Raw genomic sequence first — 144,179 nt, 5'->3', positions numbered from 1 at the left:
TATTTACCCGTATTTTAATAATGATGACTCCCTGGCTAGAATCCGACCTCGGCAATGTCGGACAAGTCCATTTTAGGAACAGGTTGGTTTGGTATTGGTATTTCCCGCATATTCTCACAGTCCTTCCGTCGATTATCTGTACCATTTCTCCCAGTACCGATTGTCATATCTCTCTCAGCTTTGGATGCGATCGTTCGGCCATCATGAGTGAGTGAGTGAGTTGGGTTCAACGCCGCTTTTAACAGTATTCGAGTTATAACACGGCGTGTCAGCTTAATGTGGGAGGAAAGCCCGAAGCGATGCAGGTCTTAGACGTTTACCACTTCGGTGAAACCCACGAGCACGGGTATGGTGCTCACAAACCTAGAAACATAATCGGGGCGAACCGGGATTCGAACCCACAATCATAGGTTTCTGGCGTGGGGAAAAACTCACGTGACACTCCCCTCCCAAAAATAACGTCGTTGCGAGCGCATGTTCGAATCTCTAGAAATGACAATGTATAGGATAGAAAAATGTTTTGTCGTGAAATAAACCACGCTTTGTTCTTCATTGTTCTTTGCGATTTATCGCGTAGATATCTTATAAAACAATACAATAAAACACTGCAGGTAGAAAAAGTCACTAGGGGCTGCGCACCCATGGTTCACACAACACCCACTCGTCGTTTATTTCTTAATAAAAAACGCATGTATATTGGTAAGTGTTGATTACCAATTTGAAACGCGAATGCTAATCCAGAAATTGGTTCGTAAGGAACTAAATTGTGAAATCAGTAACTAACCACACAAGATCAATCAATAATTTAGAAATTATATTGAAACACACATGATTATTTTACACATAAAAGGCAATACAATAACTAAATGGCCCTAATACATAAGTCTGTGCTGTCACGGATAGCCAGATTTTGTCACAGTCGAACGTCTTGAATGGGGTACGTGCTCCGTTCTTGAATCCAGGAAACAGTATTGGAAGCGGGAGGAAAAATCGGTAATTGCAGGTAGATATCCAGTCCACACTGGACAGGTAGATATAAAATGCGTCCATGATAACGTTGAATTACCGCCACTTTACATTTTACGAGCGCTTCAATCTGCCGCCACTAACAAGTCGTCAATATTTGTTTGTTTGTTGTTTGACGCCGCACTCAGCAATACTTCAGCTATATGACGGCGGTATTTAAATAATCGAGTCTGGACCAGACAATCCAGTGACTGACATCATGAACATCGCGATACCATGCGATACCATGACATGCATCAACCAAGTCAGCGAACCTGACCACCCGATCCCGTTAGTTGCCTCTTACATATTAAACGTACACTATATATACTGCCACATAACAATGTTACGTCATACACTCGGAAATGGCTCCCTAATTATCAAAACCATACACCAGTAAATGAAATATGGTTGCTATGGTTGCAATGTTTAAACGCTGACTGGAAGTCTGTTTGCACATCTTAATGACGTCATTGCTCGGACCAGGGGTTTCAGGGATGCAAAAGTTGCAGTAAATTTAGATTTATCCAGGATCACGTCGGGTTATGTCATCGTCATCATTTTGAGTTTAATCCTTGTCATAATTATAAATGTGGCATATATTCGTTCTTCGTTCAGTGATAAAAGTAACATATACCACGCGTCTTTCAACTTGACCCAGTTCAGCACCCAACATTTACTAAGGGACTAGATTCAGGGAGAATTGCCAGTTAATGCAAATATAAATTCAAACAACGTTTTACCGGCAGAAATAAATACATTGATGCAAGAATTTGGTTTACATAAAAAATGTTTTAACTAATAGTTTCAATTAAAAAAAATGTGGTTTCGCAGCTGCAAAATATATCTAGCCTCCATACACAATCCACACACACAACACGAATAGCAAATGGACGTACCAAATCACACCCGGGTCTAGGCACTCTTTAGTGTTGATTAGAGGACTGTGTCAAGTATGAAGCTTGGGCCAGTTAACAGTTTATGATGTACATGTAGATGACGGCTACCTTAATTACACATGGACAATGTCATATACTGTAAACTGCGGTTATAACGAACACGCTTATAACAAACTAACGGATATAACGAACTGAATTTTTAGTCCCGACTATATCCTGTAGTTATGCTGTATATATGCTTATAACGAATTACGGTTATAACGAACTAAAATTAGTGGTCCCTTTGAGTTCGTTATAACCGTAGTTTACTGTACACAAAAAGCAGCACCAGACCAGGACATAGCCCCTCTTCGATATTCAAACAAATGACAGAAATTAATGGCTGCAAAATCACATTGCTATGTCTACTGCTCCGCTTGTACATTAATGTATTCCACTAAGGCTTAGTCTCTGAAAATATGTAATTTTGATAGAAACAAGCAGCTACTTTTTAATTGAACAGGAGCCCTAGTGAGATGGTAGATCCATTACCGGTATAAAAATCTAGACTTGCTTCATTTAGAGCTGAAGCATTAGAGTGAGGGCTGTGTGGAAGGGAAACTAACATGGTTCAGGGACTGTTAGACTAACATCTAGTCTCTGAAATGAACATATCGTACAGAAAAAACGGTTGCTCAGTTATCTTAATAAAAATATATTAAAAAGGGAGCCCAGTGATTCTCTTCATTTCCTGATACTGCAGTAATCTAGACTTGCCAAACATTAGACTTGCATGGGCTGTATTTGATTTATATTTGTATCAGGGTCTGTAGGACAGACTAAGGGACTGTGAGACAGTCTAATTAGTGTGTTAGCGACCAGTGGGTGTCGGGCAGCAAAGGCGGAGAAGTACGTACAGCACACTAACAAATAGTCCCAGAAATAAAGTTGTTATCCTGTTGAAAACTATACTACAAAATATGAAATCAGATCCAAATGGAGCCCAGGACACTGCTTAAGTTAATGCAATCTAGACTTGCCAAATCATTCCAGATTTTAGTTGCATTACTTTATAAATTTATTCTCTAGGGTCTGGGAGAAAGACTAACATATAGTTACGACTTGACTTTCATAATCCCATGTACCCTCTCTGGCTACCACTTCCAGGGACTAGATGTACACTCATCAGCACCATCTGTGAGAAAGATAAAACCTGATCATATAAAGTTATTTACTCCATGAGTATTTCCCAATAACATATTTAATATGTAATATTCGGGCTCTGTCTTTAAATTTAAACTATGATTCCTTACATTCAACACATTCAACTCATTCACAGAAATCCACATACTAAAAACATAATAAACAATTCTCTTGATAACTGTGAACTATGATGCGACTCGGGTCAAATTCCTGGTCATATCTCGCGCTCTCATCCTCTCCATCCAGGACCGGAGAGCCTCAGCCTCTTGCCTCTTGCGGCGCGCGCTGTCCATCACAACCACTGTGCCTGGCAGAATGCCTTCAGGCGCGGGGCTCCTTCCCTGAACCAGCATTTTGTGTTGGCTGCGCTGCGCCTTGATGGCCGAACATCCGGAATAGTGCATTGCGGGAGGGCGAGTGTGTTTTGAAGAGAAGTAGACATCGCGGCCTTCAACGACATCAAAGTTTTTGATCTGCAATTATGATATTTAACATTATTGAACTGATTTGAGGTATCCTGCATCACGCCTTTCCCGAAAAAGGGGAGTCCCAACAGGGATATTGCCTAAGAATAGATTCGTCAAATAGATCGTAAAAAGAACACGAATAAATTTGGAAAGGTCTATCTGTCCATTTTACTCACTGTAAGGAATGCCTTGTAGCTGTGTGGAACTTAATTTGTACACAAAAAGAAATACTACGTCAAGGAAAGCGGTATATCTGAGTAAGTAATTACAACAGAAGGGGAAATAATCACTACACCTATACAAACTTATCCTGTTAACTTGGCTTCATGTCCCATTGGCTTCCACCTATGTGTTCTCTGTCCATCATGTCGTGACAGTATTTTCCTTCTGTTGTCATTACTTACTCATGTTATCCCACTCATGTATGCAATTGTTGTTTCTGTTAATACTCTACTGTTAATCCTCCACCACTATATATATTCTGTACAATGTTCCTCATTCAGTCTTGCTTTACAACAGTATAAGGATCTACATTGTATACCGAAACGTCGCCTTTACAGTATTAAATTCAGAGCTCCAGATAAGCTGCGTATCTGCGTAAAATACGCATCAGAAATGGAGAAATACGCAGTAAACTAAACTCCAAGCGTATCAAATACGCAACGAACATTACAGATACGCTACAAAAATAAAACTTGTGCGTATCATCAAAATATTGTGAAGTAACCCTGCGTATTCGATTAGCAAATCAGCAACTTATTTTGAAATTATAAACGGGAATTCCGTCAACCTTGCCAAACTCCACGATGACAGTTACATCATGATCATTTGCCATCACACTTTCTTGCGGAAGTATCTTGGTATTTTTGAGTCCTATAAAGCTCTCGAACCCACACGACACCAGTTTGCAGGGACTAGATAAATAGTGTTTTTAAATATTTAACTTAAATACCCACATGTGTAAAAACTAGTGGGTAACAGAAATTTGAATACCCAGATAGAATTACTGATACCCAAAGATTTTAAAATGCATGGGTAAAATACCCACAACACCAAAAGCTTATCTTGAGCTCTGAATTAAAGAAGTTGTTATCCATAAATTGTCCACTTTGTAAAATATTGTTGTTTGTAATCAAAATGACCGAGAACCACAGGGGATGTAACATCTCAAAACGACTAAAACACGTTGAATTAGCTTCCTCGTTCAAAAAAAATAATATGAATGAACAAGAACATTTAAATATAAGCCACATAAAGAGACATACCCTGTTTTTCTTCTTCTTTGTTTTTGAAGAGGACTTTTTACCCAAATCCCTCTGATGGATAGTTTCATCCACAGCCTTACCCAGCGTCTTGCACTCAGATTCCCGCAGGGTTAACTTTCTCTTCAGTTCCTGGAGAATTAAATAGGACAAGGGGTCTAATTTGAATCCTAATCAGAAGAAAACTTTAATGACTTCATTAAAAAAATTCGAAATTGTTCGTATGACTGACTAAGCGGCCAGGCAAAAGAAAGTATACTACCCATGGTAGCTATAAATGAAACAAACAAGAAACGGCTATTCGCTGGGGATATATTTGATACGGGTATCATAGCCGATATTGTATGCATCGTATCAATCAGTACCTCAGGCTCGTGGCGTCTAAAGGAACATGGGGTCGCATTTTCACAGTACACAGTATTGAGCAGAGTGAAGTGTGAAGTTTCAAAGGTATACTTACTTTTGCCCGGCAGTTTACTTTCTGTTTCCCACAGTAACTAAATAATTGTAGGTGTCAGGTTAATAACAGCATGTAATGGCAATTCACTTACGAACGCCGAGCAAGTCTTTGACCTAAGCTGATTTCAAACCATGTTGTTACTTACGTTTTTTACGAAAACCAGAATACTTGCGCGTATTGAAATATTAGGAAACATATCTGAAAACGCCCATCGAAAAACATTCGTCTGGACGCTTCTTAAAATGAGCTTTCTGCTGATTTATAAATATAATGGCGGCGTATTCGCATCCTGGTGCCTCGGTCATTCGTTTAGTTTGTTTGTTGTTTAACGCCACACTTAGCAATGTTTCAGCTACATGGCGGCGTCTGTAAATAATCGAGTCCGGTCAAGACAATCCAGTAATTGACATCTTGAGCATCGATCCACGCAATTGGGATACGATGATATGCATCAACCAAGTCAGCGAGCCTGACCACCCGGTCGCCTTAGTCGACTCTTACGAAAAGCATAGTCGCCTTTTACAGCAAGCATGGGTTTTTGAAGACCTATTCTACCCCGGATCTTCGCGGGTCCATTCGTTTAGTAAGTATACCATTAGTAGCGTCGGTGGACTTGGAATAGATAGTGGACTTGGCTGGGTGAGTCAGATGGACAATGACTATATAGTGGACTTGGATGGATCACTCGAGTGGACAATGACTCGATAGAGTTGAGTCGGATGGTTGAGTTGGGTAGATCTTGATTAGCTAATGGACTTGGCTGGGTAAGACGGGTGGACGATGACTCGCAAGCATGTACTTGGCTGGGTGAGTTGGGTGGACTTTGACTCAAAATAGTGAACTTGCATAAGTAAGTCGGGTGGACAATGACTCGATAAAGTGGACTTGGATAAGTGAGTTGGGTGGACTTTGGCTAGATGGTGGACTTGGATAGGTGAGGGACCGGAACGACCACCTCCGTATTATCCAGTAAAGAAATTATAGGAAACGGGATACTTCATAAAGAGGGAATGTTTATCTGGATGGGGATGGCCATGCGCAATGGTCAAGGGGAAGTTATGTCGGGTTTTCCGATAAGAAGGAAGTCCAAACAGATTAGGGGGCTCTCTGGTCTTGTGATCGACACCCCGCATCCCGGGGATTGGGAGAACGTACACTAGGATACTAGTATGTGGGTTTATAGTTATTCTGTGGGCCCTGCTGACAAGTAGGAACAGGAGGTGCATATTGATTTCAGAGTAAATGAAGCGGCAGTGAAATCACCAGGCTAAAAACGATAGTGTTTTGGCATCAACTGCTGCGCAAAAGAAATATACACTTGGAAATTGGATTTACAAAATACATACGTTATCAAAACGTTACTAGGCTGAAAACAGTCGCCGAAACATTGCAAACTAATGGCCCTAAACACAACTATGTACCCATATCAAATACATCACCATCGAATGACCATTTTAGCCACCATCAAACATGGGTGTACACAGCCAACTACGTAAATCCGACACTCGTTAATCCGACGATCGGCTTTATCCGACACTAATGATGGGAACCGAATATATCAGTGCTTTTTATAGACCCGTTAATCCGACAATCTCGCACTTAGATTCCGGTACTTTCTTTTGCTCTACAGTTCATATTCTCACTGATCGACTCCCATATTGAACAAATTACCACTAAAACTTTGTCCCACGGGGTGTCGTCCACACTGCCGGGAAGGCAGATCTCCGTCACGGCGTCCCTGTTGCGGATGGTTCTGATCCCCTTGGCCGCCTTCGGGCGCTGGATATGACTTCGCGTTTCTCGGTGACATCTCCTGCTGTCTCTAGGAACATCAGATGCATGGTTCTCTGCCGTCCTGGGGGAGGGCGGGGTGGACGTGCGGACCTCACCAACAATCAGGCTGTCACATAGATTTGATCCTCGATTATTTGCCATCGTTGAAATTATCTCATCGCCTTGAGTAATGACATCGGTTTTAAGTCCATGAACCGCAGAAGTATTGGGCGTGGGCTTCTTCACTCTCGACGATTTCACGCCCATGACGGCAGCGCCGAGGGAGACACGCCTTCTCCCGGTTACTACGGCGGACTTGTGCCGAGAGTGAGATGACGTCGCCCTTCTATGACGTCATACATTCCGCGAAGCGCTTACTCTCCCGTGACGTCATGCTAAACTAATTGAAGAGCTTAGAGCCATAAGGGCCAATGTCATGTGGAGCCTGTTGTGAGAAAAGTGATGAAAACACATAATATTGTGTATGTTAATGAACTTTTTTTACCGATAAATTCCTAGACATTAACGCATTCTGACAGCAGAGATATAAATGTTATTATAAAAAAACATTCAAAAACTTACGTTTTTAATTTGTGTAAAGGTGGAAAGGGCCAATGTCTGTATTTGGGCCCTTTTTGACCCTCAGGCATTTGCACAGGATTATACATATGAGATTGATAAACTACCACTCAAAGTACAAACAAATACTATTGAAATACTTTTAAATGATTTAAACTAATGCCAACTTTGTTGAATTAGTTGAAATATGATATTAAGGTTCCAAACTTTCAAAATCTCTCAGACAACCAGTCTCAACCACACACGGAAATGCGAGCTAAAAGGGCCAAAATCTAACAAAGTGACTTTGGCCCATTTGAAACTTGAGTTTGGCCCTTTTATAGAATTTTAAGTAGCTATATTTCAAAAACGCATCAATGAAAACATACAATATCTTTTCTACAGGTAGACAAGAACTCATAGATGTTATTTATGCAATAATATGCAAAAAGGGCCAAAGTGCGACGACGACGACGAATTCGACGTCCATGACCACGACGACGACGATGAAGACATAAACAAACATGGCGATGTCACACAAGTGACCAGTGACCACGATGTTCGAGTACCGGATACACCGGATCTTAGATCTACAATGTACGTGACACCATGACAACTGGGTCAGGAAGCCGCATCCCCAGGAGGAAGGATGGGGGTGGCGATAGAGAGCTGGGTCGGCCTGAATAATCTCACAGGAGTCCTTTAAATGTTGGTCAAAAGGAATATTATGCTTAATGTTTCGTGTATTTCTAAATTAAAATAACACATATAATTCTATATGGATAGGTCTACGTCCGAAATGTTTTTGAAGAAATCAAAGAGCTTGAATTCAGAGTGAAAATTGCTTGGATTTCACTTGGAACACTCATATGTAAATCGCCGTGCTGTAATCCGGTCCTATTAGTATTAATATGATTAGTATTAAAATAATATTACAATAGTGAAATCTCGCAAGTTCACATTTACCAACAGACAGAAAGATTCGGTTGGCCTTCGATATTAGCAAATCACATTAACTAGGGAAGGGAGACAACTGTACTGGTTGAGAATAGTCGTTGAATGTACTTCTGAAATTTATTGACACTGATTTTAAAACTTCACAAATAGGTGTACTTTGGAAACGATGGCAGCATTTCATTCGCTGTTCGTTGTGTGCCTCGGAGTTGGTAAGTATTATAATAATTATTAGTTAATTGTGTGGTATCCCCGCGCTAACCATGCTGGGTGCGTACATTAGAAGCCTATCAACGAATGAGATTTAATTCAAATTCTCAGCTTCTTTCGGAGTATGCATATTTGCTAAGCGTCACAATTTTTTTTCATTCACATGGCCGTCTTATCCTACCGGGTATCCATTCGCTGCTTTGTGAACAGAGACCTAATTCGAACAAAGTCACTTGTCTCCTACATGTTCTGTATCCTGTACTTCAATAAAGAATAATAAGTCCAGATGGAAGTGTGCTATTTACTACTGAATTACATGTATGGTTAATATATGCGCATATTTGTATCCCGAAACAGTGTAGTAGTAGTAACATATTTTTGTTGATGTTGTTGTTTTATGCCGCACACAGCAATATTGCAGCTATATCATGGCGGTCTGTAAACAATCGAGTCTGGACCAGACAATTCAGTGATTTACATAATGAGCATCGATCCACTCATTAGGATACGATGGCATGCAATCAACCAAGTCAGGGAGCCTGACCGCCCGATCCCTTTAGTCGCCACTTACGACAAGCATGGGTTGCTGAAGACCTATTCTACCCCGGATCTTCACGGGTCGTATCTTTGTGCTGCTCCCTATAAACGATTTTGATATTGGCGTGTCGCTACGCAGAGCTGCGGGCTGTACCACGGTGTTTTCCTAACTGATTCCCGATTCGGAACATTCGGAGAACCCTCCTGTAATGTTCATGAATCGTCATCCCTAAAACACCTGCCTTCAAATATATGTACTTATATTTTAGTCCTTGGGTTGGAATCGATAGGGTGCGGATGCCATCGCTGAGTGCAAATGCGGATACAAATCTTTTCCGGTCCAGTTACCAATTCGATAAGTAAATATAATATTGCACGATCTAAAATATAACAGTTGAGGTTATTGCACTTATATAGCGACGTGTGTGTCTGCTTGTACTAGTCCGGACTGATGCCGATTTATAGTGCTAGCTCACTGAGATACCATGCCGCAGTTTAACATGAATACCCCACTCAGACACAGTATACTGACTCCGAGCCAACCAGTCCTTGTTTTAGCCCCTTAATGCCGAGCGCCAGACAGGGTAACAACAAGTACCATCTGTTAACGTCTTTTTCGTATGGGGGCGGTCGGGTAGCCTAGTGGTTAAAGCGTTCGCTCGTCACGCCGAAGACCCGGGTTCGATTCCCGACATGGGTACAATGTGTGAAGCCCATTTCTGGTGTCCCCCGCCGTGATATTGCTGGAATATTGCTAAAAGCGGCGTAAAACCATACTCACTCACTCACTTTTTCGTATGACGCGGCCGGGGATCGAACCCTAACCTTGACCGTTTAAAATGAGATGCAGAAATGGATCGAGAATCTATTTGGACAACACGGTGGAACAGTCCTTAGCGACAAGGCAATATCAAAATCGTTTATATGTTTTAGAGTGAGTGAGTTGGGTTTAACGCCGCTTTTAACAGTATTCCAGGTGTCAGCTTATTGTGGGAGGAAAGCCCGAAGTGATGCAGGTCTCAGACGTTTACCACTTCGGTGAAACCCACGAGCATGGGTATGGTGCTGACAAACCTAGAAACATCATCGGGGCGAACCGGGATTCGAACCCACAATCATAGGTTTCTGGCGTGCTAGACGCAGCTAGAACAGGTATTGTTTGACCAATGTATGTGTTACTAGTTATACGGCGCCCGAAATATACTTACCGAAAGAAATATAGGAACGTACCTTAAGGCATTTGACGTGACGTAACTGAATACTATTCAAAGCGGCGGTAAACATTTCCTCATTCATTATTTTCAATGCAGAGAACATAGGCGATACTCCGGAATAGCCCCAAGCTGTGACTAATTTTGTTGATATGCAACGTTTTAATATTCTCGTATGACGATGTGTTGACTTGTTTCTTATCAGTTGAATTAAGTAGTTGAAGCGATCATAAAAGGTACGTTTTATCATTCGAGATTCGAGATCAGTGGATGAATGTTTGTTTAATATTCCAACTATATGACGGCGGTCTGTAAATAATCGAGTCAGGACGGGATAATCCAGTGATTGACATCATGAACATCGATCCTCCCAACTTGGATACGATGACATGCATCGACTAAGGCGACTAACGGGATCGGGTGGTCAGGCTCGTTGGTTGATGCATGTCATCGTTTCCGATGCTCATGAAGTCAATCACTGGATTGTCTGGTCAGGACTCAATTATTTACAGACCGCCGTCATATAGCTAGAATATAGCTGAGTGCGGCGTTAAACAAAAAATATTAAATAAAGATATTACTACTTGTTTCGTGCATAAACTATGATTGCTTGACTGTCCAAAAAATCTTCTGATGAGAAACACTATTCTGGGTCAAAAATATTCAAATGGGATAGATGGGATCCAAAAATCCAATAATATAATAATGTTTTACTTCAGTAATGTCAAGACAGATTGTTGAGGTTTCCTGAGAAACAAGGTCATGTTTAAAGATCTATTTGTACTGTCGCTATACTGTTTCTCTTCCTCCAGCAGTCCTAGGGCGCGTGGCGGAGGGCGTGGTGGGCGGCACCCCCCTGGAGCCTGGGCAGTGGCCGTTCCTAGTGTCCCTCCACTTCAAGCCGGACCACCCGTTCACCAACAAGACTCGTCAGAGACACCTGTGTACAGGCACCCTCATCAGACCGCAGTGGGTACTCACCGCGGGACATTGCTTCGAGTAAGTGAAACAGTACAAACACAATGAGTGAGTGAGTGAGTGAGTGAGTGAGTTTGGTTTCACGCCGCTTTTAGCAATATCACGGGCGGGGACAACAGAAATGGGCTTCACACATTGTACCCATATCGGGAATCGAACCCGGGTCTTCGGCGTGACGAGCGAACGCTTTAACCACTAGGCTACCCCACCGGCCCCAATTCCGTATTTGACAGACAGGTAACAGTCACGTGTTTGTATAGCATCGATGGATAAGAACGTTATCATCGCGCTGTTTCGTGCACTTTTTCAGTGTGCTAATGTATAGAACTCGCAAATACTGACGAAACTAAACAGCCGGTGAATGAAAGTGTACACCTGTGTTCGAAAGTGGCTGAAAATGAAACAAATGTTGCGTTGTGGGACCAGTCTTCTATAATTACTCTTGAAACTATTTTTTGAAACCACAGAAACGAAACGCTGACGTCGTTTTCTTACCGCCATTTTTATTCTTAAGGGCAGATAATCCCAAACGTCTTTTCATTTCAAACCACCAGAAAATAAATATAACATGCTTTTCCCTGTGTGAAATTTACATTTACATCTACTAAATAATGTACTTCGTTTTGCTACGCTACACAAACAAGAAATAGTTATTCGATGATATACTTGATACGGGTATCACAGTTGTGGTTTGAACCTTAAGTTTACAGTGTTTCGGCGACTGATTTTATCCCCGTATCATTTTGATAATGTTTGTATTTTTTGGTGAAATACGATTGTCAAGTGTATACTCTCTTTTGCGCGGCGGTTTATAATAAGCAGCCTCTTCTTTGGGATCCCATGAATAGATTTATTGTTTTTCTGATATCTTAAATTAGTTGAACGACGTTAAGATGGACTATTTGGGCTGTTGTCACGCCCCAAATGAATAGAAGCATCTGGGTTTTTTCCCTTGTGACCGCCTCCATGGTCTAGTGGTAGAGCGGAAGGTCCGGCGTTCGATCCCCGGCCGCGTCATACCAAAAGACGTTAAAAGATAGTACTTGTTAAAACTTGTTACCCTGCCTGGCGCTCGGGCTAAAACAAGGAGTGGTCGGCTTGGAGTCAGTATACTGTGTCTGAGTGGGGTATTCATGTTAATCCGCGGCATGGTACCCCATTCGGCTAGCACTATAAAATCAGCATTCGTCCGGGCTAGTTCAAGCAGCTACACACACACACGCGCGTGTGCATGCACGTCGCTATATAAGTGCAATAATCTTGAACGCGACGTTAAACCCTATTTCACCACCTCACCTCATGTTCCTTGTATGTGCTGGGCATTTCTTGACATTTGCATCTCCTACATTGACAGTGGAGAAGAATGGGACGGGCTGCAAAAGAAGAGCAACTGGATCGTCATGATCGGCGAACACAACCAGTACAAGAACGAGGGGACGGAACAACGGATGAGGATACGGAAAGTCTTCCGGCACCAGAACTACACAGGTCTGTTGTTTTATTGTTGTGTGTTGTTTTACGCCGCACTCAGCAATATTCAAGCTATATGACGGCGGTCTGCAAAAACTACACAGGCCTGTATGCCTGTCATACACTGTCGGGCAAAATGCAGTATACGGTGAGGTGAGGTGAGGTGAGGTGAGGTGAGGTTTAACGTCGCGTCCAAGATTATTGCACTTAAATAGCGACGTGCATGTACGTGTGTGTGTGTTGGTGTGGCTGTTTGTACTAGTCCGGACTGATGCCGATTTATAGTGCTAGCTCACTGAGATACCATGCCGCAGTTTAACATGAATATCCCACTCATACACAGTATACTGACTCCGAGCCGACCAGTCCTTGTTTTAACCCCTTAATGCCGAGCGCCAGACAGGGTAACAACAAGTTACTTTTAACGTCTTTTGGTATGACGCGGCCGGGGATCGAACCCCGGACCTTCCGCTCTCCGGGCGGACGCTCTACCACAAGACCACGGAGACGGTCACAGTATACACTTTCAACTTAGATTTGACCTAAAATTACAAATCTGTGTGGTATATTATATAGTATTTGTGCAACTTGACAATGACTGCAGCAGTAACTGTTATGTTGATTTCATTGACCAGGTTAATTATATCACACAGCATGTACAAATGTTTTAAGATCTTAATGTCGTGAACCCGTCGTCTTTGCACCCGTCTATACGAGGCAAGTAAGCTCGTGAGGTACAAACACCAATCAAACCATCTTCACACTCTTCATCTATTCTTTGTAAATGAGTTTTAGACTTGCGTTCCATGATGTCACGATTGTAAGGAAACAAAATGGCGACTACAGGTAACAGGTTCTTTTATCTTTTCAGCCCGCCCTCTCCTGCGAGATCTGACCCTCCTGAAGCTGAAACGTCCGGCCGTCCTCTCCACCCACGTCCAACCCATCGCTCTGGACACGGAGGGGAGGTGCTCAGAGGTTGGGGCCAATGTGTCGGTGGCTGGCTGGGGCCAGATAGCATACAGTTAGTAACGCCGTATACCAATGTTTGAAATGTAGCCCATGGCATTGTGTGTTCATAGCTTTCGGCCATGGGCGCCGTGCCAATTCACACTTGTCAGAGGGGTACACAAAGTACCATCACCCCGAGGCAAGAGAGTTAACTGACTATAATTGTCCAGTTTCCACCCTTGCCGAACTAGGCTGGTATTATGGAGTTACATTTTTGCTGGACTAACGAGTCTATGCATAGTCCAATCAAAATCGCGCACCGAAATCGAAATCCGGTTCGTAAACTGTCACCCAGATTTCGGTCGATTGCAGGATTTGTAAAGCATGTGCACCACCAATTCATTGTCAACAGATATTTTCCAAATCTTTTCATGTTTTTAATCAAGGTGCTCACATTATTTAATGCGCTTCGCGATGTAGATATTGATTACACAATATATATATTGATTATAGATCAGATCATCTTGACTTGGCATTTTGTTTGACGCAAATGCAAGTGATACGAGAGGGGAATCTGATTGTTCCAAAGAAAAGGCTTAGAAGGGACATAACTCGTAATAGCAACTGGTGGCGCTACGATCGAGCCCAGGAATTCCAGCCTAGTTCGCAAGGGGTGGAAACTGGACTTTAAAAGTCAGTTAACTCTCTTGTCACGGGAAGATGACAAACAACGTGATCTAGACTACCAGTTGTCGGACTTTCCTTTTTTCATGGAAGCCTCGGTGGCTGAGTGGGTTAGATCGCTGACTTTGTGTCCTGCCGACTATCACTCTGGCAGTGTGGGTTCGAATCCCGGATGGGACACTACCGCAAAACCTAATAGAATCTGTACTTTACTAACAAAGTGTTATCCCAAACATAACATTTGTTATATTTCATTCCTGACCATTTCCGCGAAAGTTTTAGCGGTACTGTAAGAAGAGGTATTCTCTCTTTTAGGCCTTAGATCCTGTTTAATAAATATTTCTTAATGCCACCATCACCCATCCCCTATTCCATACCCGCCCCCTTCTCACCTCATCCCTTACTTAAGCTCTGAACTAAAGTCACTTTGGAGAATGATTTTATTGACCCTTAAAAATGACTTTATTCTGGGGACTAATGTTGTGAACTGGAGAGAATCCCTGCTTTTGTGCAACAGATGTTACGGGTGCTTTCAATGATATCCGAAACGCACAATGGGAGGAGGCGTAAACAAACCTAAAACGGAAGTCACAGTTTGGCGGCAAAATTTAGGCAAGGAAAGAAATCTGTTCGGTTTAAAACCCGGACAATCTTTACAATTCTAGAGCTTATATTAAGTGGTGAGGTGAAATGGGGTTTCCGGACTTGTTTTATAGTGCTAGCCCACTGAGATACCATGCCGCAGTTTAACATGGATAACCCACTAAGACACAGTATACTGACTCCGAGCCGACCAGTCCTTGTTTTAGCCCCTTAATGCCGAGCGCCAGACAGGGTAACAACAAGTATAATCTGTTAACGTATTTGGTATGACGCGGCCGGGGATCAAATCACCGACCTTTCGCTGTCTCACTATACACTCTATCCACTGGTACACGGAGAGGGAATCACGCTAAGATTGGGAGGTGTACCACTGTGTATGTGTGTGCATGTGTGACCCAAATCACAAAGTGAACACTACACCCACGATACAGGGTCTGCCACGTTAATGTTCCCGACATCCGTTGAGTTCGAGTATGAGTCGACTGGAATGAAAGCAACTTGTTTTCTTAAATTCTACCGGTAGTATACGGCTGGTTGAGTGAAGTCTGTTGATTGTTATAATGTTTTCAGTGTATACTTTACAATTAATACGTACAAAACATCCACCTTTACAGGGCCCCTCGGATGGAGCATGTACATTCCTCTGAGGGTGAACATCACAGTCATTGAGCAGGACCGGTGTAGTAGGGGATATGCTGCCGTACCAGATGATGACCCGGACAAAGCTTTCTACGCCCCAGAGGAAGACTCTGTCATCTGTGCTGGCAGCCCCTCGGGAGGCCGGGATGCTTGTTTGGTGAGAAATTAACAGCAAAATATCAATATCGTAAAGTGAATATAAATTACTGTGGGTGAGGTGAGTGAGTGAATGAGTTGGGTTTAACGCTGCCTTGAACAGATTAGTTATATCACAAACGTAACGTAAATAAAATATAATACCTTTTATAAACATAACATGTTATTATTAGAGATAACGAATCTATGTTCATATTTCATTCATATTTCATTCTCAACTCCATGGGAAATATAATTGCCACCGCTACCCATTTCATCGGGTACCCATTATCAACCAGGTGAACGTGTATCTATTGTTATAAGGTAGAAATACATCCCCAAAACCTCAGAAAAGTATAACAAACTCAACCTTTAAATTGGTGGTAATAGCTTTAATACGAGGGAGACGGAAAACCACCGAGTTGGCGCAAACATGTAGGAATTCAATAGAGTGATGACATTTACAGAATATTTTCGGGATTGCTTCGGTGCTGTTGTCACCATTGGGTCAATAGAGATCTTTAATCGGTTAATAGGTTATGATAGTTTTCGGGGCACGGGTGGCCCAGTCGTCTAAGGCGGCGCGATTCGCTGTGCAAAGTTGCGTCCCTTGGGCACGCCAGAAACCTATGAGTGTGGGTTCGAATCCAGGTTCGCCCCGATTATGTTTCTAGGTTTTGTCAGCACCAAACCCGTGCTCGTGGGTTTCACCGAAGTGGTAAACGTCTGAGACCTGCATCACTTCGGGCTTCCTCCCACATCAAGCTGACACGCCGTAATATAACTGGAATACTGTTAAAAGCGGCGTTAAACCCAACTCATTCACTCCGGTAGTTTTCCGATCACGACACAAACAAGAATTCATGGTAGATATTGTTCATGAAAATCTATGGTTGTGAGTAACGTTAGACCTTGAGAAACTCCGATGACCGGGCGGGTTGCACAGTCATGGATTAACTGACCATGACGTCACGGAACGGCAATACGTTTAGGTAACGTTTGTAGCACCCCCCCCCCCCCCCCCCGCCTTGACGCCCTAACGCAGTTACAACACTGTCATGTCATCGATCCCAATTGCGTGGATCGATGCTCCTGATATCAATCACTGGATTATCTGGTCCAGACTCGATTATTTACAGACCGCCGTCATATAGCTGGAATATTGCTGAGTGCGGCGTAAAACAACCAACCAACCAACCAACCAACCAACCAACCAACCAACGACACTGTCAACATCTCATTGGTTGGCATGGTTGACCTGTCAGTAAAGTACCTTTTTCTTTTTTTTCTCAGGGTGATTCTGGTGGACCACTGGCGTGTTACTATGACAACGAGTGGCACGAGGGAGCTGTCGTCTCTACTGGCTACAACTGTGGCAAAGCGGAATACCCAGGGCTGTACACGAAGCTCAGTTCGTACCTCGACTGGATCGAAAACACCATAGCCAGACATTAGGACCATGTTCTACTGAGCCAAATGTGCCGTTTAAAGGGGAGCTGGGCCCTTGAAAACTGGCAGTCCAAGCAGGTGGGATTCAAGTCCCACCAACTAAGTATCAAATATTTGATATAGATTAATCTAGCAGTTGATTATCCAACTTACGCAGTGACACATGCTAATCAACACTATTTCAATATCGTTATTTCTCCATAAGGGGGCACGGTTGGCCCAGTCGTCTAAGGCGCCACTATTCGCTGTTCAGAGTTGCGTCCCTTGGGCACGCCAGAAACCTTTCATTGTGGGTTCGAATCCCGGTTCGCCCAGATTATGTTTCTAGGTTACGTGCTCGTGGCTTTCACCGAAGTGGTAAACGTCTGAGACCTGCATCACTTCGGGCTGACACGCCGTGATATAACTGGACTACTGTTAAAAGCGGCGTTAACCCCAACTTACTCACTATTTCTTCATAAACCACCAATGATGGTACAAGAACTGATATTGCTTAAAAATATTTTTTCGCAAGAAACATTTAGTTCAATTATCTTATAATGACAAGAGGTAAATGCAGGTAACTTATTCAATGTGTTGAATAAAATTATAATAAACGTTTAAAGTGTCAGGGCAACATACTAGGGATATCATTGATTTTCAGTAAATTAAACTAACTTCATCAAAACTTGCTGGGGAACCACAAGTCCTTTCTTCTTCAGTAATGTTTCTCAAACTGCCTGATATAATTTGTCTTGAACGTATTCGATTTGAGATTGCTTGGATTTGGCCCAGTCGTCTAAGGCGCCGCGATTCGCTGTACAGAGTTGCGTCCCTTGGGCACCTATGATTGTGGGTTCGATTCCCGGTTCGCCCCGATTATGTTTCTAGGTTTGTCAGCACCATACCCGTGGGTTTCACCGAAGTGGTCAACGTCTGAGACCTGCATCACTTCGCGCTTTTCTCCCACATTAAGCTGACGCGCCGCGATATAACTGGAATACTCTTAAAAACGGCGTTAAACCCATCTCACTCACTCACTCACTGTTTGAATTGTTGATAAGCCTTTGTTGCTTGAATGTTTAGATTTAGTCGGGAAGTGGACACACCTTAGTCTCAGTTTGACCTTGAATTTCAAGAAAAGAATGTAATTGAAATAAACAGATTAAAATATATTGAAACAAAATATTTTGTTTTCTTCAAACATCGAGGTGCTCCAACGATGCTGTAATTATCCTACGAGCACAAGATCACTAAGCATGTTCGTGTACGTTGGTAAAAGAACTGCATTTCAATTGTAAAAGGATAATGGATTTAATTGTATTACTCGCCCGTTGAAGATAACACTGTTTAGACTTTCCAACAACACCCTGCACTCAAACGCGACTCGGATGTGAAAGATGTCGCAGCGCATTGAAACTTTGCATGCGGGTAGACCTTGACCCTGAGGCCACGTTTTCACCTTCCTTGACCCGAAATGACCTCTGTGGGCGGAGCTATGGGCCATGCTAACCCTAACACATGCTCCAAATCGAAAAATCTTTGGTTACGGTCGGTCAGGTGACCTAAAGAAGCGTCCTGCAAAGTCTGAGACCCGTACGACGATTTTTCAATTTTGGTCGAAAAAACCAAAAGTCCAACACCCTGCACTCAAACGCGACGAACAATTTGATTTTCTATCCTAGGCATATACAATAATACAGGTGATGAGACAATGCTAGTTTTTTTAAATTTTCATCTTTACACATAACGCATGAACAGTGTCCGACTCATCTCTAAAACATGACGTGATTGTCGTATCTGCAATACCAGTTTTATAGCCAAGAATACTATCTTTAAGAGGTCGAGTAGCTGAATGTTTCAAATCTGACAGTGTGGAATGCAATAAAGACAATACCCCTGCTAATGTGGCCTTCATTACTGATAAGGTATGGACTAAAGTATCCGCTTTAATGTCAATACGTACGAACGGGCCATTTGGCTCCAAATGAGAACCATAAATTACAAAATAAATCAAAATCGGGAATAGTTTATTAAATCTCAACGGTACACGACATTTAATACCCTGTACCCAACAATATCTGCTGTTTGTTATTTTTATTCCCATCATTGGAAAAAGTTGTTCAAGAAACTATCATGTTGTTACGTGTACAAGTGCACATCTTGAACGGAGGGGGGAACAACGGTAAAAGGAACAGCGCAAAAACGTACTGCACGTGCTACTGCATGTACTGCATGTGAGGCAGAAAGAGGAAAACCATTTTATGTCGTTAATAAATACTTGAAACTATCTTCTAAAGAACTTGGTGTGTCTCCTAACAAGCTGAAAAAATGTCCGCCGACGGGACTAGCAATAAGGCAAATCAGGCGGGGAACATCTCAAAACCATGTAGGGTTGATAACTTAGACAGTTTCCAGAAAAGTCAAGTCTGACGTGCAATTGTTAAACTGCATTTAGAAAATAAGTACATGTCACTAAGACTCTGGAAGAAATACCCTGAAACTGAACATGATTTAATTGTTACAAAATACAAGTTGTCAACTTTTGCATACATTTGGATACAGATACAAAAAGATAAGTGGTTAAAATGGGGCTGTGTTATGTGAACGATCTGACATCCTTCGTCTCCGAAATCACTATCTGCGAACCATGAAAATGAAACGTGAAGAAAGATATGAGCCTGTTTTCCCAGATGAGACATGGGTTAATGCCTCTCACACAGCCAGCAGTCAGTGGGTACCCGGTGGGGATGTAAGGAATCTGGGAGAAAATTACCACTAGGAAAAAGTGAAAGACTTTCGTTGTCCACGTTGGCTGTGCTGGTCAAGGTGTTCTCCCAGGCTGTGACCTCGTCATTCGAGTGAAAGCCATGGACAACGGGGACTACCACACAGAAACGAACGGCAAAGTATTTCTGGAGTGGGTGAAAAATAAATTGGTCGCTGCTTTGCCTACCAAGTCCCTCATTAACACTGACAATGCATCAGTCAATCATAGACAGTCACAGTATGCAGGACCTAGACATCAAGGCCCCGACGTCTAATCGCCTTAAAGGAGATGTGGTAGCTTGGCTTTCAACGGAGGAATATGACCTTTCCTTCCAGGGCTACAAAACCACAACTCTATGAAATCATCAAATCTAACAAACCTGAGTCTGGGTATATGGTTGCCTATAAAGTTGTCTCAAAGGTCACGAAATACAAGGTCGGTAAACTAAGTATCACGATACAGCCCTTGTGAGTGAAGTACCATGTCGGCAACTGAGTATCACGATACCGCCCTTGTGAGTGAAGTACCATGTCGGCAACTAAGTATCACGATACAGCCCTTGTGAGTGAAGTACCATGTCGGCAACTGAGTATCACGATACAGCCCTTGTGAGTGAAGTACCATGTCGGCAACTAAGTATCACGATACAGCCCTTGTGAGTGAAGTACCATGTCGGCAACTGAGTATCACGATACAGCCCTTGTGAGTGAAGTACCATGTCGGCAACTAAGTATCACGATACAGCCCTTGTGAGTGAAGTACCATGTCGGCAACTAAGTATCACGATACAGCCCTTGTGAGTGAAGTACCATGTCGGCAACTGAGTATCACGATACAGCCCTTGTGAGTGAAGTACCATCTCGGCACCTAAGTATCACTATAAAACCCTTGTGAGTGAAGTACCATGTCGGCAACTGAGTATCACGATACAGCCCTTGTGGGTGAAGTACAATGTCGGCAACTAAGTATCACGATACAGCCCTTGTGTGTGAAGTACCATGTCAGCAACTGAGTATCACGATACAGCCCTTGTGTGTGAAGTACCATGTCGGCAACTAAGTATCACTATAAAACCCTTGTGAGTGAAGTACCATGTCGGCAACTAAGTATCACGATACAGCCCTTGTGAGTGAAGTACCATGTCGGCAACTAAGTATCACTATAAAACCCTTGTGAGTGAAGTACCATGTCGGCAACTAAGTATCACTATAAAACCCTTGTGAGTGAAGTACCATGTCGGCAACTAAGTATCACTATAAAACCCTTGTGAGTGAAGTACCATGTCGGCAACTAAGTATCACGATACAGCCCTTGTGAGTGAAGTACCATGTCAGCAACTGAGTATCACGATACAGCCCTTGTGAGTGTAGTACCATGTCGGCACCTAAGTATCACTATAAAACCCTTGTGAGTGAAGTACCATGTCGGCAACTAAGTATCACGATACAGCCCTTGTGAGTGTAGTACCATCTCGGCACCTAAGCATCACTATAAAACCCTTGTGAGTGAAGTACAATGTCGGCAACTAAGTATCACGATACAGCCCTTGTGTGTGAAGTACCATGTCGGCAACTAAGTATCACTTTAAAACCCTTGTGAGTGAAGTACCATGTCGGCAACTAAGTATCACGATACAGCCCTTGTGAGTGTAGTACCATCTCGGCACCTAAGTATCACTATAAAACCCTTGTGAGTGAAGTACAATGTCGGCAACTAAGTATCACGATACAGCCCTTGTGTGTGAAGTACCATGTCGGCAACTAAGTATCACTTTAAAACCCTTGTGAGTGAAGTACCATGTCGGCAACTAAGTATCACGATACAGACCTTGTGAGTGAAGTACCATGTCGGCAACTAAGTATCACTATAAAACCCTTGTGTGTGAAAACCATGTCGGCAACTAAGTATCACGATACAGCCCTTGTGAGTGAAGTACCATGTCGGCAACTAAGTATCACTATCAAACCATTGTGCGTGAAGTACCATGTCGGCAACTAAGTATCACTATAAAACCCTTGTGACTGAAGTACCATCTTGGCACCTAAGTATCACTATAAAACCATTGTGAGTGAAGTACCATGTCGGCAACTAAGTATCACTATAAAACCCTTGTGAGTGAAGTACCATGTCGGCAACTAAGTATCACGATACAGCCCTTGTGAGTGAAGTACCATGTCGGCAACTAAGTATCACTATAAAACCCTTGTGAGTGAAGTACCATGTCGGCAACTAAGTATCACTATAAAACCATTGTGAGTGAAGTACCATGTCGGCAACTAAGTATCACTATAAAACCCTTGTGAGTGAAGTACCATGTCGGCAACTGAGTATCACGATACAGCCCTTGTGTGTGAAGTACCATGTCGGCACCTAAGTATCACTATAAAACCCTTGTGAGTGAAGAACCATGTCGGCAACTAAGTATCACTATAAAACCCTTGTGAGTGAAGTACCATGTCGGCAACTAAGTATCACTATAAAACCATTGTGAGTGAAGTACCATGTCGGTAACTAAGTATCACTATAAAACCATTGTGAGTGAAGTACCATGTCGGCAATTAAGTATCACTATAAAACCATTGTGATTGAAGTACCATGTCGGTAACTAAGTATCACTATAAAACCATTGTGAGTGAAGTACTATGTCGGCAACTAAGTATCACTATAAAACCATTGTGAGTGAAGTACCATGTCGGCAACTAAGTATCACTATAAAACCCTTGTGAGTGAAGTACCATGTCGGCATTTAAGTATCACGATACAACGCTTGTGAGTGAAGTACCATGTCGGCAACTAAGTATCACTATAAAACCATTGTGAGTGAAGTACCATGTCGGTAACTAAGTATCACTATAAAACCCTTGTGAGTGAAGTACCATGTCGGCAACTAAGTATCACGATATAGCCCTTGTGAGTGAAGTGCCATGTCGGCTACTGAGTATCACGATACAGCCCTTGTGAGTGTAGTACCATGTCGGCACCTAAGTATCACGATACAACGCTTGTGAGTGAAGTACCATGTCGGCAACTGAGTATCACGATGCAGCCCTTGTGAGTGAAGTACCATGTCGGCAACTGACTATCACATACAGCCCTTGTGAATGAAGTACCATGTCGGCAACTAAGTATCACGATACAGCCCTTGTGAGTGAAGTACCATGTCGGCAACTGATTATAGCGTTCAGCCCTGAGTGGAAATGCCATGAGATACAATTAAACTGATATTTTGAACTGAAAAGAATACAAATACAACCAAGCCAGTCCCAGTTTATCTTGACAATCGCATCAGTGGTGCCTTTATAACCTCAACAACTGAAGTCAACTGTGGCCTACAGATTTGAACAAAAGAATTAACAACATGGTGCTTGTTTATGATAAACCAACATCCCGTTTAAATCCGAGTGTCATTTTTTCATGAATATATATAAACACAACCTTCCTCCAAAGGAGATTTTAACACGTAATTTACCGCATGGCTGAGGTCGTTATAGCCACGGCGTTGATATCCACTCACTCCCCGCTGGATGGAATAACACTCTTTTGTTGGGGGACTTCGTACTGACTGGGCTTCATGGGTGGACTTGTATATGCTGTAACAAAAGAATCCACTTCCATGCAGGCAAACAGAAGGCCATTGTCATAAAGGAGAATGGGTTTATTCAAAATCCGTTCGAATAATATATAATACATTTGCTCATAAACATCGTTAATAAAAGGACTTGTGTGGCTATTTTGAAAACGAATTTGAAAAATTCTGAGGATATATATCCAAAAAATATATCATTCTGCGTTCTTACTGAAAGAGTGAATTGTGTACTATTCACCGTTAAATATAGGACACTATGACATCCAAAAGGTGAGAAAATCGTGCTTCAATAATATTCTAAAATCATATACACTGCCGTGCAAAAGAAGGTACACACCTATGTCGGATGATGGCTGAAACGAAACAAAAAAAAGGTTATTCGATGGTGATGTGTTTGAGACGGGCATTATAGTTTTAGAACTTAAGTTTGCAGTGTTTCGGCGACCGTTTACAGCCTGGTAACATTTTGATAAATTTTTAATTTTCGGTCAAATCCAATTTTCAACTGTATACTTTCTTTTGCCCGGCAGTTTATATCGTTTACTGTTCATGATTTTTAGAGAAAAGGGTTTCAAGGTATTCGTCTGTTTGCATGTGTGGTAAGGGTAAAGTTACAAAACAAACCGTGAAAAATAGCATAGGTAATTGGTAAACACAATCGCCAAAGGGGACATATTAACTCCATGAACAAGTGAATACAACGTGCCCTGACAACTGCCACCCCGGGGGGACACACTTCCTCTTTGTGCAACAATCCCATGGGGACACCCCGGTTTAAACTACCCCGTCACACTTGATCGGGCACTGGGACACACTCGGCCTGTGTGTGTGTGTGTGTGTTGTCAACAAGGGACGTCTGTTCTCCACGTTTCTACTGAGTTGTTTGATGTAGATATTTATTACACAGGCCTCCGCCGTAGCGTGTTGTGTAAGGATGTAACTGGATGTTACTGTGCTCCGACGTGAGGTGTCTGACGTCAGGGGGTATGTATGCTGAATTTTATTGTTGTTGACGATTGTTATTGACGATTACTCTGTAGTTGGAGGATTTACAACTCACAGTCCTCTATGCCCATTTCGGTCCGTGTGTATGTCAGTTGGTCGTCTGTCAATGTTTTCCTTCTCATTTCAATACATTTTAAAAATGTATCCAAACATGTATGTAGTCTTTTTGATATGGATAACGTTTCTGGTATTTTCTCCCCATGTCCTTGGAATACCCCCCCCCCCCCCCCCAACAATACCCCCCCCTCCTACAATACACCCCCACCAACCACCCCCATCCCCCCTCCAACAATACACCCCCTACCCCCTCCAACAATACAACCCCACCCCCCTCCTACAATACACCCCACCCCCCTCCTACAATACACCCCACCCCCTCCTACAATACACCCCCACCCCCATCCAACAATACACCCCCACCCCCTCCAACAATACACCCCCACCCCCCTCCAACAATACACCCCCACCAACCACCCCCATCCCCCACCAGTCCCAACAGACCTGACACCGTCACCGTGCATATACATTTTCTATGTGAATTGAACGCAAGCAATTACCTGTTCACATGTAATGAACCGTCGTCCGTTTGAAATCCATATACTACATGCACTTACAAAGTCACTCAACCAAACCTCCCTAACGGCTTTTTGTGTGTGTTTCCCCCAGTCCTATTCGTGACATACCATCAACACGACATCTAACATCCAATTACATCTTTCCCACGCTAAACATATATACCTTCCGATGAGATATTACAAACAACGTGTGAGGCTTGTCTTCGTTATAACCCATGCTGTGTACATTATATAACGTTATTCATATCACAGCACCTTATCCAGTCATCTATCCTTATCCATATAGTTTATCCTTATCCATATCACCTATCCCTCTGCGTATCCCTTTTATATATTCGGCCATCATTCGTATAAGTTATCCTTATTCATAACACCTCTCGTTATATTTTTCATCTCTCATTATATATATAGTTGATTTAAAATCATATGAATATCATACCCTTACCCAGATAATCTTTTCCTACCCGCATTAGGTATCCTTATCAGTATAACCCATCACAATCCATATCTTCCATCCGTATGCATATCATCTTTATATAATCCATATAATCAGTCCCTAGTGCTGTAGTGTACAATATCCATACCATATATCCGTCATCAATAAATTCATCCTTATCCATATCAGCTATCCTTATTTTTATCGTCTTTCATTATTAGCAACACTTATGTAAAATATAAAGTAAAAATGTAAAAAAAGTTAATACAATTCATGGACATCGCCTCCGTGGTCTTAGGTAGAGCGTCCGCCCGGAGAGCGATACGAGTTTGATCCCCGGCCGCGTCATACCAAATGACGTTAAAAGAAGGTACTTGGTGTTACCCTGTCTGGCGCTCGGCATTAAGGGGCTAAAACAAGGATTGGTCGGCTCGGAGTCAGTATACTGTGTCTGAGTGGGGTATTCATGTTAAACTGCGACATGGTATCTCAGTAAGCTAGCACTATAAATCGGCATCAGTCCGGACTAGTACAAGCAGCCACACACACAAACACTCACGTGCATGCACGTCGCTATATAAGTGCAATAATAACGCGACGATAAACCCCAATTCATCTCACCTCACAATCTATGGACAACCACTTCCCTATTATACTGCACCAGTAACGTTTCTCGACAGATCCTTATACCGTTATCAATTATGACCATCTTATCCATACAATCTATCCTCATTCATATCGTTTATTGATTATATACTTCATCAATATCGACATATCACAGTTTTCATGTGAACCTAGTTTTCAAGGACCAACACCACACACCGCCTAACGTTATATGGTGATGGGGCCCCGCACTAGCCTGTCTCCCGGACCGTACAGAATAAATTTAAACACGTGTCCAACTCAGGTCTAGAATGATTGGGCAAGTCTAGCCTGAAATTAAACATGCTCTAAGCTCCATTTGGATTTTGAAGATAAATATTTTTATATAAAATAATTTCTGAGACTTAAAGTTAGTCTAGTCCCGCACCTCAACATGTAGGGTATATTATGACTCATCCCCAAGCGCGAGGGATAAGGCAAAGCAGCTTTGCAATAAACGCTTAATCTCTATACAAATGCAACTGTTGGACCGTGCTACAGCTATAATAACAACAATCGACCCAAGTGCAAGCATCATCATAAACTAACACACCCTGCTATAAATCAAATTCGAATTTGGGCGTTGATCCAATTGACATCCAGATGCTACACTATGCATTATGGCTGTCGATTGTGGGATAAGCCTAAATGCTGGTTTGATATATGATCTAGATCTTAACAATGAACAACATAACCTATTTCTATGCTGCTGGTGTGGTTGTGTCTTCAGGACCAGAGCCATGTTTGTGTCCCCGAGACAACTTCGTCTAGCAGTCTGCATGATTACAATGCTGAGCGGCGCAAGTGCACACAGTGGTACGTAATCTCATAACGTTGTGCAACATGCTCTTTATAACAGGACATAGTACTTAAAGTCTCTCTACCGCATCGGTATATAGAGAAATGTAATAAAGAAAGGACCGCAGGCACAACATCGACATGTTATTCTTGTTATGTATATTCTGAAGCAAATGCCATTGAAACTACATAGATAATTCACACGAACGTTATTTTCGTAATTATAGGTTTTGAGAAGAAGTTGTTTATTCTGATGTAAATGCTATAGAAACTGCCCTCATAATATTAACACGAACGTTATTTTCGTAATTATGTTTTGAGAAGTTGTTTATTCTGATGTAAATGCTATAGAAACTGCACTAATAATATTAACCCAAACGTTATTTTCGTAATTATAGGTTTTGAGAAGTTGTTTATTCTGAAGTAAATGCTGTAGAAACTGCACTTATAATATTAAATGAACGTTATTTTCGTAATTATAGGTTTTGAGAGGTTGTTTATTCTGATGTAAATGCTATAGAAACTGTACTTATAATATTAACACGAACGTTATTTTCGTAATTATAGGTTTTGAGAAGAAGTTGTTTATTCTGAAGTAAATGCTATAGAAACTGCCCTCATAATATTAACACGTACGTTATTTTCGTAATTATGTTTTGAGAAGTTGTTTATTCTGAAGTAAATGCTATAGAAACTGCACTAATAATATTAACACGAACGTTATTTTCGTAATTATAGGTTTTGAGAAGAAGTTGTTTATTCTGAAGTAAATGCTGTAGAAACTGCACTTATAATATTAAAACGAACGTTATTTTCGTAATTATAGGTTTTGAGGAGAAGTTGTTTATTATGATGTAAATCCTATAGAAACTGTACTTATAATATTAACACGAACGTTATTTTCGTAATTATAGGTTTTGAGAAGTTGTTTATCCTGAAGTAAATGCTATAGAAACTGCACTAATAATATTAACACGAACGTTATTTTCGTAATTATAGGTTTTGAGAAGTTGTTTATTCTGAAGTAAATGCTATAGAAACTGCACTAATAATATTAACACGAACGTTATTTCGTAATTATAGGTTTTGAGAAGAAGTTGTTTATTCTGAAGTAAATGCTATAGAAACTGCAATAATAAAATTAACACGAACGTTATTTTCGTAATTATAGGTTTTGAGGAGAAGTTGTTTATTCTGATGTAAATCCTATAGAAACTGTACTTATAATATTAACACGAACGTTATTTTCGTAATTATAGGTTTTGAGAAGTTGTTTATCCTGAAGTAAATGCTATAGAACTGCACTAATAATATTAACACGAACGGTATTTTCGTAATTATAGGTTTTGAGAAGAAGTTGTTTATTCTGAAGTAAATGCTATAGAAACTGCAATAATAATATTAACACGAACGTTATTTACTTAATTATAGGTTTTGAGAAGTTGTTTATTCTGATGTAAATCCTATAGAAACTGTACTTATAATATTAACACGAACGTTATTTTCGTAATTATAGGTTTTGAGAAGTTGTTTATTCTGAAGTAAATGCTATAGAAACTGCACTAATAATATTAACACGAACGTTATTTCGTAATTATAGGTTTTGAGAAGAAGTTGTTTATTCTGAAGTAAATGCTATAGAAACTGCAATAATAAAATTAACACGAACGTTATTTTCGTAATTATAGGTTTTGAGGAGAAGTTGTTTATTCTGATGTAAATCCTATAGAAACTGTACTTATAATATTAACACGAACGTTATTTTCGTAATTATAGGTTTTGAGAAGTTGTTTATCCTGAAGTAAATGCTATAGAACTGCACTAATAATATTAACACGAACGGTATTTTCGTAATTATAGGTTTTGAGAAGAAGTTGTTTATTCTGAAGTAAATGCTATAGAAACTGCAATAATAATATTAACACGAACGTTATTTACTTAATTATAGGTTTTGAGAAGTTGTTTATTCTGATGTAAATCCTATAGAAACTGTACTTATAATATTAACACGAACGTTATTTTCGTAATTATAGGTTTTGAGAAGTTGTTTATTCTGAAGTAAATGCTATAGAAACTGCACTAATAATATTAACACGAACGTTATTTCGTAATTATAGGTTTTGAGAAGAAGTTGTTTATTCTGAAGTAAATGCTATAGAAACTGCAATAATAAAATTAACACGAACGTTATTTTCGTAATTATAGGTTTTGAGGAGAAGTTGTTTATTCTGATGTAAATCCTATAGAAACTGTACTTATAATATTAACACGAACGTTATTTTCGTAATTATAGGTTTTGAGAAGTTGTTTATCCTGAAGTAAATGCTATAGAACTGCACTAATAATATTAACACGAACGGTATTTTCGTAATTATAGGTTTTGAGAAGAAGTTGTTTATTCTGAAGTAAATGCTATAGAAACTGCACTAATAATATTAACACGAACGTTATTTCGTAATTATAGGTTTTGAGAAGAAGTTGTTTATTCTGAAGTAAATGCTATAGAAACTGCACTAATAATATTAACACGAACGTTATTTCGTAATTATAGGTTTTGAGAAGTTGTTTATCCTAAAGAAAATGCTATAGAAACTGCACTAATGATATTAACAAGAACGTTATTTTCGTAATTCTGATTTGAATTATGCCAATTCATTAAAGATTTGTTCTATAAAGGTGTGGACGGTCGTGTGGCATCCGAGTTTTGGTTGGTCTCATGGGTAAAATGTGTAAGACCCATTCCTGGTGTTCCCCGCCGCTATGAAACCGGAACACTCACTCACTCCCTCCAAACATATACATGTTATTATTGATACAACTATAACTGATTCCATTCAGATCGATTCAAACTAAATTAAATTAATTTAGATAAACTGGAAAATTGTTTCAGACAAAAATCCAGTAATCCTGTGGTGGGACCCTATGGGTAACATTGACCGACATACGACATGTGGGAACTGCACGTGCCAGGTCACTGCCAACAGAGCCCGGATGACGGAACAAAGTCACATGGTATAGCAAACGTTAATTCGGTGTGGCAGAATGGAATTGATAGAATTTTATTTTGGACCTGAACACTAAATCGAGGATATCAATTTTCACCAGTTATCAAACTTTATCTAGCTTTATCTTTAGACGTGCATTCACATTTACTTCTTTGTAAATGTAAAATGTGAACTAACTCACTCACTCTAAAGACTGGTTTTCTCCAGTATAGCGTATATTTCCTAACAGTCTTAAATGTTGTTCTACAAGTAACTGTGGTCACGGATGGCCCAAATGTCTTTTATAAGGGTCATGGTCCACTTATCGTGGGTTCGAATCCCAGAAGCGTCCAGACTCTGATCCTAGCCTATACATGTACTCGTTGGTTTTACGAAAGTTGTACGCATTTAAGATCTGCTTCGCCGACTTTCCTTATAGACTAAGCTGACAGGCGGCGGTATAACTGAAATTATATAAACGCATAACCTCTCCAAATAATTGTTGAAATACATTCTCTGGCTGAATACTTGCGTATGTAATTATCATAACTTGATAATCATCAAAAACATTCATGTGAGCAGTGCTCGGTCAATTATCATTGTACTACCTTTGATAATTTCAGGCATATATTTTTGATGGTACTAGCTTTGGAGAGACGGGATTTCCATTTCCAAGACAACGTGGGCATATATGGGGTCTGTTTATGAACGAATCGCCTAAAAATAATGAATGGCTTATGAGCCAAGATGATGTTATCTCCCTTTTCAACTACACCTCGACCTTCCGAAGAGAAAGTCACTGTCCGTTTCCAACACAGTGGTTAGCAGATATTGACAATTTGATTGACGTAACCTATTTAGTGCGGACGTCAGAGAAGACAAGGCTGAGGAAAGAAGGACTAGCGCCAATTATATTTGTTCACACTGATTGTTGGACGCCGTCTGATAGATCGAAGTACATGAAAATGTTACAGAAATATGTTCCAGTTGATTCTTACGGACCCTGTGAACATAACAAAGATTTTCCAAACAGGTTAGTAAATGAATCATGTAATATTACCGCACTGCCGTGGGGGCCCCCACAGCAAAAGTAGTGTATTCATCGTTATAGCTAAAATGGATAGAATTATCATAAAAACGCCCGCATGTTATCAGAAATGAGCGGGCCACTGTAACTAGATAATGCCCTCATATTACTTGACGACGGGCCATTATCACGCCCGTTGTTAGGTGACGTCATAGGATAGGGATAGGTGACGTAACGTTCAATAGTGACGTCATCTGGGTTGCTCTATGACGTTTCCATATTTGTAAAAGGGGGTCAGTGACATTCGTGTTGATTGCAGTAAATGTTTCAAAATCGACATTGTTGTTTCTTTTTATTTGATAAAAAAGTCCATCCATTTTAGCTATAATAACGGTAACTCTATTTTTCAGGGCATTATCATTTGCAGAAGCCCTCGGTCTTTTCAACTGCCCTCCTTCGTCGGGCAGTTAATGGAAGACCTCGGGCTTCTGCAAATGATAATGCCCTGAAAAAAACGTTACCCTTATATTATAACAGCTGTTTCCATCAAGGGACAGTCTCGTGGTGATCTGGAGTTGCGTTATTTCAAGTATGCCCGAGCGACAGTACATGACTTTTGATGTAAGATATTAGGACAACGGTTATTGGAACCTTCGATTCTGGACTTAGAGAGGGGACTAGGGTGGCCCCGCAAGTCATTGTGCAGAGTGGCGTCCCTTGGGCACGCCAGAAACCTTTGATTGAGGGTTCGAATCCCGTTTCGCCCCGATTATGTTTCTAGGACATCCGATCCCGTTAGTCGCCTCTTACGGCAAGCATGGGTTGCTGAAGACCTATTCTACCCCGGAACTTTAGGGTAACCATGGTTACCGTGAAAGGCGACTAACGGGACCGGGTGGTCAGGCTCGGGATATCAATAACTGAATTCTCTGGTCCTGATTCGATTATTTAAAGACCGCCGTCATATAGCTGGAATTTTGCTGAGTGCGGCGTTAAAATCCAACAAACAAGACAGGCAGACAGACAAAACAAACAAACAAACAAACAAACAAACAAACGAAATCACCCAACACTGTGCACCTGCTCTGTATTAGAAACCTGATATATCAAAAGCAATGTTTACGTGTAAACTTGGTGTGTTATAATTTGGAACTGTTCTCATAAGACTTATATATTTTTCTTTACAGTACCATCATTGGCAACATGGCCGGGATGCTTGCCCCCGAGTTTTACAGATTCGTCGCACAGTACAAGTTCGCGTTTGCCTTCGAAAACGCCGTGTGTCATGATTACATAACGGAGAAACTGTGGCGCCCACTGATAGCGGGGACTGTGCCTATTGTGTTCGGGTCGCCCACTGTGAAGGTAATTACACGTTCTTCCTCCCTCGATTTACATTCAGCAATGAGAAGGGCATTCGTGACCAACTCGTTTTATTCCGGGACAAGCCGAATGCGACTCGTGCCCCTCTCATGGCCATTTTTGCGACCGGGTTCCGTCTTAGCGCAAACGGGCATACCCAAAACACTTGTCAACTCGTTGCGTAATGGTTCACATATTATTTTCCATGTATTATATATAGTTCACATGCAATTTAAAGCACATTGAGACATGTGGAATTATACTGTATGATTGAACACATTTAACTGTGCCTTGGGTATATTTTAAATGCAAGACATATGTAAAATTATTTCTGAGGGATTCTTTGACGACGAACTTAAAATCATACGCGCATTCTGATTGGTTTGTCGTATTTTTGCACATAACATTCATCGACAGGGGGAAGAGTCTTCTTGCAGGTTACCGAAAGGGGCGAGGGGTGACGCATGTGAGAAGGGGGCACGGGTGGCCCTGTCGTCTGAGGCGCCGCGATTCGCTGTGCAGAGTTGCGTCCCTTGGGCACGTCAGAAACCTATGATTGTGGGTTCGAATCCATGTTCACCCCAATTGTGTTTCCAGGTTTATCAGCACCATACCCGTGCTAGTGGGTTTCACCGAAATGGTAAACGTCTGAGACCTCTATCACTTCAGGCTTTCCTCCCACATTAAGCTGTATAACTTGAATACTGTTAAAAGCAGCGTTATCCCAACTCAGCAAAGAAAACATTCCATTGGCGGTTGGTTAGTTCATCCACTATGACAGTTTATTTGTTTGTTGTTTACCTCCGCACTGTGCAGTAGCTGCTCTGGTCTTTGTTAATACTGAAAAGGCAGTTTTGAAATCGCTGGTTCATGTTGTTTAACCCCGCACTCAGCAATATTCCAGCCTGAAAATAATCGAATCTGGACCAGACAATCCAGTGATTGATACTGTGAGCACGCCGTCGTGGTACGGTGCCACGTCATCAGCCAAGTCACCGAACCTGACTACCAAATCAATTTGGTCGCATCTTACGTTCGTTTGTTTGTTTGTTGATAACACAGCACGCAGCAATATTCCATCTGTGTGACGGCGGTCTGTAAATAATCGAGTTTTGAGCAGATAATCCAGTGATTAACATCATGATCATCGATATACGCAATTTGGGTACAACGACGTGCATCAACCAAGTCAGCGAGCCTGACCACCCGATCCCGTTATGGGTATCTTACGACAAGCATGGGTAGCTCGTTTCTTGCGATCAACATACATGTAGGTAGCTGGGGATCAATCCAAACCCGGACAGCGGTAAAGTGAATATTACCTACAACCAACCAATTACATCAAGACAAAACTAATTGTGTAATAATATGCATACTCTATCAATGTGTACTACTCAAAACAAGAACATCCACAATTGAAACGCCGTGTGCGGCTATACCCACCAGCTATGACAGATTAACAACAGTGATATGATAACATGGATTGTTTTATTGGGGTGTATACTCCCCAGGGAGCTGAGAATGAAAATCGAGTGCTCACTGATCCACTGACCGGGGTAATAATAGTGTAGCGCTATGAGCATCCACTTGGTGATTGGAATCTGGCGCATTATAAATGCACTTTTAATTATTATTCTTATTCTTCTTCTTCTTATTATTATTATTGACTTCCTTTAAGTATAGTATATAACAAATATCAGTTGCGTAAGTATACAGAACCAATGACAAGGAAAATTACCATTCTATAATTTGTTCGTATCATTTCCTGGATCGAATGTCATATTTTAAATTCAAGACGATTTCTAAATTACGGGTTTATACAACATCCAATGTGTTTTATATACATTTCAAAACGATTGAATTAAGAATTTTGCACAGTTACCGAGTGAATGTAGTTTAATGTCAAAGTCGGCAATATTACATTTTGTAATACAGAGTTAAACCAGTGACTGAAAACATGAGCACCGATCATGTTATCGGGCTTACAATGACACACAGTTAGCCAAGGTCGCAGCACTTGAGACCCCGATCCATTTTGGTCGACTCTAACGATACGCAGACCCGTGAAGATCCGGGTAAAAATAGGTCTTCAGCAACCCATGCTTGTCGTAAGAGGCGTCTATGCTTGTCGTAAGAGGCGACTAACGGGATCGGATGGTCAGACTCGCTGACTTGGTTGATGCATGTCAACGTATCCCAATTGCATAGATCGATGCTCAATCACTGGATTGTGTGGTTCAGACTCGATTATTTACAGACCGCCGTCAGATACCTGTAATATTGCTGAGTGCGGCGTTAAACAACACAGTAAGAAACAAACAAACAAACAAACGATACGCCTAGATAACACGGGATCAATCCTACCCTGAAATCCCCACGGAGGTAATATACTCAAAGTCATAGCAGGAATTATTAATTTTGATATATAACCTCGAACGCTTGCTTTTTCATTCCAGGATTACCTTCCTGCTGAAAAATCCGCCATTGTGATAACTGACTTCAAGAACATAGAGGACGTGGCTCGCCATATTAACTACCTGGACCAACACGACGAGGAATATGAAAAGTATTTACAATATAAAAAAACTGGAATTAAAAATAAATACCTGTTGGAAGTCAACCGAAAGACGAGACTGACTGATGGGACAGGTATTTTCAGAAAGTTTGAATGTTTCCTTTGCCAAAAATTGCATGATGCCATCAGAAAGCAAGATGAGGATGCGCCTGTTTCCAAAGGGGAGAGACGTCATTACGGTTGCCCTGCGCCGATGTCGTTTAATGTTGATGGACACTATGTTGTGCCGAGAAACTCTAGAAACAGTGCCTACGAGAAAGCAAGACACCGATCTAAAGCAATTAAATATTTTCATGACCGAAATATCAACGCTACCTTTGATGACATAGAAAATTATTCCAAAGATTTAAGAAAAACATGCCACTATGTGCACGACGAATTGTAATGCTTCCCCACATCATTAAACTGAATGCAGCGTTCGTCACTGATCGTTTTAGTGGGGTTATGTTGCTAATATTCAGGCAGTGTTTGTTTGATTGTTGTTTAACGCCGCACTCAGTAATATTCCAGCTATATGACGGCGGTCTGAAAATAATCGAGTCTGGACCAGACAATCAAGTAATTGATATAATGAGCATCGATCCACGCAATTGGGATACGATGACATGCATCAACCAAGTCAGCGATCCTGACCGCCCGTTAGTCGCCTTTTACGACAAGCATAGTCCCTTTTACGGCAAGCATGGGTTGCTGAAGACCATTCTACCTCGGATCTTCACGGGTCTTAAACGAATGGAATAACTACAGGACACAAACTTTCGTCAACATATCGCTTGCCAATCAAATGCCCATTCACAATAACGAAATGAGTTCGCCTGTCATGTGTGATACCGCCCAACACCATGACACTACCGCACCCATACCGATCATGGCCAAGAACTGTTTCCTTGGCACACCCCTCGCTGCTACATCGCCAACCAAAAACGTTTTCGTACATACCTGTGGGTGAGAAACCCATTTGAGATTCCTTGCATCATATGTGAGATCGAATTCCTGGTCCGTGATTGGCTACTCAATGTCGATGACCTAAGGTCAAATTATGACGTACTACTTTCCTGATTGTAATTAATTGATACGTTACTCGTACTTTGGTCGAATTCACCTACGGTTTGATTTGGTTTGGTTGTTGTTTTACGCCGCACTCAGCAATATTCCAGCTATATGACGGCGGTCTGTAAATACTCGAGTCTAGACCAGACAATCCAGTGATTTACATCATGAACATCGATCCACGCAATTGGGATTGATGACATGCATCAACCAAGTCAGCGAGCCTGACCACCCGATCCCGTTAGTCGCCTTTTACGACAAGCATAGTCACCTTTTACGGCAAGCATGGGTTGCTGAAGACCTATTCTACCCCGGATCTTCACGGGACGAATTCACCTACGGCTGTGCCGGGACTCTATGGATTTAGAGTTTTATTAATGTTCTTTGATCTCATCTAGTTTGCATTATCACCATCGCTTGATAATACACAGATATTGCGGAACCTTATTGTGGAAGGTCACACTAGGTGTGGGTAGGAGGTAGTAGGCCGGAAGAGGTCACAAATGACCGGCGTTGTGTTATGTATTAATGCGCCACTGAGATTATGAGAATGGACAAATTATGCATCGATTCTGCGCAAAAATGGGGCGATTTTATAGGGTGTGTAAGAAAGAGATGACTACACTTGTGCCTGTCAGATACCATTTAGCTTGTATCTCGTTTTTCAAGGAACACCCGAGTTGTCCAAGCGGTGTGCCGTCGAGCAGAAATTTGTAAACTTGGATGTCTGTCATAAAATAGTACAACCTCGGTCCTTAAAACCTGATCAATGTGCCTTTTACTGTCAGTCCATTATCTCTACCAGCGCCTTCATTTCGACAAAGGCAGTTTTCTGGTTATGCCCTTTTTTTATTGGTTTGTTTACGATTTTTTGTTTCAAAACTTGAAGGAAGGCGGTGGTTGAAAAAAATATTTCAAAATCATTTATTTGTAAAAATATGGTCGGGAGGCATTGAAACAATATAATTCAATGTCATAAAGGGCCAAGATATCAAACAATTATTTAAACATGCTGTCGTACAAATATTAATTACAAGGAGCACAACTCGTGATCTACGCGAGTTGGCGCCACGATCGAGAAAAGTGGGCTTGATGTGGCATGGGTAGAATTTAGGCGTTGATATAACCAAGAGATAACCAAGATGGCATTTAACAGTCTTCACGTGCGTTAGTGACCTGCCACTACCATGAGCAGGTTCCCCAGAGAAAGGTCGACCGACAAACGGCCTTTTATTACTTGCCCGTGAAGAGATCACCCGTTTAATAAACATACAGCTGTATTACACATTGTGTAATACCAAAACGCGTGCTTATGTACTCTCGGAACACGTTTCACGAACAAATATTGAAAGCTCTCAACATCCCTTGGCTTATTCAACGACATTGCTTGTGGAGATGATAGATCACTGAGAGGAGCTTATGCACACTGGATGACCCCAGCAACCTTGTTGCTAGGTTGACGTCACATGGCATTGTTTCGCCGAAGGATCTTGCAACAAAATTCCACAAATTACGTCATTGGGTATTGTGACGTGATTGTAAACTTTGAGGTGCAAGGCCCCGTTCCACAAGGCGATCGTACGGTAGCGCGACGACAGTCGTTGGTCAAAGTTAAAGTATTATATATATGAGTTGCGATAACCTTAACGCTACGATAATTTTGTGGAACGGACGCCTGAATTCTAAAGGTGGACCGTTGGATGGTATTAAATTCAAACGTTTCAACTTTTGACGTATTTGAAGTATTACTGAAGTATTACTGTGATAAACTCAGTTGGATTATGCCGTGGATCGTGTAGGTGTAAGCCTATTCACACTCAACAGTATAATTCTAAAAACGTTATAAATGGCAAGTAATAAATAAAATACTAAACTCGCTCCCGTGTAAAACCGATTTTATGAAACTCGTGAATAGTTGTGGTATCTGACGAGCGAAAGCGAGTCAGATACCACAACTATTCACGAGTTTCATAAAATTGGTATTACACGGGAGCTCGTTTAGTATTCTATATTTATTTCCAATTGTCTGCCTTTTGCGTATCACACTTTGAGCGGCTGATGACTTGAAATATTGAAGTCTCCTTTGAAACACGTTGCTGGCAGGGACTTATACCCTGTCGCTTTAGAATTCCATGCCAGAATTCACTGCCTTCCCATAAGGCTTATACATGACGGCTTGCTTGAAACCATGTTGAATTGATTTTTCACCCGCACATGACCATTTCGTCAGAAAAGCTGCTTTAGCGAATGGTAACAGCATGTGGCTTGGAGAAACCAGGCACCCAAATGTATTTGTATGGTGTAACCTACTTTGTCCTTCTCCCTTGTTTTATCGTTCAGCGTAAGGTAATGTTTCAAAATGTTATTGGTCAAGAAAGATCATGGGCAGTCATTTGAGTTGATTCTTCATGACACTGTCAGTGTTTTGGCCAACATTTAAAAGTGAGTCTGTTTCGAAGTTCCAACACGGACCTAAATAACTGGATAATTATGTCCGTGGTTCAAATATCACATGATTTGCTAAATAGTGTGTGTGTGTGGTAAGACGTGTAATATTAAGGGTTAACTTCTGACCAAAATGTCAACGTGATGAACGATCCAAGAAAAACAATTATTGAATATTCCTTAAATAATTAAGTAACCTCGTACGACAACCATTCAAATCACATTGAGATTCCAGGACAAGTGGATGTTTCATTGTGGTTCCAGATAGCGTTTCCTTCCACCCTGACAAGCATGGACCAGGTGCATGTAGCGGTGTACATTTTACTAATCCTGAATTTCAAGGCAGTTGAAGGTTTGCATCAATATTTCAATTATCTCTTGCATTATTACGTCCAGAATACTGTCATTTATTTTGTAACATTGGGATAGTTGCTGAGATGGAAGTTTAACGTTGAACGGTTTAACATCGCGTTCAAGATTATTGCACTTACATGGCGACATGCATCCACGTGTGTGTGTGCGTATGTGTGTGTATGTCTGCGTGCGTGTATGTGTGTGTGCGTGCGTGCGTGCGTGTGCGAGTTGGTGTGTGTGAATGTGCGTGCGAGTGTGTGTGCGTGCGTGCGCGCGTGTGTGTGTGTGTGTGTGTGTGTGTGTGTGTGTGTGTGTGATACCGGTTTTATGGTAGTAGCCCACTGCCGCTTTTTTACATGAATACCCCACTCAGACACAGTATACTGACTTCGAGCCGACCAGTCCTTGTTTAATCCCATTCATGCCAAGCGCCAGGCAGGGTACAAAAAATACATTCTTTTAACGTCTTAAGGAATGAAACTAAACGTGTAAACGTTCTTATCCACGAGACGACGGATGCGGTCCATTTTGCAAGTACATACCGCGACATGTAACCTGTATATGACAGGAGCTTACACATCTGTTGCAGGTGAAGCGGTATCTCAGGTCATTGCTCAGGTTGGCATAGAGGCCTGTAAGAAGGGGTGCGCTGTAAATTCAGCTTGTCTGGCTGTAGCGTATGACGCTGCAGAGATGTCATGTGAGAGGTACTGGATGGGAAAAAGACGGGCGGTACAGAGAACATCGGGTTCTCTGACGTGGATGCAAATGGAAAGAGTGAGTACACGTATAATACACGTCAAATATATTTCACAGGCCAAAATGGTAGAACTCTACTGGTACATTTGCTCATTTTCAGACCGTGTCAGACATTGGCTAAAAGAAAGTATACACTATATTTGATTTGACCGAAAAGCTTAATTGAGTTATGAAAATGTTACTAGGCCTAAAAAGCCGCTGTAAACCGGAGGGTCACAACACAACTATGATTTCCTGTTTGTTTGGCAGAGAATTTATTAATATGCAATCCGGGTCAGAATAGATCCCCAAAACCCGATGTGTGTCATAAGCGTCCGTCTGAAACAGTGGTCGGGAGGTCGGCTTTGTTACTTGACTGATAGCATTGTTATCGTACCTCGATGAAATAATGATACACTATTTAATGTCATGGGTTATGTTATTGCTAAAACAGAAGAAAGGTCTGTGTGAACCGCAGGGGATGGCGTTCAGAGCAGGTTCAGAGCATCACTAATAAACAAAACATCACGAGCATCTTTCCACCATTTATCACAGCTTTTACTTACGTCCTTGAAGTTCATTTTGCAAATGAGATTAGGCCCTCTTGGACAGTCGTTAGAATATCAACTAATGCAGTTCCATCTTGCGAATCTCAGATGAACCGTTATTTGTGTATGGTAATTTCAATTAGTTGTATAACATACAAAGTGAACTTCCTACTGACTGGTATAGCCTTCATGAAATGACTTATCGTCCCAATGTTTGTTTTGTTAATTTGTTGTTTAACGCCTCACTCAGCAATATTCCAGCTACATGACGGCTGTCTGTAAATAATCGAGTCTGGACTAGACTATCTCGTGATTGGCATAATGAGCATCGATCCACACAATTGGGATACGATGACATGCATCAACCAAGTCAGCGAGCCTGACTAACCGATCCCGTTAGTCGCCTCCGTTAGTCGGGCTGAACAAAAGATGAGTAAAAGGGGGCATAATTTGGGGTTTTATGATTGTTATTTTACCCCGTAGGGTTAATTGTCTTTTTTTGCCAAGAGGAACATATTTTCCTTGCTTTTCTCATCTGTATTTCGAAACTTATAGAAATCTTACCTTGTAGATTTCGAGAACATAATGCCTAGAAGTTTAAAATGTTCTTTTGACCAGCGCAAAGGAATATGGGTTCATTTGAATTCTTATTAGAACTAATTCAAATAGCCATACTCTAGTCACAATTGATTTTCAAATCCGAAGCAATAGCAAATCTTTCTTAGTATACTTATCAATTCTCTTTTTCTGATCTCTTTAAGTAAAGTTTGAATCATCTGCATATTGGAGTATTAAGTATTCTACTCCTTTATATCAATACCTTTTATGTTATTTTTAATTGAAATTGAAAGTAGCTCAGCACATATGATAAATGTATCTTGGGACAATGGATCGAGTATCAAATAGTTCGAAATATGTCTCGTGTTAATTGTTGCGCTGCATCTATTTTTCTGGAAAGGTTTGACCCAGTATTGGAAGTTGGACCAATGTTGAAAGCCTCTTTAGTTTCATATATAAAATCCCACTCAACTACTATCAAAAGCCTTTTCAAAATCTACAGTAACAAGTCAGCCTTGTATTTCATGTATTTCACAATGATTCAAAATGTCGTAAAATGTCCGTGTATTTTCCCCAATAAAACGACCCTTAAGTAAGCCAGTTTGTGTCTCGCTAATTATTTCTGGCAAGACATGTTTTCCCAAGACATTGCCCCAGATGCTATTTTATAGTCTACATTGAGTAGATTTATTGGACGCCAATTTTTCAAGAAACGTCGATCGCGACCTTCTTTGTGGATACAGGTAATAATGTCTTTGGAAATTGGATAGGTTGCCGACTGCATATGTAAATATAATTGATACCCATACCACAATACCAATATCTCTCCAGAAGAAATTATATAAAATTCGGCTGAAAAGCCATCTGGGCCTGGATGTTTTTCATTTTTCATCTATGCAATGTTTGTGCACATTCATTGAGAGAAATGTCACCTTCACAGTGATCTCGTTTATCTTGCTCCAGTTTCACTTCTATGTTTGTGAAGGGTATTGAGAAATTTTCCCAATTGTCATCGTTATGACTAGTATATAAATTGTTGCAGTGGGATGATGCTTCATCAAGTTTATGAGACACGATACGTGGTATTCATCAAGTGTACTTTTAATCGTGTTTTTCGCGAAAGTAATGTATCTTAACTCATGTTACAATACATCTTTCCGAGGCAAGAGAGTTAAATGACTAAAAAGTCCAGTTTCCACCCTTGCCGAACCAGGCTGGTATTATGGCGTTACATTTTGGCTGGATTAACGAGTTTATGCATAGTCCAATCAGAATCGCGCAACGAAATCGAAATCCGGTTCGTAAAGTGTCATGCAGATTTCGGTCGATTGCAGGATTTGCATAGCATGTGCACCGCAAACTTGTTGTCAACAGATATTTTCCAAATCTTTTCATATTTTTAATTAAGGTGCTCACGTGATTTGATGCGCTTTGCGATGTAAGGCCCGTTTTATCACAATATAGATCTTGATTATCGATCAGATCGTCTTTGCTGGGCGCCGCCATTTTGTTTGAAGCAAATGCAAGTGATACGAGAGGTGCAATCTGATTGGTCCATAGGAGAGGCTTAGAAGGGACATAACTCGCAATAGCCACTGGTGGCGCCACGATCGAGCCAAAGAATTCCAGCTTAGCTCGGCAAGGGTGGAAACTGGACTTTTAAAGTCAGTTAATTCTCTTGCCTCGGGGAGATGGTTACAATGAGAAACTTAATTTCCAATAACCCGGTCTTTGTTCAATAGGATTTAATGTCAATTCAAGGGAAACAAATAAGTGGTCTGATCTATAACTTATTCCTTTACATGCAGATTTAACAAGTGACAACACCTTCAGAGACACGAACATAGTCCAATCTACTTTGTATGATAGAGTTGTTTTTTCGCCATGTTTATTTCTCGTTTGCTGGATTAAATATTCTCCAAGTCTAGTTTCACTTTGATTTTCCTACTTTTGGTATGTGCTAGAGGGTTATTTCTACCTTTACAATTATGTGTATCTTTTAAGTGATCTTGAACAACATTCCAACCTGCTCCCCATATAACTGAACCCGGAAGTTGTTTTTATTCAAATACAAGGTCTTGGAAGAAATTAGTGAGTTGTTGGGACCGTATATGTCTAAAATCGAGAATCGATAATCCTCAGTGGTAATATCTGAAATTTTAAAGCGACTATGGTCGTCGACAATTATTTCATAAATTTGATATTCAAAATAATTTTACATGAGGACCATTACTTCTGCACTATGTGTACTGCCATGAGATGCTTGCCGTAAGAGGCGACCATGCTTATCGTACAAGGCGACTATGCTTGCCGTAACAGGCGACTAACGGGATCGGGTGGACAGGCTCGCTAACTTGGTTGATGCATGCCATCGATCCCAATTGCGTGGATCGATGCTCATGATGTCAATCACTGGATTGACTGGTCCGGACTCGATTATTTACAGACAGCCGTCATATAGCTGGAATATTGCTGATATCGTCGTTAAACAACAAAATAAAATAAAAACACCATTTTATTATCCATACGTCAGTTCCATTCCAGTGCGGCGTTAAACAACAAACAAACAAACTACCATGAGAGAAATGGCCACTATATCCCCATTCAGCTGCCCATGTATTTTCATTTTGTAAACTACTATGAGTTTCCTGCAAGAGTGAGTGAGTGAGTGAGTGAGTATGGTTTTACGCCGCTTTTAGCAATATTCCAGCAATATCACGGCGGGGGACACCAGAAATGGGCTTCACACATTGTACCCATGTCGGGAATAGAACCCAGGTCTTCGGCGTGACGAGCGAACGCTTTAACCACTAGGCTACCCGACCGCCCCGTTTCCTGCAAGAAGACAAAGGAAGCTTTTTTAACGAACAAAGTTAAATATGTCATGGCGTTCAGCTTGGAGACCGCGTGCAGATTAAAAATAAAAAAAAGAGTTTAGGGGTGCTACTCATGAGGGAGTGTCCCGACAGAAATTAAACTGGACCCTGACAATGTGAAGAGAGATAATAGTTCAGGCAAAGTCCAAATGTCAATGAAGCAGCAGTAATATAACTGTCCAGCTGTGGTCGTGATTGGTCCAGAGCACATGGTAAAAACATGATGAAACAAATAATACTCGTGGTAATAACAACAACAAAGCGACTTCATGGAGTGAAAGTCTTATCATCCTTGTTGAGCGTAACGCCGACTAAGTAAAACTAAAAATATATGTGAAACTTGTGACGACAACAAAGTTATCACAAAGCATTGTCACTGTTCCAAGTATTTGTCCCCCCTTTCCATGTTTGTACTAGTTCAAGGTATGTTTTAATGTAAATAACTCCTGACGGTTGATGGATAGACTTAACCCTGTTTTGAAATAAACAACTTTCAAGCAACAACAACGTTGACCGACTTAACAAACACTACCCTTGACTTTCTGCACAGGTCACAGAAGGGTTTGTCCATGAAAGGGTATATAAGTTTGTTATTCAACCATGGCCAATGATGAATATGCCATCATAGGGGTAGAACTTGTACCGTTCACCCTTTCTTGTTTGTCCGTAGACGCTTCCATTCAAACACAAGCTATGTCGATGTCGACATGGTTCTTAAGTCCTTTGTGACGTCATCAGCTGATCGCATTGTGGATATATCTCTTATCTGTTTCCTAGCTTTTATGACTTTTGATTTTGTTTCGGTTGATGTAAACTTGACCAATACTGATTGTCTTATTTATGTGGTCAATTCTGTGTATGACAGACATATCTTCCTTCCTCACTGTGATATCGGCCTTTGATTTGCCAAATAAGTCTTTTCCCTCTGCCTCTGGCATGTTAAACACCTTAATATTGTTTTTTAAGAGTAGTGTTAATTTTGGTTAGACCATGTAGGCTGCAGTTGTTTGATTTTATAATGAATCAAACTTTGATGTCTGGTCATCAATTTGTACTTGCTGAACTTTCACTGAGACTTTAAGATTGTCGTTTTCAGTCTGTAGCTGAGAAATAACAGTTTGTCAAAATTTAACTCCGAAAGAATAGCTTCTTTTATGTCTCGTTTCATGTTTTCCTTGAGAGATTTTACAGCAGCATCCTCAGCTGATGCGATTAAATCTTTCAAATCATCTATTGAGGGCATATCAGACAAAATGATGAGTTCCAGCTAATTCGTGTGCTAGTTCACTGATGTCTGACATCTTGGCATTCTAATGTAAAGATGTCACAAAAAGTCACAAAATATAAACGCGTTCACAATCACGTAATTCTTGAGCTGAATTCTGACTTGTTGCAGGGGCCCTTTGCATTTTTTTCCGATCAGTGTCCACGCATTTAAAGCACCATAGACTCTGATCTCTCATACGATGTTTATTGTACCTTGTCCTAGGCAAGTACAGCAACAGATGCAAATTAGAAGCAGGTTTATTTAAAACAAAATATTTGCTTTTCCGAGCAAATTAGACAGGCCTCGTTTGCAGGTATTAATCATCCGCAACCTGCTCCTAAATAATTGGAATATCATTCAAACTTGCAGGAAAATGGACACAACAACAACAATTGCCACGACAAGTTCCAGTCGCCCATCGTAACACATGCACAGCGGAAAGTCTGCCTTCTTAAACTGGGTATACAGCTCTTTATAAATTGAATGGAATTGACGTATGGATAATATAATGTTTTTTGTTTGTTTTATTTTGTTGTTTAACGACGATCTCAGCAATATTCCAGCTTTATGACGGCGGTCTGTAAATAATCGAGTCTGGACCAGACAATCCAGTGATTGACATCATGAGCATCGATCCACGCAATTGGGATACGATGACATGCATCAACCAAGTTAGCGAGCCTGACCACCCGATCCCGTTAGTCGCCTCTTACGACAAGCATAGTCGCTTTTTACGGCAGCATGGGTTGCTGAAGACCAATTTTACCTCGGATCACTATAGTGGCATTGATACAGACTGAAAGACATTTCGGGGAAGGTACCCTGGGATTTGTTGCTGAAGATAAGAAGTTAAGCACCCCCATATCAGAACACCCCCCAGAATATACAATGGTTGGTACTTTATTCAAAAGTGGTTTTAATTTACTGTCCAACCTGATCCATCTGTCACAGGATGTGCTGCTTGTTTGGACCCACCTGAAATAGCTAACGCTGATGTACGATTGACCCTTCTGCCAACTGAAGTGGTGGCTCTATACAGCTGTTGGAAACACTTCAAATCCTTCAGAGAGACATCTTTTACTGTCACGTGCAGTGCCGGTAATCCCTGGCCCAAACCTCAACGAGCCTGCACAAGCACTGCCCATATACTATGTGTAAGTTTTTTTTCACGATTATTTACAATGTGTTGGAAGATACCAAAATAGTATTGCGTTTGTCGGCGCATGGTGTGAAAAGTAAAAGCGTATATTCTGTGCAGATGCGTTTGATGTGCAGCTGTGTATGTGTAGCTGTGTATGTGTAGTTGTGGGTGTAGCTGTGTACCTGTGTGTGTAGCTGTGTATGATCTTTAGCTGTGTATGTGTAGCTGTGTATGAAGTGTAGCTGTGTATGATGCGTAGCTGTGAATGGTGTGTAGCTGTGTATGTGTAGCTGTGTATGTGTAACTGTGTATGTGTAGCTGTCTATGTGTAGCTGTGTATGTGTAGCTGTGTATGTGTAGCTGTGTATGATATGTAGTTGTGTATGTGTAGCTGTGTATGATGTGTAGCTGTGTATGATGTGTAGCTGTGTATAATGTGTAGCTGTGTATGTGTAGCTGTGTATGATGTGTAACTGTGTATGTGTAGCTGTGTATATGTAGCTGTGTATGATGTGTAGCTGTGTATGATGTGTAGCTGTGTATGATGTGTAGCTGTGTATGTGTAACTGTATGTGTAGCTGTCTATGTGTAGCTGTGTATGTGTAGCTGTGTATGATGTGTAGATATCCGTGTGTAGCTGTGTATGTGTAGCTGTCTATGTGTAGCTGTGAATGATGTGTAGCTGTGTATGATGTGTAGCTGTGGATGATGTGTAGCTGTGTATGTGTAACTAACTGTATGTGTAGCTGTCTATGTGTAGCTGTGTATGTGTAGCTGTGTATGATATGTAGCTGTGTATGTGTAGCTGTGTATGATGTTTAGCTGTGTAGCTGTGTATAATGTGTAGCTGTGTATGTGTAGCTGTGTATGTGTAGTTGTGTATGTGTAGCTGTGTATGTGTAGCTGTGTATGATATGTAGCTGTGTATGATATGTAGCTGTGTATGTGTAGCTGTGTATGATGTGTAGCTGTGTAGCTGTGTATAATGTGTAGCTGTGTATGTGTAGTTGTGTATGATATGTAGCTGTGTATGATGTGTAGCTGTGTATAATGTGTAGCTGTGTATGTGTAGCTGTGTATGTGTAGTTGTGTATGATGTGTAGCTGTGTATGTGTAGCTGTGTATGATGTGTAGCTGTGTATGATATGTAGCTGTGTATGTGTAGCTGTGTATGATGTGTAGCTGTGTAGCTGTGTATAATGTGTAGCTGTGTATGTGTAGCTGTGTATGTGTAGTTGTGTATGATATGTAGCTGTGTATGATGTGTAGCTGTGTATAATGTGTAGCTGTGTATGTGTAGCTGTGTATGTGTAGCTGTGTATGCGTAGCTGTGTATGATGTGTAGCTGCGTATAATGTGTAGCTGTGTATGATGCGTAGCTGTGTATGATGTGTAGCTGTGTATGATGTGTAGCTGTGTATGATGCGTTGCTGTGTATGATATGTAGCTGTTTATGATGTGTAGCTGTATTTGTAGCTGTGTTTGTGTAGCTGTGTATGTGTAGCTGTGTATGTGTAGCTGTGTATGTGTAACTGTGTATGTGTAGCTGTCTATGTGTAGCTGTGTATGTGTAGCTGTGTATGATATGTAGCTGTGTATGTGTAGCTGTGTATGATGTGTAGCTGTGTAGGATGTGTAACTGTGTATAATGTGTAGCTGTGTATGTGTAGCTGTGTATGTGTAGCTGTGTATGATGTGTAGCTGTGTATGATGTGTAGCTGTGTATGATGCGTAGCTGTGTATGATGTGTAGCTGTGTATGATGCGTAGCTGTGTATGATGTGTAGCTGTGTATGATGTGTAGCTGCGTATGATGTGTAGCTGTGTATGATGTGTAGCTGTGTATGTGTAGCTGTGTATGTGTTGCTGTGTATGTGTAGCTGTGTATGTGTAGCTGTGTATGTGTAGCTGTGTATGTGTAGCTGTGTATGATATGTAGCTGTGTATGTGTAGCTGTGTATGATGTGTAGCTGTGTAGCTGTGTATAATGTGTAGCTGTGTATGTGTAGCTGTGTATGATGTGTAGCTGTGTATGTGTAGCTGTGTATGTGTTGCTGTGTATGTGTAGCTGTGTATGTGTAGCTGTGTATGTGTAGCTGTGTATGTGTAGCTGTGTATGATATGTAGCTGTGTATGTGTAGCTGTGTATGATGTGTAGCTGTGTAGCTGTGTATAATGTGTAGCTGTGTATGTGTAGTTGTGTATGATGTGTAGCTGTGTATAATGTGTAGCTGTGTATGTGTAGCTGTGTATGCGAAGCTGTGTATGATGTGTAGCTGTGTATGATGTGTAGCTGTGTATGATGCGTTGCTGTGTATGATGCGTTGCTGTGTATGATGTGTAGCTGTTTATGATGTGTAGCTGTGTTTGTGTAGCTGTGTATGTGTAGCTGTGTATGTGTAGCTGTGTATGATGTGTAGCTATTTATGATGTGTAGCTGTGTATGATGTGTAGCTTTGTATGAAGTGTAGCTGTGTATGTGGAGATGTGTAGCTGTGTATGATGTGTAGCTGTGTATGTGTATGATGTGTAGCTGTGTATGATGTGTAGCTGTGTATGATGTGTAGCTGTGTATGTGTATGATGTGTAGCTGTGTATGTGTAGCTGTGTATGATGTGTAGCTGTGTATGATGTGTAGCTGTGTATGATGTGTAGCTGTGTATGTGTATGATGTGTAGCTGTGTATGATGTGTAGCTGTGTATGATGTGTAGCTGTGTATGATGTGTAGCTGTGTATGATGTGTAGATATCCGTGTGTAGCTGTGTATGATGTGTAGCTGTGTATGTGTAGCTGTGTATGTGTATGATGTGTAGCTGTGTATGATGTGTAGCTGTGTATGATGTGTAGATATCCGTGTGTAGCTGTGTATGTGTAGCTGTCTATGTGTAGCTGTGAATGATGTGTAGCTTTGTATGAAGTGTAGCTGTGTATGTGGAGATGTGTAGCTTTGTATGAAGTGTAGCTGTGTATGTGGAGATGTTTAGCTGTGTATGATGTGTAGCTGTGTATGTGTATGATGTGTAGCTGTGTATGATGTGTATGTGTAGCTGTGTTTGTTGTGTAGCTGTGTATGTGTAGCTGTGTATGATATGTTGCTGTCTATGTGTAACTGTGTATGATGTGTCGCTGTGTATGAAGTGTAGCTGTGTATGATGTGTAGCTGTGTATGATGTGTCGCTGTGTATGCGTAGCTGTGTATGATGTGTAGCTGTGTATGTGTAACTGTGTATGATGTGTCGCTGTGTATGATGTGTCGCTGTGTATGATGTGTAGCTGTGTATGATGTGTCGCTGTGTATGCGTAGCTGTGTATGATGTGTAGCTGTGTATGTGTAACTGTGTATGATGTGTCGCTGTGTATGATGTGTCGCTGTGTATGAAGTGTAGCTGTGTATGATGTGTAGCTGTGTATGTGTAGCTGTGTATGATGTGTAGCTGTGTATGATGAGTAGCTGTGTATGTGTAGCTGTGTATGATGTGTAGCTCTGTATGATGTGTAGTTGTATATGATGTGTAGCTGTGTATGTGTAGCTGTGTATGATGTGTAGCTGTGTATGTGTAGCTGTGTAGCCGTGTATGATGTGTAGCTGTGTATGATGTGTAGCTGTGTATGTGTAGCTGTGTATGATACGTAGGTGTGTATGTGTAGCTGTGTATGATGTGTAGCTGTGTATAATGTGTAGCTGTGTATGTGTAGCTGTGTATGTGTAGCTGTGTATGCGTAGCTGTGTATGATGTGTAGCTGCGTATAATGTGTAGCTGTGTATGATGCGTAGCTGTGTATGATGTGTAGCTGTGTATGATGTGTAGCTGTGTATGATGCGTTGCTGTGTATGATATGTAGCTGTTTATGATGTGTAGCTGTATTTGTAGCTGTGTTTGTGTAGCTGTGTATGTGTAGCTGTGTATGTGTAGCTGTGTATGTGTAACTGTGTATGTGTAGCTGTCTATGTGTAGCTGTGTATGTGTAGCTGTGTATGTGTAGCTGTGTATGATATGTAGCTGTGTATGTGTAGCTGTGTATGATGTGTAGCTGTGTAGGATGTGTAACTGTGTATAATGTGTAGCTGTGTATGTGTAGCTGTGTATGTGTAGCTGTGTATGATGTGTAGCTGTGTATGATGTGTAGCTGTGTATGATGCGTAGCTGTGTATGATGTGTAGCTGTGTATGATGCGTAGCTGTGTATGATGTGTAGCTGTGTATGATGTGTAGCTGCGTATGATGTGTAGCTGTGTATGATGTGTAGCTGTGTATGTGTAGCTGTGTATGTGTTGCTGTGTATGTGTAGCTGTGTATGTGTAGCTGTGTATGTGTAGCTGTGTATGTGTAGCTGTGTATGATATGTAGCTGTGTATGTGTAGCTGTGTATGATGTGTAGCTGTGTAGCTGTGTATAATGTGTAGCTGTGTATGTGTAGCTGTGTATGATGTGTAGCTGTGTATGTGTAGCTGTGTATGTGTTGCTGTGTATGTGTAGCTGTGTATGTGTAGCTGTGTATGTGTAGCTGTGTATGATATGTAGCTGTGTATGTGTAGCTGTGTATGATGTGTAGCTGTGTAGCTGTGTATAATGTGTAGCTGTGTATGTGTAGTTGTGTATGATGTGTAGCTGTGTATAATGTGTAGCTGTGTATGTGTAGCTGTGTATGCGAAGCTGTGTATGATGTGTAGCTGTGTATGATGTGTAGCTGTGTATGATGCGTTGCTGTGTATGATGCGTTGCTGTGTATGATGTGTAGCTGTTTATGATGTGTAGCTGTGTTTGTGTAGCTGTGTATGTGTAGCTGTGTATGTGTAGCTGTGTATGATGTGTAGCTATTTATGATGTGTAGCTGTGTATGATGTGTAGCTTTGTATGAAGTGTAGCTGTGTATGTGGAGATGTGTAGCTGTGTATGATGTGTAGCTGTGTATGTGTATGATGTGTAGCTGTGTATGATGTGTAGCTGTGTATGATGTGTAGCTGTGTATGATGTGTAGCTGTGTATGTGTATGATGTGTAGCTGTGTATGTGTAGCTGTGTATGATGTGTAGCTGTGTATGATGTGTAGCTGTGTATGATGTGTAGCTGTGTATGATGTGTAGCTGTGTATGTGTATGATGTGTAGCTGTGTATGATGTGTAGCTGTGTATGATGTGTAGCTGTGTATGATGTGTAGCTGTGTATGATGTGTAGCTGTGTATGATGTGTAGATATCCGTGTGTAGCTGTGTATGATGTGTAGCTGTGTATGTGTAGCTGTGTATGTGTATGATGTGTAGCTGTGTATGATGTGTAGCTGTGTATGATGTGTAGATATCCGTGTGTAGCTGTGTATGTGTAGCTGTCTATGTGTAGCTGTGAATGATGTGTAGCTTTGTATGAAGTGTAGCTGTGTATGTGGAGATGTGTAGCTTTGTATGAAGTGTAGCTGTGTATGTGGAGATGTGTAGCTGTGTATGATGTGTAGCTGTGTATGTGTATGATGTGTAGCTGTGTATGATGTGTATGTGTAGCTGTGTTTGTTGTGTAGCTGTGTATGTGTAGCTGTGTATGATATGTTGCTGTCTATGTGTAACTGTGTATGATGTGTCGCTGTGTATGAAGTGTAGCTGTGTATGATGTGTAGCTGTGTATGATGTGTCGCTGTGTATGCGTAGCTGTGTATGATGTGTAGCTGTGTATGTGTAACTGTGTATGATGTGTCGCTGTGTATGATGTGTCGCTGTGTATGATGTGTAGCTGTGTATGATGTGTAGCTGTGTATGCGTAGCTGTGTATGATGTGTAGCTGTGTATGTGTAACTGTGTATGATGTGTCGCTGTGTATGATGTGTCGCTGTGTATGAAGTGTAGCTGTGTATGATGTGTAGCTGTGTATGTGTAGCTGTGTATGATGTGTAGCTGTGTATGATGAGTAGCTGTGTATGTGTAGCTGTGTATGATGTGTAGCTCTGTATGATGTGTAGTTGTATATGATGTGTAGCTGTGTATGTGTAGCTGTGTATGATGTGTAGCTGTGTATGTGTAGCTGTGTAGCCGTGTATGATGTGTAGCTGTGTATGATGTGTAGCTGTGTATGTGTAGCTGTGTATGATACGTAGGTGTGTATGTGTAGCTGTGTATGGTGTGTAGCAGTGAAAAATATGTAGCTGTGTATGATGTGTAGCTGAATATGTTGTGTAGCTGTGTATGTGTTGCAGTCTATGTGTAGCTGTTCATGATGTGTAGCTGTGTATGATGTGTAGCTGAGTATGGTGTGTAGCTGTGTATGATGTGTAGCTGTGTATGATGTGTGGCTGAATATTTTGTGTAGCTGTGTATGATAAGTAGCTGTGTATGATGTGTAGCTGTGTATGATGTGTAGCTGAATATGTTGTGTAGCTGTGTATGTGTTACAGTCTATGTGTAGCTGTTTATGATGTGTAGCTGTGTATGATGCGTAGCTGAGTATGGTGTGTAGCTGTGTATGATTAGTAGCTGTGTATGATATGTAGCTGTGTATGATGTGTGGCTGAATATTTTGTGTAGCTGTGTATGATGTGTAGCTGTTTATGATAAGTAGCTGTGTATGATGTGTAGCTGTGTATGATGTGTAGCTGAATATGTTGTGTAGCTGTGTATGTGTAGCTGTGTATGTGTAGCAGTGTATGTGTAGCTGTGTGTGATGTGTAGCTGAGTATGATGTGTAGCTGTGTATGATGTGTATGTGTATGATGTGTAGCTGCGTATATGTAGCGGCCCTTTATGTGTAGCTACCTATGATGTGAATCATATATCTCTCCATGGACTCTCTCACGTTCCTTCCTGCAGTCTGATATGAATATGTCGTATTGTTTGTAGGAAGACGATTATGTACTACCAAAGGACCTGAGGGGAAAGAGGATAGTTAAATTCTGTGCTATCCCCGAAGACAGCCCTGTGTAAGTAGCAAGAGAGATGTTATAAACTTATGTTTTACCAACAGTCCGCGAGTGAATGAGTGAGTGAGTGAGTTTGGCTTAACGCCGCTTTGAACAGTATTTTAGTTATATCACGGCGCGTGAGCTTGTTGTTGGAGGAAAGCCTGAAGATCTCTGACGCTTACATGAAACCCAAGCCATCGCGAGGGTGAGAAGAATGCAAATTAATTAAGGGATATTAAGTTTTTAAGGTCCCTTTATATTTAATGGTTGAAATTTTGGGGGCTAAATATGTGAAGGCTGCCATATGTTGCCTTTGTTGACGTGTGTTCAGCGTAAGCTCACCTCGTCGTTTGACCCGTGAAGAACCGGGGTAGAATAGGTTCTTCAGCAACGAATGCTTGCCGTAAAATGAGACTATGCTTGTCGTGTAGGCAACTAACGGAATCGGGTGGTCAGGCTCGCTGACTTGGTTGATGCATGTCATCGATCCCAATCGCGTGGATCGATGCTCATGATGTCAATCACTGGATTGCGTGGTCCAGACTCGATTATTTACAAACCGCCGTCACATAGCTGTGATATTGCAAAGTGTGGCGTTAAACAACAAACAAACAAACACACAAACAATCAAAACCTCGTCGTTTAACCTATTGGCTTAAGCTTGTCATTTATGCTTTTGCGCATTTCGTTTGTGCTGAACACGTACTATTTTACTTGACGGAATGAAAAAATAGCAAAACATAAACCCATGTCTATAAATATAGCGACAAAACCCTTTCCATATCCAATTGAAATCTCTGCATAAAGCAGAGTCGATTGTACAATTCTAACTTTATCACGAGCATGTGTTTATGAATCACTTTCAAATAGTAATTATTCCAGGTGTTCGCGAAAAGGTTAGCATATCCTGCCCCTGAGGTGGCACCCGTCACAAACACATGCAAAGACAAGCCAATTGTTCCAGAGAAAAGATATGGGAATATATGCTACAATTCAAAATAGGAAATTGCATCTGACATCAGTTTTGTCATTGATACGTCAAATTTGGAAAGCTTTTTGAAAGCTTTACTGAGGCCTTGAAAGTTGTAACCTTGATCAAACAACTTCTGAGCAAGAGTCGTATGACGCTCTTTGAAATCTTGGTAGAAAGAACATGCTCGATTGTATATCAAAAGTTGCGAAATGTAAACACCGAAGGCTCGAACTGCTGGAATATTGCTCGACATGAAGGGAAAGTCATCCCTCTTATCATACCGTCTTGTGGAGAGTGTCTTGTCACTCTGAAACGTTATGCATAGATATAAATATACTCAACAACAAAAGTTCCTGTGACATCAATATTTTAGTGTATTTTTCAAACAAGTAAAGTTTGGTTTTCAATACTGTAGTACATGTATGGAATCAAGTCACAAAAAGGCAACTGCTACAGAAGTTGACTTTTATACAAGCCCCATGCAATTCACTACCCAAGTTTGGGTATAAAAATATGTGCGTTAACGGGATTCCATATGCATTGTTTAGCATATTGCTGACAACCAATCAGAAAAACAACAAAATTATTACAAAATGCCATGCCTGTCCGAAAATGAGCGTCTGCGAGCCATTGGTATGCTTGAAGCAGGATCGAGTCAACGTGATGGTGCAAGACAATTTATTATCCACAGAAACACCATTTGGTGTTTATGGCAACGTTGGCAACAGACGAATGCAGTCAGAGACCATCCTCGGAGTGGCAGGCCACGCGTAACCAATAATCGACAAGACAACTGGATTCGAACAACACGCCTACGAAATCAATTCCAGCCAGCAACAGTGACTGCAAGAAGCTAGCATCCCTGGCCTTCGACGAAACTGTGAGTCGTCGCCTCAGATGTGCAGGGATTGTCGCCAGAAGACCCGCCAGACGTCCCATTTTGACAGGAAACCACCGTCAAGCACGTCCACAGTGGTGCAGATATCGTCTACGCTGGACGGCCACGCAGTGGGGACAAGTTCTATTCACTGACGAGTCTCGTTTTCACCTCAGCCACAGCGATGGACGGATTCGAGTCTACCGACGTCAGGGTGAACGTTACGTCTATCATTGTGTCATGAAAGAAGATCGGCTCGGGGGCGGCAGTGTTATGGTATGGTATGGGATTACAGCAAGACAGAGGACCTGTTTGATAGTGGTAGAGAGAAATCTCAATGGACAGCGCTACCGCGACGAAATCATCGGCCCTGTTGTTCTACCTTTTTTTTGCGTCGTCATGGCCCAGGCATTACCTTTAAACATGACAACGCCCGGACTCATATTGCTCGACATGTTCAGGATTCTCTTCAACAAAACAACGCGAATGTCTTCCCCAGGCCGGCTCGCTCCCCTGATCTCTCACCAATCGAGCACATGTGGGATGAGATGGATCGGCGCCTTCGACGTCAACCACGTGTTCCACAGACACTCCAGGAACTTCGAAACATGCTCCACCAGATATGGACAGATATCCCACAGGACTTTGTGCGACACCTAGTCCATTCCATGAGACGAAGATGGAATGTTCGTCCTGCTTGCATCGCAACCAGAGGTGGACACACACGCTATTGTTTTCTATGAAGTCACGCATTTTCTGAAGTCAGTATGGCAAATTACACCATTTGAACACTTACAGGAGTTTCTATCTGTTGCAAACCGAAATTGTTTCAGATTTGGTAAAAAACATAACTTAAATCTTATTCAATGTCACAGGAACTTTTGTTGTTCAGTATATGAAACAGACGAGGCGATCTCACTGGTCTCCTTTAGTTCTAGTTCATGTGGGTAAATCAGTGGAAAGTAATTGGCTATTTGATTGTAATTGAACGATATCAGATCATCGAAATGACAGAAGCTTTAGGTTCAACTTCATGGCCAAAAATTACCTTGTTTTGTTTGACTTTGCCAATCCGAACAGAAATTTCGATTCACATGCCTAAAGAAACAGATCAGTACAATTGGTACCCATTGGTTGGTTGGTTGCTTTGTTGTTTAACGCCGCACTCAGCAATATTCCAGCTATATGACGGCGGTTTGTAAATAATCGAGTCTGGACCAGACAATCCAGTGATTAATATCATGAGCATCGATCCACGCAATTGGGATCGATGACAGGCATCAACCAAGTCAGTGAGCCTGACCACCCGATCGCGTTAGTCGACTCTTACGACAAGCAGAGTCACCTTTTACGGCAAGCATGGGTTGCTGAAGACCTATTCTACCCCGGAATCTCCACGGGTCGGTACCCATGGGGATGCCTACTTCTTGCCTGAATGTCTTTATCCCCACATTTTACGTAGATGTTATCAATGAGGACCTCCAGCAGTTCAAATACTGTTTTCTCAGTATACTTTAGATGGCATTTGCTTTCATTTATCACAAATTGTCCTGAACCTCTGTATATATAGATACGTAACTGTATCTGTGTACACCACGTCTTGTAACAAAAGCCACATGGATCAAGGAATGAAGTTTTCCCTTAAGTTTGTCATGTAAGATAGTGGTGTACAAATTTGAAAAATATCAAATGTTTTGACCGAATGGAACTTCCTTGATTGTATTAAGGATTATGGTCAGTCTTTGAGACAGGGATTTGGTGGTACATTTGCTGGACCCAGCAATATATCTCACTTTGTATGGATGTTTATGGAGTTTTGGAATCCAGTACAAAGGGGAATGGACATGTCTTCAGGTTTTAGGGTCAAGTCGGAAGTTGATAGTACTGATTTATGGTTTGGGCAGATTTCTTCCTCAGTTAACATACTGGCCTTATATGTGGCATTATTTGATATGTCATTTATACTAAATTTATTGATCAAACAATTAATGTTGTGATGCTTACATATAATAGGTTATTTGAGGCACTGTCATTGGGAACAAGTAAAAACTTTTCATGTAGAGCAGTCAGACTTTGGGCGACAGCTGGCTGGGACAGAATGGGTTTATTCCAATTCCGTTTCCTCTTTAACCGTTTGTGCATTCTACTAATGACATTCAACAGGTTTCTCTTCTCTTTTTGGCATATTCTTCGACAGCATCCATAATGATTTTAAAGTTGTGATCCTAATTGGTAGGAGGTTGCTCACGGTATTTTGGTCCATATTTGGATAACTGACGAAGGTTGTTATTGTCAACAATAGAGAAGTCACCTGCGATTATATGACCTGCAGGTTGATAGTAGTATGATGAGTCTTAGCTGCCACAAGTAGTGGAATTTAAACCAAGAGCTGCCAACACGTTCCTATAATTGATCAACCTGGATCAAATTGTGTTCGTTTTGGAAAATTAAATTGATCTTTGTCTGAGAATGTTACTTCAATTTAAAGCATCGATTCCCTTGTTTTCAAATTTCAAAATCAAGAAATGGCGGTATTTGTCTGATTTAGTGAAATTTGTTTCTGGTTTAGTCAAACGTTTCAAAGCGATATCAAGGTCTATACTCTCTAGTCGATACTGTGGGATCTTACTGTTTGTAGATCCACCTATCAGCTAAAGTTGCTGGAGTAGTTTAATTTCTTTCAACGACACAGAGTATAGTCTTGTTCTTACTTAGTGCAGTCCCGATGGTTCCTGAAGAAGAGGCAACAAATCTTCAATGGAATCATTTGGTCTTCAACAGGAATGAGAAGCTGACTTAATTGAGATAATTTACACATAAACAGATGAGCAGGCATATTCTGGACACTTACACATAAGCAGATGAGCAGGCATATTCTGGACACTTACACATAAGCAGATGAGCAGGCATATTCTGGACAATAGAACCCGTTTTTTAAATGTAACAGATTTCATTTTCAATGTTATTATAATAATTCCATTTATTGATGAGTTCCATTTACTTGCATGTGAAAACGATGAGGTTTCCAAATGTATTTATTTTTATGTCTGTTTTATATCTATTGAGGAAGGTCTGCACGTTGAATTACAACATACAGTTTGTGCACCAGTTTCGAAGGCGCCGCAAGTCGCCGTGTAGCGTTGCGTCACTTGAGCACATCCGATACCCGGTTCGCCCCGATCATGTTGTCAGCACCATATAATAACTCGTGGATTTCACCAAAGTGGTAAAGGGGGCACGGGTGGCCCAGTCGTCTAAGGTGCCGCGATTCGCTGTGCAGAGTTGCGTCCCTTGGGCACGCCAGAAACCTATGATTGTGGGTTCGAATACCGGTTCGCCCAGATTATGTTTCTAGGTTTGTCAGCACCATACCCGTGCTCGTGGGTCTCACCGAAGTGGTAAACGTCTGAAACCTGCATCACTTCGGGCTTTCGCGATATAACTGGAATACTGTTAAAGCGGCGTTAAACCCAACTCACTCACTCACCCAAAGTGGTAAACTTCGGGCTTGACCCCAAACATCAAGCTGACACGCCGCCATATAACTGGAATCCTGTTCCAAGCGGCGTTAAACCCAACTCACTCAATCATTCAGTAAATGCATGGAAATGAAACCGATATCTTATGACGATTCTTAAATTTCCAATTTCAGCTTTTCCATCAATTTCATGAGAGGGAAGGACGTTCTGCTTCATATCAAGCCAACATTCGACGCCCTCCACGGGAAACAGCACCATGTAATTGTTTTCAATGCCCTTGTCAACAACCAATGGCAGCACGATGTCGTTAAAGGTGGCTACTTCCCATTTAAGTTAAACGAGGAATTTTGTTTACAAGTGTACCGAAAAAGCAGACAATATATCGTAAGTATATGATCGCCATACGATTTTCCCTGTACAAAATATCAGCTGTTCAGTGTCAGTCATATGATCGTGTTCGGATGGAAATATCAGGTGTTCATTACACGACATACAGGGTTAACCTGTAACAAAGGCGGAACTGGAACAGATAAAAAACCACATAACTACTTTGTTGGCTCCGGTTCTGTTATTTATAACTATATACATAACATTTGTTTGTTGTTGTTTAACGCCGCACTCACTAAATTACGACTATATGAACTGACATCATGAGCATCAATCCAGACATTTGGGATACGATGACATGCAGCCATGTCAGCGAACCTGACCCCCGATCGCGTTAGTCGCCGCTTACGACTTGCATAGTCGCCTCTTGTGGCAAGCATGGGTTGCTGAAGACCTACTTTCTACCCGGATTTTCATAGGGCATGTAAATAAGCAGTCAGCTGAGAGTTATGTCCTGCGTCATTACCTGTGTAAAATAATGTCTTCAACATTTCTAGCACAAGATTAGGCACGACTTGAAACATTTGACGTTGAGGACTGTTGACTGAGTGGGTCGCGTTTAACGTCATTTGGAACAGTATTTCAGTAACATGACGACTTGTCAGTTTAATGTTATGTAGGATGAAATCCAGAAATGATGCAGGTCTGAGCCGTTTTCGACTTCCAGGAGCATGGGTATGGCACTGACAAACCCGGAATCATAATCAGGACGAATGTAGGATTCGAACTCAAGATCATAGGATTCTGTCACGCCTAAGGGAGGCATATCTGGGCAAGAAAGATTTCTTCACTTAAGAAGGCTTAGCAACCCTTGCTCTCAGAAACAATTCAGATTACAAAAAAACATGTTTTGTGCCATTATTTATACGCAAATTGGACGATATTAATATTTATTTTGACGTAATTTCATTCCAGTCTTGAAATGTAATTAATGCATGTGATAGCCTTTTGGTGAACCTTTACAGGGAACGTAATTAGTACAGAGAAGAAAAATATAGAATCTGACAATCTGTTTCAACTTTGTATATATGTACAATAAACAATTCACGCAAATCTTATTCTCCCTTTTGCACCATACGCAAAGAGATCGCACCAGGCGATCTGCCGTCCCCAAATATAATCCCTCGGAGACAAAAGACAACTTTGCTTAATGCTGGAAAACGTCATTTACGAGTCATAAGACCAGTGATTGATTTTATAAGTAACACCCGACGCCATCTTGGTACGCAATAAACCAAGTCACCGAACATGACCACCCGACCTCATAAGCTTCCATCTGTAACTCCGATGCCAGGGCAGATCCGTTGACCGCCGAATCAAAATGGCGGATGCGTGGGTTTCTAAAGTAATATGGTTTCATTTCGTTACCGCCCTTATTCGAAACTTTCGATCTCTGCAAAAGAAAGTCAATGGAACACAAATTTATCGTCCATAGTAACCATTTTGGGTGTCGAGGGTGCATGCCATAACGCTCACAAATGAAGGATTTATTTATACCCACAACTCTTAGAGCGTGGCATTAGAGTTTGGCATTCGAATTTCTTCTGGTATATTCGTTTTCGAGATCCAGAACTCAGATATTGTTGTCTGAAGGCTTCGTTCACTTTTACCGATCGTCGTGATATGGCTGTAATAATCCCGATGCGACGTTAAATTTTAACTCACTCACTGGTACCGGGAATTTACATTATAGAAGCATCGACGCTGATCAGATGAATAGAAAGTTCATCTGACTCGAGTGTCCCCAGATCTTTACAGATAGATGTATAGGATTAAATGCTCGGATTTCAATGTGATTGCTCATACGAATGCATGGTTTACTCGGATATAACTTGTGTTCATCCTTCCCGATCCATTATTCTGATTCGGTATATGCTTCATATACTTTTCCTTTCAACAATTTTAACATTAAACTGTTTTGTTACAGATGAAACTCGGCGAAAGGAAATTCTCTTTAAAAGATAATGCACCTCGGAAGTCGCCAAATGTGGTTCGACTGGGCAAGGGAATAATACCAACCAAGATGGCGATGACGTATTAACGGCCGACCGTCATGAACAGGTGTGGGGTAGCCTTGTGGTTAAAGCCTTGGCTCATCGTGACGAATATCCGTTTTCGATTCCCACATGGATACAAATTGTTATGTGGCTGAAGAATTGTTAACCATGGCGAAAATCATGCTCATTCTATCAGTTAACACATGCTGAAGTGCTGAAATTCCGGAGGGACTACATGGTAACAATTATTGTAACAAAGCCAACCTGTTTTCGTCGTGATGTCTGGATATCTGGAGGTGTTTTGAAAATGTATGGAAAATATAAACACAATAATTTGTCCTCAGGTGTTTCAAAAATAGATAAACGTTCAATGGACAAGCTGGGCGTGAAATTCTGAAAACATAATGTGTTGTGGTATACCCGCGTTGTAGGGTTTATCCTCTCAAACAAAAAATGTGAGGTTTGAAGCGCTAAGAAAATATTCTGTCGCAAAAAAAAACACACAAAGAAAAGCAACCCCCTAAGAAAAACAAACGGAACAAACAAAAAACAATAACAACAACAACATAAAACAAACCACAACAAAAAACATACCAAAAATACACCAACACCATAAAGACCAAAAAACACCAAAAAACCTTAAGTAAATTTGCAATGCTGTTGTATCTCGTCAATCGATGTACATAAGAAAGGGTCCTGATACGTGTAAGGCCCTGATGGAAGGACGTCAAGCACTCGCCAGGGACTGGTTTGATGTAATGTAACGAGGTACTATCCGGCAATGAGCCCGTCGTATCCCTTTAACGCGATCGGTAGTATGTGATAGGGGCTTTATCTAAAACGAATCAAAGATGTGGGACATAATCTCAATGTCGGTGATGATTATGTCGATGGTTCTGTACTGCTGGACGGTACAGAAATGAGTGTCAACCAAGCGAAGTGCCATATCAAATCGGCCCAGTTTTTCAAGGAGAGGCTTTCTGAACGACCACTGCATCGAGTATATGTGCAGTGTGTTGTGAAGATCAGCAATCCTGCAGAGTCCTTCGCTTGGATGAAGTCGTCTGGCCTGAAAAGTGAAACAGAAGGCTTTCTGTTTGTTGCTCATGAGCATGATCAGGACCAGTCACTTCCAACTCGAAACCGTCAATGTATAATTTTGCATTAAAATGTGAATATGAAATGTAGATTATGTAATGAATTTAATGAGACTGTCCTAGACATTGTGAGTGGATGCCCAGCTTTGGCACAGACACAGTATCTTAAGCGACATGATGGGGTGGCTCGATAATTTTATTATCGTCTTCGCCTTGCATGTGGTTTTGACACAGAGGTCCATCCATGGTACCAGCCGGAATATGTAGAGGGCGTCATGGAATATGATAAATACAAAATCCTTTGGAATAGGCCCGTATACAGCCTCAGACATATCCAAGCCAACAAATCTTATCTTGTCCTTTTTGATAAATCTAATGAAATCATTTATATCATTGAATTTTCGGTCCCTTTTGACAGTAAAGTGATTGACAAGATTGAGGAAAAACATGGCAAATATGCAGACCTCGCTTTTGAAATGTCACTCTTGCATCCCAAGTACCAAGTTGTCCGACTCCAAATTGTTCTCGGTGCCTTAGGTTTGGTACCTCCCAATATGTTGACTGACATCAGGAGAGTACCCGGGTTTGCTACCAGGAATACAGCCCTTCTGACAATCTGGGTAATGCAGAAGGCTGCAGTGTTGAGGAGTCTTCACATTCTCCGAAAAGTTCTGGGTGGGTTTCCTGGGAGAAGTCCCATTCGCTGTCTGGGCTGCGTGTAGAGGGGACAAGGGCCCTGAGCTGGTGATAAGCCTAACCAGCCTGACTGTGCCAGGATCACCCAAACCCTCTTTGCTGCTTTTTTATATTTCACTATGTAACTACTACCACTACTACTACTACTACTACTACTACTACTACTACTACTACTACTACTACTACTACTTCTACTATTATTACTACTACTTACTACTAATACTACTAATACATAAAACCCTTAATAATAACACAAATGATGATGATAATCGTCGTCAATCTACATTTTAAGCTCCCCTGACCCTATACAGACAACGCTGATATTAGGAGCTAGAAGGTTTTAGTAAACATGAGTGAGTGAGTGAGTTGGGTTTAATGCCGCTTTTAACATTATTCCAGTTATATCGCGGCGTGTCAGCTTAATGTGGGAGGAAAGCCCGAAGTGATGCAGCTCTCAGACGTTTACCACTTCGGTGAAACCCACGAGCACGGGTATGGTGCTGACAAACCTAGAAACATAATCGGGGCGAACCGGGATTCGAACCCACAATCATAGGTTTCTGGCGTGCCCAAGTGACACAATTCTGCACAGCGAATCGCGGCGCCTTAGACGACTGGGCCACCCGTGCCCCCTAGTAAACATGAAAACCATTCACTGGAAAAGAGAAAAAAACACGTTTCACATCCTGTATTTCAGCTACCCTCATGGTTACCAGTTTGCATATCTTCGTCTGGTGGTGACAGCCAACACAATGTCGTCCATCACGATTAGCGACTATCATGGCTGCAGCATATACTCCAGTCAGGGTGAAGCAACCCATTGATTGATACTATGAACAACGCCAGATAGTGAGGCGACACATGCGACAGGCGTGAATATAGTCACGTGCCCAAACCACGATACATCAAGGAACAGTTTGAAAAATGAATTTTATTAAATGTTTATTAACTTGTGATACTTTTGTACATATTGAAATTATTTTCGAAGATAAACCTTTTTTAAACAATGAAGTTGACGTCCAAAATAATAAGGGAAATTGTTGTATGCAACTAACCTGATGTGGTTTCCGGATCAGCATAAGGCACGCTTGCATCTGAATAAAACAGTACAGTTTCAGTGAAGGTGTTTTCAATGGTATACACAGTCTACGCACCACAGCAAGCAACACATGTTCATTTTGGGATCTTGTGATCAATTGTTTCTATAGAGCAGACTTATTTGTATCATGGACTTGTATTGTAATTACTGTTACTTCAACCAAGTATGATCCATTTTTTCTGAAACGAGAATATATACTCCTCAAAAGAAAAACGCAAAGCCATATTTGTATGAGGTAGGAAAGTATATTTATACGAGGAACCGTACAAGGTATTGAGCCAAGATGTTGTGGAGAGAATACTTGGTGATTGTAGTCATCGGTACATAGGAAAAGTGAAGGTCAGCTACCATCATTACGCATATGCCCCCCCCCACCCCCCCCCACCCCCCCACCCCCACCCCCCCCCACCCACCCCACCAGTTGGAATCAATAGCGGCCTGATATATCCTGCCCATGGAAGAGACGAGTATGCGAATCACATCCTGGGGAATGGTTGCCCACTCGGCCTGCAACGCAAAAGCCAACTTCTGCAACGTCTGGGGTTGTGGTTGACGACGGCGTAGACGTCTATCCAATTCATCCCACAGGTGCTCTATCGGGTTCAAATCCGGGGATCTGGAGGACCAGGGGAGACCACCAACGTTGTTGTTGTGTAGACAGGCTCTTGTGATCCGTGCTGAATGCGGCCGAGCGTTGTCCCGCTGGAATACACCGTTGCCGTTGGCTGCCTTTGGGAGGACGTCGACGAAGGAGAAATCTTGATTCGTCCCTGAACCAGACATCTATCCATCGCAGTTGAGGCCATACCCTGTGTTGACGACACCAATGCAGGCGCTGTTGACGGTGTTGTCGACTCAATATGTCGCGTCGAACAGGGGGTTTTGCTCGTAGACCTGCGGCTCTTAAACGGTTTCGTACGGTCTGGTCGGAGATTCTACACAGTCTGGGTATTTAAGATGCGGTTGAGGTGGCTGTTGTCGTCCTTTCACGTAGGTGGCACAGTCGGATGTAGCGATCGTGGGCGGGGTGGATACTCTTGGTCGTCCCGACCATGGCCGATCGCGTGTTGACCAATGCTGTTGAAACAGACCCCATAGCCTTGTGATGGTGCTGGGCGCTACAGTGAAAACCCTGGCTACAGCATCGGGATTCCCCTGCCTGCAAGCGGCCTATAACGTTGTTTCTTTGCCCTATTCTTAATCTTGGCATGTTGTCAATCAATCAAAAGCCCTGCTCTTTAATACCGTTCATAGTACTGCTGCACGGGCAGTACGTGCAGCTCAATGGCCCTTTTGCAAATGCACAGGTAGTGTTATGAAAAGCCAGCAAGTACAATAGATGGAACAATGACACATTTCCGCATTTCTTGGAATCTGGAAAGAAAAGACGCATGATATCAAAGTATAATGTTGATGTATTCTCTGTACGTTATTCTGGCATTTGAAAGATACATTTATGGCAAGAATGATGCATTCCCACAAAAGTCCGTGACGCTCCTTCGAGCTAACATTGCATAATTCTGTAATAACTTCTACTCTAATCAACGTGTGATTAGGTTAAAGAAGGGCGAATAAACTAAACCTTCTAAGAACTGTTTGGAATTGAACATTGCCTGACGTGGGATAGCCGATACAGCATTGACCCGATGTGGTCAATAATACTTCTAACCCTTGAGTATTCAACATTGAAGGATATGATTTAATGCCGAGTTTAAGAGAATTTCAGTTATATCACGGCATGTCAGCTGTATTTGAGGTGGAAATGGTAATGTTTTACAGCAAACATTTTGAATTTCACCTAAGAAATTTTGTAATTTTTTTCCGCAGAATTTTGATACTCCTGACTATAGATAGAGATAGATAGATATTCTTTGTTTCCTCCAATTGAATGAAGATTACAATATGCAGGTATGATTAAGTTATATTTACACATGTGCATAAACATACAAGTTTTCTAGCAGGTGTTGCCATTTCCTTATAAAGCGGCTTACATTAATTATTACTTCTGCCCACACATCTCTTTCTAGCTCCATAATACATTCTGTTCGACACCCCCCAAGTAAGAACGCAAGAATAATATCATAATCTTTCTCCCAAATATTAACAAAAACATTTACATCCATGATATCACATTTGGTGTTAAAAAGTAAATTTCGGTCATTCATATTGATCGTGCAGGACATAAACACGTCGTGCTTTACAATATCACTGGCAACAGTTTTACAATAGCATTCTCTAGAGACAATTTCAGCTGATCCATAGAATACAAGCCTTGCAATATTAGTTAAATGGTCATACTTCTCCAGGGCTAGTTTCCAGAGATAGTCTTCAGTACTTGATCTTATTCTAACATATCTTGACAGACTGAGTCTTGAATTAAGATGGACATAAAATACATCATCTCGATGAGATTTAATAGCATCATTTACGGCCTTGGACCAGCATTTCTTTTTAATAAATTGACAATTATTGACATAGTTAACAAGTGTATTACTTAGGTTATACTTCTGTACAAGTTGTAGCATATTATATATCGGAGATTTTCTACTCCATACATTGCATGTAAAACTATCTGTACACATAAATTGACCCAGGCGAACTAGAAACATAACTTTAAAAACACAGTTACACTTTGCATTGCATAGCTTTCCTAAGAAGTAGAGTGCTCTTTTATCTATGTAATACTGTAGTGGCATGATGCCGATAGCATCCAATACAACAATACTGGGAGTGCGCCTGTGTAGTCCCTGAACTTTTTTACAAAATTGACGTTGTACAACTTCAAGCATTTCATACTCTTTAAGAGGAAGTTTACCCCATACGCTGCATCCATAGAGGCCACATGATAAGATTACCCTCTCCCAGATACATGCTGCAGATAAAGGATTCAGACCACCAAAGTACAACCCATTATTATGGTTACTGTTGATGAGTACACGTAACTTTTCACATGCAGATTTTGTACGTTCAAGTGATGATTTATCTGTACTAAGATATACACCTGCATATTTAATAGATTTCATTTGTGGAACATGCATATCGCCAATTGATACATTAGTGGTTTGAACCTTATTGTTTGGGCATCCAAAGTATAGAACTGCACTCTTGCTTACATTATATTTTAGCTGCCACATATGAGCATAGTTTTGAACGACATCAAGAAGATTTTGCAGGCCTTTATTTGAGATACTCAATAAAGTAGTGTCGTCAGCAAGAAGGATCCCAGGGCATTTACCCCATGGGAGAATTAAGCCAGAATCTGAGTTTTCAAGTTCATATAGGAGGTCATTAATAAATAGTGTGAAAAGCCAGCGGCATTACTCTACCTTGACCTACTCCTTGATTCGCGGGAAAGGCATCCGACTTAAATCCTTCAAAACATACAAATGATTTCATAGAGCTGTAGGAGAGCCTTAATATTCTCCATAGTTTACCCGTTATTCCTATATCATACAGTTTAATAAATAATCCATCAAGCCATACCCGATAAAATGCTTTTTCGTTATCGTGCAGCTCAATGGCCCTTTTGCAATTGCACAGGTAGTGTTATGAAAAGCCAGCTAGTACAATAGATGGAACAATGACACATTTCCGCATTTCTTGGAATCTGGAAAGAAAAGACGCATGATATCAAAGTATAATGTTGATGTATTCTCTGTACGTTATTCTGGCATTTGAAAGATACATTTATGGCAAGAATGATGCATTCCCACAAAAGTCCGTGACGCTCCTTCGAGCTAACATTGCATAATTCTGTAATAACTTCACTCTAATCAACTTGTGATTAGGTTAAAGAAGGGCGAATAAACTAAACCTTCTAAGAACTGTTTGGAATTGAACATTGCCTGACGTGGGATAGCCGATACAGCATTGACCCGATGTGGTCAATAATACTTCTAACCCTTGAGTATTCAACATTGAAGGATATGATTTAATGCCGAGTTTAAGAGAAATTCAGTTATATCACGGCATGTCAGCTGTATTTGAGGTGGAAATGGTAATGTTTTACAGCAAACATTTTGAATTTCACCTCAGAAATTTCGTAATTTTACCGCAGAATTTTGATACTCCTGACTATATGTTTCTATACGATAAGATTGAAATTGTTTCAAGGAATGTCAGAGAACAACCATCTTCCGAAACTGATTCCCTTGGGCGCAAAAAGACAAAACTACATGACAGGTATCCTGTTCTACCGGTAAATCCCGCCACTTACATAAAAACTTGGATTTGTTTCAGATAAATAGGGAAGAAAAAAACCCGTGCTGAGGTTTTACCCAAAGAAGAATTGACGTGTTGGATAAAAAAGGTCCTGTTTTAAAAAAAACAAAACGAGTGTTAGGTTTCAAATTCAATTTAGCGCGGTTAAATCTACAGCTCATCTAGCTGTACCTTGAAAACACAGAATGTTTATATCCAAATTTTACAGCAAATAATACTTTACCAATTTTAACAAAGAAATCCATACCTCATCAATACCACATCGGCGCGGAGACAATGCATCAATAGCTGTCTACGTTTGTCGTGGCGATATGCTGCTGCTAAATATTGTCCGTGACACAGTGGTCTTTGAACTACCTATTCACGGGCGACATGTGCAAGTAAATCAATAGTATTTAGAGGTGAGTAGAAAAGGTGTAAAACGTCGCGTTTAAGATGCAAGTGTGTGTGGCGGTTTGTACTAGCAAATTCAGCGAGCAGACCTCTTGGTTTACTTGGTTCATTCGCAGGACGGTGGCCAACTGAATCTTCACTGATCCCCTGCTGGGCCGTAGTGCGAATATTTGTCAAAATCAGTCTCGTAGGTGTCTTGATTGATCAGGATAAAGAGGGGGTATGTCGCCAAAGCAAAGAGTAAATATGTAAGTGTTCATCACATTAGATGATGTATGGCAGCGGCAGCAGCAGCAGTAGAAGAATAAGAAGAATTTTGTGTTACGCATTATACAGTATATAAATACTAGATATTTTGGGAGGATATAACACCTCGCCTATGAGACACTAAAGTCTTTCAGAAATATGTGACGTGTATAGAATAAACTATAAGCGCACCCACTCACACGACCCCAAGTCTGCATGTCCTCCCGGACCCAGGACAATTACCACCAGACTATTCCCACCCATTTAAAAAAATTCATTATCATGTTTATGATTACTTTAATCAGTAAATAACGGGATACATTGTGGATAAAAGTCTTTGTTCAAAAGTTCAAGTAAAACTTAAACGGTCACAAGTACAACCTGATTATTCAGGGCTTGTACCCTCCTTTGGACATACAGGAAACCATCCAGATGTTATAATTTAATATCAAATGCCATCAAGGAACACCTACTACGATTATGAATAAATATGTTCAAAACATAAAAATGAATCAAACACAGTTTAATACAACTTTATTAACGATTATTCTTCATAAACAATAATATATCTACCATCAAGGTATCAAGAACTTCCCTATATATTTATATTCAGTAAATCACCTCTTACAGTAACACTATCACTCACAGGGAATATATGTCATCATGGAGTCATTGAGCGGGAGTTGTGTGCTTACCAATCATATGTTATTTTAAGTTACATACAACTCTGACCCAATACTCAGCCTCTCCTCTGAAAACATAATGGTTTTACAAAAAAACATTAACACTGCTTACTTCTTACTTTCAAGAACGCGTGTTTATTTATCTAACTGTCAGCAATAGTGAGACACTTTTCATTTAATAACAAAAACATATTTTAGGTTGAAATAGTCCTATCTATCGGTTGTAGTACCATTTACTTGGTGGCAGTTGTCCCAGGTGGCAATTTGTCGGGTGGTAATTGACCGTAGGGAATAGTCTGGGTGGCAATTGTCCTGGTCCCGTCCTCCCATGTATCCATACTCATGTACCGCATACATGCATCCCCCTCCCCCTACCTATGATACATAAACATCAATCACACTATAGCTACGCCTATGCTTGTGTATCCTACGCCTACTCACATACCAACACAACCCACCACATCCAAGTCTTCACACTATATCTACGCCTATCCTCGTGTGTCCTACACCTTCTAACATACCAACACAACCCACCACATCCAACAGTCATCACACTATATCTACGCCTATCCTCGTGTATCCTACAACTACTCACCTACTCACATACCACCACATCCCAACAGTCATCACACTATATCTACGCCTATCCTCGTGTGTCCTACACCTTCTAACATACCAACACAACCCACCACATCCAACAGTCATCACACTATATCTACGCCTATCCTCGTGTATCCTACAACTACTCACCTACTCACATACCACCACAACCCACCACATCCCAACAGTCATCACACTATATCTACGCCTATCCTCGTGTATCCTACAACTACTCACCTACTCACATACCACCACAACCCACCACATCCCAACAGTCATCACACTATATCTACGCCTATCCTCGTGTATCCTACACCTTCTAACATACCAACACAACCCACCACATCCAACAGTCTCCACACTATATCTACGCCTATCCTCGTGTATCCTACACCTACTCACATACCAAGACAACCCACCACATCCAACAGTCTTCACACTATATCTACGCCTATCCTCGTGTATCCTATACCTACTCACATACCAACACAACCCACCACATCCAACAGTCTCCACACTATATCTACGCCTATCCTCGTGTATCCTACACCTACTCACATACCAAGACAACCCACCACATCCAACAGTCTTCACACTATATCTACGCCTATCCTCGTGTATCGTACACCAACTCACATACCAACACAACCCACTACAACCAACAGTCATCACACTATATCTACGCCTATCCTCGTGTATCCTACACCTACTCACATACCAACACAACCCACCACATCCAACAGTCTTCACACTATATCTACGCCTATCCTCGTGTATCGTACACCAACTCACATACCAACACAACCCACTACAACCAACAGTCATCACACTATATCTACGCCTATCCTCGTGTATCCTACACCTACTCACATACCAACACAACCCATCACATCCCAACAGTCATCACACTATATCTACGCCTATCCTCGTGTATCCTACACCTTCTACCATACCAACACAACCCACCACATCCAACAGTCATCACACTATATCTACGCCTATCCTCGTGTATCCTACACCTACTCTCATATCAACACAACCTACCACAACCAACAGTCTTCACACTTTATCTACGGCTATCCTCGTATATCCTACACCACTCACATATCAACACAACCCACCACATCCCTACGCCAATCGCGCTGTATCTACACTATCCTCGTGTATCCTTCACCTACTCACATACCGACACAACCCACCACATCCCTAGAGGGATAAACTCACAAACGTAGAGACGTTTAAATAAACCAAATTTTCACGGGATAAATTCTTAACCATGACGTGAAACAACTGAATGTAAAACATTTTTGTCTTTTTATTCGGAAAAAATACACACAACAAATTCCGACAGCAATTATAGTATACTTATATCCATGAACGTGTTCAATCTCATCAGGTAGTAAAGTCGGTGTATGCTCACTTGCTTATCTCTGTACAGCCATATCTCGGTCAAGAATGTACTCTGCTCTGCACAGAAAAATCTTTCCACAACGAACATGTTCTTTTGAAATCTCCCCTTCGTCACCTTTATAGTTTGTATAGTATCATTTAAGAAACAAATGTGACATGGCATTTAATCTTATATAATATATTAATTGTATACTTGCGTTCATACGAGACGTGGGGGCACGGATGGCCCAGTCGTCTAAGGCGCCGCGATTTGCTGTGCAGAGTTGCGTCCCTTAGGCACGCCAGAAACCTATGATTGTGGGTTCGAATCCCGGTTCGCCCCGATTATGTTTCTAGGTTTGTCAGCACCATACCCGTGCTCGTGGGTTTCACCGAAGTGGTAAACGTCTGAGACCTGCATCACTTCGGGCTTTCCTCCCACATTAAGCTGACACGCCGTGGTATAACTGGAATACTGTTAAAAGCGGCGTTAAACCAAACTCACTCACTCACTCATACGAGACGTATACACGCAGCACCATTCCATATGTACTCCTAAAGCCCCGTGTGATACCAGTTATTCAAATATGTCCATATGCCGTACTTCAGTGTGTCCGTTACACGTGTGCCGGATATCTTTGCTCCACCTAAAAAGGTTTTAGGCACAGGGCGACTTTCTGCCCAAAACGTAAACCCAGACACATGGTACAACGTGGCATTGCAGACAAAGGACATCATCCCAGTGATGAAGACATCCTCTATGAATATGTATTGATAGTACTTGGCGTTTTCAAGAATACATTTTCCATAATCCATTGACAGCACGTAGGTATTGCCCGATACATAGTTAGGAAATAGTGGGAAAGGGTAGACGGATTCACTTATACTCCATTTGCCATTCCTGTCAACAAATGGTTTCTCGTAAACATGTCCTAGAACTGAATTCAGGGGTTGTAGTGTCTTCAGCAATCTCACAACAAGATCAACGTCCGTAAAAGTGTCTTCATCCGCCTTTAAAACATACTGTGTCCCTGGATGGTACTCCGCGACGTAATGCAATCCTGCTAAAACTTTCAACGTTAGGTTTTCATAAGAGTCGATGAAATTCCCTTGCAATATGTCTCCGTGGATGTTGCTTTCTGCATGAAGATTAACCTGGTGACGAATATCTGATGTTCGTCCCAAAAGAAATATCACCTTTGTATTCAGAGGAAGGTTACTACCGGGCCACATTAGACCACGGCTAACACTACCATATGTCTTCCTTATTGCGGTTCTCGAATGGTGTGCAACTGATAAAACCATGATTATAAGGTACGGTTGGTCATCTGTTTTCGTGGATTCAGGTAGTATGTCAAATGAATCAAATGAATATTTAGTCAATACCTTATTTCTCTCTTTGGTAAAATATGACCAATTTATTAATGATGTATATTCTTTGATAACTGATCGATATTGGAATGGTTGTACTTTTCTTGTTCTGGTTTGGTCTGCCTTTCTTTTTTCGTTTTGTACACTGTCTGCCAGGGTTTCAGATGCACCAGAATTTTTCGTCCTGTTATAGTCAACTGGTTTCGTCTGGACAGCTGTCATGTCCTGTTGAATCTTTACGTCATTTCTGTTCTTTGAAATATGTCTCTCTTTGGCGTGCGTGAACAGGTAGTGTATTTGAAAAAATAGACAGCCAGCAAGAACAATACATGGAACAATGACACATTTCCGCATTTCTTGGAATCTGGAAAGAGAAGAAACATGACGTCAAGGTATAATGTTGATGTATTTTTCTTTACGTTGTTCTGGCATTTGAACGATAATTTATGGCCAGAATAATGCTTTCCCACAAAAGTCCTTGACGCTCCTTCGAGCTAACATTGCATATGTAATAATTTCTACTCTAATCAACTTGTGATTAGGTTAAAGAAGGGCAAATAAACTAAACTGAACCTTTGGAGAGCTGTTTTGAATTGTACATTGCCTGGCGTAGGAAAGTCGATACAGCATTGTCCCGACGCGGTTAATAAGACTACTATTCTGTGAGGATTCAACATTGAGTGACATGGTTAATGTCGCTCAGAACAGTATTTTAGTTATATCACGGCGTGTCAGCCGGAAGTCTCAGACGTTTACATGAAACCCAAGGGTGTGGAATTAATTAGGGGATATTAAGTTTTTAAGGTATATATGTTATGGTTTAAGTTTGGGGCTTTAAAAGGCAGTGTCCAGATGGTATTATTTTATTCGCTTAGGATACGAACGTCGGTCAGTTTATTTGTCAATTGCAAGCCACAGGCATTCCAACTCATTCACCGGGGATGAGTGATGGAAGAAATATTTGAAAGTGAGGAATGCTATATCTGTGTGTGTGTTAAATCCGGGTATAAGTAAGTCGTTACCATACTTTCCCCGCTGCATCGGCCAATTCATCAACAAGTTCGTAACGTCTCAGCGGTCCACGACGAAAATGGAGGTAGAAAAGTATGGTTATACCCCCGCCTTCTTTATCCCTCTAACATACTGATAAAATACTAAAGTAATTGAGGTCGGTCGGGTAGCCTAGTGGTTAAAACGTTCGCTCGTCACGCTGAAGACCCGGCTTCGATTCCCGACATGGGTACTTTTCGTGAAGCCCCTTTCTGGTGTCCCCCGCCGTGATATTGCTGGAATGTTGCTAAAAGCGGCATAAAGCCACACTCACTAACTCACTCACTAATGTAATTGAAATAAAATATCGAAGTAATGGCCAAGTGACAGCAAAGGTGCTTGCATTCATGTCTGGAGGAAGACTTAAACTAATTCAGGTATCCGTATTTATACTTATGGACATCACTGTACGATATTTCCAAATACGGAGCTGAAACTATTTCAGATAGACATTTCGTTGCCTCCAAGACGTCTGTGACTGCACAACAGTTATAACGTATCCACATATTTTAAGGTCAAGTATTGTTTTCCCCCAATTATTTTGTTGCCTGTAAATCATCATTTGAACAAATATATGATGAAATGGACTGAGGTTTTTGTATTTCCACAGATGAAGGTTTTAATAAAACCCGTTTTCTAAAAAGTCGTCAACTATTTTGATAACTTAAAAAAATCAATGTAAACTAAATCTAAATGATTAAATATGTCGCACGACGACAACCAAATGTAAAGTAGAAACGTCAGTAAGTCAGTCACAGTGACATCACGTCGTAATTCATTTACACCAAAGACGTGGGCGATCGGGTAGCCTCGTGGTTAAAGCGTTCGCTCGTCACGCCGAAGATCCGGGTTCGATTCCCGACATGGGTACAATATGTGGAGCCCATTTCTGGTGTCCCCCGCCGTGATATTGCTGGAATATGTTAAAAGCGGCGTAAACTATACTCACTCACTGCACCAAATACGGAACGTCAAAATGGCCGGGAAAGATTCCCGAAATGGTTCATGAACCTGTGGCGATCACATGAGTTAATCAGCATTGATCAGAAAGGTAATTATAGAGAGGAGTCAAAAAGATACTAATGTAAAGTTATAGATTGCTGCAGACTGTCACTTGTCAGTCTAGACATGGATCGAGTCCATAGTTTGGATGTGCATTTCTTCGTTTGTTCACAAGGATGGCTCGTAGCGAGGGTATTCTGGAATGAGCATTCAGTGAAACTCTCTGACTTTTCCCAACGTATGAAAAACCCGAACTTCAAGGTTAAAGGCTCTAAATGATCAGAAACAGCGCTTCTATATTGATCCGTGATGGAGAAGTAGTTTGTCAGTGGTGTCGTTATTACAAGAAGAGTCCCGTGAAAAATGAATGAACGTCAACATGAACGTCAGTTTGGCGGTCATGTGACCGACCTAGCTCTCATTCAATGGAAAAGCTTTAGATCGTACTTTAGCCGTGCTTAACATTAAAAAAAGAATTAAAACATGCGACTCAGACATGTAAAATATGAATCCTACCAAAAAACAAACGAAATTTGAAATAAATATTTCTCACTTTTATACGTTCTTGTGGAATTATGACGACATAAAGTTGCCACGTCAAATCAGACCTGAAATATCTAAATACAGGAGATTAAAATGTGCAAAAGACAAAACTGAGTTTGTATTATTTTTTTATGTGGGAATGGTAATGTTGTACAGCGTACTTTTCGTAATTTTATCTCAGAATTTTGGTAATTTTACCGCAGAATGTTGATAATCCTGACTACATGCTTCCATACGATAAGATTGTAAGATGTCAAGGAACGCCAGAGAACGACCTGTCTCGACCGTCTGCCGAAACGGTTTCTATTAGGCGCAAAAAGTCAAAACAACGACAGGTTTCCTGTTCTACCGGTAAAACCCGCCACTTACACACAAAACTTGGATTTGTTTCAGATAAATAGGGAAGAAAATAAACCGTGCTAAGGTTTTACCCCAAGAAAAATTGCTCAGTGACATGTTGGTTAAAAAGATCTTGTTTTGAAAACAAAACGAGTGTTCGTTCCAAATTCAATTCGCGGTTAAATCTACAGCTCACCCAGCTGTACATTGAATGTTTATGTCCAAATTTTACAGCTAGTAGCTAATAATACGTTACCAATTTCACAAAGAAATCCATACCTCATCAATACTATACCGGCGCGGAGACAATGCTTCAATAGCTGTGTCCGTTTGTCGCGGCGATATGCTGCTGTTAAATATTGTCCGAAACACAGTATGAAGTACTGTTTCTCGGGCTGCATGAAGCGACATGTGCAAGTAAATCAATAGTAATTAGAGGCGAGGAGAATAAGTGTAAAACGTCGCGTTTAAGATTAATTCACTCATATTGCGTGTGGCGGTTTGTACTAGCAGATTCAGCGAGCAGACACCTTGGTTTACTTGGTTCATTCGCAGGACGGTGGCCAACTGAATCTTCACTGATCCCCTGCATGGCCGTACTGCGAATATTTGTCAAAATCAGTCTCGTAGGTGATAAGGATAATGAGGGGGTTTGTCGCCAAAGCAAAGAGTAAATATTTAAGTGTTCATCAAATTAGATGATGCATTACAGCGGCAGCAGAAGAGAAGAAGAAGAAGACGAAGAAGAAGAAGAAGAAGTAGAAGAAGAATGTTGTTTAAGTTTCACGCAATGTGCAGTATATAAATACTTGATATTTTGGGAGGATATGTATAACACCTGGCCTATGAGACACTAAAATCTTTCAGAAACATATGACGTGAGTAGAAACAAATACAAGCGCACCCACTCAGACCAACCCAAGTCCGCATGTCCCCCCGGAAGCAGGACAGTTGCCACCCAAACAATTGTAGACCAGACAATTACCACCGGACAATTCCCACCCATAAAAAAACAACATTCAACTAAAATGTTTATTATTCCTTTTTTCCGTAAATAACGGGGTCATTGTGTATAAAAGTCACTGTTGAACGTTCAAAAGTTCAAGTTAAACTTCAACTGTCACAAGTACCACCTGACCATCAAGGACATTCAGGAAAACATCCCGATGTTATAACTTAATATCAAATGCCATCAAGTAAACTCCTCTACCATTATGAATAAATATGTTCAAAACATAAAAATGAATGAAAAAACAGTTTAATACAACTTTATGAGCGATTATTCTTCATAAACAATTAATATATCTACCATCAAGGGATCAAGAACTTCCCTATACATTTATATTCAGTAAATCACCTCCAATAGTAACACTATCACAGCATATATGTTATCATGGCGTCATTGACCAGAAGTTGTGTGCTTACCAATGTTATTTTAAGTAACATACAACTCTGACCCAATACTCAGCCTCTCCTCTGAAAACATAATGGTTTTACAAAAACATTAACACTGCTTACATCTTACTTTCAAGAACGCGTGTTTATTTATCTAACTGTCAACAATAGTGAGACACTTTTCATTCAATAACAAAAACATATTTTAGGTTGGAATAGTCCTATCTATCGGTTGTAGTACTATTTACGTGGAGTCATTAAACAATAGTTGGTTCCTCAAAAATGTTATTTTAAGTAACATACAACTCTGCCCCCAATACTCCACCTCTCCTCTCTAAACACAATGGTTTACAAAGAAAACTGCTTACATCTTACTTTCAAGAACATGTGTTTGTTTATCTCACTGTCAACGATAGTGAGACACTTTTCATTTTATAAAGTTTTATTTCAGGTGGTAAAGGCCCTATGCGTAGTAGTAAATGTACTTGGTGGCACTTGCCCGAGCCCCGTCCTCCCATTTATCCATACTAATGTACCGCATACTCTCCCCTTACCTAACACACACATACATCAATCTCACTATATCTACGCCAACCCTCACATACTCACATACCTACACAACCACTATATCCCTACATCCATCTCACTATATCTAAACCACCCCCGTGTATCCTACACCTACTGAAATACATACACAACCACTATATCCCTACATCCATCTCACTATATCTACACCCACCCCGTGTATCCTACACCTACTGAAATACATACACAACCACTATATCCCTACATCCATCTCACTATATCTACACCCACCCCCGTGTATCCTACACCTACTGAAATACATACACAACCAACCATATCTCTACATCCATCTCACTATATCTACACCCACCCCCGGGTATCCTACACCTACTCACATACATACACAACCAACCATATCTCTACATCCATCTCACTATATCTACACCCACCCCCGGGTATCCTACACCTACTCACATACATACACAACCAACCATATCTCTACAACCATCTCACTCTTTCTACACCCACCCACCCACCCACTCGTGTATACTAAACCTACTCACATACATGCACAACCCACCATATCCCTACAACCATCTCACTATATCGACACCCACCCGTGTATCCTACACCTACTGACATACATACACAACCCACCATATCCCTACATCCATCTCACTCTTTCTACACCCACCCACCCGTGTATACTAAACCTACTCACATACCCACACACAACCCACCACATCCCTACATCCATCTCACTATATCTGCACCCCCCCCTCCTCGCCCCCCCCCCTCCCCCGTATACTAAACCTACTCACATACACACGCAACCCACCATATCCCTACATCCATCTCACAATATCTCCGGCTACACTCGTGTACCCATACACTGCCTACTCACATACATACACAACCCAACATATCCCTACATCCACCTCACTGTATCTTTCAACTGGACTTGTTTACAGAAACTCGTGACCGATTGTATTCCTACAACGACTAAACAACAATGAACAAATTACCATTTAAATTTGCAGTATCTACCAGAGACAGTCAGGCTTATTCGATCGAAAGCTTTCGTTGCGTCAATATAGCACACAGATGTAGAACCTTTAGATAGCTTTTACGGTTGTTTATTGTGTATAAGTATAATGAACAAATATGTTCAAAATTGCTTCTGGGGGTGGTGTGTTCAGCTTCCTGTACTCGGAAAAGGAGCTGGCTAAGTCATTTGTTTTGTTTTTATTGCTGCTCTAAGACCAAACTGTGCACACACGTACAGGTAATAGCTGTTGAATGCTTAATTATTAAAAAATTGTAACGTTACTATAGAAGTCTATGGGAAACCACTTTGTTTTGTGTAAGCTAGGGACAGAGGCTCTGTCTAATACACCACGAAGGCAATACCAGAGTATTAAGAAGATTAAAAAAAAAAGGAAATATGATTTTGAGGTGTGAATCAAATGATGGTAGAGTCCCTTTTTTGAAATTTTTATCTTATGTTCACCAGCATAGTTCTCCTTATATTTTTATCGACAATATTATTTATTGAGTCAAGATGCGTTTTTCCTTAAATGTTTCTGCAGCTATTAGAATAATCAGTCGGCAATAGTGTCCCTTATAAAACAATATAGTCATAGAAAAGGGGCATACGAAAGTACTCCAAGTGTGTTACTTATTTAATTGAAAGAACTGTAGTTAAATTTGATTATTTAAGCATCACTTATTGCGGCTACAGTTTTTAAAAATAAGGTGTGGCTGGGTAATTCTGTGTGGTAGAAAATAATTTGGTTCAATGAAGAACGTCAGTTTCGCGGTCATGTGACCGACCACTCATTCAATGGAAAAGCTTTATACCGTACTGTAGCCGTAACATAAAATCTTTATTTGACATGCGACTCAGACATGCAAAATATGAAGCCTACAATAAAACGAAATTTGAAATAAATATTTCTAACTTATCACGTTCTTGTGGTATTATGACGGCAAGCAAATGACACATTAAACCAGACGTGAAATGGCTAAATACAAGAGATCAAAATGTGCAAAAAAATTAGTTTGTATTAATTTTTGAGGTGGAAATGGTGATGTTTTTGCAGCATACTTTTGGTAAATGTACCTATGAATGTTGGCAATTTTACCAACTTTGGCTGGCTAGCGTTTATTTTGAATTTGTATTATTTGCTGGGCGAAATTACTAACTCATAATAAGATTTACACATTTAATATAAAAAGCAGAATGTTAATAAATTGAAAAATAAGTTAGTTCACGTATTTGATCTATTTCTACAATCTGTCACCTCTACAATGAAAGATACACATTCGATTTCCAAGAAATGACTTCAGTCCAACTGGTTACAAAGAAATTAACAGATATATCTTATTATAACTCTATTTGTCAACTTCCCTTTTGAAAACTATGAGTTTTTAACCCGTATTTTAAACAACTCAAGACTATTGGTATATTAATGGTGAACTTTAGTAATATTTGTTACACTTATAACTACCTCTGACCCTTTTCGAAATGTTCAAAGCCAGCCGACCTTTATGAACTGTGTATTTAAGCGTTGCAAAAGGGAGCACAGTTTTCGTCACTTGTCTTCATTGTAGAATGGAGATAAACCTACTGTTCTAAAGCCCTCGGTTCCATATTAAAATAAGAGGTATCTACTCACCAGTGGGACTATATCAAATTCAAAACACAGTGGGTTTATCTCCTAATTGAAAATCAAACATACATTCATGTTGAAATCAACTGAGAGGAAAAGCTTGGTTTGCCCCTAAGTTCATATGTGCATATATCAAGTAATTTAAACTACATTTGCAATGCCGTGGGGATTCAGGGTTAGAATTCGTCCTTAAAGCGGGACTTAATCGACCGGCATTTAATTATAACAACATGTCATTATAACATGGTGGGTACCTTTACGTTTGAGAAATGTAGACGTCATATACCGGACATAACCAACATGGTGGTTGAAATTCACAACTGAAAAAATCAAAATCCTCCTCCTAGTTTTGCAATGAATTTGCCCGGTCCCTGGTATATATGAAAACTCATGAAAATAGATCGATACTACTTAATCGGATACTATACAGTATATTCAAATATTTCATCATAAATATACACTAGAATAAATCCTGTACTAATATATAACTGTGTATGGAAAAATAAATAACAAAATATATTTCTTTGACTTTTGTAAAACGGAGTTCCAAAACAGGTTACTGATAACCAAAGTATTACCTTTACACTATATATGTATTATCGGCATGTAAAGTGATTTTAATCAACTTACCAGATAATCGTCACTATAACTAGATAGATGAAGATAGGTAGATACGAACTGTTGAGCCGTGCGCGCTCAGACTGATGCAAGCTGACTCTCTCGAGTACGAGGGAATGAATTTACCCATAATGCACTTCCCGTGGAGGTTGCATCTGTTGCCTTCCATACGATGTATATCAATAACATACCACAATAGTGGGAATGTCATTAAATTATGTCTCTAACATACACTTGAACAGAACATAATCAATGGTATTTTTTCTACAACATGCAACAGGTAAGATTAAGTGCGCAGCATAAAAAATAGAATATTAATGTGCAAAATATACTACAGATATTATAATACTATAGCCATATATAAACTGACGTCCAAAAGAAACTTGGCAACTTGAAAAATGAAATTATTGAAACACAGATACTTTCACCCAAACGCAACCAAGCCAAAACCAGTCGCCTAAACCCATCGAATAAAAACTCGTGCAATTACTGAAGTGTAGTGCACGTGTTGTTGTGGGAAAATGATTTTGGAAGTAAAATCAATATTCGCGTTTTTTTAAAATTGCACGTGACCAATCGCTTGAAAAACTGCGAAGTTTATCTCTTAGAGATGCAGTATGAAGAAAAAACACCAAAGGAATGCCCAGGATAACACAAGAACAGCGCGAGAGGGCTATAGGAATGCTGCAAATGGGGGCAACACAGTCGCATGTTGCAAGAACATTCAACTGCTCCCGTAATACCGTTGTCAACTTGGTCCAGCGATTGAGAGTAACAGGTCGCACATCAGACAGGCCAAGAACAGGCAGACCAAGGGTGACCACGACCCATGAAGATCTCTACCTGCGCAAATTGCACCTGCGTAATCGATTCCTACATGTGACGTCATCGGCAGCGAATGCGTTGGGTCGTGTGGTCAGCAGGCAGACAATAGCCAGAAGACTAAGGGCAGCAGGGATCAGAACCTATAGACCTTACAGAGGGCAACTTTTGACGAATGAACACCGTCGTCGAAGACTGAGATGGGCGCGAACAGTTAGGCGTTGGCAACGACGTGATTGGCAACGTGTCCTCTTCACTGACGAGAGTAGGTTCTGTATGTTCTATTCTGATGGCAGACACCGTGTGTATCGTCGAAGAAGCGAACGTACTGCTCGTTGTTGTGTCGAAGAGGTCGTACCCTTCGGTGGTATGAGTGTCATGGTGTGGGGTGGCATTTGTGCTGATGAGAGGACGCCATTGGTCATCATTAACGGTAACTTGAATGCCGTACGGTACAGGGATGAGGTTTTACGCGTTGTTGTGCTTCCATTTCTTCGTCAACAACCACAGGGTATTGTGTTCCAGCATGACAATGCTAGGCCACATACTGCTAACATTGTGCAAAACTTTCTTAATGTGAACAATTTCCATGTGTTGCCCTGGCCAGCTCGTTCACCAGACCTTAATCCCATAGAGCCCCTTTGGGATTTCATGGACAGGCAAAATCGACGACGACAACAACCTCCAACCACCAGGAATGAACTCATCCAGGCCCTCCACGAAGAATGGCGACGCATCCCACGTGACGTCATCAGGCGACTGACAAATTCAGTTCGTAGGAGAGTGTTTGCCTGCATTTAAGCCAATGGAGGTCACACACGCTACTAGGGTGACACAAACACCATCTATAGTCATTTTGTGCCGAGCTAGTCATTTGCACGTGTAATGAAAAACTGTTGAGCATACCCCACCTGAACATTACCAGCCATATTTAATTCGCTTGTCATGTTATTGTTATGACTTTCTGCCTAAGGTTGTGGTAAATATTCATTTTTACAATACAGTTTATTCTGTTCGTTTATGTTTTGGTGTTGTTTCGCTATCGAACTTCAAATAGGCTGCCAAGTTTCTTTTGGACGGTAGTTTACTTATAGCCACTATCAATTTATGATTATGAATTTATTGCGCTTATATTTCACGATGTTTTCTCGGGTATTTCGTGGAAAGTTGTACAGCGACCATGGCAGATATTTCATGGTATCACCAGACCCAAAGGCAACCACAAGTAGGAACAGTATTCCAGTTAAATCACGGCGTGTCAGCTTGTTGTGAGGAAAGTGATGCGGATCTTAGATGTTCTCAACTTATAGGATCCTGCCAAACCAAGAAACATAATTAGGGCGCATCGGGACTCAAACCCAAGATCATAGGTTTCTGGAAAGCCTAAAGGACGGAAGAAAGTCTGCACAAAGAATTTCGGCAACTCAGAACGACTGGGTTACCCCGCTAACAAGTTTGTTGAAATTGAACCTCTGTTTGTATTATATTATTATGGGAATCCTCATCAGAAAAAATCTTCAACCAGTCAAAACGAATATAAATGCAAATACAAAACATATCCCGGTGTAGCAGCCTCAAATCACTGCCCTCTACTAGGCCCAAAACACTCTCTCAAGCCTCTGATCAATCACAGGGGCGGTCTGGTAGCCTAGTGGTTACATCGTTCTCTCGTCACGCCGAAGACCCGGGTTTGATTCCCGACACGGGTACAATGTGTGAAGCCTTTTTTCTGACGTCCCCTGTCTTGATATTGCTGGAATATTGCTAAAAGCGGCGTAAAACATACTTACTAACTCACTCACTCACTCACTCAATCAAATCAATCGGCCACATTTTACATTTTTTTACTTTTTTTCGGATTTTGCATACAGTTCAAAAGCGTTCAGATGTTCATGTGACCCTCTTCTTAGCCGAAAAGGATTCTTTAGTTGTTGTAGTGGTCAAAATTTCATCGTTTTCATTTAACTTCTAAAAGGGTATATTCATTTTCCGTTTTTTTTGGCAATTTGTAATATTCCCATTCCGTTTTAAGTTCTAAAATTTGTATTTACTGGTCTTAAGCCACTGCCCTTCTAAATATATAACAAGGGGAGGTAAATGCTCTGGAGTCAGTTTTTCAAGCCATGTGGGAGCCAGAAGGCACATGTCCAAGTCACCAAGTCACCAAGTCACCAAGACCAATTTATGGTCTGAAACAATGGTAAGCCAGTTTCACAATTTCACACCAAGCCTCAAACAATTAATGTAAATGCAATGCAACATTACATATATAATGCTTAACTTTTAGTAATTCTCCAGTGTTTAGAACTGATAATTGCTCACCCTGTGTGTGTTAGTTCTTCTGTAGAAGCTCACCTTGCCTTACTTGCCCATGAAGTTCAAATGTGGGCCTAGTTCTCTTGAAGTTAATTATTGTTTAATATGTATAGACATTTAATTGTCTGTTTTTGTTCAGCACTGAGACAGCTTCTCACCTGTTTCAGCCAATGTGTATGTGCAAAAGAGCAACAACAAAAAATAGATAAGAAAGAATGAAAGAAACCAGAATAAAGAATTAAGAGCAAAAGAGACTGGTCATTACAGTTGTCGACATTGTAGGTGTGATATATACTTCACACTATACTGTTAAACTTCTGCAGATCTCTCCAATAGTCTGGTTGAAAGTCACTCCGATTCAAATTTAGTATTTTCTAATTATAATTTATCATGTCAGGGTTACGTCCAACTTGAGCGCCTAAAAATAATAAGACGCGCCTACACAACTGTGTGTACCCATAAATAACATTTTAAGTTACATTTCTCCTGGTCCTTTCTTTTTGAGAATGTATTTTTTCATTTGGGTTTCATAATACTAGAAATCAGAGGATATAATAATTGAACACTTTATGCCCTTTACATAACATATACATGTACAATCAACACACTTCTGTTGTGTTTACCCATCAACTGGGCCGCCTGTAGTTTCAAGCTCATGCTGAACCCCGTTTCACTCATTGTCTTACAGTTACAGTGAGTGAGTGCACATGGTTTTACATCGCTTTTAGCAATATTCCAGCAATATCACGGCGGGGGACACCAGAAATGGGCTTCACACATTGTACCCATGTCGGGAATCGAACCCGGGTCTTCGGCGTGACGAGCGAACGCTTTAACCACTAGGCTTCCAGACCGCCTCCTTACAGTTAAATATGTCTTTCATCAAAAGTATTCATGTTTCAGATAAAATAATCCATATACGAACAGTTTCTGATGAAGTGCTTACTATCTCTTGTGTCTGTTGATTGATTTTCGATATTGGTGTTTAAAGATAACAAAATTTTATGAAATATAATTGTTGTGACGCAGCGAAAGGCATGGGCATGTGTAAAAACTATATGAAGATCATCAACACCTCATATTGCATAATGTTTTGAAATGTCTCGCCTGACGAACACGTTTACAATTTCATGTATACGACGGCTACAAGGACTATTTGAAAACAATTACCGTTTGACGTGAAGGTAAGTATAACGGTAAAAATCACATGTTGTGTACTAAAACACGTGTTATTTTAAAGGAAATTAAATATACTTAGTTGTCTGTTGAGGAAACCATTTCTATGTATCCTGAAGTTTCCTGAATAAAACGTCAAACCACAATAGCTTGTCTCTTGCTGAAACGATGTTTTGTCTGTTTGTTGTTTAACGCCACACTCAGTAATATTCCAGCTATATGACGGCGGTCTGAAAATAATCGAGTGTGGACCAGAAATTCCAGTGATTGACAACATGAGCATCGATCCACGCAATTAGGATCGATGACATGCATCAACAAAGCGTACCTGACCACCCATCCCGTTAGTCGCCTCTTACGGATCTTCACCCCAGATCTTCACGGGTACTGAAATGAGGTAGTAATGCATAATGCGTAATGCGTATCGACCAATACTCATGTCGTAGACGGGGCGGTCGGGTAGCCTAGTGGTTAAAGCGTTCGCTCGTCACGCCGAAGACCCGGGTTCGATTCCCGACATGGGTACAATGTGTGCAGCCCATTTCTGGTGTCCCCCGCCGTGATATTGCTGGAATATTGCTAAAAGCGGCGTAAAACCTCACTCACTCACTCACTCATGTCGTAGACAACCATTGTTATAGAAATATGTCACATGGAGGCTGGAGCAAGACCTACATTTTCCAATGAAACCTATTCCATTGAGCGTCTTTGCTTCAGATGAAGTTATTGTCTGCAAGATGGGACTTTGTCATTGTCCCAATTGCAAAATGAATGCACACCAAGAACGAATTGAGAGTATTGATATCTGAAACGGTTTCTGCACACGAAGTAGCGTTTAGGATTCCAATCATAAACACGAGGATGTTTGATTTTCATGTCTTTTTTTGAAGGAACGATACACTTTAATCTTTCCTTACATTAAATTGTTCAAGACGCGTTCAATGGGTAAAAAATGGTCTGGGCTCAATGATGACCATGGGATTCTGTGGATGGTGTGCTGCTAGAGATAAACATTGAAGATTCGTGGTTGGAGAGCACTGACGTTGTCGTCCAGAAAGACAAAACGTCGACCAACACGCCTTGCGAACGGGACAACAACAGGTGTTAGTATGTTGCCCCGATAGCACCGTCAAGTGACCCTTCCTTTCCAAGAGTCAACTTTCCCTTCATATCGAGCAATATTCCAGCAGCTCCAGCCTTTGGTGTTTGAGACACAATCGAGCATGCTCTTTCTACCAAGATTTCAAAGAACGTCATACGACTCTTCAAAAAGGTTTATGGTAGAAATGTGGAGGACATTCCAACTTTGACGCATCAGTGACAAATATGATGTCAGATGCAAATCCCAATGTTGACTTGTACCATCCGTTCCCGTGTTTTTCAGGTGAACAATTGACTAGCCTTTGCATGTGTTTGTAGCGGGTGCCACCGGCGGGGCAACATTCAGGTACAGTAAATTACGGTTGTAACGAACTCAAATGGACCACAAATTTTAGTTCGTTATAACCGTAGTTCGTTGTAAGCATATATACAACATCTATACAGAAAATGGCCGGGACCAAAAATTAAGTTCGTTATATCCGTCAGTTCGTTATAAGCGTGTTCGTTTTAACGTATTTTACTGTAGTGCAAAGTGATTCCTGTCGTCGATTTGATTCGCCGTTTGAGCTTGATTTCGAAGGGCCTTGCTACAAGCCAATCCGGTACTCTTGACCCGGGAAGCCCTTGTTAGTTTTGTAATACATTTGTTGATTGTATACCATTTGACGGTTTGGAATCGGCAGTTAGAAAGATGCAACAAGACTAGCTACACTTCATTGCATATAGCGACGTGCATGTACGTGTGTGTGTGTTTCTGTGGCTGCTTGTACTAGTCCGGACTGATGCCGATTTATAGTGCTAGCTCACTGGGATACCATGCCGCAGTTTAACATGAATATCCCACTCAGACACAGTATACTGACTCCGAGCCGACCAGTCCGATCCTTGTTTTAACCCCTTAATGCCGAGCGCCACACAGGGTAACAACAAGTACCATTTTTTAACGTCTTTTGGTATGACGCGACCGGGGATCGAACCCCGGACCTTCCGCTCTCCGGGCGGACGTTCTACCACGAGACCACGGAGGTGGTCCAACAGACATTCACTGCCTTTTACTATATGATAGTGATTCATAAACACATGGTCATGATATAGTTCGAATCGTACAATCGAGTCTGCTTTATGCAGAGGGGGCACGGGTGGTTCAGTCGTCGTAGCCGCCACGATTCGCTGTGCGGAGTTGCGTCCCTTCGGCACGCCAGAAACCTATGATTGTGGGTTCGAATCCCGTTTCGACCCCGACCATGTTTCTAGGTTTGTCAGCACCATACCCGTGCTCGTGGGTTTCACCGGAGTGGTTAACGTTTGAGCTGTGTCCCTCTTTTCGTTGGTTCAAACGCCAGACTTAATCGTTGTACCATTGTAAACGAGCTTGTCTATGACGAGGTGTCACGAGCCCGACTTCGAGAAGTCAGAGCGGAGACCAGCATGGCGTTACCTGCTCCTTGTGGTGGTCCTGATAATGCAAACACGTGTCACATTAAAGTGCTCATCCCTTAACGACGTGACGACAAGGTAATTGTCCCGCCTCTTTGCTGTGACATAAGGACGTGACACATGCAAAAAGGTCCAGTACTTTGGTATCGTTGCAAGAATACCCAAATACTCTGGGTGGCGTTAACATGTGCTGCCACCTGACGCTTAGTGTTACCAGATTGGAGCATCACAATAGTTCAGGCACGGTGTTCAACACTACAAATCGATGCATTGGTACACGTGGCTATGACTATCTGTTGGTCTTTATGAGGTTGGAGGGGCGGTCGGGTAGCCGAGTGGTTAAAGCGTTCGATCGTCACGCCGAAGACTCGGTTCGATTCCCGTCATGGGTACAATGTGTGAAGGCCATTTCTGATGTCCCCCGCCGTGATATTGCTGGAATATTGCTAAAAGCGGCGTAAAACCATACTCACTCACTTTATGAGGTTGGTAACAATGTGTCCATACCTCAAGCTGTACGTGTAATAATGGTATTTGTGGGTGTTACCTTTCTGTTACCCTGAATCGCGTTCAAGTCTTAAAATTATGACAGTTTTAGTCAGTGTTTACCTGTTGTCATTTATCCTTTTTCGCAAATAGTTTGAATTCCATTAATATTCACAAAGGTTTCATAATCATCCTATTATGGTCTCAGATGACCGGGGTTTCCTTTTCGTATATTTGTAGTTGTGAACAGGACAAATTCAACTGTTGTGTATAATAACAAAAATATGCTCAATCCATCAATATTCATTAAGCCATTATCGTCAGCAATTAAAACAATTACTACACGACGGGAAGGATGACGGAGATAAATTGAGATAATATCGCCTCCGTGGGCCTTCCGGGGTAAGAATCAAGACCCCAGCATCTGTGCCTGTATATAGGTTGAAATTTGTGATGTTTGATGACAATGTGATGATGGTTTCTCAACCTACCAACCGCTGGTCCAGAACCGAATATTCCCTGATCCGAATATTCCCTTAACTCAATTGTCTAATAGCATTTAATGACCTTGAAGTAAACTACTACCTTATCGTATTGGATAGACATTTAGAAGTTGGGAGAACATGAATACATTGCACTTTTTTTATGGATGGCAGCTCACGACATATCCTTTGTCACGACGTTTCGGGGCTCCGTCTTGCTCCCCTTGCTCCTTTTGCCCCCTTCATCCCTTTACTGTCCGTGAACACCGATAGCTGCATCTAGGATACAATGAGTCTAGCCAGCTGGCTTGCCTACGTGTCCTATTTATTTATTGTTCTTCCGTGACAACATGGTGCAATGTATATTCGGTGAAAACTATAAAATGTCCCCTTGAAATAATGAACGAAGACAATAGACATCCGAGCACTCGGTCCTAATGCTATGACCTGTTGGAAACCCTCGTGTCAGCTGATTGTGAGAGGAAAGCCCGAAATGATGCAGGTCTCAAACGTTAACCACTTCGGTGAAACCCACGAGCACGGGTATGGTGCTGACAAACCTAGAAACATGATCGGGGTCGAACCGGGATTTAAACCCACAATCATAGGTTTCTGGCGTGCCGAAGGGACGCAACTCCGCACAGCGAATCGTGGCGCCTAAGACGACTGGACCACCCGTGCCCCCTCTGCATAAAGCAGACTCGATTTACGATTCGAACTATATCATGACCATGTGTTTATGAATCACTATCATATAGTAAAAGGCAGTTAATGTCTGTTAGACCACCTCCGTGGTCTCGTGGTAGAACGTCCGCCCGGATAACAGAAAGTCCGAGGTTCGATCCCCGGCCGCGCCTTACCAAAAGACGTTAAAATATGGTACTTGTTGTTACCCTGTGTGGCGCTCGGCATTAAGGGGCCAAAACAAGGACTTTTCGGCTCGGAATCAGTATACTGTGTCTGATTGGGGTGTTCATGTTAAACTGCGGCATGGTATCTCAGTGGGGTAGCACTGTAAATCGGCATCAGTCCGGACTAGTACAAGAAGACACACACACACACACACGCACACGCACACACGTACGCACACACGTACACATACACACACACACACGTACACACACACGTACACATACACACAAACCCATGGGGGTGGGGGTGGGGTTTGAGGTGGGGTGTATCCTTATTCCAGGAATTCACGTGATACCTGTTTTTATTACCCATGGCTGTTTTGAGCAAGTATAAAGCTGTGCACCAATGACACACGACCATACATACCAAAGGGTGTGGGTGAATGTAATTCTATCTGCAGAACGATTGGAGACTATACATTCATGTAAGTACTTCATAGTTAATCACTACAGTTTAAGATCATTGGTTTGCAACACCGTCCGCACCTATCTTCACAGGTGTCACGGAAGTGGCAAACCTCTGGCTTCTGCATGACGATGTGCTTTCTTCAGTAGGATGATACGCCGTGATAGAACTGAAATACGTTCATCGGACCATGCAGACACTGAATCAAATACACCCAATACAAGTCTATAATAGTTGGCACATCTAGATCAGTGCATTTTCAATTTCCGAAAATGAAGAAAGTCTTTCCGTTCTTTGGATTATTTTTCATTAGGATAATTAAGCAACTGTTTTTCTGGAAAATATTTTCATTTCTGAGACTAGATATTTCTTTCAGTTTTGGTCAATTTATCTGTTTTAATCATGTTTCAAGAAGTATCTCATTGGCCTTTGACAGGCTGGATAGCGCACATGTTATTGCTTAAATAACGTGTTATATGTTTATTCTTTACCGTATGCGACACAATCGTAAATTATCTTGTCTAGTTCACCAATACAGGTTGAAGTGGTATATCAATGTACAGTAAACTACGGTTATAACGAACTCAAAGGGACCACTAATTTTAGCTCGTTATAGCCGTAGTTTGTTATATGCATATACACAACATAACTACACCCAATAGTCAGGGCAGGACACGTTAACCCGTTTCGCGAACACATGGTGCTACCACTGATTGTTAGTGATCCATTCACATATTTACAGGACTATTTTGCCTTGTACGCCTAATGGAATGTGTTTCGAATTATTTACTGGCTTTGACGTTGTAAATTCAATAGTCATAAAACTGTATTCTAACACCTTACTCAATCCAGTATTAACATTTATCGGGGCCATAAACAGTCGTGTCACATATGAACTTTTTATGAACGGATAAATACATTAATATATTTAGTAGAATTTTAGTGCACAACCTAGTGGATTAATCTTGTAAAACATTAAATTAACATAGATGCAGATGACGTATGTGAATATATTGATGTCGAAAGACATCACTTTTATTTACAGGTACATTGTGATAGTAATATTCTTGTTACAAAATATGGCGACATTGGGTCTTCGTGATCTGCATGCACTGTGGGGAATATAGCTGACTTACTGAAAGATTGATCGCACAGCTGGGGTGGAGGTTACAACAAGCTAGTGTTAGCTACATACTTTATATTGAGGCGCCGTCCACTGATTGATCAAGGACTGTAAGTAGTGAGCAACTCACTGACTGGATGCTATTCACACCCAAATCCCTTATTATAATGAGATATATGTCAGTTTCCAAACGATTTGGAAAGCTTTTAAAGTGACTAAAATCGAAAGACGGCTTTACGCCCAATTGAATCTGTTTCGGCGGATAATCGAGACTGGTTATTCTCTGGCGTTGACGTGTTGTATATATACTTGACCCAAGATGAACCTTTCATTATATGATTGTTGAGAGAGTTCAAAGCATACAAAGCACACAACATTCATATCAACCAAATTTTCATGACGAATTTTAAACATTTCCCCACTTCAAGGATGAGTGCTGCTGATGGGTCACTGAAAGCACCCTGATAAAGTGGCATGTACTCACTAGCAGTGTAGACCCACGAAGGTCCGGGTGAAAATAGGTCTTCAGCAACCCTTGCTTGATGTAAAGCGACTGTGCTTGGCTCGCTGACTTGGTTGATGCATGTCATCGTATCTCAATTGCGTAGATCGATACTCATGATGTCACTGGATTGTCTGGTCCAGACTCCATTATTGACAGACCGCCGTCATGTAGCTGGAATATTGCTGAGTGCGGCGGTAAACAACAAACAAAACAAACACTTGCAGTGTAAGACTGTTTTTAATCAAAAGCCGCCCGTCTCGTATCTATTACAGTAAGCAGTTCAGTTGAGTAACGGGTTAAGGAATGGTGTCGGGGAATATGGTGACGTATTGGAATAGGTTTTGTTGTCTACGAAGACTAATCAAGCCTTTTGGAAGAAAAATCAAAATAACTGCTACCCTGCAGACACCCAAGAAGATAAAAATAGAATTTTCACAATGCACACAGTGTCACGTATTTCCGACATTTTGAAGCTTCATAGGTGCAATAATATTTAATCAATTTAAAAGGGTTTGTGCCGATGTTTATTTTTTGATTCTCTGATGTTCAAGTAAAATCACAATGGGCGTTGTTGTGTCGTCCCCAGTTCACCCATCTGAAAGTAAGTATAACCATTTCTTTTAGGACCAATTCTATCCCGTGAATCTCTATTGTATAATGGTTTCCACCATCGATGCTTTATGAGTACACTTTGGTTCACGGCTCATTCCCATTTGCTTCCACCCCCTCCACCTTTTTTACTAAAAACCCGAGGGCACGGGTGGCCCAATCGTCTGAGGCGCCGCGATTCGCTGTGCAGAGTTGCGTCCCTTAGGCACGCCAGAAACCTATGATTGTGGGTTCGAAACCCGGTTCGTCCCAATTATGTTTCCAGGTTTGTCAGCACCATACCCGTGCTCGTGGGTTTCACCGAAGTGGTAAACGTCTGAGACCTGCATCACTTCGGGCTTTCCTCCCACATTAAGCTGACACGCCATGATATAACTTGAATACTGTTAAAGCGGCGTTAAACCCAACTCACTCACTCACTACTAGAAACCCGTGAAAATCCGGGTTAGAATTAGTGCTTGTTGTAAGAGGCAACTTTCGGGATCGGGTGGTCAGACTTCCTGACTTGCTTGATGCATGTCATCAGTTATACTTAGTACTCGATTATTCACAGATTTCCTTCATATAGATGGAATATTGCTGAGTGCGGCGTTAAAAAACAAACAAACAAACAAACAAACAAACTGTTCTCCAAATCTGGCTCCAAGTGACTTTTACCTATTTTCAGTGTGCGGGGTCGGCGATTTAACCAGGATCAGAATTTGACCTTGTACAAAACTGGGATAACTAACCTTCAGAAGAGAGGGCTTCAAGGATAGTACTTCCATGTTGAAAGATCACGACAGTATTTCAGCTCTATGTATCCTGGACTCGAAACCGTTCGACAAGACCTCGTTCTTATCGATGCAATGAGACAAATTCTTACTCGTAGGATGCTCATGAACTTATGCGTCAAAGACCTTTGTATCCTGATACGCTGTACTCGTCACTGTCAGGTTATCTATTGGGTATTGGAAGCTTTAGTTTATGTGGTTTACTTACAGACGTACTCGTCGATCTTGACGTTGCACTGGGAAAGGACCAAACAATCGAGGACAACAGAAAGGAAACCATAGGTGTACTGAGACGTTTGCCCAAACTCAAGAATGTTACCGAGAGGGATGTGGTGGACACTTGCGTCCTTCTTCAAGAGGCAAAAGAAAAGGTAAAAGAATCACAACGACCTTAGCTTAGACCAACAGATAAAGTTATTAATCTTTGTCATCTGTCGCCAATTATTACATTATTTCATAGAACAGTGACACACTGAATAGCTGGTGTATACAATTCAAGTAATCAGTAATCCTCTGGTTGTAGAAGGTTCAAGTAGCGCAAGGAACAGACTCTATCGCCACCAGATTGACGCAGAAAGAGATAGATGACCAGATACGTATTTACAACATTAAGTATATGTTACAAGAATCTTTTTAACCACTATAGCCATAAAAGCCATCGACACGATCTCGAAGATAGAACTACAGTTAACGCCGCCTTTGACGAGTTCGTTAAATTCATGCACCAACAACTCGATAGGACCGATGGAAGCGTCGGGTGTCGGGAGTCGCGGAGGTCTCGCATTAAATCCGTGTACAAACCCTATTGGTGTGAGGAACTGCGAACACTCTGGGATACTACGTGTCAAGCGGAGCATGAGTGGCTCAAGTGTCGGGGATCTCATAAACGGAATCAGTTCAAATCAGTTTATATAAGCAAAAGGAGACAGTTCGATAAAACCTTACGTAAACATAAACAATCGTATCAACAATCTTCACAGCAGAGACAGTTAGACGAATGTAACTCCAATAACCTCCGTGACTTTTGGAAAAGCATTGGTAGGATATAGGTGTTGCAAATGATAGATCACATAGCATTCCGTGGGAAGTATATAAAGTGGACCGTATATCTACTAATAAACAAACAGTTTTGAACACGTGGAAAGAATCATTCAGTTCCCTGCTCGCTGACGATGACGATAACTCATACGATGACGATCATAATAGGCATATATCGGACGAATTGCTTAAACAAATAGCTGAACCTTTTCCATCTGCGATAAACTGTGATGTTTTAAACAGCCCTATAACTTTGAGTGAGGTACAGAGCGCCGTTAAAAGATCTAAACGACGGAAGTCACCGGGACAAGATTTGATACCCACTGAAGCTTTGAAAAACGCCAAATGTATAGAAATTTTACATAAACTTTTCAACTTCTGCTTCGAAAAACAAACATATCCTGAACTTTGGAAACTTAGCATTATTGATCCTATTAAGAAAACTGACACAGACCCGAGGGACCCGTTAGGATACCGAGGAATATCGTTGCTGTCAGTCCCGGGTAAAATATACTCCGATGTACTAAACTGTAGACTTTCAACTTGGCTAGAAGATGATGAAATACTTGTTGATGAACAAAATGGTTTCAGAAGAAAACGGGGAACGCTTGAACATTTGTATTCTCTTTATTCTATTTTAGAAACTCGTAAGCTTAATAAACAATCATCGTTCGTGTGCTACATCGATATAAAGAAAGCCTTCGATAAAGTCAACCGTAAATGTTTATGGTATAAGCTACAACAAGTTGGTCTCACGGGAAAATTCTATGAAGCAGTGAGGTCCATGTACGCAAATACATCTAGTCGGGTTCGAATAAATGTTCAATTAACAGATATGTTTCCGGTATCTATCGGGGTTAGACAGGGATGCGTACTCTCGCCAACACTATTTTCAATATTCATCAACGATTTAGCTAATGATATTAATTCTATAAAATGTGGTATTAACGTAGATAGATTAATCTTGAGCATGTTACTTTATGCCGACGATATTGCACTTATAGCGCCCAATGAATCATGCCTTCAATCGATGTTGGACGTTTTAGAAGAATGGTGTAAGAAATGGCGGTTATCGGTAAACGGAGATAAAACTAAAGTCGTTCATTACAGATCAGCAACCTGTTTAAAATCTAATGTGTTGTTCAATATCGAAGAAAAAGTGATCGATTATTCCAAAGCCTATAAATACCTTGGATTGTGGCTACATGAGAATCTTTACCTTAACTTTGCTGCCAAGGAGTTAGCTAAGTCGGCTAACAGAGCTCTTGGTGTTATTATCAGTAAATTTAAAACTATGGGCGGAATGAGCATTTGAAGTTTATAATACTTTATATAGTAATTTAGTACAACCAATTTTGTCTTACTGGTCCGGAATCTGGGGACTGACTAAGAGAGTTTAGATGTTTAAATAACGTCCAGCACCGTGCAAGCCGTTTTTCCTTGGGGGTCAGCTGTAAAACCTCTAACTTGGCTGTGAGGGGAGAGATGGGTTGGCTGTCTTCGCTTACCCTGCAGAGAATTGAAGTCATTAGGTTATGTAAGAAGTTGTCGATCCTTGAACAAGACAGAATAGTTCATATCCTGGATAAATAACGTTCAATCAGTCTTTGCGAAGTTAGGCATCGATATACCAAATATACTGCAGGTGTCAAATCAAGATTTTTAGTCCATTAAAGAACATTTAATCCATATGGACTCTGTGACGTGGTTTAACGACCTGTGGAATTACAGGGGACTAGCCAACGGTAATAAGCTTCGTACCTATAGGAAATTTAAAGTTAATCCCTGCACAGAACCATACGTTAAATTAATCAGAAGCAGACAACATAGAAGTGATCTTGCTAAATTGGGATGTGGCACTCTACCTCTTCAAATTGAATTAGGAAGATTTAGTCGACCACCAATTCCTCTTGAGGAAAGAACATGTAACTATTGTAATCAAAATATCGTAGAAGACGAATTTCATTTCCTAATGAACTGCAGACTATACTCGGATATCCGTTGTAACTTACTGATGGATGCTCACACCACCGACAATAATTTTCTCAGTTTAGCCAAAAATAATCAGTTTGTTTACGTTATGCAAAACGAGGAGATACAACATTGCCTAGCTGCAACAGTGTCCCTGATGTTTCGACGACGTATGGATGTAAATATATCATGATAATATAATATTAATTTATTTCTTTTACAAAGCACTGTTTCCAGCGGTCGGTATCCGAATATTACACTGCGGGTCGTCTTTAAGCATTGTATTGCAGGTTATATTTAGATATTATATCGTGGGTAATATTTGATATTGTAAGTGCAGGTTGCTCGTGTGACCCAATACTTATATGTTTTAAATATATGATTTAATTTATAATTTGTTTATATGTTAAATATCTCTCATAACCCTGAATGGTGGCAATGTTTTATGTTGTGGTGTTATGTATTTTGTGACTATGGGTGAGACAAAAATAAATAATTTTTCTTCTGATGCATGTATATATAGCGCATAAAAGGCGCAAAACATTGTGTTCAGGGCGCTTAGCATTGACAGTGTTTGTCTAAAAGGTGGGCTTTGAGGTGTGATTTAAGAGACTGAAAGAGATAATTTCACATTATTTGGAAGAGAGTTCCATAGAATCGCTGCGGAATAAGAGAATGGTTTTTCGCCGAACGTGGATGTTCTGATTTTCGGAATAGAAAATAGTTTCTGTTGTTGAGATCGGAGAGTTCTCTGTGGAGAGAAGACTGGAAAGAGTTCAGTGAGATATTTTGGGGGAAATGTTGTTGAAACATTAATATGCAAATGTTCGGGTTGATTAATACCTTATTTCAGATTTGGCTTTAAAACTGAGATGTACAAAAGGGGTGGCACTAAGGAATGATGACGTGACATTTTTGTCACGTTTTTGTGTTTTCAATATTTCCGATCTACCGTAAACATTAAATACATTTCATCCACCTACAGTAAACACTATGCTCCAGTAACTTCTTTGAGGGGGATTTAGAAATTGGATTACTAAGTAAGGATAAGATATATGGATGAACAACTTCTTTATTACAATTAGGAGCGACCATTATCAAGCATGTGACGATCGGTGTTGAATCCATACGGAACGGGTATAGTGCACATTTAAGCTGTTTCCTTGAACAAGGGAGGCATGTGTGTATTTGTATACTGACAACATAATGTGAGTAAACGAGAGCTCTTTAGTCAGCAGTCCTGCCATGGATGGCACAACATCATCAAAGTCATCAAGCATGACTAGCCTATAGTCATTACTCGGCTCTACGATCAGCATGGGGCATTGGGAGAAAGTTCAACAGAGATATTCCAACGGGGATTTAAAGTACGTGGTGATGTCTCATTAAGATGGGTCCCTGCTGCCAGCAGGAATTAGTAATTACATACTTACATGCATGTCTTCCGATACATTATTGCATTCTCATGATTCTTGTTTTTATTACAGCCGAGAGGGTGTGTGTAGTCATTGATCATGGGATCAGAAGACTCTATGAGGACGACTCCTGGATTACGGGACTAACATCTGGAAAAATAAAAAACGTGGAAGTGGGCACTCATGAACTGAATTTTGCTCAAGAATACATATACGAATTCCGGAAAAGGAGAGCTGAAAAGCAAGACAAGGTTAGGCCAAACCAAAGTAAGTGGGTTTCTTTATTAAAAAAAGATTCAGGGCCGGTGTTGCAGGCTCAAAACAATCCCCTATAAATTCACTCTGGAGCGATTTGAGCCTAGGCTCAGGTCTCTCCCCTCTACTAGGCCTAAAACACTCACTCCTGGCTCAGATCTCTCCCTGTTGGGCTCAAATCAGTCCCTTGCATTTAACAGGATCTCATTTCTACTGTTTTGGCATAATGTCCTGAAAGTTTCAGGTGTTCATGAGACCTTTTCCTTACCTGAAAAAGGGGCGGTCGGGTAGCCCAGTTGTTAAAGCGTTCGCTCGTTACGCCGAAGACCCGGGTTCGATTCCCGACTTGGGTACAATGTGTGAAGCCCATTTTTGGTGTCCCCCGCCGTGATATTGCTGGAATATTGCTAAAAGCGGCGTAAAATCAAACTCACTCACTCACTCACTCACTTACCCGATGATAGATCCTTTGTCTTACAGGGGCATTACTCTCATATCAATACCCTGTAAAGTCTACACGTGTATACTGAACTGTAGGATACAGAAGTGGTTGGAGTCAAATAATATTCTTGTGGAAGAGCAAAATGGTTTTAGACCTAAGAGAAACTGTACTGATCATTTATATGCACTTTACAATATTGTTAATAACCGTAAAGCCTCTAAACGATCTACGTATGTCTGTTTTGTTGATATTAAGAAGGCGTTTGATAGGGTTAATCGCAATTGCCTTTGGTACAAGCTTATGTCTGTTGGTATTCATGGTAAAATGCTACAAGCTATACAAGCCTTATATATGGACGTAAAGTGTGCAGTTAAGCTCAATGGTTTTATCACTGAATCTTTTAATGTTACCTTGGGCGTTAAACAAGGATGCAAGTTATCGCCAACGTTATTTTCCGTTTATATTAATGATTTGGTGTTAGAAATTAATAAGTTAAACTGTGGCATACCTATTGAAAGTTCTGTGTTATCAGTTTTGTTGTATGCTGATGATATAGCCTTGTTAGCTGAAGACGAAGACTCGTTACAGAAAATGTTGAATGTTTTAAATATATGGTGTCAAAAATGGCGTTTGGATATTAATTCAGACAAAACCAAAATCATGCATTTCAGAAACAAATCTGTGGCTAGATCTGAGCAAGTATTTGTATGCGGCAAATCTATTATTGATTATGAAAGCTCTTACAAATATCTTGGTTTAACTTTTAATGAGCATTTAGATATGCACAAAACAGTCCAGGTGTTGTGTAAATCGGCTAGCAGAGCTCTTTCTGCGTTGTATTCAAAGTTTAAACACGCGGGTGGCATGTCCTACGAAGTATTTAACAAGCTTTATAAAGCTCTTGTAGAACCTATTCTATTTTATGGTGCTGGCATTTGGGGTTTGAATAAGTATAAGGAAGTAGAAATAATGTATGTGTGTGTGTGTGTGTGTGTGTGTGTGTGTGTGTGTATGACGTGATGTGTGTGTGTATGTGTGTGTGTGTGTGTGTGTGTGTGTGTATGACGTGATGTGTGTGTGTGTGTGTGTGTGTGTGTGTGTGTGTGCGCGCGCAACGCGGTGGGGGGGGGGGGGGGGGGGGGGGGGGGGCGCACTTTTTAACTTAGGTCTTTCCAAGTCAGTTGCCCTGTATCCTGGCATACTGGCCGTGCAAAACCGCCCACGGCCGTGCTCTGCGCCTGCATCACGAGGTATGTATTTATGTAAATGTGTCTATGGATGTATGTATATGTGCGGTGTATGTTAAGTATGAGTACGCGCCTCCGTGTGGCTGAACAGTAGCTTCAAGTAGGTATGTGTCCGTGTGCTACATTTTTATTCTGATTCAATAGTTTTATAATTGATACGTTTTATAGTGTCTCGTAGGTCATATTTGGCCGGATGTTATATTTTACTGTTTTGTATATATCTTATCACGAAGTGTCGACGACTGAACATCCAAGAAATCCAAGATGCTATTAATCATGTGAACAGTAAGTACTATTATCGTTGTTACATTGTTACGTCTAGAAAAGTAAACACTGAGTGATCGTCATGTGGATTACGGGTAGGAATACATCTCCAGCAGTATCATGGATCGGGTGGTCCAGTCAACGGACGCGACGAACAATGGTCAGAATCAATCAATCTATTATTACAAAGTAGACACAATTTATGGATAACAACTTCTTTTATACTGTAAAAAGCGACGTTTCGGTATAGGCCCTTATACCGTTGTCAAGCAAGACTGAATGAGGGACATTCTACAGAATATATATAGTAGGTGGAGGATAAACAGTAACAGCAATTGCATACATGAGTGGGATAACATGAGTAGGTAATGACAACAGAAGGATAATCCTGTCACAACATGATGGACGAAGAACACATAGGTGGAAGCCAAATAAACAGAATAAGTTGTATAGGTGCGGTGATTATTGCTTAATGGGCCATAGACTGTGTCTACTTTGTCATCCGTCAACTTCTAAGTAATGCATATCATACAATTCAATCTATTATATACAGAGTACGTTGATTGTGTGTCTTTGTACCTATCTGTCCTAAATTGTCGTATATAGGGAGAGTTTATTGCAACAATGACATACGTGCATAGACATATTGATATAAATACATGCATGTAGTAATGAGGTAACATTAATTTGCAACAATTGCACAAATTGTTCACTGTCGTAATATAAGTTTTACAGTGCCATTGACTCTCATCAAAATGTAATAGGCCATATTGTGTCTGACTTTGAGACTCCAATCGGTGACCACCAAACACTTACAGATATTCTTGATGATGTTTATAAATGTATTCATTAAAGTCACTATTTGGCTTTAAAATAACCCAATACAACGAAATAAGCATGTTAACCGACGACCCCAACCCTGTTGGGGTCGTGATTGTAAGATCAGGCGAGGTAAATATAATCAGACTAAAACTATTTTCCAAAAGAATAAAACAACAGAAAATAAACAAAGATATATCAATGCGAGTAAAGCTAATAAAAAGACTGATAAAGTTTAACAATTCACACCCGAAATGCTTCACGGAAAAAATTATCTAACTGACAGATTGATGATACGAAATCATTTTGAAAATTGTTGTTTGAAAAGATGCCAAAGTGTTGGGCCTTATCACACTTGAATAACTATTTTCACAATTCAAATCCTTCAATGACGATACGCTTAATGAAGAACCTGATGATCTCTCGCTGATAAGTTACATATAGACACTGACGACAGTACTTAAATTTTAAACAGTGTAATTACAAGTGAAAAAATACTGTTAGCTGTTTCTGATCTGAAAAACGGTAAGCCCCTGATCAGATAATTAATGAATTCATCAACACCGCTAGATACATTATGTTACATTTATATGCTTGATTATTAAACCAAATATGAAATGATGGATGATGGTATGCAGTGGCTTAATGGTACTACACGTCCTGTCTACAAGGGTAAAGAGGATAAACACAGAAAATGTTAATATTAGACCAAAGATTTTGTTTAGATGTTTTGGAAAGTTATTTACCAACATTCTTAGTAACGGAATTAATTTTTTTACTATCAAAATAATGTGTCAGAAGCAGAGGTTGGATTTCGTAAGACATAATCTACTAATGACCATATATTTACCCTTCATTGTTTAATGGACCTTTTAAATCTCGAAAGAAAAGAATGTTGTTTCATCAACTTTAAAAAAAGCTTTCGATAGTATTTGGATGGCTGCTCTGTGGGCAAAACTATTTGAGCAAGGTATACATGTAGACGGTAAATGTTTAGGAATGATTCAATCAATGTATAAACGTATAAAATTATGTGTTTCTGTATGGGGAACTGACTCAGAATTCTTCCCATGTCTTGTCGGTGTCCGTCACGGAGACAATGTATCACCAGTATTGTTTTCTCTATTTTCAAATGACTAAGACAGCTTCTAAATATCTAAAGATTGTCCAAGATTATCAATCATTTCCTATACACTCGACTCAATGCTTGACCTCTCAATATCAATGTTTGTTGTATTGTATATCGATGACACTATCCTATTAGCCACGTCAAGTTTAAAACCCCCTAAAGCAATAACACATTTTGAAGATTATTTGTAAAACATGGAAGTTAACTAAGAATGTACAAAATAATTCTTGTATTTGGTGGTAATAAAAATGATAAGAGCAAAGATAAAAGATATGGTCCTTAATATATATATATAGTTAAACCAATATTCATATATATATATATTGGTTTAACTTTTGATCTCCCATAACGTATGTATTACCAATCTTTGTCAACAGGCCACTAAAGCTATGTATTTTGTCTTACGAAAAAGCTGTAATCTTTCTATACAATGCCCATTATATCTTTTTGATGACATGATTTTTCTTGTTATATGGGTGTGTAACTTGGGGGTTTGTTAATTTAAAACAAATTAAAAATATCCAAGTGTGTTTTATGAGTAAGAAATGCCTGAAAAGAAAAGTCCTCCTTTGTTTATGCTTCATGCGAATTAGGCTGAGTTCCACTTTCTGTTGACGTTAAATTCCGTATGTTAACGTTTTGCGCGAAATTAACTAAATTCCTTGCCATTAACTCTAGCAATATAATTACCCTTTTCCCGTTTACTTATTGAAAAGGGACGTCGGAATAAGATACCTTTTTATGATAGAAAAAGTAAATTGTGTTGTACAGATGATATTGAGGATGAATTATATCATAAAATGTACACATTAATGACAAAAGAAAGAAAACTGTATATATCTTATTCATTTTAATTGAGACCGAATATTTTAAACTTTGAAGCATTTTCTTCAAGGACATACAACATTATCTGTAAAGAAGAACCTATGTAATACTGTAGCCAAATGATGAAACTCTGAAAATTTCCCTGCAAGAATTATCCACCTTCACTAACTGTACGTATATATGTCATTTGGACCTCATATCCTGAATAATTTGGCATGAACGTAATACATATCCGTTCTGTCCTGTTCTGATAATGTTTAACATATAAATATAGAAAGGCACAATCGTGATTGAACAACAAGTATGTCATCTTGTATGTATGGCTCTGAATGCAGAAACGTCAATTGAATATTGCAAATTCAACTGTACTTAAGGTGCAGAAATATATTGTAATAAATGTTGTTGAGAGATTGGCAAGAAATGTTTGGCGGGTAGAAGTTCGAAGGTTAACCATTAAGTTATTATTGCATCCATAATATTATTTACACAAATATCCATTACCCCACTCAACAGAACACCCACATGATAACAAGTGTCTGTGATTACAGGGTACCAGTCGATTGTCAGGGTGATGAGGTCTGCAACATCCAAAGAACTAATGGCATCAATTAAGATCAAATATTTCGACTTAAACGAAGTCGTGAAAGGAAAGAAGGAAGGAACGTTTGTCGCTTATCACAAATTATTGACACAGAGCAAGGTGATTATGACGATGCTTAAAAGAAAAATGCTCCGAGGCATCTCCAAGGCATGGCCCGTTACTTAAAAACATCTCATTTTTATAATGTCCTGTTCTTCGTTGCGATTATTAGTATATATACTCTGTAAAAATGAAAGTTTCAACGCATAGTGGGTAAGAATACCTTTAAATGTACTTAAGTAATCCATGTTGCACTATTAGATGAACATAAAGTCTAACTTTTCCTTTTTACCGATAAAGTGTCACAAAACGGGTTTTAATGTGACTTGATAGAGTGAATATCGATGAACATTCGACATTTACAAGATTCGTTTTCTTGCGGACTGAAATGCAGTTTTCACGTGCAAGTCATGGAATTGAGCATAATTTTTATGGGCAAGTTTATGACTCAGATAAAGAGTATTTTTTTGAAAATTGTCAGGCCTAGAGTCACTGATAAATGATAATAATGCGTGAATAACGCTATTGGTAGACATGAAGCTGGTGAATCCCAAGCGTCAGTGGCAAGGCATTTCAACATTGCACAGAGCACAATTTCCCAACTTTCGGAAAGATATCGTCAACAAGATCAGAGAAACCACATATCACCACAGTAGCCAAGGGTCGCTGCATGCGTGACCTGCATCTTTGTACACAATGAACACTGCAACTCAAACTAACAGTTTACGTCTCATATGTAAACAGACTGTCCTTTACCGTTTATGCGCTGGTGGGATCCGAGCAAGAGTGATTGAGTTGGGTTTAACGCCGCTTTTAACAGTATTTCAGTTACATCGCGGTGTGTCAGCGTAATGTGGGAGGAAAGCCCGGAGTGATGCAGGTCTCAGACGTTTACCACTTTGGTGAAACCCACGAGCACGGGTATGGTGCTGACAAACCTAGAAACATTATCGGAGCGAACCGGGATTCGAACCTACAATCATAGTTTTCTGGCGTGCCGAAGGGACGCAACTCTGCACAGCGAACCCGGCGCCTTAGACGACTTAACTACGCGTGCCCCATCCGAGAAAGAAGCTTCCCCACCTTTCGCGTAGCGCTTGGTTCAGTGTCGAATCCATTCTGTTTCTTCAAAGGAGAGATGGGTGGATCCGTGTGTATCCACGACGGAAATAAGGTGGCAACGTCATTATGTGGGGAGCAGTCTCTAATGGCGAAGAGCAGATCTTGTTCATATCCAATGCAACTTTACAGGTGTGCGTTATCGCGACGAAATCTTACGTCCCTGTTTTAGGCTCCATTTGAAGCATGACGCTAGTCCCCACATGCCACGAGTCTGAACCGATTTCCTGAGAGGTCAGAACATACACATACTGTGGCTGCCAAGATCACTTTAGCATGGTTGCGATGACGTAGACAGACGTTTACGTCAAGGTCAACGTCCGCCAGGGCCAAAGAATTACTCCAAGTTCTTCAAGAATTCTACAATTCCACAAAGTGTGTCAACCACAGTTCTATGTTCCATGGGCAGGCGGCGTCGTGCAGCCATTCAGGTCCATGGTGAACATACGAGGTTACCGGCACACCTAAAGACGTTAACGTTTGACGAACTCTGTTTCACGTTGTAATCTTCCAAATACACTCATACTCTTAAGGCCTTGTAGCTGTCACAGAGGAATATATTTAAAACCACATCTATTTTTATTGTGTCGGTGAGTACATATTAGTCACATCGCCAAACGTAGAAGTATTTCTTGGTTAACAGTGAACATTATATGTGTTAGTGCTTAAGGCTTTTGGCCTTTGCTGGTTTAACTAATTACGTCTACAGTTTTTTGTTTGTTATATCAAGTCAGGCTCATACGAAACTACTTATATACTTACCATTATTTGTTCTTTAGGACGAAGGGGAGAAGAGAGCTGTGTATGTAAAGGTTGCAGGAAATGTAACTGGCGAAGACATTGAACAGTGTCTCAAAGAGATCAAAAGAATAATCACGCGTATGTATTATATATTCACCATTGTGTTCACCTACCAATATTCTTACCATACACAGGGTCATACACAGTCATACGAAGTTCTCTTAACCATCTGTTGGCAAGTACTTTAATAAATCAGACCGCCTCCGTGGTCTAGTGGTAGAGTGTCCGCCCGGAGAGCGGAAGGTCCGGGGTTAGATCCCCGGCCGCGTCATACCAAAAGAGGTTAAAAGATGGTACTTGTTGTTATCCTGTCTGGCCCTTGGCATTAAGGGGCTAAAACAAGGACTGGTCGGCTTGGAGTCAGTATACTGTGTCTGAGTGGGGTATTCATGTTAAACTGAGGCATGGTATCTCAGTCAGCTAGCACTATCAATCGGCATCAATCCGGACTAGTACAAGCAGCCACACAAACACACACACGTACATGCACGACGCAAGTGCAATAATCTTGGACCCGTTATTGAGTTAATAAATTGGAAGGTGTCCCAAAGACATAAATATTCGTATACAACTTTTATTACAGATCATGCTGCTATCTTGAAGATCAGTCAAGCTATATCATCAAAAGGATATGAAGACACGAATAACATCATGTCTGCTTTACAGCATCAGGATGCTGAGCTAGAACTGCCTTCAGAAGAAACAGATGGAGACTCTGACTGGGGGAGAGAATACCTGATACTACTGTGCGAGGCTTACACAGATAAGGTACAAACAGAGACAAATCTAATGGGAATTTATAGCACTTGCTGTTCTGCACCAAGAGACCACACCAATTGGGGATTTACTGTTAGAATTGATCTCCATCAAAATGTACTTGCTACTGAATGGATCAGCTGGTCAGGCTCGGTGACTTCGTTGCCATGGTACCCCGACGGTGTGGATCGTTGCTCATAATATCAATCATTTGATTGTCTGGTCCAGCCTCGATTTCCGCCGTCATATAGCTGGAATGTTGCTGAGTGTGGCGTTAAACCATACCGGATCTTTTTCAACGATATCAAAGCAGCCATTTCATTATACACAGACCAGTTATAAAGTAGATAAGGCTAAATGGTCATGAAGAAATGGTCCTTTAGTCCTGTAACTCAGTGGTAGAAGGCGCCATAATTCGCAGCGTTAATTCCCTTAGGCAAGCCAGGATACACTGATCTTGGGTTCAAATATGAGATTCGCCCTAATTATTATCCTTGGTTTGTCAGTTTAGTATCTGTTTTGTCACGAAATCCTCGCATACAACCCCTTCACAGCTGAAACAGGAAAATTATATTATCCAGACAAATACTCAGATATGTGAAATCAATAAGAAATGTAATCTTGTCACACGCTTTTGATGCGAATGATGATGTTTTGCAGGCAGTCAGTAAAGCAGATATCAGAATGGAGAGAGATGACATCCAAATAGTCCTATCAAGTAAGTACCGTTATTATTGTAGTGGGTCGGTTTAGGGTAATTTGAATCGTCAGCGTGGTTTGGAAACCCTAATCCTTAAATATCTAAGCAATTATTTGATAAAATCTTTCAGGTCTGGATATACTTAAGAAAATAGACCTCTTAGACAGCGACCAGAAGGATGTTACGTGTTTCTTGTTAGAAAGCCTCAGAAAAGATGAAATGAACATTTATGAATATCTTGAAGACGAAATGGACGAATCTGATGAGTGGTGCCTCGCATCATTAATTTTTGAGGAGCGCGCCAACAAAAAACAGGTGCGGTATACCTCTCTAATAGTTTTGTTTGTTTGTTGTTTAAAGCAAATATCAACAATATTCCAGCTGTAAGCTGGTAAATTGAAACCGACCTAAAGATAATTTACATTAATGGTTTTTTTGGCCTTTTATGATAAAATGGATACACATACTAACTAATATTGCATCCTCCTGTGTAATACAAAACGGTCATATGTCTTCTTTCTTTATTAATGAAAGAGGATGCAGACAAAGAGACCCAATATCGCCACATCTTTTTCTTTTTGCTGTAGAAGTCTTAGGTTGTATAAGAGACAATAAAAATATTAAAGGAATTGTATTGAATGATAAAGAGTATCAATTAGGTCAGTACGCAGACGACACACAATTATTCTTAAACGGAGAGGCAGAAAGCCTGTATGCAGCAATAAATATACTTGATTGTTTCTTCAAAATGTCTGTTCGAAAGCAGGTAGCTCAACAAATATTTGTGAAGATTTAAAATTAGACTGGCATGTAGGCAATTTTGAAGTGTTGGGAATTACTCTCAACCCCCATTTGCAAGATCTATGGGTTATCAATACCCGAAAAAGACTTGAAACAATAAATAGGCTATTGGCAAACTGGTGAAGAAGAAACTTGACTCTTAAAGGTAAAATTACTGTTATCAAGTCATTGGCTCTCTCAACTCTTGTCCATATCTTTATGGCAGTGCCAAACCCCCCAAAAGATTTTATTACAAACTTAAATAAAATTCTGTTTAGATTTTTATGGAATGATAAACCAGATAAAATTAAAAGACAAAATCTGAAAAAATTTTATGCTGATGGTGGGCTTAGAATGGTGGACATTAAAATATTCATAGAATCACTAAAATTATCTACATTAAGAAGTTATTTAAAAAAGAGTCCATATGATAATACTTGAGTTTTTTCTTTCACTGATATGATTAATTTAGGAGTTAATGCTGATAAATATTTATGTGTGAAAAACCCTTTTTGGAGAGACGTTTTAAATGTTTGGGGAAATCATGGCAGAAAATTTCCGAAATTCTATCACAGGCCCTATGACTAAATCACCAATTTAAACATGAAAACTACATAATTAAAAATTGGTTTAAAAAGGGTATAATGACAATTAAGGACTTATGTAATGAGAATGGATTTCTGCCATTTGAAATATTAAAAGTACGTTATGATATACAGGGCACAATACTAGATTATAATAAGGTTAAACTTAGTATACCTAAAGAATGGAGAGACACTGTCAATCACTATATCCAAATACCAATATATGACTTAAATCTTAGTCCACAATTGAGGGATATATTTATACCCGTTCAAGGATCTAGGTACTTTTATGATAGACTAATTACAATAACAAAACCACCCTTAGTAAATGGAAAATGGTAGTATCTTTTTGACGATGATATTCCATGGAAAGAAGTTTATTCAAACTTCAGAAAAATGTACTAAAGATACTAAATTGATTAACTTTCAGTTTAAGTTTATCCATAGAATAATTTACACCAAAAAGGAATTATTAAAAATGAAACTAGTTGACAATGATATTTACTCCTTTTGTGATATAAATGGTGAAAACCTTATACATGTATATTGGGAATGTGAATATGTTAAACACTTTTGGAGCAATCTGGAAACCTTTTTAAACCTTGATATCAATACTAGGATCTCACTTACCAAATACTCAGTTATATCTGGATTTGACCAAATGAACTTTTACTAAATCATATTATAATATCCAGTAAAAGATAAAAAAAAAAGAAGATTAAAAACTCATTGCCACAAAAAACAATGGTCTGTTACAATTTGAACGAAAATGGGGAAAAGTCCTACACAAATTAAAATAATAATCATGCCCTGTACAATAATGCTATAGGTCAGTACCGCCTGAAATAGCAATACATTCAAAAAAGCTAATACCTGACTATCGGTACAGCTTTTCATGCTCTTCATGAAACATATCATATAGCAGTTATGCATGCTATATATTTATATCACAAGAAATGTACGTCCATGTAACGTATGTTCACTACAATTGATTACACCTACTGTACAACATTAATGTAATCGTTATCAATCTAAATTTAAAGAAAAATACAATGATGTAATTGAAATATATATAATCACACAAGCACAAATCAATGAACCCTCTTCTAATGTCATACAATGCGTCTTACCCAAAGTACAATGCATATGACGAACACATCAATACCAACTACAGTCCACGTGGTAACTTATCAGAAAGCTCTGGTTGTGTTGTATAGAGCGAGAGAAGCAATTTTCTCTATATTGAATTCTCCTTTTAGGGGACCACCGATGAGAATAGTTGCAAATTCCTGACACGACAAGAAATAAAGGGCATTGTCAAAGGTATGGTAATTAGAGAGATTTCACTTATCGTCTACAATGAACTACCTGTAACACGAAGAGCATTGTGGCGCGCTTAAAATGCACATTAGAATTGCTTCCAAAGATACAACCCGTAAACTTTAATTCTTCAGACGTTAAACTGTGGTTTTCAATGAATAATGTAACAACATAAGAAATGTAATTAATGTGCAGCGATGGAACGCCTCGTGTATGCAACACAAGGGAAAATTCCAATATATACAAAATATGAAATTTGTATATATGGTATATCCAAAAATATACAATTTGTATATATGGTATATCCAAAAATATACAATTTTGTATATATGGATAGATTTTGTCACTGCTTCACTCAGTTCCTTCTAACTGGATTCTCACAATATGTGGTTGATATTGAAAATATTACTAATAATACCGGGCATGTGACAAATATACTTTAAAACTATGTTCATTATGACAACTATATTTGGAGTGCTATGAAATAATTGGCATTTATTCATTTTGACGGCATTTTACATAATAAAGAAATAGAAGATTTCAGCAGACTTTTGTAACAGTTAGATGTATAATACGTTCACCTACTGTTTAGAAATAAGATGATCTATACATACAAGTAGTTCAGAATAGTTTTAAACAGTGACGGTAAAATAAATTTATCGTGAATAGCAGCAAATATGAATATATACAATTTAATATATATGTTTCTGTTATGTCATGGTATGGTGATTCTGAATCTAAAATATTGCTTGATATTGTTTGACAAACAGTTGTATGCACTGTCCATCGTGATACTTCTGCTTAAGTATATAAAAAAGGATGTTTGGCTGGTCAATTGACATGCGTTCATTGTAAACAAGGATTAGTGTGACAGGATAACTAAGTTTGTCATCTGGTATAATGCACTTCCTCGATTAGCATAATTAGAACAGAGTTTGTAATTAGTTATATCCGGACTCCAGTTAACCAAGACAGTTAGCATCAATGGAGAGTGTGTGCAACTTGAGAAGAGGCGAGCAACTCAATGTGATTTATGAATTTGTGGAATTTTAATAAATAAACGAACACCTGTCGGAAAGTGCAGTCGAACATTGAACACACAGAAGCGCAGATTTTCCTATCGTACATTTGAGGGTAAACGTGAACGAAGCCGTGCAGGATGTCTAACAGAGATTTGACCTCAGAACACACAGTGAGCTCAGGTAAGTTTATTAATGGTGATATGTTCATTCATTCGGGCAATAGATATGGCAATCACGAGCGCGGACTCTATATGTGTTCTCAATAGAACATTTGGAAGAAATAAAATTTAATTACAAGACTAGTACACAACAAAGTCATTAAGTGAATATTAAATAAATTGATTCACGATATGACAACATCAAATCCTATATTTGTTTGATGAAACAGGTTTAAAGCAATCCAAATTGTACAATCATTATTATAAAACACAGCATGTGTCGCTACCCCTCTCACGTCAAATACATAAATGTATAAAAATGTTTTAATATAATTCAAAATCACTATTAGTTTTACATTATAACTAAAACTATGGAGCTTAGCATGTCGAGCCAACAAACTATTGTATATATGTTCACCCTTAGAATCAAACCCAGAAAGTTTACACTTAGATTCATTACGGACTATTTGCGGGGCGACAAGGGGTACAAGTCATGAGGAACTTTATAGAGAAACTAACATAGCCAAAAGAAAACACTATTTCACAGAGTTTGAAAACATCTCTTCTGTTAGTGATTACTTTTAAAGAAATCAAACCAATTTACAGGCTACAAGTTGCTGAACAGAATGCTATGCCAAGTCATTCCTTCCTGATACCATTAATAATTGGAATAGTCACCTGATATAGAGGATTACTAAACTATTATTATAATTGGACAATGTTACTAACATTCAGTCATACCAGATTTTGTCACATAATCATTTATCGCCCCGGACTCGGTTGTAGTGATAAACTTCCACCGGCTTGAAAGACACATCTCAGATAACGCATCATGCATGCTCTTGTGGCTATCCCATATTCTGCATTTTTTCACATGCCCTAACTACAATATTTTAAGAAAGGATTCATCGTTCTAATCTAAAGGTTAGAGTTTGAATTCAGTGCTTTATGGGAAACAAAATCTGTCAATTTAGCTATTTTGAATTTAGTCCATATGTACATCCTACCATTTCATGTACTCAACCATTTCCCCCTGTTATGTTTTACAAAAGATCTAAGATTAAAAACAGTTATCAAGATATATTGTACATAGCTTCAGAAATACATAATCTTTACATGGAAAGTGCATCCTTGATGTACTATTCTGTATTGTAAGACATTAGATATATGCTCCAGTACCGCCGCTGGTGGTTTAATTTATGAGAAATGAACAAGTCATAATTTGGTTTGCATCCAACCATGCGCATGCTAAATTATAAAGACCAACGAAGCTTTTCAAAGTAGAAATTAAGCAAACCGAATATTCATCAAATTGATTATTGCTAGAACATATGCATGAACAACAAATACAATAGTCGGAAATATATTTACATGTCATACATGCAACCGGTTGCTACAAATCACAATACAATGCTAATCCAATATTTGTGTTCCAGCGAGTGACTACCAAACAGACAAAGACCAAACCAGCTCTACAGACACAGACTCTCTCAAGGGCAACAAGGTGCAGGCTATATAATTTGGATATTACATATTCTGTTTAGGAATTGGCAAAATCAGCAAATAGAGCTCTTGGTGTTCTTGTCTGTAAATTTAAATTAGCGGGTGGTATGTCATTTTCAGTTTTTAATAAACTGTATGATAATCTTGTTCAGCCTATACTATCGTACGGTTCGGCTATCAGGGGCCTCAAGCAATTCAGCTGTATTACTTTGTTCAAAACAGAGCTGCTCGTTTCTTCCTTACGGTTAATAACAAAAATCCAAATCTATCAGTCCGTGGCGAATTAGGATGGACAAGCCCACTTACAAAACAGCATATTGAAATATTTCGTTTTTTGCGGCGAATTCAAGCGGTCGATCCCAATAGACTTCTTTGTTGGATTAGTAAATGGTCTACAAAATTCCGTAAATCTTCCCTGGGTAAACACTGTTTTGGAGTTGCTTAATAGTTTAGATCTAACTGTCTCTGGCGGTCTGCATTTAACCCAACTCGATTTTACCCGTCTAAAATATAAGTTATAAGCGTTAGATGAGCATAATTGGTATTCAGAATTGTGGAATGATAGAGGTTTACAAAATGGAAATGAGCTTCGTACTTATCTATTGTTCAAACACTCGCTGTCAGCTGAACCCTATTTCACATGTATTATGAACAGGTCTCATCGTAGTATCCTAAGAAAGTTACGCTGCGGCACATTACCCTTACAAGTTGAAATTGGTAGATTTGCTAAACCTATCACGCCTTTACAGGATAGCATTTGTTAATTATGTATAAATAAAGCTGTAGAAGATATATTTTCTCATTAACTGTCCATTTTATTCTGACTTAGGATATGATTTATGGTCGAGAATTATAAAGTCTGATCCTATATTTATTTCATTTTCTCCTGTGGACCAGTCAGTGTTCTTAATGAACTGTAACACATATATAAAACCTCTTGCCGCACTTATCTCAAACATGTTTGCACGTAGGCAACATTTCCTTACTTAAAACTGTAACTCATTTTTATGGGGTATTGCAAACCTATAACTTACAATTCTTTTATATAAATAATGTTGTTCATTGTCCTTTTATGGCCTCATGTTGTATGTATTGACGCAAGTTGTTTTATGTCTAATGTGTACACATACAACATGTGACACATACATGTAAATAAAATATGTATGTATGTATGTATGTATGTATGTATGTATTTATGTATGTATGTATGTATGTATGTATGTATGTATGTATGTATGTATGTATGTATGTATGTATGTATGTATTTATGTATGTATGTATGTATGTATGTATGTATGTATGTATAATCTATTGTGTTGCAGTGTGGAATGTTATTTTATTGTGACTAAGGCTATATTCAGATATTAATTGACATTTCGCACCAACAACTCACAAGGGATCAATCCTTGTTTAAACGCGAAAAGATACAGTATACTGCAGGTTAACTATACTAATTAACTAATTGAGGGTTAAATGACATTGTTTACTTAGTGCTTAAATGGTTGGATGCTTAAATAGTGACACATAAATAAACTATTCTTCTTCTTTTTGTTCATTTACAAGATGCTGTGTACAACTGCTAACATAAGTAATTTCTGAATTCTGTTGGAACTATAATTTAATATCTAATTTAGAAAACATTATATAAATTATCTTCCCTCACGCAGAAAACAAGCATGGAATTCTCCGTTCGTTTTCGATAATTGGGTTTGCATCAAGAGGCGATTAATGAAAAACGAAACGAGCCTATGTGTAATACCATGTTTTATGAACCTTGCGTAACCAAACAGTTGATACCAAACTGTTCACTCGTTTCCTAGAAATGGTACGACACAGGGATCATTTAGCGATACTGTTGTTCTCTCATCTATTTTAATCATACACAATATATATATATATATATATATATATATATATATATATATATATATACTGAACAGCATTGAGAAAACGCACCAGCAATAGAAAAAAGAAATATTACAAAAACAACTTGAGCAATGACCGATTTTAATTAGAACAGACGTAGACGGATCATTAAGAAAGACGACCAAGGAAACAGGAATACCACACAGTAATTACATTTACGTCATCGGTGTAAGGAAGACACATAGGGTTAAAATGAAACGTCAATATCTGGTATGTCCGCCATTGGCAGCAACACAGGCCATGCAACGTCTTCTCATTGATCGAATAAGTCTGCGAAAAGTGTTCTGGGGCATTCCACTCTTGACGTAGTGTATCTTCAAGTTCTCTCAGGTTCTGTACTTGCGGACGACGTGAGAGGCGTTGACCCAGGTAATCCCATAGATGTTCAATTGGCGATAGAACGGGTGACAGGGCTGGCCATGGAAGCAGAGGCACATTATTTCAATGTCGATCAGTGAGTATGGGTCGAACATATGGAAGTCGACCACGTAGCCCTGCTGAGCGGAGACGTCGACGTACGGTGTCAGCGCTGATCAAACCCCGTCGGCCTTGTACGGTTGCTGCAGTCCTGGTAGCCGGAAGTGTACGATCACGAAGATGCCGTCCATAAAGTCTACACACATACCTGTTCTGTTTGTTTGCAGTGTATCTAATATACTACACGCAGGAATAAGAGACATGTAATATGGTAGGATGTACGTGTTTTATTTTATTTGTTCCAAATATATTTTATTGTCCAAGGAGACAAAGGGATGGGGCACAAGTGCCATACTTATTGCCATTTCCACGCTATATACAATAAAACATAATATCTCGCATCGGAAATGAACACTTTACACTTGAATTTATTGTGGATACATAGTGCACAATATATATATATATATATATATATATATATATATATATATATATATATATATATATATATATATATATATATATACTTATTTGAATATTACTAATATTACATAATGTTACTGAACAGTCAGTGAGAGTTTACATCTTTTCGCTTAATCAGCAACATTAGGCCTTTCACGTATATTACAACTTTGTAGGTAACTTTCCTTTCCAGAAATAGGGGGCACGGGTGGCACAGTCGTGTAAGGCGCCGCGATTCGCTGCGCAGAGTTGCGTCCCTTGGGCACGCCAGAAACCTATGATTGTGTGTTCGAATCCCGGTTCGCCCCAATTATGTCGCAATTATTACATAGAACCAGACGCCGTTAAGATACTAGGGAGAGCGGCAGATACAGAATATGATTTAAACATAATATTATTTATTTTCACAAAAATGTGAACATGGATTGTAAACAAGCGAAGCGCTTATGTTAATACCGCTCCATTTCACATGAGACATAATACAATAAATACATCAATGGAGGTGAGATGTAGCAAGTGAATTGCACATGCCAAGCTAGATGTGTATATATAATGAAATATATTTGCAGTTTATATTAAACAATCATTTACTTAATTGAAAATCTGTCTTAAATCCGTTTTAATATGACGTTTTGATTTGCTTTTTCTTACTCAAATGCGAATTTCCGCATAGCACTGTTTGTAAAGAATAACAATGTTGGTAAAAATACATTTAATTTTGGAAGAATATAGTAAATTAAATGTGTACACACAAAAAAGAAGTGAAAAGCATCTTCGGTATGATATCAACAGGAACAAGTTTTAATATCCCAAATATATCTATCGTACTGCTCTGCGTAAAGATCGCTGCAGCCATGCCTGAGGCGACTGTGAATAATTTGACATATTAAACCTGTTTCCATAATTAAAGTCCCAGTGTATACCATTATCTCCCCTTACATGAAGCAAATTCATAAATTTTGTAATGGTCTCTGCCCCCGTTAGGTTTTCTGGTAACATTGTGAAGTTGTGTTGTAGCTTGTATAAATGAATCTGCATAAGCTTTTGTTTGACACTTCACTTTGAAGATTAGTTTTATCCCTTAAGTTATAATTTGTGTTTTCCGAAACTGTATTAGCAATAAGCCTACAAAGATACTGAATATGAATTGGTCAATGCCTGTCATATTCGGATAGCAAAATATGGTGTTAAAATGAAAATTGAAATATGTTTACATTTGCCAAAAGCCTGATAATATCGTAACATATATTGAGGTGTACACTGATAAGCTAGATCATGACACATATTCAAAGTACTTGAGGGAACTTCACATGGAAGGAATGTATATCAACCTGTAGTATTAAACGTGAGTAAAACATTCACATTGCATATTTGTCGCTTAAACTATCTGAAGGTGAAAATAAACGCCCTAATCACATACATGTTGTCATCACTGTCTCTACCATTCAGACCGCCTCCGTGGTGTAGAGGTAGAGCGTCCGCCCGGAGAGCGGAAGGTCCGGGGTTCGATCCCCGGCCGCGTCATACCAAAAGACGTTGAAAGATGGCACTTGTTGTTACCCTGTCTGGCGCTCGGCATTAAGGGGCTAAAACAAGGACTGGCCGGCTTTGACTCAGTATACTGTGTCTGAGTGGGGTATTCATGTTAAACTGGGGCATGGTATCTCAGTGTGCTAGCACTATAAATCGGCATCAGTACGGACCAGTACAAGCAGCCACACGCTATATAAGTGCAATAATCTTGGACGCGACGTTAACCCCATTTCACCTTACATTTACCATTCATATACTTAATCATGCCTGTTGACCTTGCACTTTGTACTTTAAAGGAAACCAAATGTTAAAATATACTCACACGAAAACCATCAAATCACGCTTTAATTAAGAATTCAAGGCAGTTTCGAATATACAGAAAGGAAATCCACAGGAATTGAAAAGACATTGGGATACAGTGCTCCGCGATGCCAAAGTTCTTCCAGATGGCGCGAAGAGCCGGAAAGAAGCAGAATTTGAAAAGTTAGAGGGCTATCGTAAGCTGTTCAAAGACGAAGTTGAACATCAGGTATAGCGTGAAATTATTCTGATGATATACATTCTTCCATATATATAAGGTCGCCTAAAACACGCATTTTAGTGTTCGGGTTTGCATCCATTAAGAGTTCGAGAATCCTGTGGGCGTTGGTTCAAATCTCAGATTTGTCGTTAATTTGATTCTTCGTTTGTCCGGAAAATATCTGTGCTGATAGGTTTCAACAGGGTGGTAAACACCCTATACCTACATCACGTCAGTCTTTCCGCACACAGTAACCTATGGTGGCTGATGAGGGCCATCGCCATATCGCCCTAAGATATCAACGCGACATGGCGACAAAGCGATAGTACGACACGACATTGCGATATCGCGATATTATATAGCGATAACACGCAACGCCATGGCGATAATACGACGCTACATGGCGATAATACCACCCGACATGGCGATAATACAACACGACATGGCGACTACACGACGCGACATTGCGATATGGTCACGCGATACGGCGAAATAGCAAACATCGATATTACGATATGGCGACATGGCGATAATGCTCAGTGGCCGTTCGAGAAATAAAGGAAAGCGGATATGTAGGATCACAATGATCATATCTCATAACAAGGGAGCGGGGAGTAAGTTAGATAAACGCACTCATAAGCCCCTATACTGAATAAGCAAGCACGAAGGTATCCTGTATCTAACCCTAGCGCAACTGTTGTAATTCAATAACAAAATATTCCATCCTCGTCGCAAATGTGTTTTGTTATTCAATGACAAGACTGATCAATCGAACAAATTAGAAACGTGTTATCACCGAATCCTTAAAAAATAGGCTAATAGAATGCGCTGTTATGTTCTTGATGCATGTCATATTCGTTATGTAAAATCATACAACAGTTCAGGTTATAGTAAAATGTCAAATCCATAAAAAATCCTAAAAAGAAGTTTTGGTGTATGTTAAGTACACGCCTGATGAGTGATAACATCCTGCACGGGACAACGCATGTTCAATATGAAGACGTAACACGGAAAATGACAATATGAAGAGCATGTACACTCTGGTGGCCATAACATTTCATCAGAAGAACTTTGGGTTGTCACGGCACCTAGCACCAGGTGTGTTCTTCAGGTTTTGGAAAACACTCCCCGCATCATTACGCTGCCACCGTCATCTCTGTTGGCATAGATCACTGTCCTCAACGCTGTACTAATACTGTAAATAAGGACAAAAGTATGGAATACTGTAAGGGATCTCGACCTTTGGAAACGAGCTAAATATGCCAAACACACGAGAATGCGAGATCGCGAGAACGCGACATTTGGCCAAAATACCGCGTTCTCGCAATCTCGCATTCTCGTGTTTTTGATACATACACTTTTATCAAAAGTCGACAATGCGAGAATGCGAATTAGGACATCATGAAAAATCTCGCCATCTCGACTTAGGCCACAAAAACACAAAATTGCGAGAACGCGAGAATGCGACATTTCATTTTCTCGCGTGCTCGCGTTCTCGTATTTTAGACGCTGTCCGAAAGACGCATGCGCAAGTTTGTAGTCCGGTGGTCATGCTTCTTTCATGCTCTTCATTCTCCAAGTAGCATCTAGAAAACTTATGACTTGAGCTTGAAAATGGTATGGAATTTACATACACTAAGTCCCATGTAGAGTAGAGTCCTTTCCCTTTGGTCGGTTTCCTATGTACTTAAGTTAAAATCCTCAACATGCTCAGTATAATTTAACAAAAGAAAATGTCCAGTGATACTGAATAAATTAAAGTGTCCGGAAGCTGGAAACAACATATCACTGTCAGTGAGAGAGTAAATATTGCTTAAAGCCACATCAGCAGTATTACAGCTATTCGCAGCTGCACTGTCAGTTACAGAACTAATCACAGGCCAGTGATTTTCACCATGAGGCAATATTATACACGGCTAATATATTCATAAAATTTATTTTTTTTCTCAAGGACCAGTTTGTAGCATTCGGCAAAAATGAGATTGTCCGATGTTTTTACACGACACCATATTCGCTACTTTAGGCCATACAAAATTAATTAATAGATTTTCATCCTTTCCCTCCTGACTACAAAACACCCCGCCTTACATTATTATATTGCCCCAAAGTTCCTGGAAATAGAAATATCGCCAAGATATCGGTCTTACACGTAGCCCTACTGAACACACATGATGCATGCGAATCGCACCCTTCGACAGCAATTGTAAACAGATGCCTTAAATAATTCGATAAGAAAACAATAAAATGTTTATACTGAATAAGTACCCCCAATATCCAGCCTGAGGGACCGGCATGCCTCTGAATAAGTGAGTGAGTTTAGCTTAATCCCGATTTCAACAGTATTCATATATCAGTTGTACCCTGCCTTGTCAGCTTGAAATGGGACGAAACCCACCATCATAGGTTTCTGGCACGCTCAAGGAACGTAACTCTACACAGCGAATTGCGACGCCTCAGACGACAGAGACACTAGATGACTGTATACGTAATTGGCAGAACGCGAAATTACGACATTGGTCAAATTTCGCAATCTCGCGTTCTCGCGTTTTTGAAAATAGTTACATATAACTGTATAGGCAATTAACACAAAAACATGAGAACACGAGATCGCGAGATAGCACATTGGTAAAGTTTCGCAATCTCGCATTCTCGCGTTTTTGAAAATAGTTGCAAATGACTGTAAAGGCAATTGGCACAAAAGCACGAGAACGCGTTATCGCGAGATTGCGACATTGGTCAAGTGTCGCGATCTCGCATTCTCGCGTTTATTACGGTTTGAGTCGAAACATGCAGCGCTTGCCAATCAGAATTCGCGTGGAAATTGTGGTATTTTAATAAACATTTTCTCGCAATTAATCATTTTAATACTCATTTGGATAATATACTTTGATTTGAAAGTGAAATTAATCACCACTAACAATCTATTAGGTACTTCTCTCTATATAAAACCCAATGAGTTCAGGTCATTTGTGATATTTACACATTTGTCTGTAATGTACAAAACTAAATGTTCACGAAATACAACTATTTGTATATTTGTAATAGTTGTCTGAAGGGTCTATGGTTCTTACTGGTAATCCAGGATAGGTTGGACCAACTCACAAAGCGCATTTGAGACAAGTAGGCGGTGCACAGAACTTCGGCAAACCTTGGTGTGTTACAGTTGGAGAGGTGTACGCTCGCGTGGACACACGAGTTGCTCATAAGACTATTAAGAGGTCAGTGTGACGATAACAGGATTTTCTAAAGTCGTTTGATAGAAGACTTAGTTAATTACGAACAAACATGTCAAAGCTTAGTAAGCACATCTTCCCGAGGCAAGAGAGTTAACTGACTATAAAAGTCCAGTTTCCACTCTTGCCGATAAAGGCTGGTATTATGAAATTACATTTTGGCTGGACTAACGAGTCTATGCATAGTCTATGCATAGTCCAATCAAAATCGCGCTCCGAAATCGAAATCCGGTTCGTAAACCGTCGTGCAAATTTCGTTCGATTGCAGGATTTGCAAAGCACGTGCACCACCAACTCGTTGTCAGCAGATATTTTCCAAATCTTTCGCGTGATTTGATGCATTTCGCGATGTAAGACCCGTTTTATCACAATATAGATCTTGATTATCGATTAGATCGTCCTGACTGGGCGCCACCATTTTGTGTGAAGCAAACGCAAGTGATACGAGAGGTGGAATCTGATTGGTCCATAGGAGAGGCTTAGAAGGGACATAGCTGGTAATAGCCACTGGTGGCGCTACGATCGAACCCAGTAATTCCAGCCTATTTCCGCAAGGGTGGAAACTGGACTTTTAAAGACAGTTAACTCTCTTGCCTCGGGAAGATGAGTAAGCATGGCCAAATCATACATTCTGCCCCCGTTTTCTCATCCCCTAGCACCTCCCCTAGGGGTCAGAAAAGGGGGTGGGGGTGGGGGTGGGGATGCGTTTGGGGTGGTGGTGGTGTGTGCATAGCATAATATTTTCTTATTTCCCTACCTCCTGGGTGCAGAAAAAAGCGTGCGATTGTGTATGACACTAGGGACTCTTCTTCAAATGTATGCTCATTGGGATCCCTGTTCAGATTCTTAGAACTATTATCCATATATGTGGAAATGAACAGTTAGACAGCTTACTGACTGCCCTCGCGGTGCCATGATTCATGATCTGAACAGCTCCTCCCTAACACAAGCAGATGACATCACTCTGTTTTCTTTGAGAAAGTCTGGCTCGACCAGATGATGATGACCTGCCAGGAATATATTTGTAAATGGCGTTTTCGGAACGCTGCCAATAAACGTAAAAGGATTGTTGATTGAGACAACTCGTGACACAATGACATCATATTCATGTTTTACATACATAGGTTGCTATTACTTTATCCACACACACATGCAGTCACACACACACACACACGCAGTCACACACACACACACACACACACACACACACACACACACACACACACACACACACACAGTCACACACACACACACACACACACACACACACACACACACACACACACGCAGTAGATACAGTATCGCGATATCGTCTTTTCGCGTGACCATATCGCAGTGTCGCTATATCGCCTTATCGCAATCTCGTGTGGTGTTTTGGCCATGTCGTGTCGTGTTAATGTCATGTCGTGTCATGGTATCGCCATGTCGTGTCGTGTTATCGCATTTCCTGTCATGGTATCGCCATGTCAAGTCGTGTCGTGCAATAGCTTTGTCGATGCATGTTATCGTTATTTCGGTTTTCTTTACTGTATGGCACTATCACTATGTCGTGTCGCGATATCGCAATATCGTGTCGTACTACCGCTTTGTCGCGATATTGCGTGGATATCTCAAGGCGATATGGCGATGGCCCTTTTCAGCTACCATAGTAGGGTAATATGCTGAAACTGAAGTCCTGTTCAAAGCAGTTGACAGCAGTCCATTCATGGAAAGACTTTTGAGGAATCCCCCTATTTATACTTATTTATGTGAACAGTTCAGTTAATCTGAAGAAAGGGAGTGAATAAAAGTCTCCCTTTGCAGTTTGCAAAATATACCTTTCACGATTTAAAATGAAAGAAAAACCCACATATTTACATACACTAAAATGCAAAAATTATTGTGATATACACCAACCATATGGCTTGCGATCTGTCAGTTCTACAGGTGAAATATCATCTTAACGATCAAAAGTGGTATTTAACTCTGCACTTCCGAAGATTGTTTTGAGGGCATTGATATCTGTCATTTTTGAGAAGAGCAGAAGCAATCCCTTCAAAAAATTTTTTTGATTCCAAACCAGAAATTCACAGAAAGGTTTGAGTATGAAAATCAAACATCCCAAGAACTGCTTTTGAGAATATATTACTTTCTTCTTTAATTATGTTTCAGAGCTCATATTGTACTGAAATCAATTTCTCGTTAGCCAAATAAATTCCTTTATTATATAGTTTTGTTTTGATGGGTCATCATAGTTTTATTCTGTGCAACAGCAAGAGGCGAAACGTGGATTTGAAAATCTTCTGAAACGGAAAGATGTTCAACGCATAATGTTTGAGTGTAAGTACTTCATTTTCTCGGAAATTGACATATATTCCTTAGAATTACAACATAATGCATTTGTAGGGGTTTAGTTTTGTTTGTTGTTTAACGCTGTACTCATCAATATTCCACCTATATGACGGCGGTCTGTATACTCGAATGTGGACCAGACAATCCAGTGATTGTCATCATGAACATCGATTCACGCAATTGGGACACGATGACAAGCATCAACCAAATCAGCGAGCCTGACCACCTGATCCCGTTAGTCGACTCCTACGACAAGCATGGGTTGCTGAAGACCGGATCTTCACGGTCGCATTTGTAGAGATATGCATAATCTCCAAATATGTCCAGGGGATCATCTATCGAGGTCATCGTTTCAATACGATGTAAATCGATAACTATATTCAAATCTCTTGACATACAACAGCATCCGTGGTCAGTGGATAGAGCGTCTGCCCTGAGAGGGAAAGATCGGTTGTTCGATCCTCCACCACTTTATAACAAAATACGTTAAAAGACGGTGCCCCGGTGCTGGGCATTAAGAAGATAAAACAAGGGCTGTTGGCTCAGAGTTAGTATAGGGTGAGACTGGGGTATGCTACACGCCCGTTGCTATAAGTGCAATAATCCTGGACGCGACGTGACACCCCATTTCACGTCATCTCACCTAACATTTCAGTATGTGTGAATTTGTGGGGGGTTACGTTAATTTAGTGTTACTTACTGTATCAATGGATTACCCTTTGCATACGTTGATGAGGAAAAGCTGTATATCGTGTTTTGTTTGAGTTGTATCGACAAGATGCAATGATTGTTTTACCATTGTCATGACGCAGTTATTTGATTTGAATTTAAGACTTTAGTCATTTTGGCCCCTGTCGCTTCTGACGGACATTTTTGGCATTTCTCGTGTTCAACTAACCAAACATGATCTTTATCGAAAGTCCCATTCTTACTTTACATACACTGCTCAATATCGCAGTAATGGCTAAGGTATGCTAATCGGTGAGAGGTGAGAGAGTGAGTTTGGTTTAATGCCGCTTTGAACACTATTTCAGTTATGTTACGGCGTGTCAGTTTGATAAGAGAAAACAGTCCGAGAGCTAGCAGATTTTATTACTTGAAACCCACATGCGCGGGTAAGTAGTTAACAAAACAAGAAACGTGTCTGGAATGCCAGCTGATGCTCATTGGGTTCTGTCATGACAAAGCGACGCAAGTCCACACAGCGATATGCGGCGAACGAAATGACTGCGCCACTCCTGGACAATATTAAGAACGTGTCATTATGAGTCCATGAAAAATGACATGGCCAAAATTCGTATCATGTATACAGTAAACTACGGTTATAACGAACCACTAATTTTAGTTCGTTATAACCGTAGTTCGTTATAAGCATATATACAGCATATATACAACACATGGCCGGAACTAAAAATAATTTCGTTATATCAGTCAGTTCGTTATAAGTGTGTTCGTTATAACCGTAGTTACTGTATATTGATTGACGAAACTTGTTTACAATGTGGCATACTCTGTGGCATCGAAATATAGAAACACAAATCGATTCTGTAATCATGGCAACAGATTTTGACTACCCCTGGCTATAGCGTTCTTTGAATCTTCCCATCTAAAGATGAGACCAAGCTATTGTGACCATCTGGAAGAATATAATGTAAAGTGTTCTTTCTTAAACCAACTTTTCATCGTTGATCATTTTTAAAATGAGGTCAGCTTCATATAAAGATAATACCAAAGGTATAATTGTGAAGCGAGTGAGTTGGGTTTAACAGTATTCCAGTTATATCGCGGCGTTGTTCCTTAATGTGGGAGGAAAGCCCGAAGTGATGCAGGTCTCAGACGTTTACCACTTCGGTGAAACCCACGAGCATGGGTATGGTGCTGACAAACCTAGAAACATAATCGGGGCGAACCGGGATTCGAACTCACAATCACAGGTTTCTGGCGTGCCCATCATTGTAAAGTCCCAAATGTACCAGTATATGAAAATAATAGAGTGATGTTTTACTCTTTCCAGGTGTAGTCATATAGCATTTCTCATAAGTCATCAGGATGGAGTCGCTCTCGGTTGCTATAAACTTTTGTGTAATAAGTAACCCCTTCGCACTGCAAGTATTCAAATATTTCAAACGTGTACTAGCTTAAAGAACGGACGGAAACGTATAATGAATAATGTACTATTTACGTACAGCAACTTTATTTCGTTTTAAAGAGTTATTATTGTAAATCTAACTAAACTTCTGTGTATTGTGGTATATAATGTACATGTATAAGTAATACGATCTGTTCGATATAGTGTACCCTGCCATCATCTCCATCAATAAAGTCATAGAATTGTTCATCGATGCCAAAACGCAAGGAAAGAATGAACAGCAGGACAAGGATAAGGATAGGCAGAGGAAGAAGGTCATCGATGATCTCGAGAAGAAATGTCTCAAAGCCATAAGTGAAAAGTCCGCCAATCTGGTGAAAGGAATCCTTGTAGACAACAAGAACAAAGGCTTTCTGACATTGCTCTCTGGAAAACGAGAAGGAAACAAACAAGAAAAAAGGAACCAAATAGACAAGGTTAGCTAAAAAACTTACTGTAACAGAACTGTTCCTTTTGCCTCAATGGGATCTGTTTCGTCGTATATTCGAAACTAATTTTCTCCGGCTTTGACGTTTTCAATATTATGCACACGACCTGTTAATTTTTCCTCTCTTAGCGTCTCTGTACTTAGAGACCGACCATTCGAAAGGTGTAAAGAGGGGTTCTGTAGAAAATATACTGCGATCATGAATATTTTGGGGGATTTCTTTTATGAAATAGTGAGCTCAGTCTACACGACTAAAATACCCCCATCAATATTTCTCATCCCTCACTTTTTTGTTCAGTTTATTTATATACTTCAACTCCTCCATTCTTATTCTATGTGTATGTACTGATGCAGTGACCGAAAAATTAATTAAATAATGTTAATAACAAAAGTCCCTGGACCTCCATCGTCACACGGTAAAGGAATGTGGCAGCCACTTAAACATAGCTATATCATATGGTAACATAAAAGTTTACTTTTACTAAAAACGTATTCACTCTAAGCATCAAGCTGTCAAGTTTCTATAAAGAAATATTTAAATATTAAAAATATGTATGTTCTCACTTGAAAAGCTGAGAAAGAAAATATTTTGATTATTACACGAAACGCGTTTTAATGACATTGTGCATACATGCATGTTGACTAGGTTGCTGAAGACAAGTGTTTCAAAGAGCGGTTGACATGGAAGCAAATGCGGGAAACTCTTTCTGGTAAGTACATATGTAGAGGCCTTATGAATGCATTACATGAATCAATGAATTACACAAATAAACATTTATTCCAGAACAACTGTTACTAATGTGAAGCTTTACAAAGAATATTCACATACACAATCCATGTGTTCAAAAACACACCTACATTGTGTATTTATCATTCGGAAGAAGATGTTAGACATTAGCCCAACACACTCAACACTGTTCTTTAATTAGCAAAACAAATGTTTTGTTTATTACAAATTTGGAAATGCAGTGTTTATGTTTGACAAAAAGATAGTTTGGGTTTACTTATGGCATAATGTACTTTGGAAAGAATGAATATGAATGCATATTTAATTTTTTTTTCCAGATTGGAAAGACTTTGAATGTTTTGTTGAGAAGATTATCTCCAGGAAAGTAACTGATACCGAATGTCTTGATTATTACAAAAAGGAATTAAAAGAAAAGGCAGATATGATGAAATATTACCGATACAGAAGTGAGGGAGGGAATAAAGATGGACATGAAGGGGAAAACTATGAAGAACTTTGGGGCCACACAATTCTACATCTGGCAATGTGCTTTGACAAAACAGAAACAGCTTCAGCTATTTTAGAAGGTACTCCTCATCATATCAACACTGACATTGGAACATGGCCTGATAATAAGGACACGTATAAAGGACTGACACCCTTCCACATTGCAGTGTCCCATGGTCAGGTTGACCTGATAAAACGCATGCTGTTTCTGGGTATGAAAGCTGACAGGATTGGTCGAAGGATGAATGGAACAGTATTCATGGGCCAGTTGCCGTTTCACACGGCTGTCCTGTACATGTGTTACTTGAACGACCCTAACAAAGACGATACATGCAGGGACCCAGAAAATAGATTTGTGAAGATTATCCAATTGCTTGTGGAAAAAGATGACGTTTTTGAAGAGAAAAACTACAGAGGAGATACAGTTCTTCACAGCATCATGCGATTTGTAAGATGTTTTCCTTCGCTGGAGCGACGTACAGTAGACATGATGTCATGGTTGGAGTCCTTAATGGATAAAAGAGCAATTAAGGCTTGTGAAGATGTTAATGACTATAAAAGAAAACTATTTTTTACCAAAAAAACCCCGACATGACAGCACTTCAACTTGCAACAGAAAGCGGTCACATTAATCTGTTTGCCTACTTTATGAAAGTTAAAGGAGTGTATCTCATTGAATATCCCCATGATAACATCTATGAGATACGACGATGTGATGTTACCGAGATGGACAAGAATGCTTTGATCACAGCTCAACAATATCAAACACAGACGGAAAAAAATGGTCACCAAAAAGAGACACATGCTGCGCGAAGATAGGATCAAACTACCCCAGATGAATCTAGAGATGTTGGTTTCAATTACGGAAAACTTGATGACAAAAAAGGTCAACCAGAAATCTGCAATGCTTCTTCTAGTAACTTTAGTAACCAATCTGTTGCTGAACATCTCTGCTGTCAGAATCTATCAGTCGTAACTGAACTGGTTCGGGCAGACGTGTTTGAAGAAATGGTCCGGCGCAAACTGAATACATATTGGGTTCCCATTTGGATTCTGAGTGTATTCCACGTCTCGCTGATTTGTTTGTTGTGCGTGTATGTCGTTACGAGGGCTGGTCCACAGAAGGCTCATCCTGGCCACCACGAGTATTTCTTGAATTCTGTAACATTGTTACATTTCTCTGTTCTATTCTGTACTTTGTACAGGAATTCCCACTTCGGTATTATTTTGCAAAACAACCATTTGGATGGACAGCGGTACACCACAACGTCGTCTACAGGGTCTTCTTTGTCCTGTTTGCTGTTTGCTTGTTTGCCGATTCGATATTGTACAGGATACCCAATTCAGTGTTTGTTGACTACAAAACCACTTTTCTGATTTTGGCTATAGTTGTAGGGACATGGCCAATATTGTTCTTTCTGTGTATAAGCAGACGCTTCAGCTTGTATATTGTACTACTGAATGAGGCGTTGTTTAAAAGTGTGGTGCCATTTGCCGTTCTCGTCCTCATGCAGGTGTTTGTGTTCTCGGCGTGTATGCATGCAACGTTTCAACACAATGAACAAAATAGCAGTGTTCTGGAGGAATTTTCACAATACGGCATGTCTTTACCATGGGTAAACTGATGATTGGTTTAACAGAAATTGATCCCGTGAAGATGGGATAATAGTATTTCTGTTTGGTGTGTTCATACTGCTCACGTTTCTGCTGATGATCAATGCCCTCATTGGTGTGATGACCAATCGATTCCATGATACACAAACGAACACTGAAATGGTTTGGCGGTTACAAAAGTTGTCAGTTATCATCTTCATTGAAGGTTGGTTTTGTTGTTGGACTTCAAAACTGAAATTCCCGAGACTTGGTGATCCTGAAGACCATAGAGATGAAACCGTTCAATCAAATATTGATGGATACACTACAAAGAGATTTGTTATGTCTTACAGGAAGGTTCGAAGTGCGACCGCAGATAATCCAGGAAATGCTGAGCATATTCTAAGAAAACAGGTGAAAAGGAGTGAGGAACTTAATGTTAAATGGACAGGTTATTAGATTTGCAAGAATCAAAGAGTTATGATGGAACCAGAGCTTTGCAAATTTATCATTACAAGTACTAGTTAATGGGGTAGCGCATGTATTCGTGTGTGTGTGTATTCATAACCGGTATTCTGATCCATAATCATAGGTTTCTGGCGTGCCCAAGGGACTCGACTCTGCACAGCGAATAGCAGCGCCTTAGACGACTGGGCCACCCGTGCCCCCAGACACAATGGCCTATGCACACAGACACATTGTTTGATTGCAGTAAAAATATACGTAGGAAATTGTTACTGTTTATACAGTTATAACCATCTTTTAACATCAAGTTCATTTGTTCAGAAACACACTAATGTGAAATTTACTGTATAAAACATAAATTATTATAGATCTCTTTTAACACGCATATTGTTATTAGTTTTAATGGCAACAGGGCATTTATACAGCTGGATTGGTCAAAACACACACTTTCTGTTTGATTTTCGTAATTGATTAAAACTACGGTCTGTCTAAGTGATGTCGAGTCCAAAGTAAAATGGACAAAGTCATAAAATATGACATTCTCAACCCAATATTGATATATTTGCAGATAATGTGCAAGGTTTACACATGTATATACTTCTAATGTAAACTTCTTCATTGGGAAGCTCGTTTTTCCTTGGTACCCTTATTGCCAGAAACAATATTTATATTTGACATTTGCATAACGTGTTCATATATCACCCACCCACCCCAGCTTGATTTTTATTTGAAAAAGAAAAGCATAATGCATAATCTATGTCTACTATCAAAATAATTGTAGGTTACACCACTTGAGGCTCGACTTTTATGGCAGTCACCTATACACCTTTCTGAAACCTAATTGTACGCTTGGTATTCATCACTGTCTGATAGTGATATGTAATACATGCCCATGACATAGTCAGAATCGTACAAACGACTCTGCTTTAACTAAAATGGGTGTCGCCGAAAGCTGAAAATTAATGTATGTAAAACCAAAACTCTGATATTTAGTGGATCCAAAAATGACTTAAAGTTTTATAATTGGAGATACCATCTTAGATGTTGGTTCTCACCATTACCATGGCGTTTCATAAAGTCACAATTGTACACTCGACTCTGCTTTATGCAGAGATTTCTATTCGATATGGAAAGGGTTTTGTCGATTAATTTATAAAATAATAATAAATTCATCCAAACCAAACGTCGCTTAGCTAAATAAGCAACATAGGCCATGTTCTTTGTCTTAAGCCAAGGTCGAAAATTAAAATTGTCAATTGATTGTCACTTAAGACCTTTTGTACTATATGGTTACCCCCATACTCCTTTGCGGGTGCAAAATGTGTGGTTTTGAAAATATGTCTTGTTTCGAAAATGTACACTTACGCTTTCTTAAATATTTAATATCACTTAGGAAAAATGCCACTACCTTTATGGTTTCTGGAGAGTTTGGTAGCTTGTTAACCTAGTTAAAGGCAGAATGATATGAAATTGTCTCTGGTTATTTTCAAACCAATTTTTAATGACCACTTTCTCTTAATCATACGACCATAAATGGATAATCCGCATTAAGAGAACATTCGATAGTTCATAAATATGCATTGGCTAAAAATCGTCATCAAAACTAAATTGAATGATATTCATCAGCAAACATGGGTATCTTCTGTAAAAAATAACTCTTCTGGAATTACTTATAACATTGTTAAAAAACTTCATTTTGAATCGTATCTAAGTATTCTGCAAGAGAATAACTGGAGAATATTGCTTACATTTAGAACCTCAGATCATTATCTCCCACTTGAGACAGTTAGATTGAACAAAATCCCATTAATTGAAAGAAGTAGTGTAGTGTAGTGTAGTTCATGTCACCTTACATATGTCGGTGATGAATTTCATTATCTTTTTATTTGTCCAAACTTCGAAACTGATAGGAGAAAGCTTATTCAAAAACATTTTTACTCAAAACCAAATATAAAAAAAATGAATATTCTTTTTGATAATCATAAAGTAGGAACAAAAAGGAAACTCTCTATTTTCTGTAAGATTATGTCTGCCTTTAGAAAGTAAGTGTGTTTATTTCAAATTAGTAGCTAACAATCTTTACTGTTTGACTTGTACCTAATCTTTCCTTTCTTTCTCTTTTTTTGTTTTAAGGTGTCACAAACCCAAGTTCAACATCAATGTTTATACTGTATATACCATGTGCATATAATATGATGCAGATTGCAGCCTGAGTGTAATTAACTTCAGTTCAGTCGATACATTGTCAAAGTGGTGTTTTAGCTTCTCTTATTTTATTACTGTATCCTTTATAATGTCGTCCATTGATACAATTAGCGGATAGTAATAAAACTGTGAACTTTTACCACGTATTCAATAATTACTTTATTCTTGTTAAGTTACACCCTGGTCCCAGGAGCAAAGCGCCGTGACACTGAGCAACATAGGATGGCCCATACTGAGTTCTGAAGGGTCCTAACTGTAATAATTAAAAGGATCTTCTTGGTCATCTAGACACCCGTACCTCCTCTCATCCTTTACTACTACCTTGCGTGTCAGCACAAAGTATGTTTTTCATATTCGTCACACGATAGTCGTATGATCTCAAGATGTGTAACGTATTCAATCATAAAATAACTCCTTCTTGAGCTAATGTGATCAGGAATACCGTGTGTACCTAAACGATAGGGCTCGGATTATATCCAGTGTTGGTTGTTATAGCTGCAGTCACGACATGTATACAAACATTAATACATACTTGATAAACTACGTCAGTAATCGTTCAACCAATCGACACCACTGTGGCTTGTTGGGACTTCCTGGTCGATATGGTAAAGTGTCAAGGACAAGTTTTTCAAAATGATGAAATGATTTAGAGGAAGATAAACTCTGATAAACACACTATTGACCGTCAATTGTCAACATCACAGATCCCACATAGCACTGGGGATAACATGGACAATTTCATGGAGTACATTCAGGACATGTGTGCTGACATGATCATTAATGTCACAAAATGAATGCCAATGCGTCGAATAATGTGTATGGCCTCCACGTGTAAACATACAGGCGTGTATTCGTCGGACATAGTTCATTAGACGCTCATGTCATCATCAGGAATTGCCCTACATTCTTCTCGAAGTCCTTGCCCATCTTATTTCTGTTCATAGGGACCGACTCCATGGTCGCCCGGAGAGCGGAAGGTCCGGGGTTCGATCCCCGACCGCGTCATACCAAAAGACGTTTAAAGATGGTACTTGTTGTTACCCTGTCTGGCGCTCGGCATTATGGGGCTAAAACAAGGACTGGTCGGCTCGGAGTCCGTATACTGTGTCTGAGTGGGGTATTAATGTTAAACTGCGGCATGGTATCTCAGTGAGCTAGCACTATAAATCGGCATCAGTCCGGACTAGTACAAGCAGCCACACAAACACACACACGTACATGCACGTCGCTATATGAGTGCAATAATCTTGGACGCGACGTTGAACCCAATTTCACCTCACCCCAACTCACCTGATAAACAACGTCAGTAATCGTTCAACCAATCGACACCACTGTGGCGTGTTGGGACTTCCTGGTCGATATGGTGTCAAGTGAAAAAATGATTTAGAGGTAGATAAACACACTATTGACCGTCAGTTGTCAAAATCACAGATCCCACATAGCACTGGGGATAACCTGGACAATTTCCTGGATTACATTCAGGACATGTGTGCTGACATGATCATTAATGTCACAAAATGAATGCCAATGCGTCAATAATGTGTATGGCCTCGGACATAGTTCGTTACACGCTTATGTCGTCATCGGGAATTGCCCTACATTCTTCTCTAAGTCATTGCCCATCAAATTTCTGTTCCTTGGAGGATTGGGACGACGTTATTGGTTCTGCTCAAATGATCTCAAAGATGTTTTATCGGTGACTAGTCTGGTGAAAGGGCTTGCCATGGCAAAACATTGACGTTGTTCGTGGCCAGAAGCTGTTGCACAACATTGTCCTATTGCAACAAGACTTGCAAGAATGGTAACACGACGGGACATGACACGAGGTCAATGTATTAAAATATCCATCAGTAACGACCGGTTGTATTCTCTGTCGACCACATATACATGTACCACTCCAAACCATCACCATACCAAAACGCTACAGTTAAGCGGAAACAGGGGTTCGTTCCTTCTCCCTTTCGTCGGTAGTTCCGTGTTCTCCCGTCGGCTCTACACGACGGGTCAAAACACGAGGTCAATAACGACCGGTTGTGTTTTCTGTCGACCACATATACATGTACCACCCCACACCATCACCATGCCAAAGAGGCCACATGAGTTCGACATTAACGACATTACCAACTTTGAACTTACAGTAATAGGTGCAATGTACGAAAAACATTCGTGGCATAATATATAACACCCCATTCTTGGCCATAACAGGTAACTCTAGGATAGGGTAATGGGGCTATGTTACACGGCTGAGCGCATGACCCAATAGCGTTGTTTGTTGAACAGACGGAACTGTTGAGAGGCCACAGATATGTTGATGGAAATTGGCTTGCTGTGGCGTTAATCAACATTCACTAACTCAGTATATCTAAAACGTCAACGCCAGAGAATAACCAGTCTCGATTATCTGCCATTCAGATTCCATGGGGCGTAAAGGTCAAAATAGCTGTGAAAAATATATGAATGGATCACTGAACACCAGTGATGACACCAGGTGTTCGCGAAAAGGGTAATCATGTCTGGTAGGACCCGCCACAATTTGTATAAAAAAGTATGTGCTTGTTCATTGCCTGACGCCGCACATCAGTACTCCCTCCACGACAATCCTATTCCATTATATGAAAGAAGTAACACACGCGCAAACATGAAATAATAATTACCGTATTCGACGTAATAAGCGCGCAGGGCGCTCTCAAAATTAGAAATAGGGGGCTCTTATTGGAATATTATTTTGGTGACAAAAACAGAGTTGAAAGATAAATTTCGTGGTTGATGCTGACAGCCTGAAATGTTTATATACGACAGATATATTTTTCCAGAATTTAATTGCCCATAATTAAGGGTGCATATTACACACGCGTGCGTATTATCCACGAATAAATAGGTCTTGTGTACATTGATCAATCGGTAGGGGTGTTAATTGGGATCGTTCACTAGCCAATATATTATAATTAGCAAATATCGCCGTGGGCGCTTATTAGAGCGGGACGCTTATTACGTCGAACACGGTAAATGTCAGAGGGGTGGAACATTACTGGCAATGACGTGAAACAGCATTACACACTCACACCCCTATCCCATCATCCTAGCGTAATATGTCATCACTGTTAAAAGGGAGGCTAGGTTTCACATTCCAGACACCATTATCAATCTTAGAAATTGGAGTATGTGTCATGAATCTTTTATTTGTTTGTTTAAATTTGTTTGTTTGTTTGTTGTTTAACGCCGCACCCAGCAATATTCCACCTATATGACGGCGGTCTGTAAATAATCGAATGTGGACCAGACAATCTAGTGATTGACATCATGAGCATCGATTCACGCAATTGGATTACGATGACATGCATCAACCAAGTCACCGAGCCTGACCACCCGATCCTGTTAGTCGCCTCTTATAAGCATATAGTCGCCTTTCATGACACGCATGGGTTGCTGCAGACCTATTCTACCCCGGCACTTCACGGTTTTATTGTGAAATTAGTGTAATCATTAACGCTTAGGGTGAGGTATCATATAATTATTGTGACATACAAAGTGGACTGCCAATTTGAACGGGCACTGTGTCCCTTTAGTGGACATGTTCAAGCTGGCGTTAGAAGTCGGGGTAGGACCATACATTAAGTAAACTATGTCATATGCTATCACCGATCTCAAACGTGTCTTCACTGGTATCACACACTCAACGATCACTGTAGAGCCACGTGGGGTGTGAAGATGGTATGCACCACCCGCCTTCACACATGTCAACCATGCCCGCCATTCTGTCCTTGTATATGTTCGAGTTTCTTTATGACTTGGATAGTGTCTACACCCATTTTCAACACAGTGATCGTTGAGTGTGTGAAACAAGCTTGAACAAGCCCACTAAAGGGACAAAGTGCCCGTTCAATATCTTGTATCATCTTCTGGGTCATGGTAGACACTTCCAAGAACTGTCAATATTCTGCATACACTCACGTCAATATCGGAGTGGGCTCATTTGGCAGACATGCTTTGCAGGGAAGCTTTTCTGTAATACACTTCCTTGTTGCTAACTGATTTATTAACCTGTCACGCCGCTACAAACACCGGTATCTAATCAGTATATCCAAGTAAACATTGACCTTCAGGTTATCTAGCATTGTCTTACAATAACACAGCGTTAAATCATGTTCGTCGACAGCACAGTAATGTATTCAATACCGCGTGGTAATCGCCCATCACAGTTCAATAGTAAATGGCACTGTAGACAGACATTTAAAATTGAAGTGAGGCAACCGTTGGGGGTTGCGAGAGGCTTAAAATATTTCACAGTACATACAGCATAAATAGGTAAAAAAAGAGAGTTTAATATAATAAATATAATACCGATCACTAGCCATATAAAATATATTTTCTTCGTTTGAGAATAAAATGCAGTTTTGGCTGTAAAACATACATAATAATTACAAAGTAAAATAAGCTTATCAGTATCACTTAACTCTAAGAAGTTGGGATAGCTAAAACTGACCTTTTCGAATTAACTTTCACGCAAATCATCGTACAAGGAAAATCCAGCAATACATGACGTTCATCCTAAATACTTTTATTACACTCAAAACGCTCTTTCATTCACATTCATATTCACATGTCTGCCTGTTTCCAACTATAGAGGAGCAGTAACTGATCTAAATTTGGAAAAGGAAGAGCGTTAAGAACGAGGCATATGTATACTTACATAACTGTTACAACCATACACATTTTTAATCATTATATACGTACGTAATATATTTCCACCCGTTCTTCCGCCAGGCTTGAATAACAGTTCAATCCAATCAGACACATACTTTCCCAAGGAAATATCCTGCACACGTGCAGCTACACTTTTCAAGCTTACATTCTCTGAAATACTCAAACCCAATTTGTTCAGCTTTGCCCTCATACGATAATTCCAATTTTGCACTCGTCCATACGCATACCGTTCAGATCACATAAACACACTATTTTAATCTAAAGAACGTTTTAGTAAAACGCCAATACTGTCTAACAATACACATCCACTGTCTAACTATCGCTGGAATTCATCCCATATCTCCATTAATGGCAACATTTGGAACATATTTACCCAACCCAAAGACAAATCCCAAAGCACGATGGTGAAAGGCATTTACAGAAGAAATGTAACGATGACCCCAGATAGATGCCCAACAACTGAGGACTGACCAAACCATCTTATCATTCAATTTGGAATAAGTAGAGGAGTACATACCTCTAATTGCCTCATATTTACAGATAGGAAGATCTAAGGCTCTGTTATCTGGATTAGCTGCTGCTTTTGCCCAAACAACTGATTTCCTGATTTCTGATTTCCTAACTGATTTTTGTATACATAATCCCCTACTGAGCGTCGTGCGAATATTCCAAATAAGCCATACGGGTGTCTTGGATAATCCGGAACAAGATGGGGTCGTCCCAAAGGCATAGAGTAAATAATTCAAGGTTCACCAAATTTAGATGCGTTGTCACATAGCCTACACGAGCGTATTCATTGACGTACACCACAGTTTATTTTCTTTATTTGTTTTTACAATATCCATATACAAATACACACTCAAATTTTCAAGGTGTATTTAGTTAGCTAGTTCGTCATAGAAATGTCACTAAACATGTCCTTTATAATGTTCAGAGTGTTTAGGTAGCTTGATGTGCGTTCTAAACTGGTGGCTTATATAAATAAAAGCAACAAAACCCTTACCATATTCATAAGCATATTCCATATTCAACGATGTACGATTCAGACCTCATCAGCATGTGTTTATTAACCATTATCAAATGGTGATGAAATCAGGCGTTCGTTAAAAAAAGAATCAGCGTATCCTGCCCCGCCGATGGCCCCCGTCGCAAACACATGGAAAATACAAAGTCAATTGTTCACCTGAACTGCCACAGATGCGTCAAATCTGGAAATGTCCTTTACATGTCTTTTATACATTTTTTAAAAAGTTTTGCTGAGGCATTGCATGTTTTAGACTTGATCAAACAACTTCTGAGTAACAAACAGTGTTAAAAATATTTATGTAACTTTACACATTGCTTGTAACTGAGAATCATTTGGTTTTGAATGGAATAGTAAACTTTTGAGAGAAATGTTAAGGAAATCTTATTTCAATAATAACATATCCAAAAATAATAAATGAAACGTACAGTTATTCGTTTTGTGTTCACAGTTATCTTATTTACAAAGAAATATATTCGTTACAACAGTGATAATTGCCGTTCTAAGTTTCAGTAGGGAAAAATATACGGCAGATTGGTGACTCGATCCTTGATCGGATATCTTTATCAGAATTGTTTGCCCAACTTCAAGTGTCAGGTGTGGCTTCGTAGTTACCTCCCTTGGGTGTATCAGGGAGCAAGGTCCTTCCTAGCGCGTGACACCTTCGTTTCATATCGGTATAGAGAGCTCCGCGGACGGAGCTTTATGTGGGCGGAGTGTGTCAATGTGGGGAAGTTTCGCGGACGATTTTCTCAAACTGGTCAAGACGGAGAATCAGTCAACAGATGTAGTAGTATTGAAAACATCACCTGTGGATTGAGGGTATGTATTCTGTCGTGTATTCAACAGTGTACTTGTGTTTGTCTTGATTCATGATTGTTGTCAGTCTAGACGCAAGTGAGACTCCATGTCTTCAGCTGAAGAGAAACCGAAAGTAGAAATACACTGCTGAGGAACAGTTCCTGTAGACGTCGGGTAATGTAAGAAGTTGACACCAAAGTGACTACATGTACATGCTTATGTTTACTTTGTTAATGCATATTAAATAACACTTATTCAGAATCATACATTTCCTCATTCAGTTTCTGTAAATGGGATAGATATGATAATTATGATGTAGGCTACTACTATATGTAGGATGTCAGATGCCCTACACAAACGTGGTACATTTGTTAAAGAGTGGGTTGTTGGGTCATTTATATTAGTATATGTTGTCTTCCTACACGTGCATGTACATGTATGTAGTAATAGACTTGAACTATTCCATAGACGGAAATAATCAAACCCAACCAGGAAATAGCTGTCACACCCATCTGTTAGTTTGTACATACTGTAACCTCAATGTAAAGAGAGTAACAAAAGTTGCATGTACGAAATGTTGTCATGTCATTAACATTATTAAGAATGTGAAATTAAATACGGAACATACATACGGTTGGAATATATAAACCCACTTGATTGTTTGTTTGAATTGCTATAGACCTGTATATGTTATGTGAGGGAAGTACCTCCGAAGTCATTTTTCCTGAAAAACAAAATATTATTTGTGTGATATCAGTATTTTAGTATTATATTTGTGTGAGGCTATCAGCACACATTAAACAAAGTCGTACTGTAGCAAAAGAAAGAAAGATGAGGTATACACAACTGAAGAGATAAGAGACAGCCTCAAGTAACAAGAGGCAGGTCACATTAGCGGGCTTGGAATTCAGCAACTGCTAATATTAACATCACCAGAAGACGTTGAACGTTGTCCTTGTCTTATCTCTTTATGAGACTGGTAGGAGCCTTTCAGAACTTGAACTATTCAAATTGTAAGACATGTTCCAGTTATGGTGACACAAATCTAGAAAGTACTATTCACATGGCATGTGTGGATATTTCATGTTTTCCAGATGGCGACAGCCCAGATTGAGAAAGTGAGAGAATTCCTCACCTGTGTGATCTTCCAGGAACTGTACACAGACCCCTGTACACTGAGGTGTGATCACACATTCTGCAGGAAATGTGTCACTGGATACATCCAAACCAGAGCAGATGCTGTACAGTCCAAGACGATCCCCTGTGCCTTCTGTCGACAAGATACCAAGGTCCCCCACCCCAGCCGGCCAGTGAAGGAGTGGGCGGGGCAGATCAAACCCAGCATCATTATACAGGGTCTGATCGACACACAGGAATCTGCTACCACAACGCCAGGTGCGACAACGTCTTGTGTATTCACACAATAAGCTAGTGGAAATAATAATTATGACTGTGGAGGTTATATAAAACAATCTGTAGACATAGAAAAATAGATCTCTATCATGTAAGTGCTTGGGGTGATTATGAAATGGGTTTAATGGAATAATCTTCCCTTTCCTCACATTACTTGTGATATGTTACATGTTAATAAGATGTCTGTTGTAGTATAGTTTGAGGTATTTTGTTATATTATTACATGCCAATGCAATGTGAAGGACACATATACGCACTTGACGATTTCATTCGCAGTTGATGACACCAACAAAAACTGCTCCTTGTGTGACGGACTAGGTGAGACAACTCCGGGGACCTCCTGGTGTCCTGAATGTGAAGAGACCCTCTGTGGTAGATGTGCCAAAATACACCGTATTAGCTCTGGCTCTCGTGACCATGGATTGTGTGACCTGTCTGGAGAGGTCAAGGTTAAGAAGAGACGCAAGGTCATGTGTCAGGAACACAAGGGTGAGCAAGTCAAATATCTCTGTCTGGACTGCAACAAGTCACTGTGTCAGTCATGCTGTGTTGTCTACCACAGGAAATGTGACTCTGTCGTCACAATCAGTTCTCAGATGACGAGGATAAAACTTGGGTTATCTCGTAAAGTCAATGGTCTGAAGAAAAAGCTTTTTGGTAAAAGCAAAAAGATAGAAAAACAAAAATCAAGAGTAAGTGAAATAAAAGCCAATAAAGCGTCCGTAAAAGAACACATCAGATCAACTACAAACACACTCGTCGAAAATATCAAGCACAAGGAAAAGAAGCTGTTGGGTGAATTGGATGCAAAAACAGATACTCATATCTCTCAGGTTCGCGCAGCTATAAAGCTTGAAGAGATTGAGATGCAGATGTACAGACAACATTGTGAGTTCATTGACCAGGCCTTGGTATCGGACTGTGAGATGGACCTGTATGACGCGTATCAGGCCTGGGAGTCGGGGGCTGTAGAGTTGGGGGATGTCAGGGACACAGACACAGCAGACACAAGGAGAATAGATGACATCAGGTTTACACCTGACACTGACAACGTCCAGCACATCCTAGATGACCTACAGCTGGGGAAGATTGACGTCACATACCAGACTGAAACCTGTCGGAATCTTATCCGGTAATGGTTGACACGACTAACGGCAGGGCGGAGGGAGATGTGGAGAAACCTGATCTATTTGACGTCACAGTCCTGCTTGTAAATGGTATACAGACATGTGTTGTCACTGACTGCTCCAACAAGTGTGTGAAATCTTTCTACATTGGAAACAATCAACCATGTCATAGTAGACTTCCCCTGGATAACTTTCCACGTGGTCTAACGCAGTTGAAGGAGAACCAGGTGATGGTTGCTGTCCCTGGCTCCAGTCAGATTCTAACAGTAGAAGTGACCCCTGACCTGGTGCTGCTCTCAACCATCACAACAAGCAAGCGGTACTCCAGTTTCGCTGTTCTGAGTCCTTCATCTCTAGCAGCAGGTACTGCAGCCTGTGTTGATATCCTGGACATGGCGGGACACGTGCTGAGGTCAGTCACTACACACAACAATGAGACACCGTTTTCCTTCCCCTACTACATGTGTGTCAACAACAAGGGCAACATACTCGTGTCTGACTGGGGGAACAAGTCTGTGACATGTGTGACGTCAGAGGGGGATGTTGTGTGGAGATACGCCCCTACCGTAGACAGAGCACTCAGCTTCCCTTGTGGTATCTCAACTACAGGCTCAGGGGACATCCTGCTTGCAGGCAGGAACACCAACAAGGTGATACAGCTGATAGAGTCGGGGGAGTATGTCAGAGATGTTCTCACGTTACAGGATGGTGTACGCTCTCCACGAGGTCTCTGGTCGGACAAACATGGCTCCATATTTGTGACTGATAATGGGAAGATCAAGGAATTTATCAACACATAGGGACTGGATGCATATTGAGACCTTTCTAACTGCTTGTTCGTTACATCCGCCTGTCATTATTACCCCCATACAGACCCCACCTCTATAGATGAAATATGTACACATGATAAATAATATGAATTTCGAAATCAGATACAATTCATGGACGACCGTCAAATAAATCAAAAACCTAACATGCTTGTTTGATTGTTGTTTTGTTGGATTGTTGCATGTGATTTATCATTTATGTATCTGCATGACAAGTCAAACTCGCAAATGGTTAGTCGTGACATATCTGAATGTTTTAAAGTATTCCACCAATTTGGGATTCGGCCTTACACATTCGACCCTGAATCACATGTACTTTATGTTCAGTACAGCTGTAGGTGTGAAATATTTCATTACAATTCTGAATTAACCCTTTACAATATGGGACACACACCTGAAACCTCGGATTGTGGGTTCGAATCCCCGATTTGCACTGGTGATGTTTCTTGGTTTCTCTGCTCCGCACCATACCCGTGCTCGTAGATTTCACCAAAGTGGTAAACGTCCAAGACCTACATCACTTCAGCTTTCCTCCAACGTCACACTGACACTCCGTGAAACACAATGAAACACTCTTCACAGTGGTGTTAAACCTAACTCACTCACTCACTTTACAATATGACATGTTGGATAAACTCTTTACAATATGACATTGTGGATATTCTCTTATAATACAATATGATGAATTGACCTTTCCGATTTTTGACGGATTTTAAAAGTTTTTTCTTTCCTCCGGTCTGACATTTAGCACATTGGCTTGGGAACCTGCTTTTAACAATAATAAGAATGACTGCAAAGGAAGCCTTACTCTTGTCTTACTCTTCCATAAACCACCGATCTCTCCAAAGTTTTCCTGTTGTTCAGGTACATGGTAATCGATGGTAATGTCAAGTTTACTCAGGGCACGTGGTTTTCACTAGTTCTTGCAGATGAGTTGCCCACTGCTCGATTGAAGTGGGATCTCTGATAGGACGTCCAAAAGTTAAATGAGCCTGTGTATATGATTCTTTGCGACTATATCTTATGCTTATAGAGCAAGACACCTTTGTGTCGAATTAGAAGGGACCCACGTAAACACTTCGAGTTATCCGAGGTTCGACACAACCGAAAATGATGAATAACGAAGGAATACGCTTGGAAAAGCGTACGTTCGACTCAACGGATTTTAACTGTACAAACTAAATGCTAATTGGGTCTTTGTAACGTGGCTGATGGTTTTTGATGGCACTCCATCGTCGTGCATCGTTGCTCCAACTATCAACCACGGGTTTGCCTGCTACTGATTCAGTTACTAGTATGGCACCGTGGTCACAGTGTTCACTGGCGATCGTCATGCCGAAGACCCTGGTTCGACCCCAACCCCCTCCCCACCCCCGTATGATGCGAAAAGCCACCCGTGCCCCCTGAAGCCATATGGAATCACAACACTTCATTGTTGAGCCTTCATTTGATTGCCTTACGTCATCTTAACAATAGGATGCATTCAGTGAAGTTTCATAAGTTTTTCTTAATTAGTAGCTCACCTGACTGAAACTTCTTTCTTTTCGTTATTCGACATCTCCTCTGAAACTACTAGGCCTATCAATCTGAACGTTTAATGATCTCAGGTATCGTATCTCTAACAGTGCTGCCATAATTCGACCCGATTTTAAACATGGCCTCACCGGCGGCCATATTCACATTCAATGTCATTTGCTCGAATGAACGAGCCATGTCAAAGTATCATTATGAAGTTTGATGTGTAGCATGTGTAATGTTGTACGACGTTTGACGTTCATGCACCCTATTTTCTTCCAGTCTCACTGCACTTTCGACATTTTCTTGGAAACTTAATTGCGTATGCAGAAAGATTTCAGCTATAGTGTTGATTAACAAGTACTCACTTAAGTCCAAACAGGGCACATTTAGAAGCCCTTTGATGAGTGGGGCCTAAAATGTGTGTTCCACTTTCTTTTAGGAATTTTTAATCTTGATTCAACTATGACAGCATGATGGTTGGTGTCGCCAAAGTGAAAATACTGTAGATGTAAAATCAGCACCTTAGACCCCACCGCCCACAAGATTGCAACCGTGTTCGCCACGATTATGTTTCTAGGCTTGTCTGCACCATACCCGTGCTCGTGAGTTTAACCGAAGTGGGAAACGCCTGAGACCTGCATCATTTCGAACTTTCCACCCACATTAATTTCACACGCCGTGATGTAACTCGAATACTTTTCAAAGCGGCGTTAAACCCAACTCACTCAATCATATTAATTAGCAGAATAATATTACAGCGTCTCTTAATGAGACAGTGATTATATCCCTTTACACTTGAATCACTTAAATAACTTAAAGACTGCTTATTTATATTAATCATTCACCTTGTTCAGCACAATATTAATGATACAACCAAAGCATCGCCCAGCCAGGCAGCAAATGGGCGCGGCCTAATTGTTTGTCTGTTTATAGAAACATAGACGAAAAAACAACAACATTTTCTTGGTCAGCCAATCAAATGCCATGGAATCACTATTTTTTATTTATTGTCATTATCATCAAATGTATGTAGTCCAAACATTGAGCTACCACTAGTACACCGAGAGGTCACGTGTAATGTATGGGGGTAAACGTACTCTCCCTGAGCCCGACGTCTGTGTGCAACGTTACACAAATAGACATACCCGTACCCCATCAACCTGAAAACGCTATTATGCTGGACAGAGTAACATGCAACTTTAGTTATCACCGGTCCACGACCAGTTGTATTGATCTTAAAAGCGTCTGGTCTGTGCCAGTTCAGGATTTTATATTTGGTCGCCATAGTAAAGTATGTATTCAGCCTTATCATAAACAATTTGTCATACAGAATAAAGAAGAGCCGGGGTTTATTGATTAGGTTTACTAAGTAATATAATCAAGTGTGGACAATTGCAAGATGCTTATTTATTTTGAACGAGTCGAGAATGCCGAGTACAGTTTACAAGAACATGCAATGTCCTGTTCAACATTGAAGAGTAGTAACTGTCGAGTATTACAGAAAATCAAAACTCCAGTCACGTGAAAATGAAATTGAATGTAGACATTTGCATACAGTGCGCGTTCCATAACCCACACTCAAGTTCTAATGAAACTTTCGTTATTTTATGTTTGTGTTACAAAGACATTTTATTTGATCTCAATAGCTATCATACAAATCGTAAAGTTTATTTTAATAATTTGACTATTATGACTCGACAAGTGGGTATTACGGATAAGAACATAGATTCAAGCAACCCATGCTTGTTGTCAGAGGCGACTTATTGATCAGATGTCGAGCTTCGTCAACTGCATGATGTCAATCACAAGGTTATCTTGCCCATAGCTGTGCTATCTCTGCGGCGTTAAACAACAAAGACGAACCTTGTGCTACACCTGTATCGCAAACCTATATAGGAGCAAGAAAGCAGTTTTCATTCCGTTCGCTTTATTAAAATGGAAGGTATCGACATGATAACGTATTGTCATTGCCCTTCTCAGAAATCAGAAACAGGGAACAAAATCAGATAAAAATCCCCATCTAATTTCATTACTATCATACTCCAAGGCAAAATGTAGAGATACTATCAAAGTCAGATAATATGATGTCTGGCCCTTATCACGCACACTGCATAGCTAGACCAGTCTCGGAATATATGACTTTCCTGTTGTATCCACTGTATTGTCAGCAGGTTTGTGTTTGTTTCATCAGTAATATACTGAACCAAATTAAAAACTTCACAATCCTAAAATTTTAACATTTTTTACCAGTTCTCATTGTGGGCCCTTATTGTGTATTTAAACAGTAATGGCCACGCATTGTCTTCAGATAACACCTGTTTTTGTGCAAATGAATCGATCAAAATCATGTGCACAGCACTATAATGGCAACAGTGTTTTTTCACGTGCAACTGGTCACGTGGCCATAATACCGCACGTGTTTTCAGCCATATTTGTTAGCAGTCATTAACAAAAAAAGAAAAACACAAGAAAAGAAAAGTCGGGAACGTCTGTAGTTGAAGTCGCAAGGACGATGGGTTGTAGTCGACGGACTGTTTATGATTTACAGACGCGTCTACAGCAAACGGGTACCACCGCTGATCGCCCTCGGCCAGGTCGACCACGTGTGACGTCACATGCAGAGGATCGTCAGATTGGCTTACGTCACCTCCGCAACCG

The 144,179-nt window shown here is 40.2% G+C and overlaps 6 protein-coding genes and 1 long non-coding RNA gene across 9 annotated transcripts; 6 read left to right on the top strand and 1 right to left on the bottom strand.

Moving 5' to 3' along the window:
- Positions 1–8,653: 8,653 nt before the first annotated feature.
- Positions 8,654–18,319, top strand: LOC124132569 (trypsin-like). 2 transcript variants are annotated; one of them, XM_046496534.2, is made up of 6 exons: positions 8,654–8,772; positions 11,331–11,517; positions 12,851–12,984; positions 13,838–13,990; positions 15,819–16,000; positions 17,272–18,319. In XM_046496534.2, the coding sequence occupies exons 1-6, from the start codon at positions 8,730–8,732 to the stop codon at positions 17,431–17,433; spliced, it is 861 nt and encodes a 286-aa protein (XP_046352490.2). In that variant the 5' UTR covers positions 8,654–8,729; the 3' UTR covers positions 17,434–18,319. The 2 variants fall into 2 exon arrangements, with proteins under 2 accessions (XP_046352490.2, XP_046352491.2); XM_046496535.2 differs by having other exon boundaries at positions 8,671–8,772; positions 11,334–11,517.
- Positions 18,320–24,424: 6,105 nt separating this feature from the next.
- On the top strand, positions 24,425–35,590 carry LOC124132570 (alpha-(1,3)-fucosyltransferase 10-like). The gene is made up of 6 exons (XM_046496537.2): positions 24,425–24,746; positions 27,151–27,236; positions 30,109–30,230; positions 30,826–31,235; positions 32,417–32,594; positions 35,048–35,590. Exons 2-6 carry the CDS (start codon positions 27,161–27,163, stop codon positions 35,549–35,551), a joined length of 1,290 nt encoding a protein of 429 aa, XP_046352493.2. The 5' UTR covers positions 24,425–24,746; positions 27,151–27,160; the 3' UTR covers positions 35,552–35,590.
- A 2,687-nt stretch (positions 35,591–38,277) lies between these two features.
- On the top strand, positions 38,278–61,672 carry LOC124132624. The gene is made up of 7 exons (XM_046496625.2): positions 38,278–39,013; positions 39,605–39,792; positions 45,372–45,462; positions 45,954–46,156; positions 52,964–53,043; positions 58,528–58,738; positions 60,669–61,672. Exons 1-7 carry the CDS (start codon positions 38,953–38,955, stop codon positions 60,780–60,782), a joined length of 948 nt encoding a protein of 315 aa, XP_046352581.2. The 5' UTR covers positions 38,278–38,952; the 3' UTR covers positions 60,783–61,672.
- A 9,884-nt stretch (positions 61,673–71,556) lies between these two features.
- LOC124132625 (beta-1,3-galactosyltransferase 5-like) lies at positions 71,557–80,775 on the bottom strand. The gene is made up of 2 exons (XM_046496626.2): positions 80,690–80,775; positions 71,557–72,897 (listed from the first exon to the last, which is right to left on the bottom strand). Exon 2 carries the CDS (start codon positions 72,885–72,887, stop codon positions 71,718–71,720), a length of 1,170 nt encoding a protein of 389 aa, XP_046352582.2. The 5' UTR covers positions 72,888–72,897; positions 80,690–80,775; the 3' UTR covers positions 71,557–71,717.
- Positions 80,776–90,941: 10,166 nt separating this feature from the next.
- Positions 90,942–97,738, top strand: LOC125378090. The gene is made up of 6 exons (XM_048392939.1): positions 90,942–90,996; positions 91,994–92,043; positions 93,035–93,195; positions 93,348–93,432; positions 97,321–97,515; positions 97,704–97,738. Exons 2-6 carry the CDS (start codon positions 92,004–92,006, stop codon positions 97,736–97,738), a joined length of 516 nt encoding a protein of 171 aa, XP_048248896.1. The 5' UTR covers positions 90,942–90,996; positions 91,994–92,003.
- A 1,619-nt stretch (positions 97,739–99,357) lies between these two features.
- Positions 99,358–104,815, top strand: LOC125378081. The gene is made up of 3 exons (XR_007220009.1): positions 99,358–99,477; positions 102,778–102,929; positions 104,768–104,815. It is a non-coding gene; the product is annotated as an uncharacterized LOC125378081 (long non-coding RNA).
- Positions 104,816–136,485: 31,670 nt separating this feature from the next.
- On the top strand, positions 136,486–140,149 carry LOC124132571 (E3 ubiquitin-protein ligase TRIM56-like). Of its 2 annotated transcripts, none has more exons than XM_048392541.1 (3): positions 136,486–136,657; positions 137,731–137,992; positions 138,326–140,149. In XM_048392541.1, exons 1-3 carry the CDS (start codon positions 136,541–136,543, stop codon positions 139,183–139,185), a joined length of 1,239 nt encoding a protein of 412 aa, XP_048248498.1. In that variant the 5' UTR covers positions 136,486–136,540; the 3' UTR covers positions 139,186–140,149. The 2 variants fall into 2 exon arrangements, with proteins under 2 accessions (XP_048248498.1, XP_046352494.2); XM_046496538.2 differs by having other exon boundaries at positions 137,731–138,031.
- Positions 140,150–144,179: the final 4,030 nt, after the last annotated feature.

Source organism: Haliotis rufescens, unplaced genomic scaffold, assembly GCF_023055435.1.
Source record: "Haliotis rufescens isolate VD_foot unplaced genomic scaffold, xgHalRufe1.0.p SCAF_11, whole genome shotgun sequence".
NCBI classification, from domain to species: domain Eukaryota; kingdom Metazoa; phylum Mollusca; class Gastropoda; order Lepetellida; family Haliotidae; genus Haliotis; species Haliotis rufescens.
Note: the sequence above shows the minus strand (reverse complement) of the source record. Positions and strands in the feature narration are given on the sequence as shown.

Bases quoted from the DNA above. Each gene is read 5' to 3' on its own strand.
- LOC124132569 (XM_046496534.2), top strand. From the start codon at position 8,730: ATGGCAGCATTTCATTCGCTGTTCGTTGTGTGCCTCGGAGTTG. The intron at 8,773-11,330 runs GTAAGTATTATA...CTCTTCCTCCAG, and splicing joins CGTTGTGTGCCTCGGAGTTG to CAGTCCTAGGGCGCGTGGCG. The intron at 16,001-17,271 runs GTGAGAAATTAA...TTTTTTTCTCAG, and splicing joins GAGGCCGGGATGCTTGTTTG to GGTGATTCTGGTGGACCACT.
- LOC124132570 (XM_046496537.2), top strand. From the start codon at position 27,161: ATGTTTGTGTCCCCGAGACAACTTCGTCTAGCAGTCTGCATGATTACA. The intron at 30,231-30,825 runs GTATAGCAAACG...TGATAATTTCAG, and splicing joins TGACGGAACAAAGTCACATG to GCATATATTTTTGATGGTAC. The intron at 32,595-35,047 runs GTAATTACACGT...TTTTCATTCCAG, and splicing joins TCGGGTCGCCCACTGTGAAG to GATTACCTTCCTGCTGAAAA.
- LOC124132624 (XM_046496625.2), top strand. From the start codon at position 38,953: ATGGACCAGGTGCATGTAGCGGTGTACATTTTACTAATCCTGAATTTC. The intron at 39,014-39,604 runs GTTTGCATCAAT...CATCTGTTGCAG, and splicing joins GAATTTCAAGGCAGTTGAAG to GTGAAGCGGTATCTCAGGTC. The intron at 53,044-58,527 runs GTAAGTAGCAAG...TTCCAATTTCAG, and splicing joins ATCCCCGAAGACAGCCCTGT to CTTTTCCATCAATTTCATGA.
- LOC124132625 (XM_046496626.2), bottom strand. From the start codon at position 72,887: ATGCGGAAATGTGTCATTGTTCCATGTATTGTTCTTGCTGGCTGTCTA.
- LOC125378090 (XM_048392939.1), top strand. From the start codon at position 92,004: ATGGGCGTTGTTGTGTCGTCCCCAGTTCACCCATCTGAAA. The intron at 92,044-93,034 runs GTAAGTATAACC...GTTTACTTACAG, and splicing joins CCCAGTTCACCCATCTGAAA to ACGTACTCGTCGATCTTGAC. The intron at 97,516-97,703 runs GTAAGTGGGTTT...TGCATTTAACAG, and splicing joins CAAGGTTAGGCCAAACCAAA to GATCTCATTTCTACTGTTTT.
- LOC124132571 (XM_046496538.2), top strand. From the start codon at position 136,541: ATGTGGGCGGAGTGTGTCAATGTGGGGAAGTTTCGCGGACGATTTTCT. The intron at 136,658-137,730 runs GTATGTATTCTG...CATGTTTTCCAG, and splicing joins ACATCACCTGTGGATTGAGG to ATGGCGACAGCCCAGATTGA. The intron at 138,032-138,325 runs GTGCGACAACGT...TTTCATTCGCAG, and splicing joins ATCTGCTACCACAACGCCAG to TTGATGACACCAACAAAAAC.